Source organism: Patiria miniata, unplaced genomic scaffold (genome assembly GCF_015706575.1).
Source record: "Patiria miniata isolate m_02_andy unplaced genomic scaffold, ASM1570657v1 HiC_scaffold_22, whole genome shotgun sequence".
NCBI classification, from domain to species: domain Eukaryota; kingdom Metazoa; phylum Echinodermata; class Asteroidea; order Valvatida; family Asterinidae; genus Patiria; species Patiria miniata.
This window is the reverse complement of record NW_024037061.1, coordinates 14,298,884-14,409,672: the sequence shown is the minus strand read 5'-3', so window position 1 is coordinate 14,409,672 and position 110,789 is coordinate 14,298,884. Positions and strand designations below refer to the sequence as shown.

Genomic DNA, 110,789 nt, shown 5'->3' with positions numbered 1-110,789 from the left:
CAATTGTCTTCAAACATCACCAGCGATAAAATCTCAGTTTTAAACGTTAAAAATATTCAACAGAATCCCTTTGAAGGCCCGTCCTTTAAAAAAAAAGGTGATTTTATAAATCATATTGTTTGCCTAACCAGGGTTGTTAATAAAGATATTGTGTACTACAGTTGGTGACAGTTGTTGAAACAAGTATTCTGTGTCATTTTCTTTGTTGTTCCAAACAGTCAAAACACACAATGAATTGCTTTTTTTGGACGAGATAGGTTTTAGGGTCATTGTATTTAAATGGTGATATTCTCTGAACAGATTGAGCAATTTCAGTATTTTTTTCATCTAAACGTAGCTGATTAAATTGGCTTTCCATTCTTTATTATTTTTGGTGCTACATATTTTTTTATATATGAAATATATTTTATGGGGTTTGGGTTTCGCTTTTTTTGACTCGACCTGTAGTTGGGTCCATTACAATTCATATCTAAAGTCAAATTACATTTGAAATCCTAAGCGAGGTAATAGATGATTAATTATGAGAGAAATGCCTTTGTAACTGCCCATTTGAATGTCTGTACTGGATGACGTGTCAAATTGATTAATAGGAGGCTTTGTCAGTATAGGCTGGCGCGGACATCAGGAATTCCTGTAATCTCCTTATCTCAGTCCCAGGCCCATTTTCATTTAACTGATTGGTTCTCGAGACCGCAGTACTTGATGGTAACACATAGCAACGGATGGAAACACATTTGCTAATGAAAAGATGTTTTCATCAGTTCGGCTGACCTTAACATAATGCGGCGTTACCCTACCCTTTATGAAATGTGTTTCACTCAGTTTTATTTAAAGATTAAACATCGCCGTCTTCAATTAACTATGGAGTCTTTTTCATACCATCTTGACATTATACCAACACTGGGGTGGCTTATGGAAGTTTGCTTGATAGCTTGCTTGTTCCTCTGTGCTATTGGGCCATCAGCCTCGATCCAAAATTTTGGCAACTGGTATCAAATAAGAGGAATAATCGTCATCGCGATTTTTGGCAAGGTATACACCTCCAGAGTTGGAAAATATTTGATAGCATTGCAGCGGTGGCAGCTTTTTAGGCGTTATCACCCTTTTTTGCAAAATGTCTATCAAAATGCTTGTTACCACTCTAGGGGCGGTATACCTTGCGCATGCGCACTATAATCATTTATGCCCTGATCTGATACTGGCCAAACCCCCATGCTGATGGCCTACATGCATATAGAGCCTTTGCACTGCAGCCATGTTTGAGGTGTGTGCTTTTGTTCCACAGTGATACGCACGAGTTAGACCTCTTGCGCAGTCATTCTGAAGGAATTTACATAACAAAACACACCTCAAAGATGGCTGCTATATGCAATCAGTCTATTTCCGCTCATAAATCACCGTATTCAACTTGTCATTTTTATCACTGAGGGGATTATGTGCCACGATTGGACAGTGATTAAAAAGTGCCATTTCTGCATTGGTCGGTGCATGCATTCTTTCTTTTTTTTGGCTCAGGGTATTGAGAAACATGTTGTATGAAAATTGATCCTGCAATTTATAATTTATAAAACTCTCGCCTATTATTGGCTGAAGCATGCTTATGTTTATTATAGATATTTTGTGGCTCCTTAGTAGTAGAAAAGAAAGGACTTCGAGTCAAATTTTTAATAAAAAAGAAATTTCTTTATTGGGACAGAAACAAATCTCAGCAAAGTTTTTTTCTTGCTAATTGATGTCTGTTAACATATTTTTCACAAAGATGTGAATACGAGAAAAGTTTGCCAACTTGAATGTCATAATGGGTAGGCGTATGGCAGAACCATTACAAGTAATTAAAAAAGGATATGTTTAAAACAGGTCGATTTTTTAACTTCCCAGAAACAGGCCCCAATTTAAGCTGGTTAAGCACTATTTCATGGCGTGGACGTGCCAAGGATTGTGCACGCATGGAGATTTCTATTGTAACGTCACTGATTTAAGCAACTTTTCCCTCCGGGGTTAGGCATGCTTTTGCTGTGCTTACTGCTTACAGTATTTATGAAATAGAAGGAGACTTTGTTAGCACAAAATCAGCTTGTTAGGTAGCGCTATGAAATGGGGCCAAGGTTTAATGCAAAAAAAATTAAGTTGAAAAGGGAATGGCACTCTCCCGTACCTTTTTGCCAAAGGTGCATTTCTTTGGTTTTTTGGTTAAATTTAAATACTGATGCTAAACCAGTGTGGGACTTTCCATTGCCAAAAATTCTGGCTCTTAGTCTTGATTAATACAAAATTTCAGGTCAAACCTGAACAGATCTGAAGTTTATTTTTACAGAAATAAACCTTTCTGATCAGTGGGAACATTCGTCCCAATGATTTAAACCAAATAAAAACAAGTTATATTTCTAAAATATAAACCGTGATGAACCATTTTTGTGACATTTCTTATGAACTCAGGACTAGGTTATGCTGAAGTTAAGTTTGTACACTAAAAAAAAAATGCATAAAAGATTAAAATATTTCACAGGTAAATGTTTGGCAATCTTTGCCATTGCTTTGTAAAAATAAAAAAAGAGAAATAAATACAAGGTTGAGCAACGAATTTGACTGTAGTGAGAGTTGAACCTCTGACTCTGGAACATTTAACAGTACATATTATTTTCAAGTTTGCTTTCATTTGAATTGAAAATTATTATTCTCACACAGAACAAATACCCACTGTTTAGACTTTCGTTTTGCAACAACATCTTTTTTTCTTCACAAGATGCATTATCAAATAAAAAAGAGCTTTTTGAAAATTATAATTACTTTGCAACTCGGAAAAAAAGTTTTCCTTCGCCCCTCCAAGTGTGTTAGCTTCACACATCTGGAGCCATACTGAAAATCTCTAAGATATGAAATGTATACATTGGTCCAATGTAAATTGGCGTGCAAATAAAATATCTATTTAAAGGAAAAGCAATCACAACAGATAGACAAAGAACTGTCTAATTTGTCAATTCTTGTTTTGCTGCATACCTAAAACAGCATGGAAAAGAAAAAACAAGAGCGAACAATATTTTTTGCTTTTTCACCTGGCCTTTTTCACAGATGGCTTTCACTTGTGAACTCTAAATAAAGCTGAAAAAAAAGTCCAGCAATTTGGCAACATGTAAGTTCATTTCTTCAGCAGCATTTTGGCAAAGTCGGCATTGCTCATGCGTCCTGCAGGCTTGGCTTGTGGCTGCCCTTCCGTCACCCCTACTGTCACCCCTTCTGTCACCTGGCTTGTCACCCCTTCTTGTTTACCCACTGTCTTTGGGCCTTGGCTCTTGGGTACCGGTGCCCTCTGTAGAGCTCTCGGTACCAGCGACAGCTGAGTGCGACCTTTCCCTCGGGGACCAACGACGCCCCTAAAAGTGTAAAAATCAAATGTCAACTTCAAATTTCATGTTCAAAGTCCACAGGACCATTTGTAGTTCATTCAAATAATAAAGAGTATTACAAATGTTATTAAGGATTTTTCAAACTGAATCTGTCTCGTCAGTGGATAATTTACCCTTTGAGAAAACAGTGAAATGCTGTACAAAACTGAAGGCCCAACAGTGACACCACAGTCTCAATAAAAACCCTTATGTAAATTACTATGCAAGAGCTTGCCCCGAATCATGTGATTAGCAACAGTGTCTTTGGTGTGGAGAATTCAAAGTGAAAATGTGCCAAGCATTCTGAGCAAGTCAGTGTACCAGATGTTTTTCAAATGTAAATCCCAAAGGGTAAAGGTTACTCGCAAATGGCTTATTGCCCAAGCACTCTATTGGTTAATGAATTCTTCAGGGAATAAACACAATGTAGTACAGGTGTTATGGGATAAGGGAAGATTGTCCGACATACTTTGCTCCGAGTGACTTGGGAGGATACGGACTCTCCTTGACTTCACTCGCCCCCTCCTCTTTCTTTGGTTTCCTCGTCGGTGGGTTGCTAATGGCAACGTTGATGGTGAATCCTTCCATGACGGTCTGGTCTACTCCTACTAGGGCTCGGGCTGCATCAGCCTGTGAAAGGAAAAGAGTGAAGAGGAATTTTCAGTGATGAAATGCAAACAATAAAAATAAAAATTGTTTATTTTTCCAAGACATTTTATACAGATCTATGCTTCTTCTGAACATGCACGCTAAATGCAAAATATAAACATGAACATTTTTGAATGGAGGGTTTCAAACAGAAATCTTGCTTTCTGCCGAGAAAAATGAAGATGCTTTTTCACAGTTTCTCAAAAAGTGTGATATTCACTGAGCTGATTTACGACAGTTTAGTCAGATTGATCATATTGTTGTTTCTTGAATAGGCAAAAACACATTTTTTCTTGCATACAATATCCGTCACCTTTAGGGTAAATTGCATAAAACACTCTCCATGGCTTGTAACTCAAAATGACTTCTGAATCTGGCTAATCCTATTTATAAAATTTGGAACGAGTATTGTTTTGCCATGGGCAAAAGCACCTTCACAATAATTTTATCTTTCTTGGCAAAATAACATATGTTGCTGTCTCCACCAATTGTTCTCAAGCTTGCAAACCATCATGCTTTTAGACCCTGAAACATATGGGTTTTTTTCAACCCTGTCCGAGAGATTGCAATGACTGTATCTACATAAGAGTGTTCATTTTTCTCACCTCTTGTTCGAAGTCGACATATGCCAGGCCTTTGGGCACCCCACTACGATAGGTCACAATTCTGATGTTGGTTACCTTGCCGTACTGTAAAAGGTCAAGCATGGTTGATACAATATCATTTTTAAAAATGCCTTTGAGTCAATCAAAGCAAAGGAACACTCTCCCTCTCTGGATGGCAATTTCAACAAGGCCAGCCCAGCAGTCAAAATAAATCAAGTGACTGTTTTCAACAGTTGAGTGCTCCCTGCCTTCATAAAGTAGGATTGACTGACTGTGATTGTTATGAGACCTGATATAGCTGTGCTTTGACTGTAGGAGATTGGTAAGCCAGCTATGCCTAAAAGTTACCTGCTTTTGTCTGCTGATGGAATTTGACTAGTCATGGTACATATTGAAATATGAGCCGACTGTTGGTAATGGCATGGCAGGGAACAGGATTGAATTTTTCACTGTTGGTGACTGATCATACAAAAGGAGGGTTAATTAACGGTAAGAAAATATCAGCTAAAAAAACTGACAGAAATGAGAAATGACTGGCACGACAAACGTGTTTTGTTTCGCATTATGAACCAGAACATCGCGTCAGTTCACCAAGCATGCAATATAACTAAAGCACTTTTTTCTGCTCAGTAACTTCCTGGGGGAAAAAGAAGGTTATAAATAGGAAAAAGAACTTATACTATGACAAAAAAGTAGAAAAAAATTTACCAAGATAAGAGATATTCCATGTGTAGAATTTGTGATAACAATTGTCATTATTCATGAAAACATAAAACAAGGATAACTTTACCTGACCAAAGAGCTTCTGTAGCTGTTCATCGGTAGCTGAGCGTGGTAATCCAGACACAAAGAGCTTATTCTTCTCCATCTTCATATCATACTTGAAACAGAAATAAGATTTGTTTTTGTGTAGAATTATTTGCTTACACAAGCTGGAATTAAAACAATGCACTATGACAGTCCTTCCAATATAGTTGCTGGTCCGTAGTGGGCATCATTAGGCCTTAGGCTGCCGCCATGTGACTACGGAGCACAGACAGAGTTCGAAAGTGTTGATTTTTGTGGAGAGAGGAAAACCGGACATCCAGGAGCAAAATCCTCATGGCACAGGAGAGAATCAACTAACAACTCAACTCACATATGGTCCGAGTCAGGAATCGAACCCAGACCACATTGGTGAGAGGCAAGCGCTTTATGCACTGGTCACCCATGCATGCCACTTAGAAGTATATAAATATTGACTGCTTCGAGTGATGTGGTAAAACTAGCCTCCCGAGGTGATCCATGGAGCGTTCTGTTTTCCTGAGGAAAAGCCGAGGGAAATGGCATGCTCCATAGATCACCTAGGGAGGTTAGTTTTACTACACCACGAGTTATATAATTTTGCACCAGTGGGATGTCGATTGAAAAAAAAATGAGATTGATAAAAAAATCCTAATTTAGGACATGATTTATACTCATTGATGGAATGCTGATTTGAATTCTACTTACTTGGAATTTCTTCTTAGCCTCTTCGGTACTTCTGTCCACTGATCTATCCACGTACATCGGCCGACCCTCCACAAACTGTCTGTCCATCTCCAAGGCTTTCTCAACAGAACTCTGAGAAAGAGGGAAAAACAGAAAAATATAGCTATTAAAGAAAATACATAACTAAAATACAAAAAATTAAAAATTGAGGGTTTATGAATTATCCATTGGATTTACAGCAAGATCCTAGGGCGGCCTTAAGAGCAAACACGATGGCAAATCTGTGACGTCACAGCAAGTTTTGCTCTGCAAATTTGCAAAAGTAATTTTCGCAGCAAATGTTTCGTGCCTTCAAATTGGTTTCGCATTCACATGAAGTATGAACCTGCCTTTAAAATTTGCAAGCAACACTAAAATTGACATGATGGCATCAGCACTATTTTTCTGTCGTCATCATACCTTTTTTTTCACACAAAAGTTTTACTCGTTAAGTTGAATATTACAAACACTTCGATTTATCCAGAATTATTTCTGCAAACCTAAAGGACACTCCATAAGTTCTCAGAAAGCCGTAATGATACACCCTGATAATGATGATTTCCCTTCTCTTAAACCTAATGTACCTGAATCCATCAAAATCCACACCCCTGTTTCGGGGGATTTCGGTGGATTCAGGATACCTCCATATTGAAAAAGTTGGGTGATTTTGATGGATTCAGGACATGAAGCCAAGTGGTACTGCAGGATTTTGATGGATTCAGGATACCTCCACATTGAGCAGTTGGGGGACTTTGATGGATTCAGGATCTCAACAGATTTACTCCCCCCGGCTACCTGGTGGATTCTGATGGACTCACTGGCCACCAACATTTTGTTGCATGGCAAAATTGATGGATTATGGTGGATTCAGGATACTTTCTATTCAATATATACCAAGGGGTAAGGGTTAAAGCTTGAGTAATCTCTTGTACAAAAAGCACATACAAAACATACCTCTTCCTTGAACTCAACGTAGCAGTAGCCTCGGAACTGGTGACTATAATTCTGTACCATTCTGACCTCTGCGATTTCACCACACTGAAGGAAAACAAACACCACAAACTGATGAAGATTTCACTCACAATAAATACAGAAATAAAAGCAAGAACAAAAGTTGTTCCTGTGAGAAGTGACCCATAGATAATGAGCTTGTTATAGATCAAGAAAACAATCCAGCAGGATACTCGAAAGTTGGATGGAGATGTCCTCCCCAAACCAAGAATATATTTTTTCATTGCTAAAAGTATGATAGGGATTTATACGAACCTCAACGAAGATGTTCCTAATCTTTTTCTCGGTCATCTCGTAGACGAGGTTCTTGACGAATACAGTCAGGTGATCTTTGCTGGAGTTGTGGGGGGAGGGTCTCTCCTTAGGGGGCGGGCCCCATCTCACGCCTGGCTGTGATTGGCTGTAAGGCTCCTCCACTACCCAATCAAAGTACGAAAAAAATTACACCAAATGAAAGAGGGTTCGTCAGAACAGAAGTGCATTATAAACTCTACTCTTTCCTATCACTTTACTGAACAATGATCCCCGTTTGCTACGTCCCAGGTTTGCAGCAAAGTTATTTTTGGAAGTACTTTATGAAATGCTTTATACTTTTTATCGTGTAATGCAAGTTTTAAAAGGTTTCTTTGTATCTTCCAATGTGACTACTAGGCATCCAAAGGTCAATGTGTAAGCTTATTTTTAGAAAAGCATGCACAGTGGGTTAAAATAAAATCATTTGTAACTCAAAATCCTGATCATAACAACTTTTTTTTTCAGGATTAAACTCTCTGCCATAGCTATTTCTTGATTCTTGAGAGGTATTAGAATGCCAGTGCTTCGTGCACAAGTACTCCTTCAACGGCCAGCAAGGAGAGTTGCGGGAGACCTAGACTGGTTCCTGGTCCATCCACTGCGAATTTCGAATGATCCAAAGTTAAACGGGGCGGGGATTAGTCCGGGAGACCATCGCAAGTTAAATTCAAACGTATTCGCGCGCCAAAGACGCTATAGCTTTGTGCACATTCAGGATAAGTCGCGCATACTTCCGGCGCGAACCAGAACAGTGCGCACATGCGGTGTCCTCTCAAAAGTGGTAAAAATGTGCCCTCTGTTGTTGGCGCACGGAGCCCATACCAAGCGCCGCTCACGTTCTACTTTAATGAACATCCAGTTGGCTCAAAAGTTATAATTTTTTTCAATCAGACACACCCATGGTAGCGTAAAATCGCTCTATACCAAACATTGATCCCCGTCTGCTATTTCCCAGGTTCGCAGCACTGCTAATGTTGCTAGCATCATGACTATGGGCGCAATCCCTGGCGACATGGCACATGCAGGTTTATGGCTTATGTCCAGTGCCCCTTGAACAAAGACACTGACAAAATGGGCAACTGCCAACATACAGTGTTCTTTTATTGCAGTCTTTTATTATATTGAAACGCCCAAGCTTATTCGTCAAACACGGCTCCCGATTAGTTTGAACCCTTTACCTTTTGTTTTCTTGGGTGGGGCTGGGCTAGCTTTGGCTTGTTTTGGCGGAGTCGGTCCCTGCTGACCTCCAGGTGACCTTGTTGGGGAGGTCACTGATGTGGGTTGCTGGGGAGGAGGAGGGAGGGGCATCTTGAAGACATCTGCTCCATCCTGGGATTTGGGGGAGTCGCCGGCGGCGAGGAATGTGACAGCTTTCTTGGGTCTGTCATCTGGATGCTAGACACACATATTGTACAGTAGTAAAAGTATTTCTTGGTTTGTTAATTGACCGTAAGCTCTGAACATAAGACTTGGTACGTTTGGCAAACATTTGGGTAAATCTAAGAAATTCCATATAATCAACACACACCCAAAATGAGGCATGTCCCCCAAAACCTTGTTTTGAGTAATCGACGCCTGAAGTCGGATATACTAAAAAAAAAATTGTTATGAAAAAAATACTCCCAAAAGTGGAAAAACTGAGGAACACTTGTCACTGCCGTTGGCGGCGCAATGCATATGAAATGAGGACGGCAAAGTTCCTGCGACATATCTTGGAATAAATTACGCTACAAAAATAACTTTGCTGTCATTTGATAGCCAATGACGATTTGTGCTTTAACATGATGTATATAACTTGAAAAAGTCAAAGTGGGAACTATGCCTAAAGCTATGATACGGCAGGTCACAAATAAGTTTTAGATCTAATTCTTTCCAATGGGATCCCTTTGATTGCAAGTCAGATAATATCCAAACCAATTTTTAACATTTTCTAAAAATTCCAACAGGCAAATTCTACAATGACATAAATATGACATAAATATCATTTGCGTTCTGTGCATTTTTTGGTCGATTGAAACAACAAAATTGCTCAATATCTTAAGTAGTGTGCATAGCAGCTAACCTGTTGAAATTTCAGCTCAGTGGATACTATACATTTTGAGAAAACAGAGACACCCAATGCACAATTCTATTTTGTTTTGTAAAGTCTCTGTTTCATGTGACAACCATGATATGATTTGGCTACCCGTGAATTTGTCTACAGTAATGCTTTGAAGTACAATGTGACTATCCTTTGCCAAAAAAAAAAAACCTTTTAATTGCAATAGTTAGATAAAAGTGTGTATCAATTGTTTATAGTATAAAATACCCAATGTCTCAAAAATGTCCATGAAATAAAAAGTATCAAAAATGTACGACAATCATGAATACTTACTTTTCTCTTGACTGCTTTGGAATTTCTGTCTTCCCTTCTGTCATCTGGTACTCTTTGCTGAAAAGAAATTTGAAAAAAATCTGGAAATAATCTCATATTAAATACACAACGGGCACAAACCAACAATTGATGAGTATACTCCACAAACAAATATTTTATGCTAGTAATAGTTAAGACTTTTACTTGTAACGTCAGCAACAATACTTAGTTTTAACGAAAGCAGGCAATGTCAATTCATATCAAGGGGACTGATTAGTTTTCAAGTGTTATTTTTTTCTTTCGGATAAGAAAAAATGCTATAATCAATGAAACAAGATTTTTAAGGTGTGTTTTTGAACAATGAAATTGTCCTATTAACCCTAACAGAACTCAACCCATCAAACCCCAACGGCATGTTTTGTTGGAATCTGTCAGGATGGGTACAGTACCCCTAAACTGACAGTCTTTTACATTGGGTTGGCACACCTCCAGAATCAAAGTCAGAAATATGTGTGTACAGTTTCCCATGTGGTGTTGGAATTTGCCAGGATGGGTATGGTTCCTAGTAAATCATGCCAGGGAGTTAGGGTTAAAGCATACACTTCATATTTTCATGCTATTCTGCAACTAACCTTTCCTTTTAACTTGGCTGCTGCTGGCTTTCTGTTTGCTTCTTTGACGGCGTTCTGTTCATCTTTGGTTGCTTGCTTTTTAGAGCAAATAAAAGAGTAAAAGTTTGAACGTTATTTTTTTCTCTTGGGTATGGATAATTATGCACTTCTATCATCATGCATCAGAAAAAAATTCAAATCCTGGCAGAATATTTCTGAAAAAAAATCTTTAAATGAGGTTTCTGCTAGAGTTCTTTACGGGTTCATAGGGGAGAGTGGCCTGGTGGTAAGGGTTCGTGACTCATGATCAGAGGGTCAGGGGTTCAAATCCAGCTGCTGGCCATATGCTGTGTCCTTGGGCAAGCCACTTCATCCCCACTTGCCTCTCTCCACCCAGGAGTATAAATGGGTACCGGTATTAGGGACCGTGACCATTCAGCCCTGGTGTGAAAAGGGCCCCCCGGTACCTCGTCCGGTTCAAAGCCAGTCCGGTCTTCAGCACAGTCTCGTCCGGTAAATGGTCCTGTCTGACCAGAAGTTTTGAAGTCAGTCAGGCGCATCAATTTATTGCCCTACAGAGAACGTCCAGAGCAGAACAATAGCAGACTTACCGGATTAAAGATAAAATCCTTCCATAACGCCTTGGTATTTACGGTCCCATTGTGCGCGAAACCGCATGGCAGGGGTTTTGATCTGTGCCGACGAAAGTGTTCTATTGTTTCGCACTGAGAGATGAAAACCACAAGCGGGTTTCTTCTGGCATATATTACATGTGTCAATACTTGCAAACAATAGACCCCAGGATAGAGGAGTTCCTGATTAGCAACCGGACCAGCTCCTGGGCCGGTAGCTGGGACGGTACGAGAGGACTTCTTGGGAGGGGACGAGCTTACTGGGGGACCCTTTTCATACCGGGGCTGAATGGTCACGGGCCCTTAGCTGGGGAGTAACATGTGATGCACTGGCATCCTATCCCATCCAGATGCCAAGGAAACCAGAGATTAACGTCGGCCTGATGGACCATATTGGCTCGTGACCTACTTTACTTATGGGCATGACAATATAGCAATGGCAGTCATCGGCAATCCATCACAATTCTGATCCTATGAAAGATTTGAAGTCAAGTCCATCATAAATCAAGTAATTCAAACCAAAAGTCCATTTGTCACAGTTCATTTGAATGACTTGCAGCTTGACTAGGGACCGGATGACTTGTGACTGAGCAATGACCAACTTGTGTGACCAACTTCACTACAAGGCTATTAACCCTAACGTACCTGAATCCATCAAAATCCATACACCTGTTTTTGGAGGATTTCATCGGATTCAGGATGAGTCCATATTGAAAAAGTTGGGAGATTTTGATGGATTCAGGACAGTAAGCCGAGTAGTACTGCAGGACTTTGATGGATTCAGGATCTCAATAGTTTCAACTCCTTGGCTATATGTTTGGTGAGTATGAGGTATATGTACTACACTACTGGAGCCTGATGCCTCATTGATGGATTCTGATGGACTCAGGACACCAACATTTTTTTGTATGACAAAATTAGTGGATTTTTGGTAGATTCAGGATACTTTCTATTAAAAGTGCTCAAGGGGTTAGGGAATAATAGATTGACATTTTTGACTCCTGACCTTTGCCCTCATCGCGTTGACCCTGACCATCTGCGTCTCCACCCTCTTGAGGGCGCCCTCCCAAGTCTCAAACGTGCCTTCCTCCCGCTCAAAGTTGATCAGCGCCTCAAACAGGCATTCTGGGTAATCGCTGACCGCGGTGATGGCACGGTGGAGGATTTTCCGACAGTGTTTGGGATCTCCATAGGATCTAAAAAGACATCAAAAAACAGAGTCCAATTCTGAGTCACTGTTGAACAGTGGAAAACTCCCTTCTCTGAAGTGCCACTGAAGCAGGCTTGACTCAATTCAGCAATTTTCTCTGTTTCTTCCAGGTTAAAAAAGATTTTGCAAGGTAAGGGCCAATTTTCACAGATGCACGGTCATCCACAATTATCAACATTTTCAAAAGCGTAAACAAAACTTCTTTTTGGCAGATCCCCTCCCCTCTCTGAAGGAGAGTACTAAATGCTAATTTTCAAAGATATCCTGGAACAAACACTTTATTCGTATCGTCACGATTAGTTACGGAATAATGGCATCTTGAAGATAGGCTAGGCACACGAGGCGCTTGCTGTATGCAATTCATTGCTACAAAAGTGGCGGCTAAAAAGGACCGCATTGCGTACGTTTGTCAACGGTGCGTAAAAGCAGACAGCTGAACGACAAATATGGCTTCGCCCGTGCATCAACAGCTGGTCCGGGACTCCGGAGTTCGCCAAGTTAAGGTATCGCAGGTTTTTTTTATGACAGATCTTCTGAAATCCCACTACCAAAAATACTGCACTGAAAATATCGATTGATATTTTACAAAATTTCAAAATCGTACATGGGTCGTTAACCCCTTCCCCCAGCGTACATTTTGTATGCTTTTAAAAATGTTAATAACTATGGATGACCCCTTATAGCACATGGGCGGAAAATGCAGATATGTGCAAATTAATGCAAGCTTTACAGCAAGACGATCATCATATCAAGCTCAAAAGCCCTGATTGTCAGGAAGGCATATTTATCACTCTACTATGTGAAATGTACACGCACAGTGTAAACTGGCCAACTGAAACCAGCAGGTTCCAATTTTTGCCCACTGTGGAATCTTGTTACAGCATTCGGAGTTAATGGGCAAAGCAAAATGATACAAAGAGTATAAAGATTCTTACCGTTCAAGGTTGAAGTATTCCAGCCACATCTGGGCTTGGTTGCCATGGCCTAGAGCCATGATCTCATTCCACTGTGTCCTGGCTGCTTCCATGTTGCTACAATGCTTGGCCTGCTCCACACACAAAAAGACACAGCAGGAGCATGTGAGAAAATGCACAAGATCTTGAATTACAGGCATATAGGATCATGCAATTTGTTCGTTTCCAATAATAACACCACTCAAAATCCAAGGAAGAATGTTCAAAACCTTTTGAAGTTTCAGCTCAGTGGATATTACACCTATGAAGGAAAGTGAAAAACCATGCACCACCTTTTGTTTAGAAAACATGATTTTGTTTATATAAGTCTTTATTTCCAAAAATTAGTCAATTGACTGATCGTTGGAAATTACCTACATTTCTTCTATAAAATGACAGCAAGCCAGACGGAATAATTTCACGGGATGTTTAGGACCAGTACAACCTTTAACCCTAATCCCCTAAGGGCTTTTTGGGGCCAAGTACCAAATACCCCAGAATACTACATGTGTTGTGCACACTTGTATGGAAAGAAATGCATACAACAGGTTACTACTCAGTAGTGCTTTGTACCTTTAGGTGGGGTTAGGGTTAATCCAAGTAAGCATTTTGATAATAATTTGGTAGACTACTTTTTGGACAAATGCACCTGATCCTACATGTCTCTAAATCAAACCATATGAATAGAGTTTATTCTGGCAATCTTAAATCTAGGCACTATCCGGTTCGTTAGTGACTTTGTCACACACGCGCTTGCACCACTGATTACTAGCGCCCATTGGATAAACACTCAAGTTGCGTTAACTTCCGGTTCCATTCGTGCTATGCTACACAGTGTGAAGTATGCATGGTTAAGTTGAGATAACATCATACTAACAAACTGGATTAATATCAACAGATCCAGTCACTGTACCTCCATTCTTGCTGAGTACTGTTGAAGGCTACAGGTTGGGTCCCCATCCGTACTGAAATCTGTCCACAAAAAAAAGACACGTAGATCAACAACTACCTGTTAGGTTGCATCTGTTCATGGTTCCAATATAATACATGTGGCTATGGTTGGTCATAGCAGTACACATATGGCAAAACCATAGCTCTATGAACTTACAGGTTGCTAAATGTTCCCCTGCTCTATCCAGCGTTGTCCTCAGCTGTGATAACTCCTCTTCATGCTCTGAAAAACCACATGTTCCAGGAAGAACAATTAATCTGTCTGGTGACATGCAAGATGGCAGTGTTACACCCCAGCTATAGCAATGGTCCCTACTATAGTTGGGGTCCTTGTTATTTTATTTAACTAAAGTAAGGAGTTACCCAACAATAGTTTAGTAATTCGTAACTTCTGTACTTGGGATCGTCTCACTGATCTCTATATAAAGACTGGATAGTGGATGCCCATACACCATTCACATAGTTGAATTTGCATTTTGACCAGTTCACCCCAGATCTTTCAAAAATGGCCGCTGATATACGAACGTTCTATGCGTACATACAGCACCCCTGTGTCAAAATTTGACGCGTGTTTTGGTCACGTACACATACTATGATGATCTAAAAAGGACAAAATTCCGTTGTGATTATTTTTCCAAACATCGCGAAAAAGTGAACTGCGGTTTTCAAAAAGTAAACCACGACGTTTGAAAAATTGTGAACCATGGTCAGTGGTGGTGGACAAATGGTAAATCAGGTGAGCCACAATGTTACAAAAGTAAAAAATAACTGTCTATAAAGACAGCAACTTGTCCTTTATAGATCACCAGCCGGTCTCTCCAATATGGCTTCCAATGGCTTCTAATGGCTTTCTTCTGTGGCTTTCTGTACACTGTCCAGTCTTAATATAGAGATCAGTGATCATCCCAAGGTCTATTGATCATCATTTTATATCAGTACCTGGGCTCCTGTTCATTGACATTCTATGTTTGCATACCTGAGCTCCAGTCTATTCTCCTCCTCAGGTAGTCAATGTGTGTTTGCCACAGCTGAAGGTATTCTGTGGCTGACGAGAATCCGGCACTGAGTGCCTTCTCAAATGTTTCTGAGTAAAACAAAACAAGAGAAGGCCAAAGCCTAGTAACACTGGTCAAAGAACGCACAAAATTCTCAATTGACTCAGAATGGCTATTCACTGGAGGTCTTTTCATGCATCTGGTCTTCACGATGGACTGGATTTAACAAAAGTGCTCAAAATCTAAAGAATGGTGCTGAACAACTAACCTGATGAAGTTTCAGCTCAGCTTCAGCTGTATATTTCGAGAAAAACAACATTCTAGGATCTTGATTTCAAATCAAAAGTTGCTGAATCATGTTTTGAATTGGGCCTGAATTCAGCATCCGAGACACGTTCTCACTGAGCCGATTGCAGCTATGCGATGTCGCCGAACTGATCCGACGAATAATAGCAACAGCACGCACGTGTGCATCGTGTCAACGCTTGCGCGTGCTTCGCCGAATAAAAAAAGTAACTACTAAGGGAACTTTCCGATGGTGCTTCTTAAGACGCACCGTTGGAAAGGTCTTCTTTGGTTGATTACTTCAAAATGACAGCTTGCCAGAGAGAATAATTTCACAGGGAGTTTAGTCCCCTTACTATCTTTCAACCAAGTCTGTTTCAATAATAATGCCGCCAGTTACTTTTTGGATAGCCGCAAATGATGGACTCTGGTTTTAACTGGCTTAATGGGGTAACCCTACATGATAGCACTGCCAGGCTTACAAGTGACAGTGAGTCAGTAAGTTTGGTGAAAAGAGGACACTATGCTGGCATCTCCGGGACTAGAAGGAGAAATGTTACTTTCAAGATAAAATGGAAAGCTTAGCTAGGTAGCTAGGTTCGATTCCTGCCCTGGTCCACATGTGGATTGGGTTTTTTCAGTCCCTACCTGATTCCTTGGCTTTCCCCAAAAATATTCTGGGGTTTTCCTCCTAAAACTATACTGTCTTCGTTGTCTACTTTCTACATGTTTCTTCAGGCTTGTGAGCTATGAGGAATCCTTGGTATCATAGACAGACAGACTGACAGACAGACTGACAGACAGACCATCATTTCCCTTACCAGTGATAGTACTGTGTGGTTGCTGGTATCTCTCCAGGTCCACTAGATAACCTACCCAGAGCTCCGAGGACCAAGGACAGTTCCTGACTGCCCTGGCATACACGGGCAGAACAACACTCTTAATCTGCAGCTTGGCATCCTGAACAGAACAAAGGGAATCGAGAGGACAAGTCTGTCAATTTGGCCGTACATGTCAAACACTCTAACCCTAACCCTCATCAATCCTCCAAAATTCTCCAGCAGGCATGCAACTGGGAATTCAGAAATAAAATGAGGAAATTCCAAACCATACAAGACTTTGTACAGTGTTTTTCAATTTGTAATGGCCTTCATGAGAAGTACAAAACGAGAAAATCAGCGGATCCGAGGACAAGTTGCATGCCTGCTCCAGGCGGTTTTGAAGGATTTTGGAGGATTGAGGCTAAATGGCAAAAAAAGTGTCAGTTGACTTTGGAGGATGCATAGTGTCGAGTTCGTAGGCTGTACCAGCATTGTTTATGTTCAGCCATTCATAAGTGAGCCCTGCATTATGCTCGATATCATCCGCACTGCTTCTGAATGTCATCGGCACTGCCTCAACCCATTAACAGTAATTGTTGGAGGATTTTGAAGGATTGAGGCAATGGTTACCCCGTCATGGAACAAATTGAAGAAATAGCGGATGGTTTTGGAGGATTGAGGCTGAATCAATTTTTTGCATGGTGGCAATTGGAGGATTTTGGACGATCGAGGATGGTTCCTAGCCAAAAGGACCTAGGGGGTTAGGGTTAATGAGCTGCTTTTGTAAAAGTGAATGCGATACATTACTAAAATATGTGACATCTAATGAGCAGAAAACAATTACAGACCAAACCAAGGTACCACCACCTAAGCAACCTTGTACAGCATGGGGTCAGACAAACGCAGATACTTGGATTTTACAAAATAACCCAGGACTATTATTTCAGCTCCTTAAATATGCTCATGTGCTGGACGATCAACACAATCAACGATGGATTGGAACTTAGTACTGGCAATCTCTGGGTCTGCATTTCTCGTTTAAATGCGCTAATCATACAACTTACCAGGTACTTCGTGTAGTCCTTCCACAGCTCAATCTGCAGGCAGTTATCTGTCAACGCACGCTCGTACAGACACTGGATGCGTGCTGGGTTGCCCTCCGACTTCTCATACTCCAAGTAAGCTCGGTAGACTTCGTGATTTGGAGGCTCTGCTTTCAACTTAAAAAGAAAATATCCGAGAACAGAAGCAGACTTTAGATGCTTCGTTCCAGTCCCTGAAAGTCCCTGCAAGTCCATCACAAGTCATCCAGTCTCAAGTCAAGTCACTAGCTTTTCAAATGAACTGTTACAAAAGCATTCCTTTGTCATTGTTCATCCTGTTACTTGGGACTGGTTTTATGAAAGGACTTATTTTGTGATGGACCCAAAAACCCAACGGTTCATTCAAATACAGACTGGATATTAATTTTGTTTCGTTTTTGTACTACGTGTGATACGTATGCAAACCAGTACATACATGTACAGGGTTCCTTATGGGGTAGAAAACACAATAGAACAATAGACCCACAAGGAAGCCTTTGGAATTCAATCTACCCCATAAGGGAAACGCTATGGAGTTTGAGATTTCAATAGGAACAAAGGAGAACAAATAAGGGAATAAATGTGTGTTTCGGAGGTATTATAACACTCTGTTTAAAACCGGTGTGAGTCTGGATCCGGTAATTATCACCCATCCAGACTTACACCACCTCCATGGTCGCGCATACTGCGCGATGTCGCGCAAAACGCAGCTGGGCTGGTGTAGTGTGAATATCGGACTATGAAATAATGATTCACTGGTAGTATTGCATATGCATACGTGGGGAATTTGAACGTTCAACCAATGAAATGTAAAAGGCACCGGATTTCATGGGAGTCCAAATCTCATGTGACACTGGGAAAGTGTTTAAGACCAGCTAGCCATGTCTTTATCATCCGTTTAAGACCGGCCACGTGACGGGTTCTCGACCAATAGGAATGCGTAAAGGGTCTTAGGTATTTATGAATCTGAATTTAAATCCCACCACTATCTAAGCCCCCAGTCGCTGACTGGCCAAAATGTACACTCAAAGAGCATGGTTATTACATAAATGAACTTACCAGCTGTTGTTCATGGGGGTGACAATTCTTGAGCTTGGCTACAGCTTTCGCGTACCTCTGCTTGACATTCTGAGAGACAGGTTCACTGAGCCAGCTCACATACTCCTGGTAGGTTTCTTCCATGTCTAAACGTAAAGGCAAAAAGGAAACTTGTAAATTGAACTTGGCAGCCTTGGAAGACAACCCAAGAAAATTGCTAAATGTACAAAATCTCTGTATTAATTTTCAAAGTACACAAACAACAATACTTACAATCTACCACTAGTTACCCTATGGATCAAAATCTATCAGGGTACAATTTTGAACAGGTCTGTAATAAAGCTGGCATCATGTTGGTACAATTGACAGGTTAAATTGGATGCTGTAAAAGCTGTGCCAATATTAATGGTCAACAAATTATTTATCACACCAATGAAACAAGCTTTGGCAGATATACGGAGAAATCCTGAGGGATTTGTGGTAGTTGGTGACCAGCCTGAACAAAAGCTACCAAGAGAGGTTGGGGTGAGTATTTTTTAAATTATTTGTGAAAGTGCAGGAGGGCGAGGTAGTCTGTGACTAGACTAATCAGCGTTCGGTTCAAGACGTTCACGTTAAAAGTGACATGGACAGGTGAGCCTTACAAAGTCACTCCACCTTACCCATGAGTGGTACCGACAGCTGTCTCCTGAAGATAGCCGATACCCTCTCCAGCTGATCTGTAATTTTCTTGTCCTCCGAGGACACTGTAGCTCCTTGCTGCATCTGTTATTAAGAACAACTCATGTATAAACATATCTTTTGTTTTTCTCATTTTATTTTTTTTCACTGTCTTTAATTTAAAGGAAGGGTAGATCATTTGTCACTTGTGGATTTGTTTTGTTTGAAGCAACAAAAGTGCTCAAAATCTAAAGAGGGGTGCTTAACAACTAACCTGATGAAGTTTTAGCTCAGTGAATGCTGTATATACCGAGAAAACAATATTCTAGGATCTCGAGTTCAATTCAAAAGTTGACGAGTTATGTTTTGAAATGTGCAAACATTCCCTAGTGCTTTAAAAAGATATAGAATAGAATGACAAAAAAAGTGTGGGGTTGAAATACTCCAAGGGTCCTACCTGCATGCTCCGGAGCAAAGCGTTCTCAAACTCCCGATACACTTCCCATACTTCGTTACCCCTGGCAACGTGTAAACCAACAGCAGTGATGGCTTGCTCAAAGACCTGGCGAGCCTTCTCGGTGCCTTCCGCTGTGCCGATACCGCCGATACTGAACTGACAATACTCAAGCCACACATCTGGAGCTGTTGCAAAAAAACGCAAAAGATCAAAGAGATTTTCATCAGAAAACATAAACTGCCTGGTAGAATGGCACTACCCCAATAGATCCGTGCAAGTTGACCTCAAAACTGCAAGATTTTACGAAAACACGGTAGATCCAAGCAGCGCGTACAGCGCTCACACTGACTGATTGTATAGCTTGTATAGTGCACTGCACAGTAGGTTGCAGGCAAGCCTTCAAACTTCCATTGTAGGCAAGCCTTCAAACTTCCGTTGTAGGCAAGCCTTCAAACTTCCGTTGTAGGGAAGCCTTCAAACTTCCGTTGTAGGCAAGCCTTCAAACTTCCGTTGTAGGCAAGCCTTCAAACTTCCGTTGTAGGCAAGCCTTCAAACTTCCGTTGTAGGGAAGCCTTCAAACTTCCGTTGTAGGCAAGCCTTCAAACTTCCGTTGAAGCGATTATGCAGATAACAATAAGCCATTTGCGAGTAACCTTTACCCTTTGGGATTTACATTTGAAAACAAAACATCTGGTACACTGACTTGCTCAGAATGCTTGGCACATTTTAACTTTGAATTCTCCAGACCAAAGACACTGTTGCTGATCACATGATTCGGGGCAAGCTCTTGCATAGTTACTTAAGAGACGCTCAGCACCAATACATTGTTCACCATGGGTGAGAATGGCACAAAGACACCAGACCATGCCGGAGCTGGGGATTGCAAGCACGATGCTTGCCCCGAATCATGTGATATAGAAACAGTCTCTTTTGTCAAGAGAATGCAAACTCAAAATGTGCAAAGCATTGGATTAAGTCAGTGTTCCGGATTTTATTAAGGGAATAAATGTGTGCTCTGGAGGTTTTTATCACTCTGTTTAAGACCGCTTAGAGTCTGGGTGCTGATAATTACCCGAGCCGGTAAAAAAACCCCAAATAATTCGTTCAAAAAATCCTGATTTTGTTCAACAAGTTCACTTCATGCTTTTTGAAACATCCCTCTAGCAAAATAATGGAGTGTTCAGCTGGCGAGTAAGATGTAAACAACCCTTTTATGGAGATTGACGCGCGCGTAACATGTTCTGCGCGATGTCACGCAGAACGCACCTGGGGCGTTGCGTTTTGAATTTAGAACTATGAAATTCTGACTCGCTGGTAGTGTTGCGCATGCCTACGTGAGGATTGTGAACGTTCAACCAATAAAACGGTAAGAGGCACTGGATTTTTAGGAGTCCACATTTTATTGCGACACTGGAAAAGTGTTTAAGACCAGCTAGCCGTGTCTTTATCATCCGTTTAAGACCGGCCACGTAACGGGCTCTCGACCAATAGGAATAGCTAAACTGTCTGAGGTATTTATGAATTAAATTTAACTGGCATATGGCTTATTGGGTAAATTTAAATGTTGGGGTCTGTGACTAGGCTAATCAGTGTTTGGTACCTACATGTGGACTTTCACATAAAAAAACGAATGTGGACTGGCGAGACTTGCATAAGCAAATGCTGTCTCCAATTTTCAATGATTTCGACAAAAATGCAGAAAGGTCTCATACTCTTGCACTTACACACATAATCCTGGACAGCCTTCTCAAAGAGTTCAAGGACCTTTTCTCTATCATCCGGAGTAGCAACCAGGCTGATTTCATCTTTAATCCAATCCAGCCACAGCTCTATAAAAGGAGGTGAATAAAATAAATGATAATCATATTTGCAAATATCCACAACATATGCGACCTGTCCCCACAAAACAAGCTTTAGGTTGGAAATTACCATTGTGCAGTACAGTGGGGAAAAGCCAAAATATGAAGGGGCGGTTAACGTTTTTGTTTTCAGGTGAGCCTGTCCGATTCAACCATTTCCCATTTTGTTTTTGTTCCATCATACATCTTAAAAACCTATTTCCATCCCTTTTAATTAGTTAAGGGATCATTCATGATATGTGTAATATAACAGCAGGATTTTTAAATGCCATTTTCTCAAATATTAGTTTTAAATCTTCAAATCAACTGGTGGTCTATATTTATTGAATGTAGCACCCCAAATTGTTAGATACTATTAGAAAGCTGTTGTTCTGCAGAATTCAGATAAAAACCATCTCAAATTTCAAGAAGTTCATTTCCTGGTGCCAGGTCAGACGCATATAATGCTCACAATGGAGTGTGCTTATACAATACTGAAACCAGGAAATGCCTCAAAAATCAAACATTGAACTTTTGAAGATTTACGTTGGAAAAAAAGAAGAAATTTTGAACTAAGGCCAAATAAAAAAAACAAACATGTTAAGCGTCCCCACCCTCTTCCTTTTTGGAGGCCGCCTCTTTTCTTTTTTTTTTGAAAAAAAAAAAAAAAAAAAAAAATGATAAATTTTAAACAGTGACATCATTTTGGCCTCTTTGTCTGTTGCATCTAGCCCATATAAAGCTAGTATATCATTTCCTGAGTCCAAGTGGCGGCAATTTTTAAAAAAAAGCTGGTGGCCATCTTGAAAAATGGCCAGGCCGGTCGTTTTTGAAAAATGAAAAAAAAAGGGCCTCCTCCTTCCTTTTTTTTCTCAAAAGGCAGGACGATAAACACATTTTTTTTATATTTGGCCTAAACTGACATGCCAAATTTCTACTATGGACTGGTTTGAAAGCCTGAGGTAGGATAGCCAAAGTTTTTTTTTTTTTAATTGGCAAGCCAAAACCAAGAGATTTTAGAATGGAAAAAAGAATCAACAAGTTGGATGGAAGAGCACACCAAAAAACATTTTCTCCGCTTGGACATAAATTGACCAATTAAATTACAGACAACTTTTACACATTCATGACATTGCTCAACATACCTGCAGTTAAAGGGAACAAGTCACTCATACGCTGGTTGGCCTGGCGTAGTCTGTCCAACTCCCCGACCTTCCGCAGCAGTTTGATCAGTTCAATGTGACAATTGTACTCATATGGGTTGGACGAGATCTACAAACCAAAGAGAAGGATAAAACAATTAGAAAGTAAATATCAGTCTACAAGTATATCTCAAATTCAGGGAACATACATTTTCAAGCAATTTAGCACACATCTCTGTGTGGCTCTAAATACAGAAGAAGCCCAGTTTGAGGCATAAAAAAATTGTGGAAAAAAATGTTGCAACATAATGCCACTTTTTCTTCATCTCAATGAAGGTCATTCATTGCAAAATTGATGATAAGACACGAATCTGGGACTGAAAAACATTTCCAATTTTGTTAGGAAATACATGTACACTCTCCATCGACTTTGTACACAATCGCAGAAGTGGTGTCAGGTTGCAACATTTTTTCCCTAAAATCAGTCATACATGACGCGGGGGTGCAAGAATTAAAAAAGGAACTCAAAATCTGTCTTTCTTAATTTTTTATTTATCTATTTATTTATTTATTTTTGTTTTGTTTTATCTGAGGTCATCTAGTGTTTACTACTTAAGTAAAAGAAAGCCGGTGCAGCCAATATGATTAAACCCACTCAGAGAGCGCCTACGTGAAAATAACGTTTAAAAACTACTGAAAACAAAAAATTTGGCATCGGCCCACTGTCAAACCTAGTCTATGTAATAGACCAGGGCTAATACCGTTGTCTATGAAATGACACATTAACACGAGTCGGAAATTTAACGTGTTCACGATCGCGAGGGGAGCTGTTTTTAAATTTGACAAAAAAAGGATGAAAAGATCCGTCAGTAAACAGTCCACCAAAACTGACAACTTGTAACGACACAGCGCAGCGTATTCAGTGCGCCAAAATGATGTACATATGCGCTGTTGCGCGATGCAAAGCATACAATCCCCCTCCATCCCAAATGGTCGAGCAAAATGTTGAGTTGACCTGCTGAGGTCACGCGAAGATCAGCGCACGCGCAACGTACGTAAACACACACTTGAACATATTAACCGTGCATTCGTCAGATGGGAGACGCGAGGCTGGTGAGTAACAACTCAGATTTTCCACCCCAAAAAATTGTCCCATGATCCAAATGTCAATCGTTCTAAAACATTTCAGAGTTATACTTATAGATCAACCAGCTCAACTTTTTTGGTGGATTTGTGTTTCAGAAAGTGGAATTTCAGACAAAGGTATTTTGTCTATCAAATTCAAAGGGCATTTCCAAAAGCCATAGAGTGCTGACCCCCGAAAAAGAGCATTCCAGAAGGCTGACGGAGAGAAGCCTTCTGATTCCAGAAGTAGCTTGGACCCTACTGACTATCGCGAGACCATGTCCGAATGTAGTCCGAGTAACTTGGACCCAACTTATCGCCTTTTTTAACATTTGGACATGGTCTGGCGATAGTAAGGTCCAAGCTAATAGTGCAAGCTGGACAACATCATCCTGTCACTGTCCCAAAAAACAACATTTTCCAACAAAAAACATCAGATTTCACCCTCAAAACGGCCTCCAAATTACTAGATATGCCACCTGAGGTACAAGTAGACATCGATGATTAAGATGGTTGTACTGAAGTTTACTTACGATCCGGAAGAAAAGTGAAATTTCCCGTTCATTTCTGAGAGTTCCCCTCGCGATCTTGAACACGTTAAATTTCCGACTCGTGTTAATGTTTGAACGACGCGATTTCTTCTACATGCCCAGCGTACATTCGATGGTCCCCGTATCCCGAGTGCGATTCCGTTACCGAGCGCGCGCGATGCATCGATTAAGATAATGAGTAGACTGGATCACGTTTGTAAACACATGTGCATTTCGAACGATAATAGGGAGTCAGGAACTAGCGCAGCTTTTATGGCGGATACCAGTTCAAGCTGGTTCCCGATTCCCTTTTACAGTTCGAAATGCACATGTGTTTACAAACGTGATTCATTATCATAATCGATGCATCGCGCGCGCTTGGTAACGGAATCGCACTCGGGATACGGGGACCATCACATGTACGCTGGGCATGTAGAAGAAATCGCGTCGTTCAAACATTAACACGAGTCAGAAATTTAACGTGTTCAAGATCGCGAGGGGAGCTCTCAGAAATGAACGGGAAATTTCACTTTTCTTCCGGATCGTAAGTCCAAATGTTAAAAAAGGCGATAAGTTGGGTCCAAGTTCCTCGGACTAGTCCGAATGTTGGGTCCAAGTTACTCGGACTAGGCTATTGCCATGTTTGCTTTTCAAATGACTTGGAAATATGGCCAATTGAAAACAAGTGCTGCTTTTAGTATCGGTTTACACCCCGGCCACACGTGGGTTTGTTTATCCAATTTCTCTCCCACAATTCATTGCGCGCTCGAGACTTCGATTTGGCTTATTCGCCTGAGCTGCGCTGCAGAAAATGTTGGGCTTTAACCTGAGATTCCAGCTCTTCAATAGCGGAATCTTCCAAATCGTCATCATCACTAGACGACGATTCTTCTCCCTCTCCCTCCTCCATTTCCTCCTCTTCGTCTTCGCCCCCATTTTCAGGTTTCTCTGACGTTTCTTCTTGTTGAGACGTCGACAAAACGTGTTTATCGATGGTGTCCGCCATCTTGACTCTTGGGAACAAAATACAGGAATCGCTCTACGTTGGTGTGTACAGTAAAACTCGGATGGCTAGGCAGAGTGTCCACTCGTAATACTGTTTGATCCCTGTTTATTTCAGTTTGACGTGACTGTCACCAATTTGTCAAAAGAGGGCGTGCTTTATTGTAAACAAGGCGGTGTCCGCCTTGTCGGCTGGTGCAATCTATTGCAATGCAGCAATGCGATGGCATGAAATGCATGCATGACGGATAGTTGTGCAATTTTTTGAGTTTTCATGGTCAGTTATTTTTAATTCCGATTTTGCCATTTAAGGACAATTGTTACCAAACTTCCTGTCACAGTGTCAGTGTGTTCAGAACTGCTCTACCTATGGTTTAGTTTCAGAAATCATAAAAATATTTTAACATTAAAGTAACATCTGAAATTAGTTATTGTCTGAATTACTGAAATAGTGATTAACAAGTTAGACCTCGTCATTATGCCAGGCTCCAACGGTGGTGCTGTTATCGTAAACAAGAAGGTTGTAAGTACAACTTCACAAGTGGTCATCACAACAATTTGCCCAGCCTGATGTTACAAAATTGCGGGAAATGTTTATCAATCCCAAAATTCATTGGTTCTTTTGCGTAGCGGTCATTTTAGAGGGTATCTATTGCTTTTTGAATTCGTTTATAGAAGTGAATGATATGCAGGAGTGACCAAGAGATTGACTCATGCATGTCTGAGCAAAACACGGGCATTGCCCAATGCCCACTATAAGATGGCTGCTACCATACTCCATGCTCCATACTGTTACTGTTAGTCTCACAATTCGCAGCGATGATGCACACTAAATTACCTGAAAAGCTGTGTTTTCTGATCTTTTTTTTTCCCCACTTGATATTCGCTATGAAATTGTCCACGGCTACACATCACCAGGCGGGATTAGCCTCACAACTTTCACATTTTTTTCTTGCAGGATTCTCCATCCAAGAATGGGGTTCAGAAGAAGGACCCCTATGCTGATCCTAAGAACACCAAGCTTGGTAAACGCCTGGCGTACCTCCTGCGATATGGAGCAGTGAAAGAGGGGCTGGCAGTCAGCACTAGAGGTAAATATGGAACTAATTATGCGGACTGTAGGGTGTAAATGTTGGGCATGTTCGGTCCATGTGCACCATCGGTTGATCGCGTTGATCGGTAAATCATGACGCTATCGGTCAATACTGCTGCCACCATCGAACACCTTTTCTTTCTAATTCACAATTCTGGAGGATTTTTGGGAAGAATTCCATACATGGACATCACTAATTTTTCCCTGCAGTGACCTATCACTGCAGCAATAACATGTCAATAACATAGCAATAACATGTCCTAAAACGTCTAATTTAGCAGGGAAAATATTGTTGAAGCGCTTACTGAGAAAACACTTAGACTTTCTCAGACCAGTCTCATGTGGTTTGTGCACAGGGTGTCAAGTACTTGTCCAGGTATGGAAATCCTTCCGATTTTATTTTAAAAAGGTAAGTAAAGTCTGAGATACAAATGTACATTGTACCTACAGAATCAACCCATCGTGCAACGTGATTGACTGATCGTGCAGATCAAGGTATTGCGACCAACATAAATATTATCAAATGTTGTCACTTAATGCAGAAACCGGCTGCATAGTGGTCGGGTTGTGAGACCCCTCCCCCCTCCCCCCCCCCCCCCCCCCCCCCCCCCCCGCACTGTGACGAGTTCCGCTCAGAAATACAAAAAAAACCATAAAAATCACCGCCAACAAATTACACTTTGGATGAACCTCCATGTTATTGTGTTTTATTGTGTTCACACTGTTGCGCTGATAAAACTTTTGCTAAAAATTTCAGGGGAAAGTGGTCAGGAAATGCCTCAGTTTGCACCAGGGCATCTAGAATCCAAATTTTTGGGGGTCCTTAATTTGACCCTCAACCCCACACCACAAGTGTAAGGGCTTCGCGCTCTGTGCTCGCATATAATTGTAAATAGTTCCACTTGGTGGGTTTGATGACCCCCCTCCCCCCTCTCAGTCTAGGATCATATTTCATGAAATTATTAAGGATGACTGGACAAAAATGGTAAAAACTGTCCAGAATACTGCATCTTGGCGGTGCTTTAGCCTTAGGTCCTCTGTTACACCCCAACCGGCCCCAACTATAGTTTGGACATACCTAAAAAGGGCGGTCCCAATTAAAGTTGGTAAGATCCCAACTATGAATGTGCCTTAATTGTCACATAATCATATGGAAAACATGTATGACATTGTCCGTGTAGGCTGAACGCAGTTTTTACCGACCCCCCCCCCCCCAACTATGACATCGGACCCAACTATAGTTAGGACGGTCCCGACAATTATTGAGACTATTCTGAACAATAAGCCGGAACTAGTCGCACCTATAGTTGGGATGATGGTATGTAGTTGGAGCACAACACAGGTCTTGACAGTCTAGTTGATATTATCAGGCAATTTTAGTTTAGTTAATTGTGTTTTAATCAACAGCACAATGTATTAAAAATTATTTTCTTGTTTTTGTTGGAGCAGATAACCTTACACATGTACACAAGTCCTCAAGTAAAGTCAATTTAAACATCTTGAAGTTTCAACAAAGAATTGTGGTCAAGACGTTCCCCCCCCCCCTTCCCGTACCCGGTATCTTTTCTCACCAGCCCGCCACTTGAACACGTCTCATCACCCCTGGAAGTGGATCTCGGACAAACTCTCCGATCCACCGCATCTCTCTTGTTTGGCCCGCCAGGACTGTCAGAAATCCAAACATTTACGAATGCAAGATTACCTCCTGGATATTGTTTCCTCAGCCTAATGTGGGGCAGTGTATACACAACTAACAAGTCGTCCATTACCAGCGAGACTTACAGGAGACTTATCCCCCGGCCCCACGAGAGCTCTGTCTTCCAACAGGCCGAGGGTTCCCTTAGGGAGCATAAAATGCACTATAACAGCTTAAGGATGGACAATCTGGCCGTATTTCATTCACCCCTTTTAGGTTCTCATAATTTGAGTACATTCATTGACTGGGCAAATTATTTATTTGTGTACTTACCCCGAAGGTGCTGACAGCAGTCAGAGAGACAAAGGGGGCGGATAACATTTCAGAATTACAGGGTTCAAGTGTGTGTGCTTTACCAAATATGTTGATAATTGTGTTGTCAATTGCTGTTGTCACAGTCAGTTGACAAGGACATGTATTTTGGATAACAAAACTAATATTCAGAATTGTCCTCCATGGACTTGTGTCTGTCTTGTACATTTTATGGTTATTTGTCTATTCAAACAAGTGGGCCACGCTGTATGCAACTGCGCATATGTGCACAATTCACGCCACGTCCAAGCCATACTTGCACAAGTCATGCTGAACGAAACCCAGTAAAATCCTCCTTACTAAAATCTATCCAATTCCAAAACAAACAGGCTAAACCAAACCTACCCCACCCCAACCAAACCCACCCCATCCCACCCAAACCCATCCCATCCCAACCAACGAAACCAAACCTACCCCACCCCAACCAACCCACCCACCCAACCAAACCCACCCCATCTCAACCAACGAAACCAAACCTACCCCACCCCACCCAACCAACCCACCCACCCAACCAAACCCATCCCACCCCAACCAACAAACCAAACCTACCCCACCCCATCCCACCCAACCAAACCAACCCCATCTCACCCAACCCAACCGATCCCACTCACCCCAACCAAACCAACCCCATCCCAACTAAACCCATCCCACACCGAACCCATCCCGACCACCCCAACCAAACCCACCCACCCAACCAAACCCACCCACCCAACCATACCCACCCTTCCCCAATCAAACCCACCCACCCAACCAATCCCATTCGTACACCAACAAAACTCTCTCCCTCTCAACCAAACCCACCCCACCCCGACCTACATTTGTAACCCACCCACCCCGACAAAACCCACCCCACCCAACCACACCCACCCAACCCAACCCACCCCACCCCAACCAAACCTACTGCACCCCAACCAAACCCACCCCAACCAAACCCACCCCACCCAACCACACCCACCTAACCCAACCCAACCCAACCCCACCCCAACCAAACCTACTGCACCCCAACCAAACCCACCCCTTCCCAACCAAACCCACCTCACCCAAATAAACCCAACCCACACCCAAGCCAATCCATTAAAATTTCATCTGACCTAATTCCCATCTCAAATTTGGCTCAGTCCCAACGCAGACTCTTCTCGCGTAAACTTCCATCTCCTTCTTATCACATCTCATACAAGGACTATCTTGGGCAAGGCTTCTTTTTTCTTCTTTTCTTTTTTTATAAGCCGGTCCCGCAACCAATAAGCTGATTGACTGCGCTGGGCCCCATGTGATATGCATGGGCATCCACATGTCATCAGCCACTGTTTGCCTCTGTCGCAAAGTGTGAAATAGGCTGAGAGGGAAGAATCCAAATAAACATTGGAGGCTGCCACTGGGGAGAATACACAAGATCAATGTCTGGAGACAGGACTTAGGAATACTATTTCTGAAAGTTGATGGGGGGGGGGGAGAATATTGGTGGAGGAGGCATGACATTTTTTACTCATATTGGCCTTCAAATAATTCACAGTTTGGAAAGACTCACTTCCCTGTGGCTTTAAAGTCCCAAAACATTATCTTGCTTTTTATTTGATAAAGACTTTGTGATAATGAATTTGTAAAATGTGCACAGGGAACTGTAGCTGGGCATCTTGGAGAAATCTGAAGAATGAAGAAGACAAGAAATGAGTAAATCCCCTTGAATGATGTTCCAAGGAAACCAATAGAAGTGCTCTGTAAACCTCATCAGTCCGTAGTCATTCTGGATGGGACTCCAACTCACATCACACTCACAGAGTGCAACGTAAAATATTATTAACATTAATAAACGGTAATACATGTATGCAGCAAGTTTATCACTAGAATTTCGAAACCACTGTTTCGTACGTTCATTTACAAAGTGGTATCATGCTCAAGAATGTGTGTATGTGACCTAGTCACCACAAAGTGAGCATAAAGTTGGACTTTTGAAGAATTGAGATATTTGTATTTCTGGATTCTACAGCACAAGATCTTTATATAACATTTGGAGGTACTAAACAGACAAATACAAATGTACAATGTAGACCGTGAAGTGTCAACTAAATTGAAGTTGTTCATCTAATTTTTGAGAAACTGGCATAAAATCTTGCTGCGTGTTACAGTGAATGAACAGTCGAACAATAAAACGGGATGAAACATATTTAAAACCAAATTTTAAAACCAAATTTTAAAGATAAAAAAAACACAATAAAGCAAGGTTGAACAGGACCTACAGATTAAGGTTCACCTGGAAACAAAAAATCGACCACCCCTTCAAATTTGGACTGCACTGCAAAATGGCAATTTCCTACTTTATGCTCATTTTGTGGCGACAGGAGACACATAAAATAAGATTAACCCAATAATTTAAGCTCGATAACTTTAATAGTTCAAGACCTAATTATAGAAATAGGTCAACTGATCTGATTGTAAAAAAAAAAATTAAAAAGAAGAGATAGAGAAAATTAATACTATATATTGTTCCTTTAAGCCCTGTCTTGCATGTTTACCTTCGAACCGACGGCGTGAGATTTGCCTGACCGAGCCACGCAATCTCGGCGCTGATAAATGACGCTATATGCCAAGGGTTTCACGTTGGCGTGATTCACATCTCGCATCAAAACAGTCGCCGTGTCGATTGCAAATGTCTCATTTCCAGCCCTGGTGTCAATGTCATTGCGGAGAGAACCAGATGAATGATGGGTGGGCCTCGGACATTTTTTACCCGTTTGTTTTGTTTTAAGCTGAAAGGAAAGAAAGCCTACTAGTACAAGTACGTAGTTATGCATTTTCAGTTCCCTATCCTGAAGATTTCATTTGTTTTCTTATCACATAAACATTGAAGACTTTATTTTTGTTCTGAATAAACACCATGTGAAATTCTGTTCTAATTAGGCTGGCAAACAGACCAAGCCGACTTTTTATCATTTACATTTGTAACACCAGCTCTTTTCCTTTGGAAGATGCTCTCTCTTTCTTGCTGCATGGCTTCTATGCCAACAGAGCATTAGATGGTTAAATCTGAAAGATATAGTCCATCATTTGTAATTTCTGCATTTTGTCCGTTTGAAGCAGCAAAAGTGCTCAAAATCTAAAGAAGGGTGCTGATCAGCTAACCTTATGAAGTTTCAGCTCAGCTTCAGCTGTATATTCCAAGAAAAACAGCATTCTAGGATCTCGATTTCAAATCAAAAGTTTCTGAATCATGTTTTGAATTGGGCCTGAATTCAGCGTCTGTGACACGTTCTCACTGAGCTGATTGCAGCTATGCGATGTCGTGTACCGATCCGACAAATTATAGCAACAGCGTACGCGTGTGCATCGTGCCAAATCTTGTGCCCGCTTTGCCGAATAAAAAAATTAACTACTAACGGAAATTTCCAACGTGACATTGTCGGTGTAGACTGAATGCAGTTATTACCCCCCCCCCCTTGCAATTGACTTGTGATGGACTTGTGATTGCACTTGTGATGAACTTGGGATAGACTTTTGATTTGACTTGAGATGGCTTGTGATGGACTTATGATTGGACCTATAATTTGACTTGTGATTTGACTTGTGATAGGACTTGTGAAAGGACTTGTGATAGGACTTGTGATTTGACTTGTGTTGGACTTATGATGGACTTATGATTTGACTTGTGATTTGACTTATGATGGACTTATGATTTGACGTGTGATTTGGCTTTTGATGTGACTTATGATGGACTTGTAATTTGACTTGCATGTACATGTATGATGGAATAACTCTGCATATATGCCAATGACAAATGTGGGCAATTCTTATACTGCCCACTCCTGTCTTGCCTGTCACAGTGTATAAAGTTAGACTGAAAAAGAAAAAAAAATCTGTGAAAATACCTTTCTCACCTTCCATGTAGGTTATATAAAGCTGAGTGACGTCATGTCAGTGCCTCTGTTCTCCTGGTACAGCGAGGAGACTCTCATCGAGGAAATTGGCAAGGCGGTCTCGGAACGAGGCCACAAGCAGTATGAGCTGAAGACTGAGAAAGGAGAGGTCTACGTCAGGTCCATCTTCAGTCAGCGCTTTGAACGGGTAAGTCTGTAATAAGGTTCGGGTCTTTCTTAATGAAAAAGTCTTTTGTTGACACTTTTGACTCCTTATAGCAAAACTTAACATGACTTTATTGTGGATACTACTGTTACCTCTGAAGATTTTCCTTTCTTCACACAGCGAAAACACTGACAGATTTTGAAAAACAACCCAAATATTTGTGTTCTCCTGCATTACCAATGCGATGCCATTCACTTACACCTACATTTAGGAACGTATACATAAAGTACATAAATTTGTTATGAAAGGAGTCATATGAGGCTGGGGTGTCACCACATGACATTTTTTTCTTCAACTTGGAAGGGACAGGTACATTTGTCCAAGTGACACTAGAGGGCGCTGCTCATGGTGGCTACTTTGGCAGACAGTTTCAACATGCAGAGTGTGCACAAAAACATGTAGAAAACAAAACAATTAAAACTGTTTAATGTTTTTTTTCTTCAATGAAATTATATATTACCTTAAAGCCTGACTTTCTCAATCCACTCCTTTTGACCCCATTCCATTTGGGTCCCTTGATCCAGAAATACAGTCAATTAAGTGTAAATTTTACTTGGGCCAGTCTCACTGATGCCGCATACTTCAATGCCTATTCAGTGCCTATTCAATGCTTGACCCAGATTCAGCATGTCCAGGGTGAGAGTGGCCCAAGTAAAATTTACAAACTTAATTGATCAATTTCTGGATCAAGGGACCCAAATGGAATGGGGTAAAAAGGAGTGGATTGAGAAATGGTCAGGCTTTCAATAATATATAATTTCATTGAAGAACAACACATTAGGCCCCTAAACAGTTTTAAGTATTTGTTTTTTTAATGTTGCACTTTTTTTGGCACACTTGTACATGTACATGATTTTGCAGACAGTAATGACTAAATACGGGATGCACTCCCAAGACTATCGACTATGTCACCCCCCCCCCTCAAATACTTGTCCCCCATCCCCACCCCTCAAATACTTGTCTCCCATCCCCACCCCCACCCCCCCCCCTCCCCCCACCTCCAAAGTCAAGATGATAGACTACTTTCCTGCCTAGTTTGCAAACACTTTGAACATCAGTTTTGGAATACATGTAGATATGATTGCACTCTAGGGAAGCACCATGCACATAGATTGACAGTGACATCTCGAATATATCTCTACTGATTGCCATCTTGCGCACCAAAGCCGGTGCGGTTAAAAAAAAAAGTCGACCACCAACAATCTACATGATAACAAATTTCCAAATTGTTGGGATCGAAATTGCCGATGTGTAACGTTTTCCCCAGATGTTGTTTTCTTGAGGAGTCAGAAACCAGATCGTGGCCTCTCTACACCTAGTTCATGGACACATGTTGTCAAGCCACCCAGATGTGCACGTACACGTGTTTAAGGCAATCAAACAATTTGTAAAAAAATCTGTCATACACAGCACATATCTTGGGAAGGAAAGACTTATTACAGTGACATGTGTCAAAGTCAAATTCATTTCCAATGCTTTCATTTGAAAGTATTCCAAATTTCCATACCGACCTCACATCAGCCTTGGCTGCACTATTTTCTTTGTAATACGAAACTTTAAAGGTAATATAGGCCTACAACATTTGCTGTAATTTTCAGAAATAGATGGATTTGGGGGTTAGTGTTTTGTAGCAAATATTGTTACACTGACCTGTTTAAAGTTTTGTGTTCATAGATGTGGGGAATAGTGAGGAAGAAATGCTGTTCTTGTGATCTGTTTCCCTGACCCAACTTCAGACGAAATGGAGCAATTTTATAGACGTCGGTGAATTGTCAGGTCAGGGAACCACACTATAGGCTTGGACCCATTAATGAATGTGTAACCGATTGCAAACAAAATATCTCAGTAAATTTGGTAAATTGGGGGTTGGTATTTCAAAAAAGTCAGTTTTGACAAAAAAAGAGAAAAATACAGGGAACTGATCGATACAAAAATTCCAATTTTCTTGAAAATGACAGCACACCAGGTGCCATGATTTCACAGGATGCTTGAGACTATTATTCACTTACAGTCGAGTAAGGTATTTCATAATAATCTGGTAGTTTTGTTTTCTTATGTTTGCAAATGTTGTACTACCTTTAAATACTGGAAGGATGTCAGAGAATTAGGACTTAATTAAATTAAAAAGACTTGAGACGTTTTACTTCATTTGATAAATCTTGACATATTACTAAATGACTGGACTTAATTGTTATGAATTGACTTGCGAATTGACTTGGCTTGACTTTGGAAAAATTGACTTTTGACTTGACTTGTGAAAAAAAAAATTATTTTGCCTACATTGTACATGTAACTGATGTGAAAATAACTTGGTTATGAATCTGTCAAACTGAACTGCCTAGAAATAGAAAAAGGTTGAAATTTTGGGTCCATTATCTGATAAATTGAAAAGTCTACAAAAAGTAGAGAGAGTGCCAATTTGATAATGAGAAAAAATATCTCTTAATCAATGGTGAATTTCTTTTTGTGTAAAATTTTAATATTTTGTACCTTATTAGAAAAGGATTCAAAGTAGGATATGTTTATTTATGATGAGAATTATTAGGAACCTTCACACACGGGTAATTGCAATGGCTACATGTTCAACCGTACATTGTATTAAAAAATAGGTGTAGGGACTGCCTTTAAGAGCCAGACTGTGTTTAGGTTTGCCCTGACATCCAAGACAAATGATCTGCTGTCATATTTCTGGGAGACCTGCTCCAGATTCAGACACATCTGCGGCCATGACCTCTCCCCGGTAGAAGTACACGCACACCACGCACAAGCCTCGGCATGCTCCCTCCTGCCTCACACTCTGTAGTGAGGAAACCGGTCTGCGGGTCTGGCAAACTACGCGGGTCTCGACCACGCATGGCCTACTTCACTAATCTCCACTGACAGAGATAGATGGGCGCACAACCCAACCTGCATGCTTAACCGTTATTAATCACACAGATCAAGGCCTTCGCTTTGGAAATCCATCGGTCCCTGACTCCCAGGCGCAGCCGTATATCCACGGCAGCTCCAGTCTTGCCAGTCGCCAGTTCACAGGATAAAATTCACCCGCAATTTCACGCTGCCTGTCCAAAACTTCCCCCCTCCCTTCAAACCGTCGAGTAAAAACTAGGTCAGGCAATGATTAGAATCTAACCCTCAATCTCATGTTCCCGTTTGACTATTGCTCCCCTGCCACCGGTTAGTTTGATATAATTTCCCAGCAATCCATGGGTCACTTGCGGCTAATTCCTCACAGATTTAGACCGAGTTTTCTCTCTTTTTCTAGTTCTGGTTTCTCTTTTCTCCTGTCTCTCTCAGTCTTGCCGGGGCTGGTGTACCGGGGCGGCGGGCTGGTCGGGTCATGCCCTAGTTGTTAACAAGCATACCAGTACATGTAGTTGCCAGCCCGTAATTGGGATCTAATGGTTGACATGGCACTGCATCACTGTGGAATCTCTGTGCTATGTAACCGGCATTTATATCCCTTAATCGGGCCTGCCAGTAATGAACAGGCTCACGGAAGAAAAATGTGGACCATTCTCTGGAGATAGAGAAGACTCGCTGATAAAATAACATGCCATGATTTGTTTCAATTGCTTGGTTTTTTTTTCTCCACCTTTTTATCTGCATACAAATCTTAGCAATACATGTATTTGTTTTATAATGGGCTTTTAATTAATACATCAGAATATTGCAATACTTAAAGGTAATATGCAACATTTGCAAACATCAAAAAACAAAACTACCAAATTATTATGAAATACCTTACTTGACTTTAAGTGAGTAATATCACCATCATTTTTCTTCAAATCCCGCCCCCAATTTACCAAATTTAGTTAGTCCACATTTTGTTTGTACTAAAATGGGTGCAAGCCAGCTAGTCTGGTTTCCTGACCTGACAATTGCTCGTCGTCTATAAATTGCTCCATTACCTCTGAAGTAGGGTCAGGGAAGCCGACTACAAGAAAAGCATTTTTTTCCCCCTTGGTTTTCAAGTGTCTATGAACACAAAACTTTAAACAGGTCAGTCTAACAATTGTGCTGCAAAATACTAAACCCAAATCCATCCATTTATGAAAATTACAGCAGAGACAAACTGTCATTACCTTTAATTAAGCTATAACCGGGTACTCGTATGTGAACAGAATGAACCTTCGCCCTTGGAGCTGTGTTTTATAGCTCCATGCTTCGCCATAGTGAACATTATGTATGAATTCCTGAGTTTGCTTTTCTTTCTGTCAATCTTTCTGTAATTATATTTTCTATAAACTTGTACAAAAATGTACTTGCAAACTGAACTTAAAAGTCGAAAATGTTAAAAACGGAGGAATTAAATTGAATCATAAAGACGTAATTAACAGAAATTAGTATCATAGAGGAATTTTCTTGTTTACAGTGTGCGGAACATTCTAAATAAATCTGATGTGTAGTCAAATCACTGTTTTTCTATTATTAGCCGCCACACTTTGTCATATCCTGTCCTGACAGTCCAAAACGTTTGACCTTTTTGTGCCAGTTTTTCCAAATTTGTTTATTTTTGTACACCACTACGACTTGACAGGGAAAAATGGAGAGAGAAAAATAGCAGAGAGACAAAATATGCCTTACACAAAAATATGGCGTCAACACCTTGACAATGACAAATGAAACATACCATGTCACAACACTGGTGGTAGTCATGGCAGGCCGGGCTCATTACAGCAGACACTCCATCAATTACCCTCGCTCCCTCTGGATCAAAGGGTGCCGGCCTCATTAGGAAGGCACCTTGACAATTGGGTTTTGCTCCCCAGCGGTGACCGGCACCGGTCTCAACTTGCCAGGGGTGACCTACTATTCAGTGTAAGGGCTGATGGACAAGTTACAGATGAATGAAAGGAGTGATGTATCTCTGCACTCGGTGTCAATTTTTTTTTCCGGGTTTTTTTTCCAGTGATACTTTTACAAACTTATTACATGTAGGGTTTGAGTGAGAAATAATTGTATGAATACTTACCCTGGATTGGACATTTGGGAGACATCCCCATAGACTTGTGCACAAAATTGTTCAAACTTAAATGTGCCCTAACCCAATATTCCCTGGTCCTTTTCTTATGAATTTCCGTCTGTTTACTAATTAGACCACGGGCAACAAATATAATCTAATTGCGACGGCAAAATTGTACCTCTAAAGGAGGCTGTGACATTAGGGAGACATGAAAATGTCACATTAGGGAGACATGAAAATGTCTCCCTAATGACAGATGTCTCCCATCGTGTGAAGAAATTATGATAACGTGTCTCCTTAATGGTACCATCACACGTACAGAATGTATTTTTCATTATTTGTTTTGTATGAATTTACTGTCTTTTTTTTTTGGAGTTGGGGAGAGGATCCTTGCAAGTCCATCACAGGTCCACTAGTCTCAATTCAAGTCACAAGCTATTCAACGGCATTGTAACAAAGGCATTCCTTAGTTAATAGGGAGGTTTCGCAAGCGAACGGATACGCTTACACTTACGTTTAGCTCTCCGTATCCGTGTTTTACTTACGTGTAGCGAGCGAGATATGCGTGTCGTCTGCACGTATGACGTCATACGCCACTCACTATCCGCTAAACGTGCAGACGACACGCATATCTCGCTCGCTACACATAAGTAAGAAACGGATACGGATAGCTAAGCGTAAGTGTAAGCGTATCCGTTCGCTTGCGAAACCTCCCTATTGTTCATTAATTCCTCTGTTATAATTACCTGTGACTGGACTTGCGATTTACTAATGAAATTGTGGTATGGACTTGTGGTGGACTCAGCTACGGCGATCAGTGAGAGCTGATGAAAACCCAGTGTGTTTTCGTGTCCAGTACTTTCTTGTCAATGTTATTGATCCAGTGATAAAGGCGTTCACAACCACATACCAGCACCCGATTTCACGAAGTGCTGCGATGCGTCACAACTCAAGTTACGACGTGTAACTTTTACTGACATAATATTGCAGTCATCCGCGTACTGTTTATGAAAGCAAATAATATGGTGATGCATTTTTACCACTGGAAGCCTGATATAAATAATAATCAAAGAAATACTTTCTTCATTTATGCATTGGCCAATACAATACTCACTGTATTTTTTTTTAGTTACTTACATGTATTTATTTCTTTTTTGTTTCATTTCAGTTGCCATACCATGAAGGCACCAAGGTGGTGCGACTGCTGGAGATGTGCGTGCAGCAAGTGACTGCCAACATCTCCGACTACAGCCTGGAAGGATTTGATGACTACATCGTTACGTGAGTCCAGTATCCAAAACTCCCATCCCTTTCCATCGTATCAACAATCTCAAAGCGCTTTACAATTATTACCCTGTTCATCAGGCCATGGGACCACGCGGCGGCCGATATCAGCGCTCAATCGGTCCTCTACACTCACAGGTACCCATTTATACTCCTGGGTGGAGAGAGGCAATTGTAGTTAAGTGTCTTGCCCAAGGGCACAGGTTACAATTAATTACCCTGTTCATCAGGCCATGGGACCACGCGGCGGCCGATATCAGCGCTCAATCGGTCCTTGACCCTCACAGGTACTCCTGGGTGGAGAGAGGCAATTGTAGTTAAGTGTCTTGCCGAAGGGCACAGGTGCCATGGGGGGCAGGGTTGGAACCCACGCACCTTCGTACATGAGTCAAACACCGTAATCACTGAACCATGGTGTTCTAGTATGCCATCTGATGATGTCCACCCATCTGCATTGTCCCTTAAAGGCCTTTGCACACACACAGACTATCATCTCGCTTACCCATATTGAAATCAAGACAGGTCCACTGTTCAAGTGGAACCGGCCGGGTTTCATTGAACACGAATGGACAAGGCACACTGTTCACACAAGCAAGGGGAGTGTGTGGCCTAGTGGTTAGGGTTCGTGACTCATGATCAGAGGGTCCGGGGTTCGAATCCAGCCGCTGGTCATATATTGTGTCCTTGGGCAAGGCACTTCACCCCTACTTGCCCCTCTCCACCCAGGAGTATAAATGGGTACCGGCATTAGCTGGGGAGTAACCTGTGATGGACTAGCATCCCATCCAGGGGGAGTAGAAATATTCTCAGTCGTTTCCTGCTACTGAAACCGTAGATAAACGCCGGCCTGATGAGCCACATTGGCTTGGGACAGACTTTACTTTACTTACATGGGTCGAACACCGGTAGATCCTCTTAACCCTAGTCCTGACCAGGGTTGGATTTACCCATATCGAGGGTCGGACCCATCATGTAGATAGAAGCTGTGTTGGGTTCTCGCTTCCCAAAACCTCCGCGTTGGACCCGGGTCCAAAACGGCAACTGTAGGCACTGTGAAAGGCCCCATACTTAGTGAACTTAAAGTGCCAATGAATTTATTTAAACAGCAAATCCAAATCCTTGTATCGCAAGGTCTGACATCAGTCTTAGATCTTACTTGGGCAGGGTTCAAACTTAAGACCTGCTTACTAGTACAGATGTCTAAACCATTTAACCACTGACAAGCATAGCTTGCCGGTGTCAGCTGGCTGGTTCGAATCCTGATGTGTAACAGTGGGTACCGCAATTAATATATGGTATGATCATGAAATGTGTTTCTTGGTTGTTGAGTGGTAAAGACATCTCCACTAGTAAGCGGGAGGCCGCTGGTTCGAGTCCTGTCCAAGCAGGTCTAGGATTTTTTTTATTGTAAGCTCTTAAACAGCAATGAGTATACAGTGCTTAACCCTGGCGTAACCCTGTTTAAACGCTCTTGTTATCATTGTTCATTTCTGATTTGGCCCAGTGACATTGTGAGGCGACTGAAGCGCTCCAAGAGGCTCAACAACACAACCCTTGCCAGCGTCCTGAACCCAGATCTGGGGACGCTAGACCTGAGTGATGCCTACCTGACCATAGGCTCCCTCAAGATGATCATGACCGACAGCCCTAACCTCAGAGTGCTAAATCTCAAGTTCTGCGGGTATCTCATCAATGACGAGCTGCTGAAGAGATTGATGAAGGTATGCAGAGAACTGTTCCTGCATTTTGTTGTGCCCACGGACCCTTGAAAATTGTATGGATCAGAATCCTTTACAGACTAGGCGATCATCCCAATTTAGTTGTAGAGGTAGAAACCCTGGAGTGTAAATTTTCTGAAGAAAACTCATGTAATCAAGAAGGTAAGTAGGTGTGATGAATGTCTGAAATCGAAGGAAGGGATGGTTGGATTACATCGTTCGCTTGCTAACCAGTGCACATATATAGTCAGTGTCTTACTTGCTAGAGAGCTCTTATGAATGGTCACATAGCACCATCTGTGCATTTTTTCTGCACCAAGCTCATACTTGCCCTCCTTGCAAAGCTACAAAAAACCCTCTGTACTTTTTACACTTTTTGCTCTTTGCATGGATCACAATATTGGGTAAAATCAAGGCTTCACTTACAAAGGAAAGGCTCTTTCACAACATTACCTTGTAGCTCACTGATCTACTTTGTAGAAACTTATTCAAGACGCCAAAACTTGACAGTACTTTTGTCAACACACCTATGTACAGATTGTGTAGTTGTATATATGAAAAAACTCTCTCTAAATGCATCTTCGGTGGAGAGACTGTTCCGGAGTTTGCCTCAAGCTCCACCCACCTCTGGTTTGTTGTACATTCCTCACAGTGCCTGTGGCTGAGTTTGACGAAGCAGCTGTGGTCACCTGACCGAACGTCGTAGTCTAATTGGTCAATGTGCACTATTTGATTTACGGGAAGGATGGGTATTATTGCTTTAGTTTAATCATGTTACTCTATAGTTGTTTCTTGTCTTTTGCAGAATCTTCCCCTCCTGATCGACCTGAATGTCTGCCAGTGCACCCACCTGACCAGCCTGACCCTGCGCAATGTGGCCAAGCTCCTGCCGGGCATCCACACCCTGAACGTGTCCCGCATCCTGAACTTCAAGGAGGCGGACATCATCAAGTGTCTGGAGAGCTGCCTGGAGCTGAGGCACATGGACATCTACCAGTGCGAGCTGCCCTTCACAGACGGCTTCTGTGCCAAGCTGGCCGAGATCTGCCAGGCTAGGCCTAAACTGAAGATACTCGAGAAGTAGCCCATCGACGGTGTTATGGTTGAATCCATCACAAGTCTGGTTACAAGTAACAGGGGGTTGAGCAATAACAAAGGAACGCTTTTGTCACGGTTCACTGGAATAGCTCGTGGCTTGAATTCGGACTGGATGACTTGTGAGGACGTGTGAGGACGTGTGAGGACGTGTGAGGACTGTGGACTCGACTACAACACTGTCGATCAACTCTACAGTCCAAAATCAGACAAGGATGGTCATCCAGACTTATTACACTGCAAGGAGTGTGGAGTATCGTGGCCTCGTGGTCTGGAGCATTGAACTTGGGGTCTGCGGGTAATTCTACTGGGTGTGGGTTCGAGTCCAGCCTGGGGTCATGGTGCGTGTGCCCTTGGGCAAGGCACTTTGTCACTCATTGCTTCTCTCCACCCAGGAGTAAATGGGTACCTGTGAGGGCAGAGATGGTTATTGCGATTGAGTATATAGCTGCTTTGCGCCCCAAAAGGCAGCATCAAGCCGTATACTCCCCAGAGAGCTGAGATGGTATTTGGAATGTTTCATTGGCCCTTAATTGGCCAGGGGTTATAATGATGTAGCACCTTGAGCACCAATAATGGTGGATACGTGCGCTTTATTTATACACTTAATTGGGGGGGGGGGGGGTCAACCCTTACCCCTCTTGTCACTATGCCACTGATGCTGATAATTCAATAGTTGGATGACTGCCCGCCTCGTGCACAAGGCAAGAAAAGAAGATTTCAGTTAAGAGATTAAAGTTTTAGCAGATTTATTATTGATATGATTTCTTAACAGAGAGATATTTATTTGCTCCTTTCTGTATAAAAATAATGTTATTAAAAATTTTATGTAAAAGAACAGGTATGGAATGGGATTGAGGGGGCCATACTTTTTGTGTTATATATAATATATATATATTAAAATGTTTTTTTTTTTAAATTTGTTGATGAAATCCATTAAAACATAAATTGAAGAATTTATTTAAAGTTTGACTCTGTTTTTTTTTTTTGGGGGGGGGGGTTTGGGGTTTCGCAAAGAAATTGATTTTTATACCTGATTTGCCGACCGTATAACATCACTAATGTTTTAAGCCTTAAAACATTGAAGCCGAAAAATAAATAATACTAAATAAAGCATAAAGATAGGTAACAGATTTTTGTGTATTATACAATAGACCTCGTGTCTTGTGGGTGTCGAGGAGGGTGTTATTTGTTATTTTAATTTATTAATAAATGCACAAAAGGTTTACTCATACGTATTCTAGTGATGTGGGCGTCGTGGAGGGGTGGGGCAAGGGGCGGGGTGGGCAAAAGTTCCCCCGCCCACCCTTGAAAAAATGATAAATTGAGAATATGCTAGCGAAAGTACAAGGATTTTGAGAGCTTTGCCCCTCCCCCCCCCCTAGAAAAAAGTCCTTGCGACGCCAAAGCCTCGTTTATACACAAACGCTGCCCCCTAATACTGCTTAAGGTATTATTTAAAAAGGTGCTTCTAATTCAATGGGCGGAGCTTCCCGCAATATATTCTCACGCGCGTGTTCAGCATGCAAATAAGTCCGCGTGATGGTCTGATATGGCCAATTAAGTACATCAGTTGCGGGAACCAAGGAATATTTGCATGTGAATGACTTCCAGAATGACATAGATGCGGTATCTAGGCCTGAGAAAACTGTACGGCAAGAGAGTCCAGTGTGAAGATGGAGTCTTGCGAGGATGGCCTTTCGTTAATTCGTTCGTCAGCAGGAAGAAATCCATCTCTTTGGAATTCAATAACCCGCAATTGAAAGTCGACAATCAAATTGAAACCGGTGTCATATGAAATTTGGACTACTATGAAATCTGGTCTCTTTCACCTTGTATGTAGTATACGTGACCTTATAACTTTCCTGGTTATGTTCACCAATAGGCATGGGCAATACAACCAACGAGACCCTATTAAAGCCAAATTTCACACAACACCTGATTTGAAAAAAACAAAACAAGCATCTATATTTTTGTTTCAGGATTACAAAGTGTGATGTGGGAAATGTTAACCCCCCTCCTCCACTTCCGCCGCCTCTGTAGCCAGAGTTTATATCCATGGGCGTCGCGAGGGGGGGGGGGGGGGGGGGGCGCTTGCCCCCCTCCCCCTGGAAAACGGGGGGGGGGGAATATAAAAAAAGGGGGAAAAAAGAGGTGCGAAGCCATATTGCTGTTAATTTAATGGGGGGGGGGGTGGGTAGGGCAAATGCTCCCCTGCTCACGCTCGGAAAAATGATAAATTGAGAATATAATGAAAAATTTGCTTTGCCCCCCCCCCCCCGGAAAAAAATCCTGGCGACGCCCATGTTTATATCTTCAAATAAGCCGTATCACTGAGTGTTCCCCGTTTGCTATTTCTCAGGGTTGCAGCATTGCTAATATGAAGCTAGCATCATGATTTTGGGCGTGACCCCTGGCTGCATGGCATATACGGGTTTAAGGCTTCTGACTAGTGCCCCTTACACAAAGACATTGACAAAATGGGGAGCTCAGTTGGTAGAGCACCGGAACGGCAATCTGGAGGTCGGAGGTTCATACCTCGCTCAATTTAATTTCTTTGTTCAACTTTAAAATTAATTTTAAAAGAAAATAATTAAGATCCTCAAAATCATACTGCTGAAACCGTCAGGTAAAAAAGAGTGTGATGAATTGAAGTTTGTCTGTGATTAAAGGATACCCCTTGAAACAATCTGAATTCTGGATTGATGTGCACTAATATATTATATATCCTTGTAAGTTGTAATTGAAGAAAAAAATGGGGGGGGGGGAGAAGGAAATCAGTGCAGTGAACCCCACGGCAAAGGTAAAAGCAGTTCTGGCGACGGCCGCACGTTTCTCCTTGAACGACAGCAGGGAAAGCCATCTCCGCACCTGTGCACCCGTAATAAAACGACACGGACTACTGGCTCGAGTGTCGCACATGCCGTGAAAAGCGCTTTCATCCCACCAATCTCGACAGATGAAGGTCGCAGAAAAGAGAGAAATCTGCTGATTACGAGGACGCAATTAAATCTGTTCAGTCTTTGGCTTCTTGTCCGCCCTCTAGTGGTGGCAGTGGGAGACTGACGGGCGACAAAAGTGTGTCATAGTCTGTCGGGGCAAGTATTCTGCAGTATTAATCAGTATATGTAGCCGATATCATTTGACATTTGGTAATTGGTATATTATTTTGACGCCTGATGTTTGCTGCCATTTCTCTGAGAGTTGTCCATTATGCCATTTCAGGCAGAAACCTCACAGCTATTTCAGCACCACAAGCTGCCAGAATTTGGGATGTTTTAATTGCTGTCATAAATGTTCTTTTCTTGGGTGGTTCGATGTTGTGTCGGTACATGGCAGTAAGCCGATGAGCAATTTTTTCTGTTTCAAAGAGCAAATTTCTGGGTGCACAATTTGAACAGAAGATCCCTAAACTAAACAGTGTCTTCCTGACATGACATCACATCACAGCAATATCGCTCTCTGTCTGTCTGCAAAAGCATGGAATTTATTTCTAATTATTTAAAGAAGTGCGCTTTTCAATAATATTAACCAAAAGGGGATGTCAAATAGTTTTCACACATTTAAGAGGAGTAGAAAGTTGCACAAACTATGTTCCTCGGAAATACTCATGTCATTAACACATCTATAGCAATGAATGCATAACTAAAGTTTCACTCAAGCAATACAAAACCATTGCCCTCAGACCCCACCTAAACGCATGAGGTCTATACACAGTGGCCAAATCTGCCGTTTCATAGCATACCAATGATTAACTCAATCTTAGATGATCACAAAGGCACAATGGGTCATGCCATGTTAACACATTACTGTCTTTGTTTCCGCCTTCCCGCCTGAACTCATCCAAGATAAGATAGACATTTTTTTTCCTATTGGCAACACCTAATGGTTGACATTTCGTTTTAATGTTTAACAACCCTTATAAGTTGGCCCCAAATATGATTTTAAGATGCAAAATGTTCTATGTCATTATGACAGCACTTCTTATTATCCCGAGAATGACTGAAACGCTTTTTTTTTTGACAATATTGTCCAGCAACTTGAACAATGTGCCCTTATATTTCAAACATCGGTCACGTTGGATGTGACCCAATGTCAAAACACTATCTGATAGGAATGATGCTTCAGACATTAGGGTTTACGTAAATCCCCATTCACGTTTAAGACTTTCTGTCAAAGACGAAAGTACGTGTATTTAATACGCCCTATAGCTTCATAGTGTCTTATTCTTGTTTTTTTGTTTTCTGTTTTCTCGTTGAAATGTTTACTTTGATCATGTAAATTTTCAAGATGATCGTGTGGGCCTAACCTGAGAATATCTGCACATCATGGTGATCAGTATGCCTTAGCGATAGCTGAACGCTTTTTAAAAAGGACGTCCTGTTGTGTATTGGTCGAAAACATTTTTTTCGTGGATTTATAGGCCCATTTTTTGTGAATAGTCTTTAGTTACTCGACTCCCCCGGAAACTGGTTGTGAAGAGCGGACTTATGTGAGTACAATGGGCATATTGGCCGTGATCAACTATCATTTTCTCGCGATTGTAAAGCCATTAGCAGCATATCCGTGCCAATGCGTAACCATCTGCCTTCACTTATTTGCACTTTAATTCATTACCAAACCGTGGAGACTTGTAATTGGTCCGAGCAGCCATCTCCTGACCGGGACGGTAGCCCTAGTCCTCGGCCGGGGCTTTTCACACCACGACCCGTCGACTGACTCCCTAATCTCTCTCTCCACGGCGCATCACCGGGACCTGTCAACAGTCGCCAAGTGTTCCGTGATATCACAAGAAAGTCGACCCACAACAATTCGCACACGGGGTCTCCTATACTTCTTTTTACTCCCTCGTCCTTTTCTTTCTTATATCCTGTAAGTTCTTGTGCTGTATAAAGTCCGGTAAGCTTTACCAGTAATCCTTCGGCAGGGTGAGCTTGAAGCCTCAGGATTGGGAGCATATCACTCGTGGGGATTTGTAACCCCAGCTTGCGGTTCCTGAAGTTGGTCATTAGGGATGAGGGGCTTTTTGGGTTTCCACCGCCAGGAAAAATCAAATTTGAAATCAGGCTAATGCTAGCTTTCCTCCGATATTTGAACGGGACATTGTGCTAGTGGTGTATAGTCTCGGACATATCCTATACACGCTGTGAAAACCGGCGGAAGTCATTAAATATACCCACTTTTTGTTTTCAGCCAAAACAAATGTTTTGCCTGTTGGCCTGCAAAAACAAAGAACTCAGTCCCACCCATGTTGGTAAACACTCAGCCTTATTACAATGATGATAAGTAAGATTTGAGGCTTTGCATGGTGGAGATACTAAATAATGAAAGGTTTGCGGAAACACCATGTGCGAATAATTTCTCAACTAAGAGAATGGTTCTGAAAGAACCAGAGGTATAAACTCGACGTTCCGGTCAGTATGCTCTGACCGTCTTCAGGAAAGTGGAGACGGTCAGAGCATACTGACCGGAACGTCGAGTTTATACCTCTGGTTCTTTCAGAACCATTCTCTTAGTTGAGAAATTATTCGCACATGGTGTTTCCGCAAATCTTTCATTATTTACAATGATGGGAGGGGAGGGGGAGGGGGGCTGGTACCCACCTTCCAAAATAATGGGGTTGCTCTTCAAAACTGACCATTATTATGCATACTGAAAATCATATACCCATTTTCACGGCGCATTGTAATGGTTTTTGAGCGGTTTTTTTTGGGGGGGGGATTGATGTCAGAACTCTTTAACCATTTTTTGAAATAATTGCTGAGCAAAAAATGTTGTGACAAAAATCCAACGGGGGGGGGGGGGGGGGGGAAGAGTGCCCTCTCTCAGTGCCCCCTCCCCCCCCCCCCACCCCCTGGATATGTCACTGATTTTCGATGGAGAATAGAAAATTGGTTTTACTGTGCAACAAAAACCAGGCACTTAAAATTCTCTTACCAACAACAGATATTGTTAAAGAATCGATATCCTTTCGGCAGTGCACGTCGTATGTCTTACCACACGTGTTCCTCTCTTCTCCTCCACTCCACCTCTTTACTATATTTTTGGTTAAAATGGAAATTTGTCCATGACCAAGGGACTTTATTGTGTCTACTTTCTCCCCTACGAAAACTTCAATAAAACCAATATACGCATTCGAGCGTGTGCCCCCTTTCTCCGCGATAGATGTCTCGCAAGGACCGCGGACCTCTGTTTTGCATTAAATTCAACAGTTCTTTATCACCAGCTGTTGAAAACTTCCCATAACTTTCTTGATATTCGCTTTCGCCTTGCTTCCCTAAGTAGCCCTAGGTGTCGATTTTTCTTGTGTCAAAACTTTCGGCACTTTCCACTAAGTGGTCTTTAATTACAAACAAGTGTATAAGTAGGCTTACAAAGAAAAACAAGCTGTTCTTAGATGGTAATTTGGACCATACTTCACACCTCCTCATCACCTCTCTCATCCCAAGCCCTACTTTCGCAAAGTGAAACCACCACTATTGCATCTTCCCTTCCCGAATCGGCCCCTCTTCACGGACCGACCACGAGCACGAAGCACGCTGGGATTCCCTGCAGTATATATAAACCGCATACAGCGGCTCTCCGCACCAACGCACACATCTTCTTGTCATCTTCAATTGGCCATCCACCACGCCGAAACCCCATCGAATGTGTTTGTCATCTTATTCCGTCATACCGGGCTGAGCGGTGCACACGACCACCTGGTTCGCTACCAATAATCCATGCATCATCAACCGCTCACATGTACCGATTTTACTCTGTTTTATATTATATCAAGTCTTCACGGATGCGGCATTTTTTTCAGGAGTTAATGATTTTCTCTTGTTACTCGTCTACTCTTTCACTTTACATCTTATCAAAGCTGGTCGTCATTTGACGCCGGCCATCAAAATCACCGCGTTTGCACTTAAAATCGTTTGATCTGATTGCCCCCAGTGGAACTACTTCATGCGTGCGTGCATGCGTGCGGGCCGGCTGCCTCTAATGAAGAGCATTACATCCCTGCATTTCTACTTCTCTGTGTGCCGACAGAGAGCTAGAAGTCCCGGCACGTGGTTTGGATTTGTCAACAGGACCATGTGAATGTGCAGATATGGAAACTTTAGAAATTTCACGCACCATAAAACGCGGCCGGCCCGCCTTTTCCACAGTTGGCGGAGGCCCGGGTCACACTTGGTCATTCCTCGCCCGGCGCATTATTTCGGAAGCCAAGCGGAGACAATTTCCGGGTCTGGGTATTTTTACGCTTTCCTGGCTTATATTCGATGGCCATGAAACTTTCGCTTCCGTCGTTTTAAAGTTGGCACTCGTGAAAGATGTGCCTGTGCCTGAAAGTTTGTTTCGAGAGGTTCTACAAGGAAGGGGGAATTAGGATGGCCGGCTCTGATTCACACTCGTTGTGCGCACTGTACCTTTTCATCGCTGGTAGACATCACCGTCTTTGGTAGTGGTGCGCGCATTGATCATCGGAACCAGTGATGAGCATTGTGCATAGTGCATAGACCATAATCTTGTTGCGGCCATTTCGTTTTTTCTCATTCAAATCAACGTTACCAAAAGCGAGGCTGGAAGGAAAAATAGTCTGGTTCCTTTTTTGCACAAAAACCATTACCATTCAGTACTGTTATTGGATACAGGGAACGTGACTGAAATGGTGGCAGCATGATAAATGTCTATGAGTGCACGTAACCAATGTAATACCAGTCGCCTGTCTTTTCCTTAATATGGTTGTCTGGGTTGAGTTTCGTTAGCTTCAAAAGATTACAGCAGCAAATCACAAAACGAACAATTCCCAATCGGTAGTCAACTTTCACGTACGGCCTCTACCAGGCGCAAGACCCTTTCACAAAATCTTGTACAGGAAACGGTGACATCGCAAAGTATTGTAGTTAGGGCATGTGAAGCAAGATAATGTGACGCCCCCCCCCCCCCCACCCACACACACACACACCCATCTTCGTGGACCACCTATTGTCCCTAATCCTCATTCCTTTGTTTGTACTCTTTAACTTTTTGGGAACAGCTCTCATTGGTTTTGTACACGAATTTCAATCGTGGACGTTCGGTCAATCGTGGACGTATTGTTTGTGGCCTAACCCATTCCCTAGTCCGTCGATCGTGGACGTCCGATTGTCCCTCTTTTGTTTGTACTCTAACTTTTTAGGACGACTCCCATAGGTTTTGTACACGACCCCAATCGCGGACGTATGCTGGGAATCGTGGACGATATTGTTCTCTTTTGTTCTCTGGTATTTTTCGTCCACGGTTTGAAAGATGAACACGTACATACATACTCTTCTGTGTTGGTCATTGTGTTCCCGGAATATGAGGAATTCTTTAGTGAGATATCTATGGGGGATGTGTTAGGTATAATTGTTGTCTACAGTGTGTGTATTTAGGGGAGTGTGTGGCCTAGTGGTTAGGGTTCGTGACTCATGACCCTCTCATGATCAGAGGGTCTGGGGTTCGAATCCAGCCGCTGGTCATATATTGTGTCCTTGGGCAAGGCACTTCACCCCCACTTGCCCCTCTCCACCCAGGAGTATAAATGGGTACCGGCATTAGCTGGGGAGTAACCTGCGATGGACTAGCATCCCATCCAGGGGGAGTAGAAATATTCTCAGTCGTTTCATGCAACTGAAACTGGAGATAAACGCCGGCCTGATGAGCCACATTGGCTCGGGACAGACTTTACCTTTTTTACAGTGTGTATTGGGTATAGGGACATTAGAGGGGTACCCCTGTGTCTAAAATCGTGTACTGTTTAACTCGGGTCATCAGTATTACCAGAAAGAAAAGCGGTCAAAAATGAGAGCTAAAATAAATGAAAGGTCGGCGATAACAGAGAGGGCTTACCAAAGCCCCTTCTCTCTTCTTTGTATACTAAAAGAAACTTCAGTGTAAAACGTTGAGATACATTCAATGGCACAATTTGAAAAGGGGGACACTGACCGAGTGAGATCGGAGCGTCAACCTATATATCTCCTGCATTATCATTCTCAGAGATCATCACCATCACCATCATCATTATCATCATCATCAGCCTCATCAGCCTCCCCCCAACCAACCACGAGTCCCTGTCCGTGTACGATGAAAGCAGCAAGTAGAGATCGTTATTAGCCTCGCGAAATGCCCTAGCATTACCCTAAACATCTCCCGATGAGTAAGAAAGAAAGAAAAAAAAGACTGAGTGACCGACGGGAGCTGTATGTACGGGAGCCCCCCTGACCGCGACGACAGAGGAGGGATTAGCGGGTAAATTGCAGCACTCTCCCCGGCCCGTCTCTCAGCTTGATAACCCACCCAGGTTGATTACGACCCGGCAAAAGAACCTCAGACGTCCCTCTCATCATCTTGTCTCCTCTTCGTGTGCTCTGACGTTTCGCAGAGTTCAAAATCCTGGATTTTGCCCCTCTCTCCTAATTTGTCGTTTCCCATTTCGTATACTGCGGAAGAACTTTTTGCACTAATTTGACATTACTGTGCCAAGAGAGATGTTGCCTCGACAGTCGCCGGCCGTAGACCTTTTTATCTCGTTTCGGGCAACTTGTGTATTCTTCACACTTGATTAAAAGTCCAATAATAATCAAAGAGAGCAAGCATAATAAGCTGCTTCCTATTTTGATACATATTATTGTTTTAATACTTCATAATTTTAGCTGCCTCTTGTCTGGAATTCAGACGACAACAAGAATCTAGCGGCGTGTATCTAAATAAACTCTGAGCTTTCAAATTCTTTTGTGTGTGTGTGTGTGTGTGTTAACGATCTCCACTCATTAGCCCCTCCGATGTGTGTCCCATTATCCGCAAAATCTGCCTCGGTGTGTAATGTAGTCCACGAGCGATATTTTCTCGTTCCCTATGAATGCTACGGACTAGCTCTGTTAATAAATGTTAAAACCCCCAGAATTTCCGCCTTGAAAGTATTTCCCTGGTGGTTGAAAGGGGGGGGGGTGCGTGCCAATGAAAAGCGTTCCCTATAACCCTAAACAGGCCGGGTTATTTTGACCATCTCTCAGCCGGGGGGGGGGCGGATTCCGCTCGAGTGACGAAAATTATGAAACTCGGTACATGCATAGAACAACTTATCATGAACATCCCCAAGAAAATTTCATGACTAAAGGTCAAAGGGTTTTGGAATTATGGCTAATTAATTATTCATATTCTTGAATGGTTATTCTGCTCTGTGTACACTACGTATATGGAGAAATTCAGTTTTCACGGCGCCTAGCGCCGGAAAATTTTGGTTATTATTATTATGTCATATTTTGGGTATAATAATTTTTTGAAAGCTCAGTCTTTTTTTTGAAAGCTCAGGGGTGAACTTTCAGGCTCTATTGCCTGACTAACCTCGTGAATATTTGCTATAAAATAATTTGTTTCTTTTTCTTGTCTCTTTTCTACATTAAAAAAAGTTGACTGTGTTGAAAATAAAAGAAAATTATGTCCATAAAATATAGCATCCCCATAACACTTTCTTCGTTCAAACTACGCCTCTATGAATCTTAGTTTAACTCTGCGAATTGCGAACCTTAATGACGGACCCCCCCCCCCCCCCCCCCCCCTCTGCAAAAAAAAAAAAAAAAAAATTGAGAGAAGAAAACGACAAAAAACATAACACAGGCCTGCTAAACTCCACTCTTGATAGCTTCCCCTTCCCTTGAGCCAAACCTGGATCCGCATCTGATTTACCCGCGAGTCGGACTATACAGGGTGAGTCAAAAGAAAGTGGCCGAATTAAAAAAAAAATATTAAAAACATTTTGAATTTCATAAAAATAACATATAGATGAAGTACATGTTATTTAATGGTAACTGTGAACATTTCACGTAATTTGCAGACTCTGTTCCCAAGTCATGTCTATTTTAATTTTAAAAAGATCACACAATTCAGCTGTCCACCACTGATCATTTACCGTTCTACGAACTGATGAATACCCATTAAATACAATGAGACAAAAAAGAGTTGACTAGTTCCTTATATTCAAAACACAAAATCTGACGGTAAATAGTATGTTTCAGTATTTGAATATCTGTGTGTAATCTGTAATTCTTCCAATTAATGGCATTCCATGGATATCTATAAAAATTGGTTCTTTTAGTATAACATGCATAATGTCTGATGGCATGGAGCAATTTCAGTAGTGTTTATTTCCAGATGAGTGGAAGAACTTGCTCTTCTAAGACGTACTTCATTGGTGTATCAAATTTGATTGCTTTTTAAGAAAAGAAATCAACAATCCAGGTCACTTTCTTGTTGACTCACCCTGTATGAGACCAATGAGCATAATATAACCGATATTAATTTTTTGCTACTATTGTTGCAAGGTGATCAACAATTTCAATCCTCATAACAAATAAATCCTCTACTTTTTCCATGCATGAAATGAAAATAATTCACAACAAACAAGTGTAACTCTGATGCTTATAAATTTTTTTTTTATTCAACAAAAAATACATCCAATTAAAGAGAAATTTCTGACACTTTTTTTATTTTTGGTAACCAAAGAGTATACAAAGCTTGAATGCATCTTGCAATAATTATCGATGGCTTGATTCCGATGTATTTCCTATCAAGTATATCATTCCTAAGTGAGATGACTAAGAGTTTGTTTAATACGCGATGAGTATTTGTCGGGTTTGTTTTAAGAGAGAATTTTGCCAGAACATCAACCATTGTCTGTATCTTTGTTTCCCAACATGCAAAGTTGTATGTGAGAAAACCCAACATTAGACGTCATAAATTAAAAATTTGTCATGATGCAAATTGCGGCAAAATGCGGCAGTGCATGGAAACGTCTAGTGGGGTTTTTAAAACCTTTGTTTGTCCTGCGGATTCTGCTTCGTCTCAGGATCCAGATTAATTAAACATACACAGGATGATTTCCTTTTTTGTTTTGCTCTTTTTTCTTTCGAAGCAACAAAAGTGCCCAGAATCATAAGTAGGGTGTATAAGCAACTAACCTGCTGAACCTTTAGTCCAGCGGCTTCTTTACATTTTGAAAACTGAAAAAAAATCACATATTTTTTGAGCCTCAGAACTTGATTCTGTTGACAGTGCACGTACTAAAAAAACAGTGTGCCCACCGGCACCATAGTTTGAAACCACCTTCAATGTTTGTTTTTCTTCCGAATGATACCATTTCAGGCAGAATAATTACACAGGGTATTTGGTACCAGTCCATCTTCGCTTTGAGCAAGGATTCCATCACCAAATCGGTAGGTACTTTTACGGGCAACTGCAAAATGAGCTGATACGTGGCTGTAAAGAGCCTTTAACACTCGAACCAAATGGGCAAACTTTAATTTGTTTGCCTCATTGTGGTTTGATGTTCACTGCCATGAACATTTAGCCTAAATGCCCCACAATTATCATGTGCCTCCCATCTTGAAACACGAACCTAGAGCCTGAAGCTGAACAAAGACGAAGCCGAGATTTCGGGGGTGGGGTGGGGACTTGCTACAATGTGACAAGATTCGCGTGACCGTTGTTTTGTTCTCTACAGTTTGAAACCAAATTTGTTAACAAAATCAAACGAGTTTTCACCTGCTTGGTCAAAATCAGTACTGCTGAGCCAGTCAAAGTATAACACTGTTAATTTAATACTTCTCATTCCATCTTTATTTAAAAAATACAAATCCTATCATGTTATATTGGTGATTTTCATTCAGTATTACAGTGGCAATGTGGTAGAACTTTTTATACCATACTGCATCTTGGTTCTGACGAGATGATTTTATTGTGGGCAAATGCCATTGTTTTAACATAAGTAAGTTACATCATTGCTTGGATATCACTGAAGGAAAATTCAAGTGGTTGAAACACAAGTACATGGTGTGGACTATTACATACGGAATCGTTTCTGTTTACAACTGATGTTATCTGGTGTTATTTCTGTTTACATCTCGTGGAATACTATCACGCTAAGAACATTTTCAGCCCAATAGTCACATTCCTGAGAAATAACTTCCATCGGAAAGATGCATTGACGTTAAACCTTACTTTACTATCGATGATTCTGATACTCTGAACATTCCGTGTTTCATTTAGGATGGCATATGCTAATCAAACCGTGACGTCATTTCGATGTCGCCGTGTGCGCATGACCGGCAAGACAACGCTGACAACAGTAATCTAATTTGCATATAACCATGTCCCTCCTATATAGATTGTCTTGTCTTTGTTTTGTTTACGAACATAATTACATTTATGTACACTTTTCAAATTATGTACACTGCATCGCCCCAAATTAGGGCTGAAACCAAAGTCCTTTTATATAAAACAAAAATAGGAAAATAACCTCTGTACAAGTTGCATCTTATAGTATGACCGAATATTCTTTGCAAAACGGATTGAATACAGTTTAATAATAAAAAAAAAATCCTCGTTAGGAGCAGAACATCGTCCAATTTCTATATTTTGTTTTTAATTTTATCAAGCTTTGTTTCTTCACTTTACTGTACACGTTGGAAAAACCAATCTTCAACTGAAGTCTCACCTCCAACCGAATTGAAACTGACTTGAGTCAGTCTGGTTTCAGGAGCTTAACATGACAGGGAATTTCCACATCTAGTTTGAAATATTTTCCACACGCTTTTATTATTATTTTTAATTTCTTTTTCTTTTCCCCCTTCGATGTGATATCTCTCTGATCAGTGATCAAAATTAACTGACTGCCACGCATATCACATCAATGCGTTTTACAATATCCTCCCTAGTCATGCATAATTCAGTGAGGGCGTGGCAATTATGGTTTCAAGAATAATTAAGTACATCAAAGTGTGTATTTCTGAACCCTTCCATTTTTCTTGTCACGATAACTGGATAACATGCGGCCTATCGGATGCTTGCTTCGTAAGTCATGCTTATACAGTGCGTTAATAAGGGCGTGACGACATGATATGGCGAGTTCCGGTCAACCAACTTGGACATCATAAGACCCCAAATGTTCCCCGAGTTCATGGCTATCCAAGTTGAAGCTGTAAGCCTTGCGGTCGTGCGACCAAGCCTCATCACTCCACACCTTGCACAAATGGCCGAGTTCGGCTTGGAAGTAATCAGAAACCGTCAGGTCTCCCGGCTATGTAGTCAAAGACACGACAAGAACGGGGTGAATGCGAAACATCACCGCGTTTTTAGTCCCTTCCTGCCGAGGGGGCTTACGAGGCTCAGGCTCTGTACCCCCCATCAATCTCGATACATGGCGAACCGGCGCAGCGGCGCGGAGTGCATGCTGTTTCGTCCGGGAAGTTACATCCGTGTTTGTCAACGGGTGTCGGAGTGTGTTGGAGTCCTACTAGTCACGTGCCATAGCCGTGCCCTTTACTTATTACAGGGAAGACGGCAACTGATGACGACGAGATGGATGAAGACGAGCGAGGATGATGGTAATGATGATGACGGTAATGATGATGATAAGGCACCGGGTGTGAACTGATTCTTCACCCGTCGATGTACGCTCTCCGCTCCCGCCGGTTCGTCGCTCGCGCCTTGCGGACTCGGCGCAGTTCCCGGCAGGACATCGGGCTCCGGAAAGCCGTCTGCTATAGGCCTAACGCGACCGACTCTGGTCGAATGTATCCAACCACACTTCACACGTCCCAATATTAAACCAGTTGGGTTCGGTCGGGAGTGGCCCAAACCGGTGTCAACCGGTTCTCTGGGGTGTCATCGCCTGAACTTCTCTCCCTCCAAACTAGTTTCTTCAGTTGACGTAGACCAGCTTGGTATTTCGCACTTGATCGCACAACTGTTTTTTTATTTGTTTAAACGGAATGAGCCGTTCAAAAAAAGCACCTTAAGGACTCACCAAGTCCCATGGCAACCGAAACGAAAACTCGGGAGGACACTTTGCTGTCACTGAGCGTAACTGGCGCAGATGGTCCCCGGCTAATAAATACCAAATTTGTTTTGCATTTAGCCGCTTCGGGACGTTCTTAAACAAACCAGCGCAATGTCATGGCATTGATATAGCTTCAGCAGACTCGTTTGCCTAGCATCTTGAACACCTGCGATCTGACTCGACTGACAGATCTCATAGATGGCTTTGTACTTACGCTTATACAATTCAAAATGAGGTGGTTGGGTTGAAGACCAATCAAAACGAATAATCAAAATCGTGTTATTCTCTGATTGAAGAATTCTCAGTCACTGTTAATCTGAATATTAAACCTCATGCTACACGAGTCATTTTTTATGCATGACTTAATTCATTTTTTGGAAGAGCATTACTGAAACCTTTTGCTGATTTCGTTGATTCCTCGTGATTTTACAGTGTTTCCCGCTTCGAATGGTTGCCATGATTTGTCGTGCGAGAAAAAAACCCGGCAATATCTACAATTTTTGTTATCATAATTGCTCTTTATAATCATAATACTTCCTATGAATACTATAATATGAAAAAGCAGTTCCGGCAGTCATCAGACCATGTGTTGGGTGTAGTTCCTCCGCGGATCGATCCCACTCATCATGGTGGTAGGGTCGTAGGTGAACTGTGGATTGGTCCGCCCCATGTAACTCAGTCCGTTGCCACAGTACCGCGTGTCCCTCATGTAGGACACGTCACGCGAGTAGGGCGTGGGCCGCGTGTTGGACCGAAAGTAGCAACTGGGACCGTAGCTGTACTGGTTGTCGGCCGGGTGGTAGGTCGGATAGGTGTCCGTAGCACAGGTGCCGTTGGTCATCGGCGATTGGCCCAGGTCCGGGAAGCTGGGGTTGGGATTGACCAATTGGGAGCCGGGGAGGGTGCTGGAGGGCTCTGACGTCATAGGAGGGGACACTGAGGTACCCGACGTGGCATTGCGATTCGCCTCGGAATCTGTGTAACAGAAAGAATAGACACTCGATTACAACAAAGTGTTTCAATTTGTTCAAACTAATAAGACTCATCAGCGAATCGTGCACTTTCTAAGAAAAAGATTCTCAAACTGTTTGGCTTAGAAGGGAGCTCATTTGGGGGTTCTTCTTGTACAAAGTCATTTCATTTATTTTGTGCAATCACAAAAAGTACGAGACACTCACTTTTGAGTTTAAAATACAAGGGTTTTTTTTAAGAATCATATCCCGTGCCCTTCAAAAAATGGATTTTCCCCCTAACGAATTTTCAATTTGTATGCTTTGTTTAAAAAAAAAACTTGATTATTCCGATTTTGGGCGTCTGCAACCCTCTGAAAAAGGGCTTCCATTGTGTGCAAGAAAAACCCAACATACCCGCGAGAGCCGAATTATTGTCTGGCAGCCAAAAATTCGAATTTTATGAAGAAATCATTTAATAACTAAACGTCGGTGGATTTTCTTTGTTCAAAGTCTCATTCAAAAGTGAATAATTTGTATATTGCTAAGAAAAAAGCGATTGAAAAAAAAACCAACCAAATCTATTTTTCGAAGTGAAACTCGAAAATAGCACGGGGAATGAATCTTTTAAGTATACATTGTCATTATGACTTTTTTCATTCATTATGATTTGCGATAAAGGTCTTCCATCTGAAGTTGATCATTTTGAGTTGGAGGTTCTTCAAATCAAACATTGGGGCATCCAAACTGCTTTACTTCTGATCACAACAATTCTACTCACTTTGATCGTTGCTCTGTTGCCTGTGCGTGAGGGGCCTGCTCCGGCTGATACCCACAATCTGAAGCGAGCTGGGACGGTGGTGGTTACGCGTTCTCGGCCCGTTTGTGTGCGGCATAATTTCAATAATGCTGCCAAGAAAAACAACAAAACGAGGAAAACCTTGGCGTAAATTTAACCGAATTTTGTTTACTAGACGACTGTTAGCCTAAAGTGATCGGTACATTTCTTCAAAGATTTCTACGACTGTTTCTTGATAAATAACAATAATTTATGGCAGTAAAACTTTCGCTTGATGCCCTTCAAACTTGAGTACCGATTCTGCTTAAATCGTTTTAAGCACCACCAGGGATTTACCACAAAAGCAGTGAATCGTTCAACAGTTCCCCCAACAAACAATCCCACCGCCATGGTCAAATTCCACAATTAATCTCATTAAAAAAAAGGAAACAAAAGACGCTTGAAAAACCTCGATTTCAAATAAAGTTTTTCCTTTTTTGTCAAATATAATACCTTGAGCCTTGGTGTGTGTTGACAAGACCTGACGATGCCCGAATACTACAACAAATAAAAAAAAACAGGGAAAGAAAAAAGCAGGGAAAAATAACAGATTTATGATAATAAATGAATCATCGAAAATATCTTTGCCTTGGTGTAGGGGGCGGTGTTGATTGCCCCCGGCCGCTGACAGAGTGGTTGTGTGTTTTTTCACCCCGTTATTTTGTTCCTCTTCATGGCGGCCTCGCTTCACACACGCGGCGCAGATTAAGTACTCAAGTTTGAGAGGAGAAAATGGCCCGATTACTTTTGAGGTTTTCTGAAATATTTTAGAACAGAAATGACCCTCGTCATTTACAATCGAGTCCCTTGTGAGGCCGACGATATTAACTTGAAATTGGGAAATTTGGTTTGAGTTTTGTCGTTGGTCAGACCCCCTGCTGTGTGTCAATTATCGAAAGCAAGTTAGTAATTTTTACCTGGTTCGGAGAAGTGATAAATGATAAAGGGCTCATTTGACGAACTTATAAAAAATATCACAACCGATTTCAAGAACAAAGCAAAAATCAACAATTCCTTTCGATTTATTTGATGGACAGCTGTCTGGCCAATCTATTGTATTGTCATTTTCTGATTTTCTGGTATAAATCAGTATGGGCCATAGAGCAATGTAATTTACTATAGCTCTACATGTATGGTATGCACAAACAGATTTCTTTGCGAATTTTTTTTCCCGGTAGCTCATTGGCCATAACGCGCTCTACACACATTTGAAGCTACGCGCTGGTTCCGTATCTCTCGATTGGAATATGTTGCGGGAACCAGTGTATACCTCTTCCATTGTGCATTTATAAGACCATAAAAGAGCATCAGGTATACAAACCAACTTATATTTCAAACGAAATTTGATATAAAATTGTGGTGTTTTTTTTATTGAGCTCAGCGATATGGACCCTTAAGACCCAATTAAAGCTATCGAGTCAAATGGAATTTCAACAAAAATTAAATATGCTGCAGTGTTTTATTGTAATGAAAATTAAAAGCACTCACCAATCGTCTGGGTCGCATTCTCTGAACCCCTTCGCGAATGGGTTGCTCGCTATTTTGAGCTGTGTTATCTGTGAAATAAAAAAAATAAAAAGCCATGATAACATGTAAACCAACAAAAACACTCAGAAACGCAAACATATTTGGCTATTGATCCTGTTGATACACTACAGGGGACAAAAAGAAGCTTTTCAGCCTTTTCCCCCCATTTTCCAAAAGAACAAAACTGTACCAAACCACGATCATAAATTTATAATGTAATTTCCCAACATGACAGGCCATTTTCTTAAGCATCTTAAGTTGTATCTGCTGCACAAGGCTGTTTCTTTTTAAGAGTTAAATGATCATTTCTAATTAGCAGATCCAGGACATTATATCGGGTTGACAGCAGTGTTGACATGAAAAGGAATTCCTTTAATTGGTTCATTTCTCTTTTTGTTTTTCGTGGATCCGCATCGATCGGGCAGATAGAGCCAAGGATGGAGGCAGCTTGTGTATCCCTGAGGGCGTAGTTAGTTCCCTCTCATCAGCCCCCTTCCCGTACCCGCTAGGGAGGGCTGCAGGTGTGACGAGGTGCCCCTTGTAATATTGCCTAATCCCCCTAGATGTCCGGACGGTGCAGGAGTAAACCGTGTATCATCCAGTGATGAGCGATGGGATGTATTGCGCGGGAGATCAACATTAAGACAATATCATCGGAGGAGCACAACAAGAAAATCATATGACGGACAGCAACTGAAGTTGTTGCTTGCGACTGTTATGGACAATTTGTGGATAGCATACCAGAGCGGAGCTGTGGTTTGTGTGTAGATATTGCATTATGCGACCCTTAAAGCTATTCCTGGAGGATTCAAAAGATCCATCGGACAATTTGGCGGCCTTTACTGCATATATGGGTATTCCGTCATTGGTTATTCTTTGTAATGTTATCCTATATAATTTTCTCATCGCGATGTTTATACTTCTTTGATGACTAATAATCCATTGTTTTATCGGTAACAAGTGCTCTTCCATGTACTGAATTCCTAAATTGCCCTACACAAATCAATCATGAATACACAACCCAATGTGGTATGCTTATATCAGCGAATTTAAAATGGTGATAATAAGTACCCATCATCATGCTTAATTAAGACAATTCTGAGGAGCAATAACGTGTATCTATGAAAATGCACAAAGACTCACTGTATTAAAAACAAAATCAAACAAACAGTCCTTCATGCACAAATAATACAACTTATAATATGAATAATGACCACATTCCAATATCTGTATTCATATTTCATCAAGTTTAATTAACTAAAAGTCGCTGTGTTGTTTAACTTACAATGTTTTGCCGATTTGCACATTGCCCTGTATGTTAAAATAACACATACAATTCAAATATGTGAAAAGGGCTTCTAGGCCGCAAAAATATTCACTAACTATCATGATACTCTAGTATCAAACTAAACTATTTTTTTGGTCAGGTTGACAAAATCTGTTCTCTTCGTTCCATGGATGCTTAGTATATTATTTCGGTGACTTCAAAAAAGAAATATATTGTTCGTGTATTCGGAAGGTAATCATCGGGTTTCCTTTTCCCCTTTTCCCCGTGACTCACCCGGTGGTTCTGGTAGGCAGTCACGGCCGTGAACTGCGTCTCTTGGAAGATGAACGTCTTGAAGTCCCGCTCCGGAGCGTCGTCGAAATCCTTCCGACCGCTCACGTGCACCACGTGGAACCGCGGCTGGTAACGGTGCATGGAGTTCAAGATAATCTGTGTGTATATAGAAGGAAAGAAATGAAGAGAAAATCCCCAACGGCATAGGATGTAAGATATCAGTAATATAAACAGAAGCATTAAGATAGCACGGTAGTAAATTGGGATTTCCCGAAGAGACGTGCTTGTTATTTCCATCCCGAAGTGTGTGCGCCAACTTGGGACTTGGCTAACTTGTTCTAAATATACGGGGATGCAGTAGATATCCTGCTTTTGGCTAACTACAGCTAAGAAATCTAACTGCCTATTAATGAGAAACATTAAGTCTGATACACTGCAAAAACTGTAGTGTTAATTTAACACCATTCGGTATCTATATAGGACAACACCAGTAAAATTTAACACCAGATGGTCCTATATAGATACCAACAGTGTAAATTTAACACTGCAGTTTTTGCAGTGTATGCTTTTTTCTTATGGCAAAACAATTCACCATGTGAAAAGGACGAAACTGACACATTTACATTATTAAAATTACAGACTTTCCGTGTTCTCCAACAAATAGTGATGTACAAACTCCCAACGGACAAAGGGTCAGCATAACGAGGGAACCTTAGGGGACGTGTACGATGAGCATCATGGATGATTTTACTCGTCGTGTGGAAAGTTCAAAGTGGAAGAAAGTTCAAAGCCTAACCTGGTGAATTTCAGCTCAGTATAGATATTACACTTTTCGAGAAAACAATGGAAAACCAAGCACAACCTTTTGAACTCGACACACGATTTCGTCGATACTCCCATTATTTCCCCAAGATCAGTCAAAATTGACTAATTGTTGGAAATCACCTACATTGATTTCTTTTTAACGACAGCAAGCCGCCAGGCAGAATAGTTTCACGGGGTGTTTAGCACCAGTTCGATCTTTATTCCAAGTTTAAAAAAAAAAATGAAAACAATTCGGTAGCTTACTAGTGGGATGAATGAAAATGATTTTATGTCCCAACACTCAACTTGATCGTCTCATTACGTTTGATAGGAAAGATGACCCGATTCAAGAACCGTACGTTTCCCTACCATATTGTAAGTATAAGTCTAGGTATTAGACGGGTATTTCACACACAGAACCAGTACACATACATGTATACTAAACCAACAAGTTGAAAGCAATTAAACTAACTATATAGACACTTTATATTGCGTTCGGGAGAAGACAAATGTGGGTGTGTGTGTGTGTTCAACGTTGGTCTTGCATGCTAACCTCAGCATAAATCTTTAAGCAATCATTAGGATAAGTAACCAGACTAAAACAAAAGAAGATTGAAGGTACTCACGTGACCATTGTCGTCCAGCAGGTTATTGGTCAGTTTGAGTTTGTCGAAGGACACGATCTGTTTCATCCACATGGCTCCCCGGGCGGGCGAGTCCGGGTGGACGTGAATACGGCCCGGCATCTCAGGGTCAGCCTTGCCCGCTACCAGCCAGCTGGAACTGTGGAAGGCATACCGGTACCTCTTGTCGTCTACCTGGGAAGGAGAACCAAAACAAAATGGCGTCTTTGAACAAACAAGATGGCTCATGGCTGAAAGATGGCGTCTTTGATAAAAAAAAAAGATGCCTGAAAGAGAACAATTCTGAAAAGGTCGTGATCCTACGCTGACAAAGAGCTCATATCATTTCGATCTTTTGTATCAGCATCGCCTATCGGCAGGGGAAACTTCCCACTAAATTTTGAATTCATTCGGAATTGGAATAGATTAATACAAATTCATGTAGATCATGGGATGTAGCTGCTCGTAGAGAGATTACCCCCGGATGATGCCGTGTTGGTATTAACTGCATCATAATCTAGTCGATCTACCAGTCAATATTCAAGTAGCCTACACAACAGTTTAGGTAAATAAAATAATTTTGTTATAAGAATTTTTGTTTATAACATTAATTGAAAAAAAACACACACAAGACAGTAAACTTGTGCATTTTATAAAGACCAAATTATTTTCGCCAAATAGCAATAACTCAATCCGCCAACCTCAAAAAAGTTTCCGTAGTATCAAACAAATTTGTAGTCTCCAAAAATTGTATTCGTGTATTCGAATGGCAAATTCCAGCCTTCGTCTCTGTTGCGTTTTCAGTAAATTGATCATTTTCATGTTACTGTGAGTAGCTTACCGGGACGAAATCCATCATGAGTATGTATTCTGCCATGGGATCCATCCCCGAGATCTTGACTTGAAACGTCGGAAACATTCGTCTGTTCAAACAAAAGGGGAAAATGAATCATAGTCATTTTAATAAATAGATTTCTCAGTTTTTTTAACAAAAGTTGTGAGTGTACCAAATGATTTCAGAAAGGGAAACGGTTCGCAACTGGAATTCGAAATTTAGATGAAATATTGGTTTAGCACATATTGGGTGTCCAAAACTGGACATACATAGTGCCGACAATGGTGTCATGGCAACTGGACACAAAATGGTTTCTGTGTCCAATGGCGCAGGCAGTTTTCGTTCTTTTGTATTTCTTTCTGGTAATAAAACCAAGGATTCATCAGAAGTGCCCTAGTCACTGTAGGCCTGTAGCTCGAAAGCCTGAGAGAAGACAATGAGAAGAAATGACAGTTTTACAGGGTAGGGGGAAAACCCCAGAAGAATATTCTAGGGAAACCCATGGAATCAGGTGGGGACTGAAAAAACCCAATCCACATGTGGACCAGGGCAGGAATCGAACCCGGGCCACAGCAGTGGAAGGCGAGGAAAGAACCACTGCGCCAACCTGACTCCCCAGTCCCTACTGTGTTGCCCTGTACTGTTCTTTTGTGTACACAATTTTATACAGCCGTTGTCCTATTTCAGTCCACGAATCTGCTCCATGTGATAAACAGAACACTGCCCTCTGTTGCCCACAACATTTCCCCCAAATTGTTTCCACTTGAACCAAACCATGAGCTCCAAAATGTGAGCTGGAAATCTGAGAATTCTGAACGTCTGCGTTTACTTTGCTGGAATCACTCGTGTTTAATTAAACAAACAAAAACCTGTTTTCCTCACAGACAGCTGTTCATGCTCAGTGCAGGTATATCCACTGAAAAGATAATGCAAACCTGCAGAAGCCCAGAACAGTCTCTTAGATTCGTTTCACGTTATTCCAATTTCCATGACGTCCCCATGGAACTATTTTGGACCAAACTATCAAGAGCAATATGATAATAACCTAAGGCTTGGGAACGTGTGTAGCACATGTACCATGCGTCAGATAATGTGCCAAACACAGGAAGTTTTTGCTTAACAAAACCAGGTTACCGGCCTACATGCCTCAATGATTCATATGACTTTTCACTACGCAGTTATATACTTCTTAGAATATGGGCCGGGCTGGGGAATTAAAGTAAACAAGGTCGCCGGCACGAGTGCACGACGAACTTGTGAACTCACGAAACAGCCACGGAGTCAGTTATCTTAGGCAAGGATCTCTGTCCGATCTCTGTCCCTTCTTCGTAAACATCTTATCACATAACGAATTTAGTAAGTTTAACTTCAAATCAAATTAGGTTTGTCCTTCACCGACGTATAAACACTGTATACTCAGAGTGTTACCTCCCGAGTGAAAGTTGGAAAAATCACTCGGGTGGGACTCGAACCCATGACCTCCTGCTTTGAAGTGCTTTCTAGTGCAGATGTCTTACCACTCGGCCACCGAGCTAACGGGAGGCAACACACTGAGTATACAGTGTTTATACGTCGGTCAGCTCTCTGACGACCCAACAGTAAAATGGGTACCCGATTCGTTCAGGGAAGGTAAGACGGCGAGAGGAGAGGACTGGGCACCGCCACTCATTATGCCGCGCCCAAGACACAGTGGACCTCTAACATCCCACTGCCCCTACGGCCAATAAATGGCTATGGGTACCTTTACCTTTACCTTTACGTCGGTCAGCAAAGGGCATAGCCTAATTTGATTTAAATCACCCCGACGCAAAATTCCATCTTATGAATGAGTTTAACTTGTAACTATTATCATTGTGACATGCTAAGTAGTGATAGTGCGAATTCAACAAGTGCTAGAACGAAGAACAGAGTACCCTGGGTATTTTTTTAAAACCAACTTGGAGTTGGACCAAACTCCGTCGGCATACCAAAGTAAGAACGTTTTGGGGTGTTTAGCAATCATCTGGGTTGATGATGTTACATACATCTTCTCGCAATGGGGGCCAGCGATTTTCAGGTGCATATTCGTTAAATTCTCTGTTAATGCTACATTTGACGCAGATTTTGCTGTTCACAACGGCAGAACACATTATAGGAAAGACATGAAATTCGACTCACAGTGCAACCATGGTGCAACGTATTGAGTTAACCGCTTGGTGCATGCTACATGATCGAGTACAAGAAAATAACTTTAATAGGAGACCTGACAAAAAAAATCTTGTGGTTTCTGCCGTCAAGCTTCTGGCTGTTTCTGTCATCAGTACAGCAGTTGAGGTACGGCTTAAGGCCAGCCGCCAACAAATTGGAGAACCAGAAATGTAACAGTTCAATGAAAGCTCCGAACACGGTGCAACATGTTCTCTCGTGACCTTTTAGCTGGCCGTGGAACTGCAGCGATCATCGGTTTCTCATCTGGTATTAAATTGGGCCTGCCATCGCCGATGCAGCCCGGACCACAGTTTTTTTTTCCTTCTGCGCTAAATCCCTGCCGTCATATTTATTCCGTCTGTTGTGAGGTTTCTTTTTTCCCCCCTCTTTTCCTTTTTCTTTCTATTTTCTAGTCTGATGACTTGACACCGGGGCAAGTCGTCGCAACAAGGACCCTCTTGATTGCCAGGGCCCGATATAAAACGTGCCGAAAAATTCACCCAATTTGCGGCCGATTACGGCGAGGAAGGAAATTCACTCCACGACAAATTTGCCCGGTACTGATGAAGACAGCAGATCGGGCCAAAACCCAGCCGGTGTACTCGCACCAACCCCAGCTTATTTCTTTCAGAAGTCAAACTTTTCCATGCAACGTCGCATGCTAGCCACATATACCAACTTGACATTCCACTCGGATTATGATACTCAAATGCCAATGTTCAAACTGACATGCTTTAAAAAATCCATCAGTATGAGGATCTCATCTGATCCAGGCCATAATAACTTTTAATCAATTTTTGTAGGGATTTTTTTCTTTCGTACTCAGTGTAATCCCGACCGTCAGTCCGACGAGTGTACGAGTGGCCAAATTAGGTGGGTTTACGAGACGGCGAGTAAACCGTGTTGACAGGGCTTAAGCCCCCGCGACAATCACGGACGGACGAACATTCCGCAACCGACAAGCCAAGAAGACTTCCTGATCGTTCAACGGGAATTACAATCTTTGATTACTTTCCGAGTTTCCGTGAGGTTCGAAATAAAAAGCCCAGTCCAATATTTGCCCATCAGTAAAGATGCCGTCTTATTATCTCTTGATGATGGAAGGGAGGAAACTACAACGATCTTTGAGACGAAACAAGGAGCAAGCAAGAGTCAAACAGAACACATTGACCTTTTTCAATATCTTGTCTTTGCTCCGTCAGTGCAGTTTTGTGTTTTTGATTGATATGAAAGTCCCCACCAATTGTCTTATACCAAACAACAACCATCATACCGTAACGTGCACTTTTTTTGGTAAAATGGACATGACATGTTATCTTCATCGTCATCGTCAACGTCATTTCATTCAAACCGATGCTCCCACATCACAATGACCATCACCATCACCAAAATCATCCTCCACATAATTAATATAATCACCACCTACACCACTCACCAATCTTCTAAAAAGCGTGCAGTCCGGTACAAGGCAAATCAGATAATACTACATGTAGGTCAAGAGTAACAGTGGATGGACAACGACAAAGGAATGCCTTTATCACAGTATATTGTTACTATGAGCTGGTCACTTCAAACTGGAGATTGACTTGTGATTGACTTATGATTGTCTTGTGATTGACCTGTGGTTGCCTTGTGATCGACTTGTAATTGACTTGTGATTGACTTATCATTGATTGCCTTGTGACTGACCTGGGATTGCCTTGTGACTGACATGTGATTTGCCTTGTGATTGCTTTGTGATTGACTTGTGATTGCCTTGTGATTGACTTGTAATTATCTTGTGACTGACTTGTGATTGCCTTGCGATTGACTTGTGATTGACTTGTGATTGACCTGTTATTGCCTTGTGATTGACTTGTGCTGTGACTGACTTGGGATACATTCGTGATCGACTTATGATCGAATGGTAATTGGCTTGTAATTGCCTTAAGATTGCCTTGTGATATCCTTGTGATTGACTTGTGATTACCTTGTGATCCATTTGTGATCGACTAATGATCGATTAAGACTGACTTATGATCGACTTGTGATTGAGTTGTAATCGATTTGTGATTGACTTATGTGGAATTGACCAAAACCCCGCGATCATCAACAAACACGCAGCGAAAGTTCTACATGTCAAAAAAAAATATAAAGAAAAACAGAAAAACCATAGCAACCCCCTGTGACGAAACCCTCTACAAACCCCCAGCAAACAGGGGGTGAACATCCCCCAACATCAGGCTACTATTAGCATTCCATCGGCATTATCTCACCTCAAACTAATCCAATAATTCGTGCACGCAGTGACCCTTTTTGCTGTCTCCATTTACTCCTTGAAGTCGACAGGTGACTAGCCCTCAAGATTGATCACCTTGAAGGAGCCGGCAGTTTAAGCAGCAACCACTGATTTCCTTTAGTCGGCTTAACCGTGCTCATTAAACTGAAATCCACACGGGTTGTTGGCTACTGGCCGGCAAGCTGGTTCGCGCTAGTGTTTTATAGAGACATTAAAACCGGAGACGGGTGTGTATTATAAAGGCGAGTTCGTGATCTGTGACGTTGTAAATCTGCTACGCTATATGGGTATGCATGTTTAGTTACAACAGCCTTGCTTGAATTGTGCAGGGATTTCACTAAATTTGCTTGTTGGAGACAATAAAAGATCGCTTGCACTAATTGCTGCCATCTTTGAAGTTCGAGGTGCGTATAAAGTACCATAGAGAAAGTCCTTTCTTTGTGAAAGTATTGAAATCACCAAAACCTCCATTAAAAAAACAACTTGGCTGTCGAATGCAACATTTAATGTTCAATTAGTTGTATTCATTTTCAAATACTTATAATTTATGGGAGAGCTTTTCTTCCAAACTAAATACAACCATCCTAATGTCAGGATCCTCTTTTTGTACTAGTTATAAAGCTTTCTCGACGCTTAGTGGTGGGAAAAAATAATATAACTTTAATTGGCCACAGTTTGTGTATAGTTGACAACACCCATCTTACGTTTCGCTCACTCTCCCTCTTCTAGGGCTTCCATCGCATCTTTGTGTTGAGATATTGTTACACTAATACTGATGAATTTTCACTAACTTGATGAAAATCCTCAAAATTATTAAAGGGTCATCTTCAAAGTTTTCGACAACCACTTTCATTAAGGCAGGGTTGTGCACAAATGAGTTACAGGGGAAATCAAGTACATGTATGCTGTAAAACATACTTTGGTTCCCCTTTGACATGTCGCCTCATCTTTGCCAGTAGAGGGCGCTACAGACATAAACAAGCGAAGTCCACCAGTTGTTCTTCAAGTCGAGACTAGACCTACCCGGACCCCGGTCCCCTGCTACCTGCTGCTTGAGCTGATGTATCGTTGCCTTCTGGCTTTCACAAAGGGCCGAAACAGTTAGCGTACGTCTGAATATATAAAGGGAAACACGACCCCCTGGCCCTTGCTAACTAGCGCCCGGTGGTTGCATAGCCTCCGGGTACCAACCGATTATCCGCACCGAAGCTAATGAATTTCAGACATCGGGCTGCCACCCAAGACATAACACTGGATTTATCTCCCAACATTCTGGCTGTGACGGTAATAAATAAAGCCATTAAGCCAGGATAAGTCAGAAGATACAGGAATAAGAAGGTCAGAACTGCTCCCACTCTTTTTTTATCCAGACAAGAAACAACACAGGTGTTGCATTGTGGAAAAATGGAAAGTGGCAAACCGTTACTTTGCTCAAGACGGTAAAAAAAAAGGCATTTCGCTTAGAGCTGTCAAAAAATTTAGATGTAATGTTTCTCCTACGAGCCTATGGTGCATAACGCTGTTGAAAATGAAGTGTTTCAAAGATCATGTCGTAAGTGTGGAACCACATAAGACAGATACCAAAAGAGTCATTTTCATGACTGCATTCGTCGTTCTAGTGGTAGTTTCCAACGGCATACGTTTCTCCAGATGGGCTTAGGGGGAATACCATGTCTACTTTGTGCTCATTCATCAGACAATGCCATTTATTCGGTCATTGTATTTATTCGGTTTATTAAAAGAGTGCCTTTAAATCCCATTCCCATAACATTACTCCTCGTTCCCACGACAGATCGCCTTCCCACGACATAACATATCAAGCAAGGGCATGTGTTGATTTCATCAGACGATTCCGTTTATTCCGTTATTGTATTAATATGATGATGTTCATGGGTTTACTGGGGCCGTATTCTTAAAAATATCTCTAAAACCACATCTCGTTGTGAAAGTTCTACACATCGTGCACTTGATATCAAACACCTGTTTTTGAGTAAAACGGTTATCATCTTAAACTTAAAGCGATAATTAAACTTAAATGAGAACCATCGCGTCTAAGTCAACCATACTTGGACAGGCCACGATACGCAGCTGCCGTGTGTCTCATATCAATAGACATTCAATCTACGGGTGTCAATGAACGATACACATTCATTGTTAATCTACTTAAGATATCGAGTTCCATACAATGTTAATAGGTTCTGATTCACTACCGCGTAAAATTTCAGCGATGATTGAACATGTCGCTGGATCTGGAGTAGAATGGTGCAAAGGCTTAGCTGCATGATTCAATGCGATTAAACACAAGTTAACATCATTTTTTAAGGCAAACGCCTCGGAAACGTACCTACCAATTTAAAGAGAAAATCCATGCTCAAAGTGAAGATAGGACTGGTACCAAATACCAAGTACCAAATGGAACGGTATCACTCGGAAGAAAAAAAACAGTGAGCTTAGTTGGTTTAAGAAAATATGTCCGCGGGCACAGGAGTTTTGTTTTAATTGTTGCAACTGACCCGCAAAATTGTGCATAAAGTTTCTCTGTTTTCCCATATACTGAGCTAAAACCAATAAATTAGTTGTTATGCACCCTTTCCAGATTTTTAGCAATTATTTTATTGCTTCAAACAAAACAAAAATGCACCAAAAACAACTGTCCTCGTATTCCTTTTGATTTAATTGTACATGTATTTTTTTTTGTGCAAGCTCATATGACGTGCAAACATGCATGCGTGTGACACTAACACAAGTCTTCAAATCAAATTGGGGTTATTCAAAAGGGTTTACTTAGGAGTACTTGAAGTACAATTGACATTATGTTAATGTATGAGATAATGCAAACCTCGGGTTTTGGGGTGCAACATTTGAAATCCTGTTATGGATACGCGAATGATGCGATTACATGAACATAATAAAGACAACGACGCACAACAAAAACAAAGAACTCAATGAAGCCGTTTAGAACTTAGAAGTAACCGCAAAAATGCTTTCACTTCCAGTGCTAAGGGGAATTCCACACAACACGTTTACCAGGTTCGAAATTGTAAAATTGCTTCTAGGTCGAAAACCGAATACTCAATACGATCAAATTCTAAGTCACAAGGAACATAATATTCTATATTTAATGTTTTAATGAAATTTGCTTAATATCTATTATAATCAGTGAAATTAACGTTGCGTGATATTCTAGTCAAAACTCAACCGAGTCAACACTATAAAGATCAATTAACTTAACACCTGTGGTGTGAAATAAACACAATGGAACCCATCATCTAAATATATGCGACGAGTATTTTTTCAAGCGTTCGAGCGACAAAACTGGTGTAACTTTAAACAATCATAAAATATGACGAGACAGCTCCTGCAGTTTAGCTGTCATCGGGTGCTCCCTACGTCAAGATAACACAAAGCAATCTCCCCAGTGTCATCCTACCCACTCCCTAATGAGGACCTAACATGGACCGCTGACTGCACAGGGGGCTGAGCGCTGTCTGCACCGGGGCGATCGGCCCCGTCACGCCCGCCACAGACCCGTGAAAAATTAATTAAGTGACGGGAGATTTTTTTTTTACCGGCATTTCAAAAAAAAAAAAAACCGAACTTCAATAAACACTTCCGGACAACTGGAAAACATGATGCGTCAATGCGGCCTGATGATGAAGTGCGCGGGACATTCTGTTTATTTGTCTCTCCTTATATCTTATTTATTTTGACCGGATTCAATTATTCAATACATGTAGTGAGTAGTATCGCGGATGAGGCGTATAACGCCGAGGCCACGCATTTACCAATAACAACGGCAGGAACCCTCGACTGAGCAATTGAAAACAATCGAGCGGAACATCTTAAAAAATTGTTTATTTCTTTAACGGTCGCCCCCCAAAAAATGAAGCAGCTGAAATCAACATGAAAATCGGTCGGTCTTCCCACAAACTTGACTGTGACGGGAACAAATTCCCACTTCTACAGTCAAATATCATTCTATAAATATGAGCCGTACAAACAGGCCCGCATAAGCACGTGACGGGCGGATCATGTTGGTTCACCCAAAAGTGCAATGGTACTGGTGGGACAAAAACATAAGGTCAGGGCTAAGACCTAATTCTTGGACTTAAGTTCATCAGTACTTCCTCCAGAATTTGCCTTGAACCTGGAGGAGATGGGGGCTTATGTTGGATTCGGTGAGAAGGATGGATCTAGATTTTTTTTTCTTCTGCCTGCTGGCTGGTGAGTCGTCTGGTTTGGGGTTTGATAGGACCTCGGGAAAGGGCTGTATTATAAAAGGAAGACATAATGCGCTCTTTGCACGGAATCAGCCGCCATGTTAGAAACGAAAGCGAGGCTGATTAATTATGTAGGTCGATGGGGTCGGTCTACCTCCATGGAAGAATCTAGTCCGGTAGCTGAAGCTCGCTAGTGGAGCCTCTCGTTCAACCGATTCGAGAGCCGAAGAAAATCACTGGTAAAAGTGAAACTGACATGTAAAGCCAGTTCACTTTGAAAATACTCCAGTTAAATTTGACCCCAAAACAGTCGAACTGTTAATACACTCAGTGATACTAAGGTCAGCTGGGTGCAAACTTGATATGTATAACATGCTGATTTACCCGATCATAGATCGGGTAGGGCGTAGTGTTGGGGATAAAAATGTGGGGAGTTAAATGTAAATGGGGGATATAGTTGAGGAGACATGCAGTTATAGAAAAGCAATTGCTGTGGTGTGATCTGAGGCAATTTCTGACCACTAAAACCAATTTGAGCAAAAGATCATCTTTTAAAGTTTTGAGTTTGGTATATAGATAGTCAAATCTGACTACAGATGTTTTAATACTGGTCAGACTATTGCGCTCTGTCCAGACTTAGAATTATATAGACAAAGCAGCTTCATTAAAGAAAAAAAAAAGACAAATACAAATATTCCAATATACATCCAGAACATTCTACTTTGTGCCCAGTCTACCACAGATCATGCTTCGCCGTCTGGGAAATTAACAGTTTCCAGACTACAAGATTACGTAATAAGACAGACTGAAGATAGCATAAATCTTATTTTTACGAGAGGCACATAGCACTCCACTGTATTTAACGTTCATGGTACGATATATCACAAAACTGGGCCTATGGTTTGATAGATGTGCACTGCCTGTCGCATAGCCATGTGCAGATAATCCCCTGCAATCAAACTCTCGTCAAACTTGAGCTGATAACTTGTTCGATCTAATCCCCTGCAATCCCTGCCGAATCCCTTGCCCTCGTAAACATAAATAGGCCCATTAGACACGACATCCACATCCACTCTGCCACATCTATGCATGGGAGAAGCCGATATATACAAGGCCAATAATAGCCCGAGACTTGTCACTATTATCAGGTCACTTACATGCCTTCACATTTGTGTTTATTTTTGAAATGTTTCAATTTAAAAGATTAAACGAAAAACCTTACTGAAGTAACTAAAATGTATCTCTCTCAACTTGTTAGTAAAAAGGGATAAAAATAATGATCCACTGAAAATGCTGACCAATAGGCCTAACTGAGTGAAGAAGCAGCAAGATATCGGCCGTGTCGGACTACTTGACTACGGCTTGAAACTTACACACACACAAACGTGTGTTCACCGTCGATCGTGGACGTCCTATTGTCCCTCTTTTGTTTGTACTTAAACTTTTTAGGAAGACTCCCATAGGTTTTGTACACGACCCCAATCGCGGACGTATCCTGGGAATCTTGGACGATATTGTTCTCTTTTGTTCTCTGGTATTTTTCGTCCACGGTTTGAAAAGATGAAGACGTACGAGCCTACGTGAAGTGTCTGCAACCGCTACCATAGCATAGACACGTGTGTAATTCCAAGACGTAGCCAAGTAATTCGGACATAGGCTTGCCGAAAGTCTCCAGCAAAAAAGAGCAACACGTATCCACTATCGAGAAACAGATATACAAAGAAACAAGCAAACAAACAAAAAAACAACCAAACAAACGTGAAGAACATTATCAACCCCTATTCCGCCGTCACCCAACCACAATGCATGGCATCCATGTTCATCAACTCTTAGCATACAGTCTTCCCACTAGACATCTCTTGTTACACAATGACCCATTTTTCGCAATTGCCTACTTATCTTGTCGGCCCCAGCACGTTATACATCACCCAAGACCCGGCGCGCGACCGATACAAAATTAGACTCTGTTCCAAATTTCTTCATTAATACGTTTCGCTCCCGTTTCTGCTACATAAATCCGCAACTGGATACCAAACCTCCGTAAATCACTGAACGTAATCGAAGTTCTTTCTCAGCACGTGGGACTTTCCATTTTGCTCGGCATCTCAAATTGAAGGGATATTTAACAGAGAACAAGGAGAGATATTTATGGGGCACGATTCTACGGTTGCACCGACCATATCGGACCACTGCTGTATCATTTTGGAAGATCATCACTTCTTCCCCAAGATTCTGGTAATTCGTGGGGAATCTGAGGGCGAAACAAAAGTGTCAAATGAGATGGAGCGGAGGTGAGCGCGGGAAAATGATATCTCAGCGGGAAAATGAAATCTTACGGCGGGAAGCTCCCTCCTCGGAATGAGTTCGATTTATCATCCCAGACATCTCCGGGGACTTGTATGTACTGGGGTGTACATCAATACTCCTCGACGACCTACTTCAATTTGGGAAATCATGACCGATATTTTAAGGATCGCGGAAGAATGTGAGCGTGGCGTTTTGGTATATTGTATAGGAACAGACGGGTGGCAGAAAAGCGTGACATACCGGAGTTTAGAGTTACTTTAAACCTCAAATCACGGACTTACTGCAGAAAGTCCTCGGTTTAGGGTATAATCGGATCCATCCCAGATGCTTGTGCAGTCACTGCAGTGGTATTATGGGCCCTCTGGTTTCAAGCCGGTCAGTGCCGTACTACTGCTCTCTAGACCAACTTCCACACTGGATAACCTTTCAGTTTCAGAACATGTCGTGTTTAATTGGGGATACTCGGTGGACATACAGAAAAGTACAAAACTACTTGAACAATACGGCAACACTAGTAAATTGTCACAACTTTTGAGGTTGGTTTGTTTACACGAACAAATCGAAGCTTAGCTGAGTACCAGCCAACTGACCCCAACTTGAGGTCAAACGATATGTGGTGGAAAGCTGCTCCACGACACCAGACGTTCATTACAAGTTGTACCTGTGTGACGTCATCATACCCAGCTAACCACAAAATAAGACTTTATACAAGTTGTACTGCTATGCCTGAGCAGACCAGAAGAAAAAAGAACACGCGTCTTGAGCGTTTAGCCAACTAATCGATCTTTTTAAACCCTTTCCCGGATTGGTAATAAACTAGCATGTACATTAAATCGTACAACGACAGTTTGCGTAATGGTCCCCAATTTGCAACTTGTGGTGTTCGAACTGGGTCAATTCAAGATGGCGTCTGTGGAGACTATTTATGTGTGTGTGTGTCAATCAAGATCAAGAAAACTTCGCACTTTCTCAAAATGTGAAGTCCACAGTGTCGTTTTTGAGCTCTGGCAGGAGCTTCTACAATTCACTTGGGTGTCGGTCGGTCCCATCGCCGAAAATTTACCAAAAATATTTAAACAATATTGAGCAAATGCCATGCCGTCGTCAGTAAATGCACTCTAAAACTGTTTGTAACAATTCGTAAAGTTGTTTATGAAAATGTTGTAAACGGAGGCAAGATATGCGCAGTATTGTTATAGTCACGTGGAATTTTCTTGTAGTGGTTGGACGGTATCCAGGAGGAAATGAAAGTTTACCAAAAGTATGGCTTTCCATATGTGCCATTGGCGTCGCATTTTTCGCCAGAGCTTATTGTGCACTGTGCACTTGCATTAGTTTAGTGTGTGCTCGACAGTCCGACGCCGGTGATTGCTGCATGCGTGAGCTTAATTTAAATCATGTAGATCGTGATGGGGCCACGATATCCTCGTATATAAAGGCACACAGTAATATTGTATTGAAATATCATCACCGACACTTTATTTTAATATCACCGACCGCATCCAAAAGAGCGAAGGGCAAAAACTTAAGACAATTGTCTAAAATAACCGATGTGGATATTTACAGATGAAGGTACAGTGTTTATTGAGCAAAATATCTGCAGTCAATAGGCAAGCCCCTTCACAATACTACACAAACCTCAGTTTTCAAGGATGAACGATTTTCGTTGGTTTCACTAGAATGCATAAACCGAATATCGCAAGCTCACAATTTGAAGAAATTGCATTTCAATTGAATTTTCTTTATTAAATATCAGGAATACATATCTTGAGAGCTTTTTTTTTTTAAATGGCGTTATGTCCTCTGTCCTAGTAATGAAATGAACAAAAAACACCATTGGTAAATATTCTATTTTTCGAAAGAGCATGAAGCGACAGTTAATATTTTTTTCCTTATTTGGTAATCGTAAACATACCAAATTGTAAATCTTGCCTACCCATCTGCCAAACTGCCCAGGCGATCTGAATTTATAATATCGTCTAACAATATAGGGAAACCGATCTAGCCTGAGGAATCCAGGTGCGATATCTCCTCTCCTTGTGGCAATTAATAACCACAAATCATTAGGGGTCTGAAGTTGATTAGCGCCATACCACGAGCTCAGTGTGCAGCTTGGAATCATAACACAATAGGACAACCAAAGGGTCCGAGAGCGTGGACGCCATACGCGCTCGCATACCGGAGCTGGCGCACCAATCGCCGGGAAATATTTGCTAATTTCTCGGCATAGCTGTTGATCAAGCCCGCCATAAATAATGCCCGACAAGCGAACACTCTCCTGGCTGGTGCAAGTATTATGCCTTTTTATGATGCGATATCAATTCTGACAATGAACTCCGGGTTGTTGGCAAATCGCCTGACTTCGTTTCGTCTGAGCTCCTTGCACCTCTAACTGTATTCAAAGGCCAAGCGGTGACGGGGGCTCAGACTATAGTTCTATCAAAAGCAGATGATCGTGGATTCTTGCAATGTAATAAGCTCGAACCCTCAATGACAAAACGCTACAGTGCGAAAGCCTGTGGTGTATTTATTGATCCACAGACGGACGCGAGACATGGATGCGTTACTGACGTAGACACTTTGGTGTAAATTAAACACTTAAGTTTGTGCAGTGTTGCAACTATATATCTATATTGTTCAATACAAAAACAATTACTTGTTCACTGACATAATTTACTTGAATTAAGATGTTTTCGGAAAGTATGATGTACATGTACGACCTGGCAACTTTACCAGCCAATTATAATTATGTATCGATAAATTGATAATAATGATCCATCCACAACGGTTAAATTTGACCGCTCAAGTGGCCGTGCGATTTGAATGGTTAATTCGAATGTATTACAGACATGATGTTTGGCGTCCATAGGTACATGTTGACATTCAACATGCCTCCACGTGGAGAGGTTATAATCAATCACGCTATGAATGAAAACTGAACATTGACCAAACAAGACATTGTGGAAAAGCCAAGACGAAAGGAAACAACAGATCATTCCCATTAACTGAAACTAAAAATGCATACGAAATGAGACAGGAAAACTCCGGGTACGGTGCTCATAAACATTCATCTATTATGCCGAGGGTCCATGACAATATTCTTTATTTCTACCAGCGAGCATTCAACCCGTACGGATCAACAAACAGTCCCCCGTTTATTCCCTCCCTGTGACCCACAAATATTCCTCCTCCATCCGTCACCGTGTCATGGAACACTTCGGGCACAACAGCCCCCAACGACGAATTCAAACAGTCCCTTCATTTTCGTTTTATTCCAAACTTCACCATTAATCGGTCTCGATATTTCACCGAGAAAAATGACCACTTTGACCCATGCAGTCGGCCTGTGCCATGCAGCATCTTTCAGGGAGGCGATTAGCAAAAGAACCTGTCAGCTAGGTCGGTGTTGCACCAGTACCACCCATCATTCTAATCAGCCCTCTATATTCACCAACTTTGAACAGAATGGAAATAAAAATTCCTCGAACTGAAAAAGCGTTTATTTGGATTAACTGATGTGCATCTGTCGTTTGAATATTGGCGTCACGGTGCCAGAACAGCAGTTATCAATATGATTTTTCCAAGGCCAACCTTGAGCTAGATCATGGGAACTGAAATGAAATCACAGCTTTACACGCAGAAAATGCGAATGTGATATCACCAGACGACTTCATAAGTTCATTAACACTTCTGCAAAAATCACACGCAGTGGTTTCAGTAACACTGGAGATAAAAGGTTGAAGACAAGCCTTTGGTACCATGTACTTTCTTGGGGAGGGGTTGATACAATGAAATGTTTGACGATAGGAGACATGATATCTTTAAGACAATGTCAATATCTTATGTAGGGCCCACCTTAACTCCCATATTTTTGGCAATAGCGGCTGCATTTGTGTTTTAGGCGTTGCATGGGAAAGTCCAATGCTCAGCTCTCTCTGAAGCAAATAGCGTGTGAAGAGCTCCAAAGAACAAGAGCAAATAGGAACCGCCTCAGGCGAAGACGCGGAGGCTGCAGGAAGTTAGAAGATCCTTAACAAGAAGTTTTGGGAAATGAGGGAGGACCGACCAGAAACTGGTTGATGCTCGGCATTTGAGACGAACATCCCCGACACTGAGGATAACATCTGTTATCGCTCCTTGGTGTGATTCGAACATCCTGTGAGCCCACCGCAAACAAATTTGGAAATCTCGGCCAAGATTTCGGCCGGACAGGACCCCGGATATTGGAAGTGATGCCTCGACGGTTATAAATATACACTTTCTGCTTGGTGGGTGATAGTGTGTGGGGGAAATGAAATATGCTTTTTATTGGTCACTCTGAATCATCGTCGTAATCAATGACATCTTCATCATTGAATGCTGCATGTATACAGTCTTGGCGGGGCAGATTTTATCCTCGTCATCTTTGTGATGTCGTGGCATCCTTGTCGACCTTTGTCATCGTCGTCTTTATCTCGGAGCACAAGCAGCAACGACGGAAGCAGTATCACACCTCTCGGTGAAGGAGATGCGATATCACCAGCATTATCACCCTTGGTATCTATCACTGCACTCAGACGCGAATCCAGGTTGACAAACATGCACGCAGAAAGTAGAAAATGAGGAAGAAGCCTTCCTTTTCAAATTGCCTGACCGCATTTTTATCAACTTGGATCTGCCATTGACTGATCACGATCAACACCACAGCCACCTCCTCTCGGAACCTCACCATCTGCACCACCATAACCCATTTGCCTTCACCATTATCGCCGTCATTGGCATCCTGTAAAACATGCCAATAGTGCTCCAATCTTTAAAATTTCACTGGGAGCATAGCAAACTCCTTGACCAAAAAATTCAAGTCACTCACCTTCCAGCCTTGGTGACAATCATCTCAGTCCCCAGAGAGTGGAACTCGTCCCAGAGTGCCTTCATCTCTAGCCGCACCTCCACCGTCACCACCTTGGCGCTCATGGGCTTCTCGTCCAGTCGCCGTCTCTTGACACCCTGGCCCTCCTCGCCGTCTTCCACTCCGTCCCCGTCGCTGCTCCGGACCCGCCCCTCCCTGTCCCCGTTCATGGAGGAGGTATCGGAAGCCGAGCCGGACAGCTTGGTCATCTGCTCCATGGTGGTACCTCCACCGCCACCGGTGCTGTCCTTGCAGTGGTCGCTGAGGATCTGCGGCGGGCTGGAGGACCGGCGAGTGTTGTTGCAACTCTCGTCATACCCCTCCGAGGTCTTGCTTGGAACTGGAAGAAAAACAAATTAGGAGGGGAAAAAAAGAGAATGAGAAATAAATGTGTTTGGGGTGATGTGAATCTAACCTGTTGCCCTATGACTCTACATGAAACCAGACCCACTAGAATTTCAAAACAGCATATGATGGTTTCCACACGTGATGATACATGCAGTCCTGTGTTTATTTTACAAGTGCATTGGTGCGTGGTGAAGTCATTTTGTGTCAAAGTTACGTTTGACAGTTGTCGTGATTAATCTGTAAACATGCATGTTTGTATGCAATCATGTTCATTTGAGAAAAAAAATTCGCTGTAGGATACCAGGAGAGAAGAGTATCACTCTAAAGAAGACAGATGAAAAGGGGTTAGAAAACTCAAGATAGATTGTGGCACCATCATTTCAACTATCCTCTTTGAAGAAAGTCAACGCGTGGGAATGAAACGAAACGATGCAAACACTAGTTCTAGTATAAAAACCTAACAACCTTGTCGGCCAACATGCTATACCAACTCCATCCTCGTTCTACCTTACCCTATAAAACCTCAATGATTTCAACAATGACTTGGATTCAGTATTCCGGTAGGATATTGAATTTAGTGACCAGCTAAGCTTACGAACCATTGGTCGAGGGTTCGAATCCCACTCGCGATTTGGCATGGTCCTCCTGTCCTTTACAACCCACCCTCTCCTATATCAGTAATGATATGCCGTCCATGGTGATACATGTTTGAAATAGGCCGACAGGCTGTCGAACACCAAATCAACTTCTATAAAATTGAGCTTTTGGGTAAGAAACTGTCACATTCGCAAGGAAATAATGAACCCCAAGTAAAATGGTCATTGTCACCTTTTATTTAACAACAGAAAGTATTAACCGTGTACAGACTATGTTTATCACGTTACAAGAATCTTCATTTTTTATGCATGACAGAGTAGGTCTACATGGCCGCATCCAAATCTCTTGACTAGAGCTATCGGCTAGGTCCAGGCCAATTAGAACGACGTGTGAGCAAGCTGACAACTTATATCGAGAGCCGTAGCCGTAGCTCTGGACACGGCCTAATTAATCAGCGAATCGGTGGTTGACGTTAGAATGAATGCCCCCTTTGAAAATACACATCTCTTCAGCAGAATCGACAGCATTATCCGAATGCACGGATTTAGGTCTTACGAGTTTACAGTTGACACTTCAAGATACGGAACACGCAGTGATGCAATGTCATCTCTGAGGCAATCTTGAATCAGTCTGACCTTTATATCAAGTAAACAGTCGGCTAATGACGTTTCCATCAACTTCAGGATATAACCGATTGTGTTAAAGGGCGGGGTTAATAAAGTTGTATCACGGTCTTCCGAGTGTTCCAAGCACTAATATACTACAGCTCAATTGAACTTTTTATTGACAACTGGTAAACCAAAATATGAATATTCAAGTTTGATTATAGAGATACAAGCGCATGTGAAAGGTATCTGTGATTGCGATCACGTGGAGAGGTTAACCAATCACAGAGGTCAAATTGACGCGCGTATACTTGCATAAACAATCAGCCATAATGCGTACAAAAAGCTCTGCCGCCGGTAGTGGTACCAACCAAACGTATTCGTAGTTCTATACCCACAAAATAAACTAAAAAGCTCAGACTGCAACATGTATAAAGGCATTTCCTTTTCTACAACCCAATTATTTCCTGTATTATTTGCAGTCTTATTTGTACAGAGGGCCCTAATTGCGAACTCTATACCATCTTCTTTTTGATTGCATGGCGACATTTCAAATTGCAGTTTTCTTATTATCCCACATTTATCAGCTGCGTTTTACCCGGAAAATGGTCAAAATTTTAATATGTAAATGCGCACTGAGACCTCATTTTACTTCAATTTCACTGTTAATGTTTAAAAATGTGGAACGACCTATATACTATAGGGAGGGGAGGGTACAAATCGCGTTTGGTTCTACCGTGCAGCGTCGCTCAATCACGGGCCAAGGCACGCCAGCTCTCATCGCCGTGCTGCTGATCACTGTATATTTTTGTTTCGCTGGGCCGGTCAGTCCGAGGTGGGAGGGAATTATTACATCGATACATCGCCGGGATGACAGACGGGACAAGCTGGAGGAAGATTTATCTCTCCGGCTCGCAATTATCCAACAAATTAGAAGTTCACATAAATAAGATGACAATGCGAGATCATGGAGCTGAGACGATGATGATGTGGGCGGGAAGGCAGAACGAGAAATGGAGGGGAAAAAGACCAAGGGCTTGGGGTTATTTTGTTCTCAACGAAGCGGGACTTGCTATTGAGTACAGTGTCTCCCGAAAGTAGGTCAGAAAAGACATTAAAATTGAAATAAAAATTGTTCCAACCTATTTTGAAGACGAATGTTTTCAAGTTTATATGTTCGTTCTTTTTTTTTCATAACTAGAAAAAAACCGACATTGCATGTATGGTGAAGCGTTCGGCTAGGACACCTTTTAACATCGATGTAAAGTGTGTGGGCAAGTCTAATTTTCCTCAAGTTAAACGAAAGGCTAATCAAACTCGACAAAATGAGCAAACCTAAACAATAGTTTGATTTACAGCATCAAGTAATAGCCAAAATGGCTCAAATGAAAGCACTGGAAAATATACCCAACCATGGAGCTCTACCCAACCATGCAGCAGACCACAGCCTCACGGAACTAGGGTTCTGGTGACCTTTGAACCCTTAAGGTCACGAGGTCGTGTCCACCAATCCCGCGGGGAATGTGTGAAAGTTATTTTGCTCCAATGGGTTGAGCACTCGGCGTATTATTGGATCTCAATCGATTTTCAGGGAGGCAGATTTTGTCTACCGAATTAAACCAGGGATGGCCTCGTTTGTCATCATAACTGATCAAGTTTGGTGACAAGATTTGTTCATATAATTCATTTAGGCTTAATTTGTTTTGGGGGCTCAAAACAAAGAAATAAAAAGAACACATGCATTGTTTTCCAGTCTCCAAACAAATGGATATGCGTGTACCCTGCGGTATATATAGGCCCCCTACAATGTACCAAATGCATCAACAGCGGCACCAACAGCTTAATTTAACCTTATTGTATTTTTGTTCTAGAAACTTTGTGTAAGGGTAAAAGCTATAAACACATTTTTTTTTCTCGAAAACTTGAAGTTTCATACCTTACGCAAGAAGTAACCTGCTCAAAATCAAACGTACTCTGTAGGTAAATGGGTAATTTTATTCACTCGATTTGAATTAAAACATTGACATAAATAATATCATCTGTAATTATGACAGGAGATGCCTTGTAATATTTGATTCTTGATGGAGTTCTGCAATGACTTCTGGGCCATAAAAAAGTTGTAACATTATTATTTTGTAAATAACTGTGTTGTCATAAACCAGAGATGTGCTTCCAGAATAAGAAAATTGATGATGTTTTCCTGTCTTCTGTTAAAATTTAACCCTCAAATATGATTTTGTTCTGATCCACTCAGAGTCAAAACTTGGTGCATTGATCAAAAGGAATGATTACTTTCATGTTCTTTTTTTCGCCTCAAAACATGCGAGGAAAAAGTGAAAAACTCGCCAATCTGCACTGGGGGTGATTTTGGTACCTTAACGCCCCGCCCATGTTCCAAAATGTACCCGCCGTGAACTTTAACAACATTCCAAAAATAACATTATCACAGCGGCGCAGCCCTGCACGATGGCAGGCGATATGCCGTGTTGCAAGTCAGCCAGCAACCCGACATTTAGCACATCAAACAGCTGACTTGGTGTGCACCCACAGTACAGCCGCGTCACCCAGCCACGGCCGAGCAGAGCCCCCGTGGGAACGCTTCCAGTTGGATTTCTCCCCGTACCTCGAAAAGAGAGAGAGAAACAAAAATTCCCGATAACCTGAATTTGTCCCCGGTGATTTCCGAACCATCTTGAAGGGGAGGAAATGCATTTTTCTCTCTCCGAGGGTGTTGGTCAGCCCATAGGTCCATCCATTAGCCTGCCGTGGTGTTAGTTGGTTGGGGAGGGGGGTAGGGGGGGGGGTAGCATGGGCGCCACACGGTAAGGGCAAGGTGATAGGAATCCACCCCGGATTTCGGTACTCAACATCGGTGAAGAAATCATTCCGGACAGCCCATCGTTTATCCAAACTGGCAAGGGGGTAAGTCATCAGCACGCTAGCTCTCTCACCCCCCTCCCAAATCCCAAACCCACTCACCCTTTACCAGAGCCCGGAGAGTGACTCCGATTTTACCCTTCCGAGTTTTTTTCCTCATCTTCTTCAGACTGAAGGAGTAAAAGCGACTCGCACGGGAGTGACGGGACCCGTCCGCCCTGGCCGCACGGGACCGGGCGGGTGCGACCTCAGACACACCATGCCGTTTCCACTTCATTTCCTCGATTTTAGTGACTAAGCTTTGAAAACTTGACAACATTAGAATTACGCATACAACCTTATTAACGAGCCATGTGTACAAGAAAAGGCTGTCTGGACACTCAACATCCAATATCAAACTAAGTAGTTAAATTTTAAGGATTTTTCTTTCAAGCCAATTTTTTTCCCCGGTCAATCATTTCATACCACCCATTTTTTTTTGAAGACGATAATGAGGCATTCCCTAGGCATAAGAAGGAACGGAAAACAGAATCATCATAAGGTCGATTGTTTGAGCTACTTCTCTTTCGTAATAGCCTTTAGAGCCTTTACATGATAGAACTGAGCTTAGCAGTAAGCACGCATAGTTACAAGGCAAATGTTTGGTCACATTTCAACATAGTTATAGCAGAATGTTATTAAACAAAGCTGATTATTAGTTTCTGACATAAGGCACCTGAGGATTTCCACATCTTGCCTATCAGAGGATCATGCCCCGGTTTTAATGTCATTGTCATCGGACATATTCACACCATGAACATAAAGCTGCATCTTCCCTCTGGTCTTATAATAAAATATGTATGTCTGCATAATAAATTGCAAGTTGCCCGACGATCAAAACATTTGAGCGCGTAAAGTAACCTCGAAAAGAGCCCTCTAATACCTAATTTCGAAGAGGATGACAGTTTTGAAGAATGCACTAAATTCATACACAAGGAAAGAGCTATTAAAACAAAAAAAGTTGCATTTTGACATTAATCTTATTAAGCTTGGACACGTGGAAGTGCCAACTGCAACCACATTGAACATGAAATTCACGATCGCTGATGATGACGTCACGCGTCACATGATTACATCACGTGTTTACACCACCTTGTAAAAAGCACCCATGCTTCATAATAATTATGATGCATCATGGTTATTTTTCATGCATGTAATCGGCTTTTTGTTCTTCAACACACCGTAAACAGAAGTCTTCTGCCTGTTAATTTAATATATTTGTTTGAATCAAATGGATTGTCAAGCCATGTCCCCCTCCTTAAAATGCAAGTTTAAAATTATGACAAAAGCACTGTCATCCAAGCGTAAAATCTCGTGATGGGCATTAATGGTTTACGCTCTAAGCGATTCGAGGGTTGGGAAATCCGTCTGATAGTTTAAACTCTTTGATATCTAACCTCCTTTTTCCTGAGTCGCTAGAGCCCAGTTTCCGGTAGTTAGGAAAGATCCCCTTCTATTATGTTATTATTATTCTACAAGGGGGGGATCGCAAGTCATTGTAAAGAGGTTGTCAGGCCCAGCGCCTGTACCGTGAAAACATGTACGGCGCATCACTCATTACGGGTGAGTCACGGCGCGCATATCGGCCGCGTGTATACGAAGAGACAAGACTCAGCATTAGCAATGGCCTGTCGGTTTGTCACATCGGTGCAAAAATGCACGGGTAAAAAAAAAAACTCAAGGAAATGGGGCTAGCAAGGGGCACGACACCCCTCCCTGCCAGCTATCCACTCGCATAAGTACTGAATGGCTGTCATTGAACACACAAGTGGGGATGGGTCTATGGAACTTGTGTATTAGAAATGGGACAGGCTTATGTTTTAAAAACCAAGACGAAGTGCCAACTCACGATCCAATTCTCATTTGCAGGGAAAAATTACAATTATGTCTTAAGTCTTCGTACGGAAATGAGTTAGGCTAATTTTCACGTCAGTCCATGACTACTTAGTAGTGTGAAATCAAAGTGAAAGCCCATTCATTAATTTAACTGCCTAGGAAATAGCGCCGAACAAACTTTGAGAAAATGTCCTAGTTGTGACCTTTCTCTATGCTTTAGCAAGCTTACTAATTCTCCTTTGTAATGCCAAAAAGGGAAAGAAAAGCTATTTTTCACGAATAAACATGCATTAAAGCATTCATTGGTATTGAATGCATGCAAGCAGAACAGTAATTCATACAATTACAAAGAACGTAGTTCTGAGTGGGTCTTCACATGGAGCTATAAACACGTTTATAGCTCCATGGTCTGCATCACATTCGACCCCCTGTGCAGAGATTTTTGTTTCACTCAGTCACTGAGGGCGCGCACAGCAAGAAGCATCGTGATGGCCCGCCATGTTTATCTAACCCGACGATTTACATTTCTTAATGTGGTGTAGCCTTACTGAACAAACAAATGACGCCCTGTCTACATTCATCTCAGTCTCAGTGAAATGTTGTTTGCGGCGGTTGCTTTAATCGCTTGTTCTGCGTACACACCGATTCATGTGAGTGCCTACTTGTGGCTCCATCCCATCACATTCCTTTTTGTCGCACAGAGCTGTACACATTTCATGTGCAATGGTGATCAGGGTACCAGACAACACCGGCGACCTTTTTGATATTGCACATGCAAGATCTTGATTTATAAGAACGTTGGTTACTTTAACCCCTTGTAAAATGGCTACCGACTGTTCAATCTGTTGCTCTCATGTGCAATGTACGTCTAAACAAATAATGTTTTCTCTGCAGAAAACATAAATGTTGACCATAAGCTTATGTCCGTCGAAAGACCCGTAAATATCAGCTAAGAAATCAAGCATTGACGCGTATTTTCTCCGACTGATTTTCCTCCGCTAAAGTAACCTGTATCGTTCCGACACTGACATAGCTCAAGTTCATTTACATTTCACGAAATTACTTACAGTCGTTGTTCCAAGGACTTCATTTCTTAACAATTTGACAATTTTGTGCAAAGTGGGAGTGATGTTTTGACGTTTATTACTGGCGTGGCGACAAATTCAATACTGTATATGCGTTTTTCATGTGCAACTGTACACAGCTAAATGCAATTCATATTAAAAAGAAAAATCAGACATTTTGAATTAATTGAAACCTATTCCGACTTCAACTTTCCGATCGTATTCAGGATAACTATTTTTTTTTCATTTTATAAAGTTTGTGGCGAAAAGTATGAAGTAGTACATGTAGTGCTTCAACCCTCTTCACAAAAACAGTTCCCACAATAATAGAATACCTAGATACGCTGCAAACAAAAATTATAAAGTTATAAAAGATAACTTAAAGACATTTTTTACATGTGTTTACTGTGTTGAAACACAAAGAGCTTAAAGTACACGTAACTATTTAGCTTTTGTCAAAAGTAAGGTTCGATTGTTGCTTTGAGTTTGACGGTGGAGAAAGTAAATTTTTTCTTGCTCCAAGTTTTGACAAAATAGTGCATGAACAGCAAGCGTTGAAGACCAACTCTTCTTACTTATACAATTTACCGAACTGAGTTACAGAAAAGATGGGAACACCGACAGTGACACTGACACTGCCGGTAGTACTTGTTTTCTGTTCCAAGTCGTTTGCTGAAAAATGTACCCTCCCTATATCTGGGTTACAAAGTCGTTGCAAGGAAAGATCTTACACATTATCCACCTAATTTTGATACACAACGTATAAGCGACTTATCCCGCCAATAATTGTAAACGCCAATCGCCGTTTACGGTCTTCAGAAATCACCGGGGACGAGTTCCATCCTCTGTTAATTACATTATTATAAACAACCTGTGATCTGTTACTCGTTATGCTCATAACCCGAGGATAGGACGACATCTACCGGGAGGTATCGTCTGTGGTCGTGGGCTCGATAGTTCATTTTTACAGCGTCTGTATAGGGCCCATGTTTACATCGCTGCCTGTGGAAAAGGGCTTCATTTTTAAGTGTCAAACAGAAGAAAATCGGCATTAATTCCCCGTCTCAAAATGAAACAAGGACTCGATTGAAAACAACATTTCATTGATTAACGATGTAATTAAAAGTCTACGGAATGACTGACATCTCCAATGTACCGTAGATAACTCATGGAGCAGAAAACGGATAAAAAATGATTGTTTATTCGGGAACTACTTCGACACGAAGACAGAACGGAATAAATTCTGGATTTCTTAAATCGCGATTTCAGTTTCCTTTAAACAAAAATAAGCCATTTCAGGGTGTTTATCGAATTCAGATTTTAAAGGAGCTACATCAGTGTACATCAACATTTCTACATCACAAAAACTAGAGATTATCATACTCGTAAAGCAGACGAATATTGACTCATTTTGACAAATTAAAAAATTCGTCGAGACAAAAAATTGTCATATTGTTTGTAACATACCACTTCTTGTCAAACTACTCAAGTTTCAAATAATTCCTATTTCAACGCTGTTTTTCGTGGGAGAAACACTAGAGTACGTGTATGTAAGTGGCGTTCATATTCGGTTGTCCATATTGTCTTAATTCAAATTACCCGGTGTAGGAAATATCCACCATGCTTTCCAACAACAATTTTGATACCAACACAACAGAGAGTTGGGAATCAAAAACGAGTTCAAGCTTCAATCCAGTTGAAACTTAACAAAAAAGGAAGCTGGCTTCATTTACAAATTGTATTTTCTGTGTCCATTGGGTACAAACCTTCCATTGTGTGTAGGTCGGTTGTGTATCGCAACCCCCACTCCCCGACCGTGTGATCCAGCGCGTCCACCAGCGACGTGTCGCCCGTGCTCTGCAACGAGACGCCCGTACAGCCGGTCCCGTTCACGACCGCTAAAGCCTCCTCGGCCTCACCGCGATCCTCCGGTGAAATCAGTGAAGCAATGCTGAATCGGTTTGCTCGCGGGGAAAGTGGGTTTTGATCCGTTTGATTCAAATCCATAGCCAAAAAAGGACCAACTTATTCAGGCACCTATCGCTTCCTCCGTGTGTCCCGTTTCTTCTCCGTCACAGCTGCTGTCGTGGTCGATGTCTAGTTTGGTTTTTGACTTGGATCGAAGTTGGAATAATCAGTGTCTTCCCAATAAAACAGCGATTGTCAAGGAAAATCCCGAGATGCAAAACAGCAGAAGTAGCGGTAAAACCCGTTCGAATTTCTCCCTCCTTGTTCGCGGCAAAATCCGAAATGCTTTTGGAAGAGATTTGCAGAGCTGTGTCAATCGCTGAGTAAATTTGCACCGGAGCGCTGGAGTCCGCGAGGGTGTACCGGGGCACGAGGGCCGTAGAACCCGGCGGGTCAACACAGACGATGCCGCTCGGAGCTCGGGCAACGGCCTTGCGATGTCGGCATGCACACGGTTCGGCTTAGCTTGGTGCCCTCAACACGACAGTTCGGTGTCAAAACACAGGAGGTGCATAAAGCGCACAGTAGTTATGTTGTCTTGTTAGGTATGAGTATCTCCTCGGCGGCCCGGCGCTTGATGAGGTTAGCGATGCTGATAATAATGACAAGCTGGGGGTTCACTCCTTCAGTGGACGGTCAGCGAAGACTGATCTTCAGGACAACCAAAACAAACCATGGTGTGTACGTATTTGTGTGACTAAAACAAAAATCCCAGTCATGATATAGGATAGAGTATCAGCCATTGAGAAAAGGGGCTGGCCCTCGGGCAGCGGTCATTAGCGATAGGGGCCGGCTGGAGGCCCGCCATTGGCGTGAAAAACGGTAGGACTATCTAGACTGACAGCTTCCCGGCTACCAACCACTCACATGTCGTCTGCTGACGGGCTCCTAAATCATTGGTTGCCGACAACTTAGCCGTGTCAACATTATTAAAATTAATGCTAATGAGCAGATGACGAGTTGGTGACATCTCAGCTGTAAAATTTCAATATTAAGAATAATACCCCGCGCGTCACCTTCGTCATCATCATCATCATCAGACGAGGCGGGAGCAAGACCAGACGGGCTTACCAGACCATCACTGCTTTTCTATTTGCGTCCGCACTCTGGATGCGGAGGAAAGGAAATGCAGCCAACAGAGGGGGCGCGGTATAGGCATGATGACGTGTGCGATCACGTGCTCTGATTCTTCACACGGAAGGTTTATTTCTGGACGCAAATTTGAGGCCCTTCTTGTACACAGGGAAGAATTCACCTCAATCCACACTGAGGAAATATGACAGTTACTTCTCTGCTCTATTTTTGTGCGACTGTTCAACTTAGGGTTTGAAACCATTGCGTCACGAGAGTAACATTTTATGTTGAAATGAAGGCATTTTCAGACATGGTTTGATCGATATTTTAGTTAAAAAAAAGTGACTTAGATCAAATATTCCACATTGGCGATTATGTCAATTCACAACCTTGCTAACTTTAACGGATTCTTGGTCATTTCAAAAACCCAACAATCAAACAACCCAAAGACGTGCAATGGCTCATTTTGAGATTTTATTTTAATCGAAACATTCATCCTACTCGTTTGAAACAACCAGGCTTGTTTTCGATATCGGAGTCGATCCAGACTCTTCCTGCACCATGCCACACTATACTACAGTAAAATTGCAATGTTCTAGCAACGGTAGAAAAAGAAAACACTGTTTGGACCCAAGACAGTAATGATGTAACACCGGTCACCAGTTGATCGTCTCAACCGAGTCCGTAAGCACACAGCACCCATCTCGCAATCACGGGGTGCCGAGTGATTGATCGCAAAGTCCCGGCCACGTTTCTCAGACAGGTTTGGAAAGTAATCAACCTTTTTCACCGTGTTTTTTGTGTGCGTTCACAATGAAGCTTCAGACGATCCCTGAATTTTCTGTAATCTTTTCAATCTCTACTGCACCGAAGTGGACGGGGAGGGGGGGGGGTGTTTAAATTTGTTTAAATGGGATGATGTAGGCCAATATTTTATTGCATATAAACCAACTGCTGAGATAATGCTCAGATGTACTTATTATAAGACCATCTCTGGATCGGCTCCTTGCAGCTGAACTATGGAATTGATGGCACTATTTGTGGTATACCTACATCTGTAAAGCCTTAGGTAAAACAAACATAATGCAATTATGTTATATAATTATATATACCTAATGCAGAAGAAAACTTTATTAGGGATAACTGTTAAACTTAAAAGCAAGATCGCTGAATAAAGTAGACAAAGAAGGTGCTTAATGCGTGCCAGTCCCAAAATGATTGTATTGCATACATTGTGATTCCAATTACCAAATGAGATCTTATGTAAAGATAATCAGCCCTCCCCTGGACCCCCCGAAATCAATCGCAAACCTTAACAACAAATGTGGGTCTCAGAAAGTGGTTGGTCTGAATCTCGAAGACAATGCATGGGTCCCCATAAACTCAGGAATGTGAAGACCGGCTCCTGTTTCCATCCCGTGTGCGTAATGTGGTCCAAACGCCACTGCACTGCGCTGAAACACTCAGTTAGCATTCTCGATCAATGCCTTTTGACTGAGTTAGTTCAGTTGCCAAGAGCTCACCATGCGAAGACAGCATCTTCTAGGGAGAAAAAAGCCGGGGGAAAGGGCTTGGAACTTTCACAGGTATGTCTTTGGGCATTTTTTTAGCATCTCGTGTTGTGATATAATCTTCTGTACAGTGAAACTTTGGACAGTATGCATTGCCCCTTGCTCTATGAACTTAATCTTAGGACCTATACCTGTCCACGTGTAAAATGTGCATGCATGCATGAAGTTGTCCTGAGGACAGACCACGTGTTTCTTGGTGTTATTCCTGTTCACATTTTCCAATACGTCATCCTAGGAATAGTCCTTACAACATAAACTAAAGGTGTTTGGCCCGTAAGTAGGTCAGGTTCCTGGAAGTGGGAAATTTGCATGGTGTGGTTCATTCTGCGGTTTTCGGTGATCAAATGCATTGGAATGATCTCTTGAACAAAAAACATAGAACAACTCTTAATCTTATGGGAAAATTGATCGGGAATACTTAATGGAAAACTTACGAAAAGAAACAAACGTTGTTTCTATGTTGGAATATTAAAACCTTGAAATAATTTAACTGGAAATCTGAACAAGATATCAACTCCGTATAGGAAAATATAATAATGGAAAAATAGCAGGTGGTATAATGCTTACCGTAATTACTACACCTATAAATAGAATGTAAATCTACGCTTTAGAGAAAAATGGGCTTAAAGCAATACGTTTTGTCTGCTTTGGTGAGACAAGTTCCCAGTCTACCAGTTTAAAATGGGACAAAAGCAGAGACATGGGTCTACGTAAACGCATGATTGCCAGTGTAAAAATGAAGAGATAAGTTATCATGTTTTTGCTTCTCTTGGTCTGGGCTTATAAAATTCTGAAATGTGTTAAAATCAGTAACAATACGCACGTTGCTTCGTGTCTTGGTTGACTCCCACCATCCTCTCAGTCACGCTGTGTGCTGTCAGTACGAGGCTGGTACTCGCAGCCCAAGCTCTTGCGAAGTGCGATGCAACGGAAACAGGTTGTTTTCGTGTCAATAATGGGGTTTTCTTCACGTTCAAGTCCGTGTCCGGTGATGAACCGAGATTTGGCTTTGTGTTGATATCGGTCTCAATCGTTACCTCGCCCCGACTGTTGTTGGTCCTCTCCACCTCGCTGCTTTTTTCGGTGTGTGTTTTTCGGTGAGCGTGTGTCTCTCCGTGTACGACCTATCCCCTCGCCGTCCCCCTCCGCGCTGAGTGACAAATTCCCGCAGCAGAAGAGTAGAAGAAAAACCCCTACAACCCCCGGAGATACATTTCAACAGCGACTCGCCTCGGCGAAGGTGCGAAATCCTCCTTCCTCTTGGCCAAATTGAAACTTGTATAAAAAAGGGAAAAGAACAGCGAATGATGAGACAAGGGAAAATGGTTTAAATTGCCGGAGAGAGACGGGCGTTGGTTTATCTGTTTCGGTCCCGACAGAACAGACAAGAAGTTGTGTCCGAGTGAGCAGGTACTGGCGTTGTATCATGCATGTGGCAATATTCCACCACAACGAGTGCGACCACCAGTACTTTTGCGCGCCAGGTACCCGCGCGTATCCCCCGTGGCTACCGGCCGAGACTACACCGCTCCATAACCATCTCGTTAGAGGCGTGTTCCCGGCAGCGGTACCAACAGCGATTCTCTCACCTACCCTGATGTTGTCCCGGTCCCCCTGGGTCTACCGTGCCACCCATCCCGGCCAGCACCATCCATCGCTGTCTCCTTGCAGCTCAGCTGGTCTTGCTTTTCAGAGGTAAGTCTGCCGGATTCCCTGGAACATACGGGTTTTTTTGGCGTCAAGCGAGCAAGGGCAAGTTTACCATCACATCCTGCAGAGCACACTGTTGCCTGAGGTCAAGGGTCAGCAATGCATGGATACAGACGCCATATTTGTTGTCTGTGCGCGCATTATTTTCAGGCGTTTTCTAATCATATTTGGTGGGACAGAAGGCAATGTGGTCTCACGACATTGATTGATTAGATACATTGTTCGTCAAATCACCTTTGTTCTTCAATCACTTTCAATGACTGCATCAAAAAGGACAGTTTTGTTCCGTGTTTCGTTGGTGTTTATTGACGTCTGTTTGGTCAACTGTGCGAAAATGCTCGCCGAAACGTAAGTTTTCGTCAACTGCCCGGGTGCACGATCAATTATCAAGGGACTTATTTACACCAACCGGAATTTTTCGTTCGCATTTGACTTGATGCATGCGTAGAACCTCAGCGTTATATTTTAAATTCAACCACATGTACAAATTTTACAGCCTCTTTCAAAAATACGGGACAAAGGTCGTAGTAAGAAATTAATGCTGAAAGCCAAACCACATCATTAATCAGGAATATGACATTGATATCTGTTTATTTTCTCAAATATCGTTAACGCTGTATAGTGATTTCTGTTTTGTTTCTCACATGTCATGCAAGTGGTGTAGAGTCCACACAAATGTAGAAATCGTACAACTTCAAGCGACATGTGCGCACAAATTAACATTTTAACACCTTTAATTTGCCTATCATTGCCTCGACTTAAATCTATGAGGAACATGCCTAAAGTGACATGAGGTCGTAATGAGCAAGAATAGTTAATGAATTCCAGTACAAGTGATGTAAAACTTAAGTTGTCGTTACTGCCATACAACATGTGTGTTCTTAAATGGCCATGGAGCGTCAAATTGGGTTGGCAATGGCGGCATCACCTCATGACAACGAATATAGGAATGTCTGTCTCATTTTAACCTTTGGTTTAAAGGCAATTTACAAAATGCGATTTTAACAAGTCATTTTAAAGTCCTCACAAATCACCTTGTCTTTGAACTTTACCAATTAACTGATACAACTAAGTATTTTCGATGTAACCAACGTTCCTCAAGACTAGAATTCGTGAACAGTTATCATTGAAGATTTAAAATTTCGTTAATTTTGATACTCATCTCATGATCTCATCCCACAATGTGATAATGTTTGATGTTTCAACAAATTACCACGATACCATGTCAGGCAAACAGTGGATTTTTGTTGTTGTAATACATGGGTACTATCAACTGACTGGAACTTGAAAACAAAATCGAATAAATAAGCCATGTACACAGCAACTGATTGGAAAGATTGCGAAAAGAGTTTTCTTGTAGCAAAAGATTAGTGTAAATAATTTCAACTGATTTTTGATTACCAAATTGTGAGGGATCGCATATTTGTACATGCACATGTCAATGTCAGTGGATTTGAAAGGTCAGGAATGTACGCCTGAAGTGTTTAGTTTTTAAAATAATTTTAAGTGCATATTCTCAGTCACATCGGCACACGTCGCTTAAATCAAGATAATACTTGGTTTTATTAACTCAATAAATATAGACTTTTTATCACAATACAAGCAACTATTTACGACTTACTGAATCAGTAAAACAACACGGATAGTATTTGCACCCAAGAGAGCAAGCATATACAAGTGGAATTCTGATATCAATCGTACACTGTAATTTATGTTGCCACTTTACTTATCATGTCAACATGTTCAACAAAGGATTATTTAACTTCATTTAATCATGCATTATTACTTACTGACTTTATCTTTAACTGTAAAGCGGCTGACAGTATTCACTCATTTACTCATTCGTTATAATGGTAATTTGTTGTTTCAAAAGTGACCAAGCGTTCGCTTGAATTCGTAAACTTCAGCACGAATTTCTAGCAAAAAGAACAGTTCCTGCTATGTACATTTAGAAAGTACACCGTGGGCGTGAATACGAGTGTACAAAAACACTGGGCCCACTTCTGCTTGCCACACGTCCCAACAGGAGTTTTCTCCATTGGCCTTGCTGTCAACCGAGGCCGATACCAGACTATGATTAATTGTACTTAGCTGCGGGTACGATTACAAAGTGACACTGCGGCGGGGGTCAAACTGTGTGACGGCAACGGGGCGCGCGGGGTCAGGGGTCAACCGTGGGGCCCACATCGAGACACAATGCTAACGTGTGGCTTGTGGCGGTTGATGTCTCAGTTGTTTTCCAAGTTTTCCTCCGCCATTTTGGGAAAACAAAATGAGTGTAACTGGCGAATTGAAGTTGAATATTAGTTTGCGAAAGTGAAGAGTGGGAAAGTTAGGTCAGTTTGAAAACATGAAAACTCATGAAATCATTCAAAAATGTGTGATTTCGTTTAAATTGAAAATAACTCCTAATAGTCCTAGTAGACTGCTGTATGTTGTTGGTAACAACTGTAAACCATGCATCAGTTATAGCCAATATGATATAGGAATGTGGGAATTACTGATTTTATTTGATTTTAATTAAAAACCTTTCATAGCTAACGATCTTTACGAGCGCAGACTTTAGCTTTCAACGTTGGTACCCGCCTAACAAAGTCTTGCAATATGTGCTAAAATCATGAAGTTCATAATCATCTTCACAAGTGTTTCAATTAGTTCGCTCACACTCGTTGTGAATTATTCCCTGGCAATTAACGCAATACAATGATGATGTCTAACAATGATGTGCTGGACTAACAGACATAATTTTTGAGTATTATTTTTGCACACACCAATTGTTCGTGTAGGCTAGTGCTTTGTATATCTGAGAGATGGGCCTCGTCCAGCTCCGAAAAATCCTCCCATACTATAACAAAAACATAGTGATGCAAGCTCTGTATGAACCATGACATCAATCATTTGAATAAACTGCACCTGTTCTACTTCTAGGTTCATTACTCAAAATTATTACAATCAAAATTATTAATTATAATTACAAAATGATAACACGAGTTTGGTGCCAGCAGATTTTCTTCACAAGAAATGCACAGTGTCATGCATTTCCACATTATACAAATGCAATTATTTAAGAAGCTTAATATACTCAAATATCTTTGTGGTATTTCTGGTGAAAAAAATACACAATTGAAATGGTTACTCACAATATTATTCAATTGGTTAAAGTATATTCCATTTCCAATGTATAAGTTTGGAAAAAGGGCGAAAAGATATTGGCCTAAAGCATTGTCTACTTATCACCGCGAGAGGGCGCGACGGACGTAAACACTCATCGTTAGACCAGGAACATCAAAAGCAATGTTCACTCGCATGTCTCTATTTGGACAATGTACACCGAGCTCTTATTTGTAGTTTCTTCCAAAATCCGTACAAGCCAGGAAAAGGGGTATTTCCCTCTTGCAGTATACTCACCTTTTTTGCGATTACTATAAGCTACAGTTTACCCCTTCAAGGTAAACCAATCACACTTTAGTAGCTTCTTTGACTTGTGAGCAGAGCTTGCATGTAGTAGTCCCCAAAACAGTCGGACAGATCTTCGGAAATTGTGCAAAGCCGATCACTTTGCAGTTTGAGCTTAAACGGTTACATGCGCGGCGAGTCGCCAGACACGCCTGAAAACGCCGCGAATTTCCGCCCAAAACAGCCCCGTACCTCAACACCTGCAGGCCGGCCTGTCGCGTAAATACGGTTCTCTGCTCAGACACCCGTCATGTAGGTGGGTGGGAACGAATGGTGACTCGGCAGTCGGCACTATGGCTAACTAAATGGTACAGGAATACGTATCCAAGTTGAAAAGCTGCTTTGAAGAATCTTGAAAAATTAGCTTTTTGTCCCCCCCCCCCCAGAATACTGACATCATAGTTTGTTTTACAGAACGCCGAATTTGATTTGAAGACTTAGTTTCACAGGTTGTTGTACAGAATGCATTATAAACAACTGAAGTCGATTGATTTTTGCTCCGCACCGAAGACGGAACCGACAAATAAGGGAGACTTTCAATGACCCCGCAACAGTCAGACATATATTTATTTTTCCTTGAGCCCCGCTTGTCATATTTTGCAGGCCACTCATCCATCAGCTCCCAGCACAATTAGCCCTGTCACTCCCCCCTTTTCTTTCCCCTCTTCGTGCTAAACCCTCCCACTGTATCCCCCTTGTAAAGCGTGAGTGGCAACCCCCTTGGCCAGCCAGCCAGCCAGCCAGCCCCGCGTTTGCTGGGTTCGGAAGCGCCTGGACAGTGTAACCCTGTGAATCCTGATTGGCGGTGTCAGTTCTCCGTGGTAAGGACGACTCAACCCCTAATGAATTGCTCGTGTACGCATTACGGGGACCGGTAATCACCGCTTAGCGATTTTAAGCCCGCAGCGGCCGGCCGAAACACGCCAGGGGAAAATCCGTGTTAGAAAACAACAAATCCGAGTAAATTCGGTTAAATTCATTGACATGATACCGAAGCCCACTTCATTAGCGGCGAGGAGGGTTTTGGGATGCTTCACCGCCCCCTTGGGATGCCGTCCCAATCTTTGTTTAAGACCGTAGGATCGGCCCATCACGATGTTACTTGGCAAAGACTCTGCTTAGCCTACCCCTATAGCCGTATCTTTCCTGGTTTATTTTCTGTCTTCCCCGCCAAAATGTTTTGTCATTTGTTACATTGAACGAACCATGACACAACAGTTTGGTCCTAGGTTTCTTATAGTGAAATATTTTGTTGTGTATAGGCCTACCTGCTTGATGACCACTCGATTCAACGGTTCGAAATCGTTGATGATAAAACAAAAACAGAAATCCCTCACATTTCAAAGACCTCGCCAAAATCCATGACATCGTCAGATTCTTTTCAGCCTAACCTGTTGATGTGGTAAAATTGCATACATTAGCTAAACTAGGAGCTGACAAATAAAAGTACATGTAATTGTCTTCGTTTCCTATTTTCAACCTCTATGAGGATTACAAGCTTCTTGTACCGCGATCATTACACATCCTCCAACCTCCTGCGTCTCAAACTCCCCCTCCCCTCTCCCCTCTCCCCTCCTTTCCTATATACCCCTACCCCTTTGCCACTTCTCATGCCGGACGCTGATCTCTTAACGTCTCTGTCATCGTCTTCATCCGTGTCCATCACACTCTTCCCCAAGACATTTCCTGGGGCACAATCAGAACCAATAATCCGATTAACTGTCTTCCTCCAACCTATCCGTTTTTGTCTTTTGGGTCCCTCACTCCGCCGGGTCTCCCGGGAGGGGAAAGAGAGGGGGAGAGTTGCTAGATCCGCCGCGCCAAGGTAGCTTGCACTATTTGGGTGTGAGGCTCCTCGCTTGGACTTGGCGTGTCAGGAGTCTGAAGTGGAGAGTCCCGGTTGATGAACGAGAGAGCCCGGCGCCCAGACAGACCCAGAACCGTCTGCTGACGTGTAGCCATCAAACGCCGACTCTGTGGCAAGGTTTCAGACTAGCACGCGGATTCTACACCTCCCTAAATGTCCCCAAATGTTCCTTCTCGAAAATAATATTTCGGCGGCTAAAGCTAAATAAGTTTCGAGGACTCCCTAGCCCCGTCCTATTTCAGTACACTGCCACCTCGGATTTCTGTTGATCTCCATTATGATACACACGCACCGAAGTCTCACTGGACACGATTCAGGAAATGACAAGTCGTTCAGGTCTAAATGCCGAGGAAGCCGACCGGCCCTTCGGTAACACGCGGGCGATGTCACGATGGTGTGACATCCAAGAGAGATGGAAAGAAAATATTAATGAATTGCCGATAAAAAAGGGGGCTTGTGGCTTCGAGATTACGGGGCTCGGAGCTTGGAAAAGGTCAGCCGCTGAAAATTGAGCGGGAAATGGACAATTGATAATATTAGTGTTCTGCCGAGAAATGTTGCCGAGTGCAGGAATGATGCTGATGCTTGTAGTCAGGGGTGGGGCACTGCCTACGATTTGACATTAGTACCGCACGCTAGGCAGTCACGGCTAATTACAGATGGAGATGTAAAAACATGTCTTGGAATCAGGTTCTCATTATAGGTAGTATTAGTATTTCAAATAAACTTTAAAATTAACAAAATTCCCTCCTGAAATTGCTTCAGCATTTCATATTTGGGGGAAATGATTTCTATGAGCATGTGAGAGTAAACGCACTATCCGACTCGCCACTTAGCCGGGAGTCGAACCCACGACCTCTTGCAATGGCGATCTCACCGTACCTATTCGTCCCATGCTCTATTGAATTCAAGTCTACTTGAGAGGTTTGTGAAACGTCGGTCAAGTCTCCAGCTGTGGCTTCAATAGCTAATTGTTATAGCTCTGACGCGACTTGGGTGATTCAGACTAAAAATGTATTATGTAATCCATGTTCTTTCTTAGGAATAAGAGCTACTGTAACATTTACGCCTTAAGTACAATTTACGTGAGTGCAGCGGGCCACTTGGAATGAGGGGAAGTTTTCCCAATTTCAGAGAGGCAAAATGAAACCGGTCTTAATAGGAACAGAAGATGGATTTTCCTTTTTTTTAAGAGTTGGCTTTAAGATAATTGAAGCCAACTTGGCAGAATTGCTGTCTTCTTCTTCTTGTGAACGTCAAAAGCTTTACCATAAAGCGCTTATACTAGAAGTCCTTGAGGCATGTTTATCTTTTCGATATGACTGAACGACACTCTGTTAGATGATTTATACATGTTTTATCGAGCTTTTATATGTAAGGCTCTTGTAAGACAATGCACTCTCATCCAGATGTCATCTATTACCCGGACCGTCTTCTCTTACTTAGATTTCCCTAGCTGTCCTCTCTCGCGGCGTTCCCTTGTCGAAGATCTTATTACCGCGACAGATGCCGCCGGTTATAGGTTGTTGTTTTCTCGCCGGGAACTCGTGTCCCAAAGCGCCGGTCTTGTTGCCTCTGCTAAACCGTGGCTAAACGGTTCCGAACCTTGTACAGCTCCTTTTTTTCTCTCTCTCTCTTCATTTTCTTCCTTTACCTTCAGCTCGGTTCTCCGCGCATTCTTGTTTTTTACGACGCAATTCGTTCCGGACCGGTGCAAAATGGAATTCTTGAGCGGTGACTGAGGCTTGTGATTCCGCCGGTCAGACTCGCAAACTACACCCTGTGGTGCTCCCTTTCGCGATCCGGTGCCCGCCGCGCTGACCGTGTTCCTTAAATCACCGGCCGACTAACGAACACCTACACTGAATGCTGTCTGGATAATAAATTAGCGGATTGGGCTTCCGAGTGAAACAAATTAGGGGTTTATGAACTTGAAAGTACATGACTTACTTGCCGGTCAGAGACCCCGGGACGGTGTGTATATCGCTCCCACTGTCACGGCGTTGTACAATCGCATATCTATGTCATGTCAATTCGTGCCAAGACCCATTGAGAACCAAGGATTCAATGCATGTAAAGTAGTGGATTGCTGAACTGATGTACCGTGGGCTTTACTGTTGAACTATACTCATCATTACCAGAACATGAGACTGATAAGTATTTGGCCTTGCAGAAATAATACTGCAGAAAACGAAGAACAGATTCTGCTCGGTTGATGCGAATAGCAGATCGGTTTTTGATGGTCATATTGTGAGGTCAAAAGATGATGTACATGTACTTTATTCAATCTGTGTCATATCTGTGTCATTTGTGATTATTGTGACCCGGTTTGTTATCTGTACAAGTTGTTTGTGTTATGAGGAATGAGCATGTTTCTTCGTCGGTCTGTTTGTCGTACAGCAGCGTGTTTGTGGATCATGCTTGTCGGTTGATTGATTCTTCGTTTATTAGTCGGTCTGTTGGTTGGTTGTTTGGCTGGCTGGCTGTTTGCTTGGATTCCTATAGTTATCAGTGGATGAGTGGTTGAAATCAGACATTGGGGAGATATTGCTTGGATGATTCATAGAGAAAGGATGATTGGTCATTTTTATGTGGTTGCTTCAACTAGGAATTGATTGGAACTACAATATCATTTGAGGGCCAACATAGAATAACGCCGTTCTGTGGATGTGGTTTCAGTTAATTCAATTCGGACTGAGCCTAAGCGAATGGAAGCCTAATAAATTACTTGAGATTGTGTGGCAACTTTTGAAATCCATCAGGGGGAGAGAGAGAGAGAGAGAGAGAGAGAGATATTTAAGCGTCCCTCCCCCAGCGGAGGTCCGTGCCCCCCCCCCCTCCCGGGTTGCCACCCCCTTTAAAATCTTGAATTGCACAAAAACAATTATTGATGTTTATTGGTCCGAAAACTCCAACTTACCACCTGTGCTTTATAAAAGCCACTGAACGACCTATTTGGTTTGATTAGGTAGAACCAGAGCACAACCTGCAAGTGGTTGACTCGTATGAACCGCGAAGACGGTGAGTGAACCGCCGCTTTTCAGCGGTGGCGGGTGCGCGGTCGCTCGATAGGCGGGGGAACTACTTGGGCGTTACCCCAGACACCACTGATGTCTCTCCAGCTACCTGACCAGACTCTGTCCTCCTTCATCGGCAGGAGGAGCGCTCCGTCGCGGCCCGGCAAGCCAGACAGGTCTTTCGTCTGCCTGTCTCTTACGACCGGTGTCATCTGACGGAGTTTTCCTGCAGCCGTACCCGTGGATTTGCAAAGAGACTCGATCACATGACTAACAAATTGCTGGGAAATCGAACCATTTTAAGCGATTGTTCGCTCTTTTATTTGGTATTCAACTCTTCGTAAAACTTGAGACTCAGATTTGACTGTTGAAGTGAAATTGACGAGGTATTTATATAGAGCAAATGGATGTAACCGGAAATCAGATGAGATTAATTATGGAAGTCATAAAGATATTTTTAAGGTCAAATTTAAATTCTACTGCGAGTGGGAAAATGCATGGATTATGCATGGATTTAGTTCTTAAAGGGAATGTATAACATTTGCTTTTGCTGCAATTTTCAGAAATAAATGGATTTGGAGGATTAGTGTGTTATAGCATATATTGTTAAGATGACTTGCTTCACGTTTAGGGCTTGTAGATGCTGGAAAAACCAAGAAAACGAATCATGTTATTGTAGTCTGGTTCCCTGACCCCATAAAATGGACCAATTTATAGGCTTTAGGGAATTGTAAGGTCAGAGAATCAGTCTAGCAGGCTTGTACCCCTTGGTGTGTAATCAATTGCAAAGAAAATGCGGAATAACTAATTATGAACTAATAGGAGCAGTTTTTGACGGGAAAAAAAACAGTTTTCTCCAACAGCTGGTCGGCCGACCAGCGTAGGAAAAATGTATTTTTTCTTGAAAATGACAGCACACCAGGAGCCACGATTTTACAGGATGCTTGAGACTGCCATTCCCTAACAGTCAGTAAGGTTTTCGTGATAATTTGATCATTTCGTTTTGTGATGTTTGCAAATGTTGTATCTTCCCTTTAAGATCGATAAAAATAAGTCGGAGTTTGTGTGAAGAGTGAAAGTTGTCAGTTGTGAGAGCTGCAATTCACAAGAACAGTTTCTTTTAGGGTCAAGGACTGTTGCAGTGATTGTTCATTTGTCATCGGGAGGGGAGTCGTTCGCGTGAACAACTTGGGCAAAGACCCGCGGAGCAGGAGCTCCATGTGGTCAGCGCGTTGTTCTCGGCCCGGTTTCGCCCGGACTTGACAGGGGCAAACAATGCCGTGACTGATCAGTCATCTTCCCGTCTTGTCTCTTCCCTTCTCCGCTAGCCTCGTCACGGACGGGCTTACCAGCTTTCCAGTTGCTGGGAGCCGTTCGCGTTGTTTTCCCCGCGCCTCGACTTGACACTTTGGGTTTCCTCAGTCATTGTTGGCAGGGCCGTTTACTTGCACCGATCTAGCTCACATGACTCCCTATGCGAGAACCACATCTGTACCATTATAAGTCAAGTTTTAGGCAAAGCGCATATTTCTATAGGTAACACCCTTTAAGGCCCAAAGATCACGTGAAAACGGCGTGACATCATTAATGTAAACAAATAGCGCCCCCTGCTGACAGATGAGGGTCAGAGGGCAAAGTTGGTAGAAAAAAATTGAGGAAATTGTCAGATGTAATTTTTGTGTTGACAATTTTCATCGTTATCGACGGAAGAAGGAAATCAATCAAAACGTTTAAATTTTCCTTTAAAGATAGAAGCCAGTTTCACTTGACAATTCAATCGGATGAGGGCGCTGTTGAATGCTGCTAAATCACATTTTGTCACAGGTTATAGAAATACCAAAGATGACTATTTGTGACGAATCATTAGTCAGCAAACTGCATGCGTGAATTTTGTCAGTGGCAGATTCTTACACCGGTATTTTATCCCTTTTGCTGGTATAGCTTTGGCGCGCACTTTAAAGGGAAGATACAACATTTGCCAACATCAAAAAACGAAATGATCAATTTATAACGGAAATATCTTACTCGATTGTAAGTGAATGACAGTCTAAAGCTCCTGTAAAATCTTGGCTCCTGGTGTGCTGACATTTTCAAGAAAACTTGTATTTTTCCAACACTGGTCGGCCGACCATCGTTGGAGAACACTTGGTTTTTTTTCTCAAAAAGTGCTCCTTACTTTTCATATTTAGTTATTCCGCATTTTCTTTGCAATTGATAACACATCTGTGAAGGGGTACAAGTCTGTTAAACTGATTCTCTGACCTTCCAATTCCCCTAAGTCTATAAATTGAAACGTCTCATCTTAAGTGGGGTCAGGGAACCAGACTTCAAGAACATGATTGGTTTTCTTGGTTTTTTTCCAGCATCTACAAGCCCAAAACGTGAAACAAGTCAGTTTAACAATATTTTCTATAGGCTAATCCTCCAAATCCATTTATTTTTGAAAATTGCAGCGAAAGCAAATGATGTATATCCCCTTTAATGGTAAAAGAGGTGTGGACAGTGGAGTTTAGATCGCAGTTGTAATTGTCTACAAAGATTGCCGATACTCGCTTATAGTTGTTGCCGTTGATGCTTTTTGCTACTTGAGCTATTTCTTTTGCTGTCTTTTGCTGTTCCCTTTGGTTTTGCTGCAGTAGCTTGCCTGCAGTTCCAGCTGCTATTATTTTACTCATGGTAACGAATGTAGGGTTTGGCCAAATCGAATGTCTTCTCTGTAGATGACCTCATCAGCACCTTTTCACCTTTTTGGTCGCAGCGTATTTATTCGATTGGACTTTTTCACACGTAATTCAGACGTTACCATACCCTTGGCACTTTCCCCCAAATCCCATTTCCTTCCACCTGTTGCAGTGGCCAATGGGATCCCCAGAGGCCAGACTTTAAGGTAATATACGACATTGGCTTTTGTTGTATTTTTCAGAAATGGATGGAGTGGGAGTTAGTATTTTATAACGAATATTGTTACACTTACCTGTTTAACGTTTTTGTGTTTATAATTGCTGGGAGAAACGACAATGAGTCTAAATCATGTTACAAGTGCCTTGCTCCTTTTTGTTTTAAACACGACGATTATGCATCAGTCGGGAGTCTATCAGAGCAGTTTAATAATATCTTATTATGGAACAGTTCTAAGAACGTTTTAATGTAAACAAGTGAATCAGATAGTGAATACGGATAACGTAAGTTGGCTTCCAAGTCCGACGGAAATTAGAGAGTAATTTTGACGTATATAATTAAAAAGTTCAAAGTGTCTATGTATTTTAACTAGAAACTACTTCTTGTTTTCTGTTCTCTATCAGTTGTTACAGAAGCTTTAGTTTGACGTCAATCACATTTCTCACACAAAGGCATGAAAATTTGGCGATTTTCTTTCATTGCACCCTAGAGTATAATTCATACTATTTGTGGATTCGTAAATCGACGGTACCATCTATCAACGAAGAGTGTTATTTATGTAAATTAATAAGTGTTATTTATGTAAAATAAATGATCATATTGTTATATCATATTGCCGAGTTAAAAAAAAAACAGACAATGAAATAAGTTGATAATGTTAATTTTAAAGTTGCAACAGTCGCAAACAGCTCCGTGCTGTTAACGATTTATCAAATTCTTATAGCGGCCATTTTTCCAATTCGTTCTTCACGCCACTCGATGTGCCCTCGCGTTATGGCATGTGACCTCAAGGGGACCATTTTTGGCAGAGACAGTCAGCGCGTATCGCCTTACACCCGGGTCAAATGCAGGGCGTGATACGGGCAAAGGGTGTCACCCGGAGAATGTGTACGAGCGCCCGTGGCTCACCCCGTAGAGTACCGCTTCAGGACCCGCTCAAGTTGGACAAAAACAGTTATTTAGCACAGAGGCGGATGAATGTGCTTCTTTTTACCAGTTTGTTTGGAATTTTAAAACATCTTGAAACATAAGGATGACTTACTTTCACTTCATCCTGGATTCTGATTATGTGATTTGAACACCTTTAATAGATTTGAAATTCAAGTACATAAGAAAAGACGAGTAATCGGTATTCTTTTCTTGTTATATTGCGGCTAAGCGGGTGAAATAAGACTATGTTGATCGACTGTTGTTCGCCATCATTACTGTGCAAAAAAAAATGAAATTGTGACTACTTTTAAATTGTGACAACAACTTTAAATTGGCTAATAAATTAATAAATATTAACAGTCTTTTTACTTGTTTTATTTAAGATAATTTAACATTATCAAGGAACAAAAAAGGCTAATTAGAAGCCTTGATCTTGGGATTGTGAGATGAACCACTGTGGTGGAAGCTGTCAGTACATGTACATGTATGTGCGTCCGTTTTTAGACTGATAGGCGGGTGAACTTGCTACCTCGCCTTCTGGAATCTTAAAATCAAGGAATGATATGTTACAATCTCATTTTTTTTTCGTTGATGAATTGGATGCTGCTGCGAAACTCGTTGAGGTGTCAAAAGTAGACCAGGGGATTCTCTTGTCCGTATTGAATGACAGATAATAATTCCAATTAGTGTTTCAGAAATTCACCAAATTATTAAAACACTGAGGATGAAAATTGCCATTGTAATTTGAAGGGGGTTGATTATGTTTTGCAACCATACCAAGTTTGTTAAATAGTAGTTGTCCAACTGATTTTGTTATATGATTCAAAGTTTTAACCGTTGTGGAAAAAATTGAAATAGGCAGAGTCATGAATGAACTAGAAAGCACTCAGAGAGCGCAAACCTCCGCCAAGGCCAAACATTTTCCCACCATACTGTCAGTACACCTAAAAGAAATACTCGCATAAATGGTGAAGAATCCTTAACAAAAATCCTGTATCCAGACCCAGATCCTGATCACTTCCAAAATCTAATCGATTTGTACCAAGGACCGCCCCTAACTTTTCATGCAAATCCGTCCATAACTTTTTTAGTTACATCTTGTTAACAGACAAACCAACCAACCAACAAACAAACTAACCAAATCCGATGAAAACATAACCTCTTTGGCGGAGGTAAAAAATGGATGGCCGTGTCGTTCTTTGCACTGCCCCTTGCTGGTCCCGCTCCGCCGCACTCCCGCGCTTTCCCAAGCCACCATGCGCAGCGCACAAGGCTTGTCAACAACTCGACTGTTTACAAATAAATCGTTTTCAACTGGTCCCTCAACAAACGACAAGACTGACACAGGGAATTCCGTTCTCATTCATCTTTTTGGCAGGGGGTGTTTCCGCGGTGAAACGACGCCATATTTTACAATTCAGATTCAGAAAAATAGTGGTTTCGCTAACACGGGCTGAGATTCATTTACCGGATTTTCATCACATAACTGCGCACTAAGAAGTTTTCGAATCACAAGCTGATTTCTCTCAGACACCTGTCAAAAAATAAAACTGGTTTTGCCAACTCGCACAATTCCAAAGAGTGAAAATTCACTCCATTCGAGTGAAGATTCACTCTCACAGTCGGAAACTAGGGACTAGACGTTTTAGAGTGAAATTCCTTTAATCGTAAAGATCGAGTTTTCACTCGAGCTTCGTCTGGAGTGGTTCTTTTTTCAGACTATTTCAATTAAACACGAGAGTGATTTTCACTCTAAAACGTCTAGTCCCTAATTTCACTCTTTGGAATTTAGAGAGAACTACGGTTGTCCGAGTTAGACGCACATATTTACCGACACCAGATACCTGACATTCCAGGTCTTTTTAGTGGCAAGAAAGGACTGTTAACTACCTTAACCTGTTTACTAAACTTTCCATAATAAAGCCGTAAATAACACTGTTCCCATTCGTAGTCCAGCGGCGGCACTGTGTAAGGCCCGCGTTTAGTGCCGGCTATAACGGGGGCTTCAGCAGGTGAGGACGGCGGGCTCTGCACGGTCTCAACCTGCCGTGTAAATGACACACAGGGGAATGATATTTTGCCATAATGCGGCATTTTTAAGAGATCCATTTCAGCCCAGAAATCTGCGTAATGTAACCTCAACATTATTTTTGTGTTATTGAAGGGAATTTTCCATCATGTGATTGAGTATGAATGTATGCGTAAATTTTGTGTATCAACAATCTAACTTTTGAACGCAGTTTAGAATCTTTGAGAAAGTTTCTGGACTTTTGGTAATTCTTTCAGATCGGGCTATTTGTTTTACTAGAAACCAGAAGGAGTGCTACTTTTTCGTTACCAAAACAATGGTAATTGTCGAAGTGTTTGATTACCATAACTATTTCCTTTCGTTATAAAAAGAAGTCGGTATAGTAAACAACTCTAAATGTTCCATTTTCTATGGTAAAGAAAATCGAAGATCAATAGTTACATCATCGTTTGGTGAAATGTTTATCATCATTTCGTTTTATACAGTACATCTTTCATGATTTTCATCGAGAGTTAACGAAGTTGTTATACAAGAGAATTACCAATTAATTACCTTGAATTAAATCGACATACGTAACAAAACAGGTGTATTGTGTATGCGAAGTGATTGATAAATTAGAAAGATTTTTTTTTAATGGTGCATTGTTAGAATAAATAACAGTGCAGTGGCGAACTAACCATCTCAGTTTAGAACCAGAAAAAAAAACATTTCAAGCCGGAGCGCCCCTTGCTGCTTTCTCACCCTCAGCTCATTACAGTGTGTACGGTTTAGTGAGCTGCCCATGACCGCATCCGTAGCCCGAAGCCATGGCCGGCTACCCCCGATCGGACGTTTTTAATATCCCAGCGCATCCTCATCTGTAGCCACAGCTCTGCCAACTGGAGCAGCAAATAGGTGAGCAGCGTGCGAAGGGGAGACGAGTCTACCGTGTCTGTAGACCTTCCTACGGTCAAACGATACTCTTGAGTCACGCCATCGCTCGCGGTTATTCCGGAGATTTCTGCATTTGTCTTTTACTACTTAATATGTACAGCGATAAGTGCCTTTTTCTTCCTGAATTGTCTTTACACAGGTGCAGGCACTTGTATCAGAACTCATTTTAGTTGTTACATATGTTTTATCACCCGCAATACATTGTTATGTTATTTTAAGGTATATAGGATAACAGCTACCTCTGGCTGCAGGAACATGTTTGCCTCATCTATAAACCTCCCAATGGGGTTTTAATTTCTGGAAATACAGTTTATTTCTTGGGATTTCATTTTCAAGGCAGTACTCTTCCAACATCAATCTTCCCAGATATTGCACTTCCCAACAGAACTGTCAAATTTACTGTTACACGATAATCCGATAGCCTAATGGGGCTATTAGTTTCTTGTTTGGTATCTCTTGCATTTCTATGACTGTTTTTTTCCCCAACCAAATCACCAATTTACATTACTCACACATTTTCAACCCCAACACAAATACGCCTTACCCGATCATGATCGGGTAAATCAGCTTTGCATACCAAAGCCGTGATTTCAATGTCAAAAAACAAGATAGTTTCTTTTTCACAACACAGTTTTAAAAGCGATTCTGATAATTGCATGCCAGATGCCCAAATCCGACGTTTGTTACTGGCTTATTTCCGACTCGTAAAAGTTTCGTTGGTGCACAATGCACATGGCGTAATCAGTGCATAGTCAGATTTTTTTGCGGTGGTACCCGTCTTTTGCCTTCCAAATGAATTTGCGCTCGCTGTTTTGATTCTTTGCGGGGAGGAGGAGGGGGGGGGAGGCGCACCGCCACACCTGTAATTTATACGGACAGAAATGATTCGGACACGAGTTCAAACGCAACATCCAATATCATTCGGTGATATTCGTTTATTTAGGTATTTTATTAGTTATCCTCGGTTCTACAAGCATTGTGTGTTCATCCAGGAGCATGATGGCGGCCATTTTGTCTAGTTTCCCAGCTTCATAATCTATCTGGAGATCGATACTGAAACATACTCACCAGCCCATTAATTTGATCACTTAAGTGGAACATGGGACTTTTCACCACTTTCTGCAGAGCGTGAACGGGTTAAACCCGGAGTCTCTGAGCTTTTTTCCCTCTTCCTCGGGTAACATCATCGGGTTGAGTCGCCCCGGTAGCTTGGCGTGCAGCGCTAAATTGACCGGGACCTGCCAACCGGACGCCAACTTGCGAGCTGTGAAACCCAGGAAAATCAGTGAATTGAACAACACGGACACTCATTTCCGCCAACAAGAAGATTGTAGCCATATGTTTCTCGCGAGGGAAGGGGGGATCTGGTTAATGTAAAGGTGTAATTAGGGGCCCTAGCCCTGCCTGAGAGCGGATTGGGACTCCGCTATGATGATTCTGAAACTGGGATTTACAAATATATCTTTTGAGAGGAAGTTTGGAAATGTGAAGTAGGCCTATTTTGTTTTATCTTATGATCTTGTTTACTAAAAATAGGTATCGTGAATCCTCCACAAAACAGAGGTGAAGCATTACATGCAAACTATGCATTCCAACAAGCCAACCATCGAAATAGCTCGGCCTCATTGATCGAGCGAGGAAGCTATTTTGTTCGGCACAATCTAAGTTTCAATTCGGTCGTTACCATTCTGACCACATACAATTAATTATCTGATCACCATCGTTGTTCTCATCTTCATCACGTTCTTGCCACCATCATCATCCGTATCACCACCCTAGACTTTATTCAAGAACGAGAGAGGGCGCTATTACGACACAATTGTATGTTATCAACGAACGTGTATCCAATGTTATAGACGTAAGGTGACATGTTTCTACATTTCAAAAGTTAAATTTAGTTCCTTTTTTTATCACCCCTTAACCACCACATGCAAAATGATCCCCTGTTCTCCAGCACAGAGAGTTAGCATCGCAGCCATCTTTGGGGTTTGTGTTTTGGCTCTACAGGGACACGCTTGAGTAGACCTCCAGTTCATTTAACAAAATTTGAATAACAATGACACACCTCAAACATGGCCGCTGAAAGTAAACGGTCTATCTTCCCCATGGACGGAGTGCACCCGTGGCACATTACCGCACCTATTATTCTCATCATTATTCAATCCGTTCGGCCGGCCTCACCCTAATTCTCCCCCCTCGTCTCTAAATCAAATTTTCCAGTCGGCGGGGTTTTTTTTCTTCCAAGGGACATTCAAATATAAATCGCCACTGGTTGTCGGCTGGATTTAGTGCTGTTTGTTACAAATCTAAACATTTACGGAACCTTTTATAAATGAAGTCATTTCGAGCCGTGCTGTTCTGACAAGGCCATGGGCAGCTGTAAATCTCTTGCTTGCTTCTTTTGAGCGAAGAACAAAATTCCGCCCCTTGCTTTTGGAAAATTCTCAGCTAAGATCTTGGCAACATTTTCCCCTCGAAGTATGTCATGTTTCTTTCTGGCACGGGAGCTTCAAATTCAGCATTGTATTTTTTTAACATGAAGAAGATGTTGGTTATAAATTGAAATTTGAACAATTTAATCTACAAGTATGGGACATATAAACAACTGAAGGGAGATTCATGTTTGGTTGAAGTGGGCCATCTGTCAAGCGATAATGTAGCATACCAGTTCTGCTCTGTAAACAACTTACAAATAACATTCAATGTAAATGGGAACTTAACATTTAACATCACT

The 110,789-nt window shown here is 41.9% G+C and overlaps 3 protein-coding genes across 8 annotated transcripts; 1 reads left to right on the top strand and 2 right to left on the bottom strand.

The window, feature by feature from the left end:
• Positions 1–3,039: 3,039 nt before the first annotated feature.
• Positions 3,040–25,172, bottom strand: LOC119730346 (squamous cell carcinoma antigen recognized by T-cells 3-like). 3 transcript variants are annotated; one of them, XM_038203194.1, is made up of 23 exons: positions 24,960–25,172; positions 22,482–22,608; positions 21,223–21,327; positions 19,499–19,683; positions 19,044–19,146; positions 18,403–18,527; positions 17,326–17,481; positions 16,262–16,400; positions 15,137–15,244; positions 14,318–14,383; positions 14,123–14,181; positions 13,192–13,301; positions 12,053–12,242; positions 10,436–10,510; positions 9,825–9,893; positions 8,629–8,845; positions 7,412–7,572; positions 7,100–7,183; positions 6,128–6,238; positions 5,427–5,516; positions 4,637–4,720; positions 3,853–4,013; positions 3,040–3,371 (listed from the first exon to the last, which is right to left on the bottom strand). In XM_038203194.1, the coding sequence occupies exons 1-23, from the start codon at positions 25,137–25,139 to the stop codon at positions 3,137–3,139; spliced, it is 2,940 nt and encodes a 979-aa protein (XP_038059122.1). In that variant the 5' UTR covers positions 25,140–25,172; the 3' UTR covers positions 3,040–3,136. The 3 variants fall into 3 exon arrangements, with proteins under 3 accessions (XP_038059122.1, XP_038059123.1, XP_038059125.1); XM_038203195.1 differs by having other exon boundaries at positions 9,825–9,881; XM_038203197.1 differs by having other exon boundaries at positions 9,825–9,878.
• Positions 25,173–25,343: 171 nt separating this feature from the next.
• Positions 25,344–41,996, top strand: LOC119730347. 2 transcript variants are annotated; one of them, XM_038203199.1, is made up of 6 exons: positions 25,344–25,412; positions 26,094–26,226; positions 32,120–32,295; positions 38,448–38,560; positions 40,068–40,284; positions 41,087–41,996. In XM_038203199.1, the coding sequence occupies exons 1-6, from the start codon at positions 25,410–25,412 to the stop codon at positions 41,363–41,365; spliced, it is 921 nt and encodes a 306-aa protein (XP_038059127.1). In that variant the 5' UTR covers positions 25,344–25,409; the 3' UTR covers positions 41,366–41,996. The 2 variants fall into 2 exon arrangements, with proteins under 2 accessions (XP_038059127.1, XP_038059126.1); XM_038203198.1 differs by lacking the exon at positions 25,344–25,412 and adding an exon at positions 25,464–25,658.
• Positions 41,997–53,840: 11,844 nt separating this feature from the next.
• On the bottom strand, positions 53,841–92,971 carry LOC119730886 (T-box transcription factor TBX1-like). Of its 3 annotated transcripts, XM_038203952.1 has the most exons (10): positions 92,809–92,971; positions 92,039–92,490; positions 79,198–79,576; positions 63,363–63,444; positions 62,525–62,716; positions 61,095–61,250; positions 59,495–59,562; positions 58,460–58,504; positions 57,950–58,077; positions 53,841–57,193 (listed from the first exon to the last, which is right to left on the bottom strand). In XM_038203952.1, the coding sequence occupies exons 2-10, from the start codon at positions 92,067–92,069 to the stop codon at positions 56,796–56,798; spliced, it is 1,479 nt and encodes a 492-aa protein (XP_038059880.1). In that variant the 5' UTR covers positions 92,070–92,490; positions 92,809–92,971; the 3' UTR covers positions 53,841–56,795. The 3 variants fall into 3 exon arrangements, with proteins under 3 accessions (XP_038059880.1, XP_038059877.1, XP_038059879.1); XM_038203949.1 differs by lacking the exons at positions 92,039–92,490; positions 92,809–92,971 and adding an exon at positions 88,369–89,493; XM_038203951.1 differs by lacking the exons at positions 58,460–58,504; positions 92,039–92,490; positions 92,809–92,971 and adding an exon at positions 88,369–89,493.
• Positions 92,972–110,789: the final 17,818 nt, after the last annotated feature.

Coding starts and splice junctions, on each gene's coding strand:
- LOC119730346 (XM_038203194.1), bottom strand. CDS start 25,139: ATGGCGGACACCATCGATAAACACGTTTTGTCGACGTCTCAACAAGAA. Junction 17,482..18,402: donor ACCCCCATGAACAACAGCTG/GTAAGTTCATTT, acceptor TTTCTTTTTAAG/TTGAAAGCAGAGCCTCCAAA. Junction 7,184..7,411: donor TTAGGAACATCTTCGTTGAG/GTTCGTATAAAT, acceptor GTTTTCCTTCAG/TGTGGTGAAATCGCAGAGGT.
- LOC119730886 (XM_038203949.1), bottom strand. CDS start 88,609: ATGGATTTGAATCAAACGGATCAAAACCCACTTTCCCCGCGAGCAAAC. Junction 79,577..88,368: donor CGACCTACACACAATGGAAG/GTTTGTACCCAA, acceptor TTTTTCTTCCAG/TTCCAAGCAAGACCTCGGAG. Junction 58,078..58,459: donor AACACACACCAAGGCTCAAG/GTATTATATTTG, acceptor TTTTCTTGGCAG/CATTATTGAAATTATGCCGC.
- LOC119730347 (XM_038203198.1), top strand. CDS start 25,614: ATGCCAGGCTCCAACGGTGGTGCTGTTATCGTAAACAAGAAGGTT. Junction 25,659..26,093: donor TTATCGTAAACAAGAAGGTT/GTAAGTACAACT, acceptor TTTTTCTTGCAG/GATTCTCCATCCAAGAATGG. Junction 38,561..40,067: donor TTTGATGACTACATCGTTAC/GTGAGTCCAGTA, acceptor GATTTGGCCCAG/TGACATTGTGAGGCGACTGA.